Source organism: Drosophila navojoa, chromosome X, assembly GCF_054131105.1.
Source record: "Drosophila navojoa isolate 15081-1374.11 chromosome X, UAZ_NAV_1.0, whole genome shotgun sequence".
NCBI classification, from domain to species: domain Eukaryota; kingdom Metazoa; phylum Arthropoda; class Insecta; order Diptera; family Drosophilidae; genus Drosophila; species Drosophila navojoa.
Window position 1 is genome coordinate 6891243 of NC_142895.1, and position 144179 is coordinate 7035421.

At 41.8% G+C, this 144179-nt stretch overlaps 7 protein-coding genes and 1 long non-coding RNA gene across 9 annotated transcripts; 4 read left to right on the forward strand and 4 right to left on the reverse strand.

Moving 5' to 3' along the window:
* Positions 1 to 11009: 11009 nt before the first annotated feature.
* Positions 11010 to 11693, reverse strand: LOC149090564 (uncharacterized). Its single transcript, XR_016197497.1, has 2 exons — positions 11553 to 11693; positions 11010 to 11397 (listed from the first exon to the last, which is right to left on the reverse strand). It is a non-coding gene; the product is annotated as an uncharacterized LOC149090564 (long non-coding RNA).
* A 1210-nt stretch (positions 11694 to 12903) lies between these two features.
* On the forward strand, positions 12904 to 40839 carry phtm (cytochrome P450 enzyme phantom). 2 transcript variants are annotated; one of them, XM_089265069.1, is made up of 4 exons: positions 12904 to 13094; positions 38529 to 38999; positions 39059 to 39207; positions 39703 to 40839. In XM_089265069.1, exons 2-4 carry the CDS (start codon positions 38651 to 38653, stop codon positions 40717 to 40719), a joined length of 1515 nt encoding a protein of 504 aa, XP_089121195.1. In that variant the 5' UTR covers positions 12904 to 13094; positions 38529 to 38650; the 3' UTR covers positions 40720 to 40839. The 2 variants fall into 2 exon arrangements, with proteins under 2 accessions (XP_089121195.1, XP_089121194.1); XM_089265068.1 differs by having other exon boundaries at positions 12905 to 13236; positions 39703 to 40838.
* A 614-nt stretch (positions 40840 to 41453) lies between these two features.
* Positions 41454 to 46782, reverse strand: Cyp18a1 (Cytochrome P450 18a1). The gene is made up of 5 exons (XM_030390117.2): positions 45463 to 46782; positions 44000 to 44121; positions 43467 to 43896; positions 43109 to 43373; positions 41454 to 42466 (listed from the first exon to the last, which is right to left on the reverse strand). Exons 1-5 carry the CDS (start codon positions 45848 to 45850, stop codon positions 42058 to 42060), a joined length of 1614 nt encoding a protein of 537 aa, XP_030245977.1. The 5' UTR covers positions 45851 to 46782; the 3' UTR covers positions 41454 to 42057.
* An 18983-nt stretch (positions 46783 to 65765) lies between these two features.
* Positions 65766 to 94869, reverse strand: CCKLR-17D1 (Cholecystokinin-like receptor at 17D1). The gene is made up of 5 exons (XM_089263841.1): positions 93842 to 94869; positions 74024 to 74224; positions 73561 to 73965; positions 67398 to 67689; positions 65766 to 67327 (listed from the first exon to the last, which is right to left on the reverse strand). Exons 1-5 carry the CDS (start codon positions 94818 to 94820, stop codon positions 66916 to 66918), a joined length of 2289 nt encoding a protein of 762 aa, XP_089119967.1. The 5' UTR covers positions 94821 to 94869; the 3' UTR covers positions 65766 to 66915.
* LOC149090565 (uncharacterized) lies at positions 69946 to 70851 on the forward strand. The gene is made up of 4 exons (XM_089263842.1): positions 69946 to 70116; positions 70173 to 70262; positions 70320 to 70607; positions 70681 to 70851. Exons 1-4 carry the CDS (start codon positions 70059 to 70061, stop codon positions 70758 to 70760), a joined length of 516 nt encoding a protein of 171 aa, XP_089119968.1. The 5' UTR covers positions 69946 to 70058; the 3' UTR covers positions 70761 to 70851.
* Positions 94870 to 132656: 37787 nt separating the features above from the next.
* Positions 132657 to 133640, forward strand: LOC115565171 (cofilin/actin-depolymerizing factor homolog). Its single transcript, XM_030390179.2, has 2 exons — positions 132657 to 132800; positions 132871 to 133640. Exon 2 carries the CDS (start codon positions 132888 to 132890, stop codon positions 133332 to 133334), a length of 447 nt encoding a protein of 148 aa, XP_030246039.1. The 5' UTR covers positions 132657 to 132800; positions 132871 to 132887; the 3' UTR covers positions 133335 to 133640.
* A 2340-nt stretch (positions 133641 to 135980) lies between these two features.
* On the reverse strand, positions 135981 to 137873 carry LOC115565172 (uncharacterized). The gene has a single exon (XM_030390180.2). The coding sequence runs from the start codon at positions 137623 to 137625 to the stop codon at positions 136324 to 136326; it is 1302 nt and encodes a 433-aa protein (XP_030246040.1). The 5' UTR covers positions 137626 to 137873; the 3' UTR covers positions 135981 to 136323.
* Positions 137874 to 137994: 121 nt separating this feature from the next.
* LOC149090566 (uncharacterized) lies at positions 137995 to 142717 on the forward strand. Its single transcript, XM_089263733.1, has 2 exons — positions 137995 to 141435; positions 142322 to 142717. Exon 1 carries the CDS (start codon positions 138004 to 138006, stop codon positions 141298 to 141300), a length of 3297 nt encoding a protein of 1098 aa, XP_089119859.1. The 5' UTR covers positions 137995 to 138003; the 3' UTR covers positions 141301 to 141435; positions 142322 to 142717.
* The last annotated feature ends 1462 nt before the right edge of the window (positions 142718 to 144179 follow it).

Consider the following 144179-nt stretch of genomic DNA (forward strand, 5'->3'; position numbering starts at 1 on the left):
TTAAAGCATAGCCTCGGGCACTAATATTGAAATGTTGGTTCAGAGTAATTAATGTTTATTTGATTTCATATACCTCAGCCAGTTTTGTATCTTAAATTGGAGAAACTCTCTCACTCTATGGGAATAGTCAATTTCGTTTAGTTCCCTATATGCATAGATATCGTAATGATAGTGTGACGTACCCGAACACAGAAATTATGTACTACAGCACTCAAATGATCCTAAGCTGGTCTAGATCTGCTCCACTTCATCTAACCCTCCTTCACACTTCTAACTATGAGCCCTTCTCTGCACTTCCCACTGCTTCAATTAGCCTTCCATATGCTGCCTTCGCTGTGAGCACTTTTCCTCGTGGGTTACGGCTCATGCACATACTACTGCGGTGACTGACAATTTTCATTCTAAAATTCGAATGCTTTGTTCACTTGATCGGCGGATAATTGACTTTCGTGCTGGCATTGCGAGTGCTTGCCACACATTTCTGCATGGCATTTGGCGTGCGGCTGCACTTTCACTGGAGCAGCGTTGGCACCGCTAGAAAAATCAAATTGCACCGAAATCTAAGCCAAAACACTGCCAGATATTGAGAACATTTTGGTCATGGGAACTGGAATGGCACGAGCAGCGGATGCAGCCGTAGACCTGCTGCTGCAGCACCGCCAACAGCAGCACCAAATACATTTGACGTACTATCTGAGATGTACTTGATCTTTGTCGAAAACTTGACACACTTTTTTTCGGTCAACAGCTGGCGGCAACGACTTCCAGCTACAATAACAACAACAACAACAACAACAACAACAGGTAGCACTGGCAGCAGCAACCACAGCTCCAGCTCCAGCTTTTAGTCTTACCTCCAGTCAAGCGGCTCGGAAAATTCGAGGGAAATCGCTGCTGCTGCCGTTGCCGTTGCCATTGCCTTTGCTTGTTCCCCTCCCTTGCCGGCAACCGCGCTCAAATGCAATTTTCAATTGAGAAAGTTTCACAGCCAAAGATTGCAAATTTAAGACAAGCCGCCGTCTCAGTCTTGGCAAGAGAATGCCCAACCTGAGGCAAAAGATCTCTACCAAAAAGATCTGCATTGCATTGCCAAGAGGCGCTAAGAACAAAACCAGGTGCAAGTTGTTGGCATGAGGTCTTTGTGGGGGAAGTGCTTGGGGAATGTAGATATGTACATACATATATACTATTGATATATAAAATTATTATTATAAATTATGAACAAATCAATTAGAAATTTCCTGGAATGTTGAGGAAAAAGATTGACATCTGAAATTTATATATGAGCTCAAATTGTTTTCTGTCTATATTTATATCTATATCTATACTTTAATATATCTATATCTATATTTAATACTATACTTAATATTTTGATAGACTGCCACAGCAGGCCGACAATAAAATCTCCCGGTAAATCTTAGAATTTTAAGAACTGGAAAATATATTGGTATAATATCTAATATCAATATTTATATCATATCAGTATCCTATTCAGGTTGAAGTGGATAGAATAGATGTTCATGAATTATTGAAAAAATTTAAAGAAAACATTTTTATCTAAGAATATGAATATGTTAACAAGATATGAAACTAACACTTTTAAGTATTCATGACTAAAAGAAAATATTTGAAAAGTTCGCAATTATTTTATTATTATTATTTTGCCTAAGCCCTAGTGGACAGTCAGGAAGCAGCCTTCTTCCGAGCAAGCTGCGATGTCTCAATAATCTATCATAGTATCTGCTTCTATATATATTTGTTTCGAGGAGAAGGTGTGCAGATTCAGGTCCTATTTAGGTCCATAATAGTCCATCATTTGGGTCCATGTCTAGCCTCTGACATTTCATATATCTCAAATATGTACATATATTATTAATATCTATATCTGATATCGACATATATCTCAATCGAAAATGAAGAGTGAAAAGCCACAAAACATTTTCAGGCAAGACGTAAATCAATTCAGTTTGGACAATTCGCACCGTTTTTTTTTTTTTAAGCAGAGATGAGACCAGAAATAATGCAATGAACCAAAAGTTGTCGGCTTATTAACGTTTTTGTATGGTTAGATTTCTCCACTTCCTTTTAGCGGCGACAGCAGCGGCAACGGCAACGGCAACAACAACAACAACATTAATAATAGCAACAACAATGCGCATCGCTGGCTGACACAAAACTGTCATCAACATATCAGCGACTGCTGAAGCCTCACAGCGAATGTCAAGTGTAACAACAGCAGCAACTGCAGCAGCAGCAGCAGCAGCAGCAATAACAACAACAGCAACTGCAGCAGCAATGGCAAATTTAATCACTGCAACAGCAACAGCAACAGCAACAACAACAGCAATAAAATAAAAATAAAAAATAATATAATAATGTTGCTGTTGCCAGTTTTTGTCAACAACATGTTGCCGCTGCAGTTGTTGTTGCTGCATCTTTATAATTGACCAGAAATGTGTGCGACAGCAATTTAACATGAATTTCACCCGGGCGGAAAGTCAATTGTTGAAAGGCGCTACATTTCACTGTTACGACACCAAATGCAAAGCGCAGCAGCAGCAGCAGCAACACGAGCAACATTTGCTTAAATGAAATCAACAGCAAAGTCACAAATCCTAAAGCGAAAACCAGTTGAGGCAGTTTCCTTCCGGAATCAATTATTTTTCACTTTGCAGTTGATGTTTTTGTAGTTTCACGTTCATGGTCACAAATTGTTCGCAAAAATGAGCAAGTGCAACATAGCACATGCAACTGTTGCCACACCAGCAAAACAGCAGTCAGTGTGTCAGTAGTGGATGTTGCAGCAGCAGCAGCAGCAGCAGCAACGTCGTCGTCGTCGTCGTCGTCGTTGTCCATGACTGACTGACTCAACTATTCGCAATCATCTTGTTGTTATTGTTGTTGTTGTTTGTTTGTTGCTAGTTGTGCCACTAGCAACTGTTGTTGTTGCGCATGCTTGCCTATTTTTGTTGTTGTTGTTGTTTTGCTTTGTTTTTGTTTTTTCGTGCATTTTTCGGATACACAGTTGCAGTTGTTGTTGCATCTGCTGCTGCTGCTGCTGCTGCGAGTTGCTTCCCATTTTGTTGCTTTGGCGACATTTGGCCGTTCGCTGCTCGTCTCGGCAGGTAGACTTTTTCCAAGAAATTTCTATCGTCATTTGAGCATTATTTTAATTGGGGAAATTCATTTATTTAGTTTTTATTTTAGTTTTATTTTCGCAGCTGTTGCCTCTGCCGCTGATGCTGCTGCTGCTGCTGCTCTACGCATTTGGCGAAAGTATGCTGTGGACTGGCTGCCCCTTTGTGGCACAGCAACTGGCCGGGTGTGTGCCACGAAATGCGTTCAACGAAATTCGAGAAAATTCAACTACCCCAGTGGCATATATTTAGATGGATATAGACATACAGATATAGGTATATACACCTGAATACAGCATCCATTAAGTAAACTGTTCGAGCAAAGGCATCGTTGCTTGGCTAGAACTTTTTTCACTTTTGCATGAGTTTTTCAGAAATGTAAAACTTGAAAAAAAAAAAAACTTAAAGCCATGATAAAATAATAATATCAAATTAAAAATAATAAAATAATATTATATTTGTCACCAAAAAGTGGTAAAAAAAATTAATTAAATAAAAAAATTTTAAATTACAAAAATAAAATCTGTAAGTACAACAACAGCAGACGAATAATTAAAAATGCAATATAATATTAAAATAAATGGGAAATAAGATTTTTTCACAGATAAAAATTGTAAAATAAAAAAAAAAAAAAAACCTTAAAAAATTAAAAAAAAATATTTTAAAATATAAGAAAAAATTATTTAAAAAAAAAACAAATTCTAAATTAATTGTTTTCCGAAGGGAAAAATAGAACAAAAAAAATATTTAATTTCAATTTTAAAAGTAACAAAAATTCTTTTCTCAGAGAAAAATATTAAAATCTTTAAAAATGTGTAAAAATCATGCAGATATTTAATTAATATCCAATTAATAATTTTTTAAAGCAAAGCACAAAAATGTTTAAAAGTATAGAATAAAGAAAAATCAATCAAATGAAATTACATTGAATCAATGCTGAGTATAATTCTAATTGAATTCAAGCAAGACTTTTTTTTCTGAATAGTTTTCCATTTTCTCTCAGGCAATACAGCAAGTGTAGTAATTACGCTTAATATGATAGGAAAATTCTGATAAATTTCCGCAATTTTCACTGTCATGGGCAGCAAATACGAAAGACTTAGGCAACGAACTTGCTAGAAAACTTGCAACAATTTGCAAGCAGAGCGAAAGTTATCTTACACTTGATTGATTACCAACTTTCTACTCCTACGGATATTATAATATCTGCAATTTCGAATGATTCTGAGCGACAGCACACTCAAAGCGAACTAGCGCCAGAGCCGACGGTAGTGGGGCGAAGGCAGGGGAAGGGAGAGGGAGAGCAGAGAAGAGACGAGAGGCAAAGAGTGGCTGGGGTGGCTAGAGCTAGGCATGGACATGGCTATTAAAGCTGCTGATATATTGCAGAGCGAAAGCAGAACATTTGAATTTCTATGTTAAATGAAGGCAGCAATAGCAGTAGCAGCAATAGCAGCAGCAGCAATAGCAGCAGCAGCAGTAGCAGCTACAGCAACAACAACAACTTTATGCCCGCCCCTCTTGCCCGCTTACGAAATGTTAATGAACTTTGCATGCATAAATTACAACAACAACTTAACTGCAACATCCGCCTTGAGCAGTGGCTGCTGCTGCTGCTGCTGCTGTGGCTGCTGTTGCACTCTCCATTAGTTTTGCATATGGCAAAGTTTTCTTTTTTGTTTTTGTTTGGTTTTTTTTTTTTATTGCTGCTGTGCCAAATCTGCGAATGTAGGACACGAGGGGCGCTCGTTGACATTGAAGCGGATGTGGCTTTGCCTGCTGCTTCCTCTTGCCTCTTACTTAACCAGCATGCTGCTGCTGGCGCTGCTGTTGCCGCTGTTGCCGCTGTCCCACTTTTGTGCCCATCTTTGTGGCATTTTGGCGATTTGGCTAGCGTTGCGCATACGACGCGTGGGCCTCGCGACCTGCGATCAGCTGTTCGTGCCTTGGCAAGCGCGCACTCTTCGCCTGCTCTTTAACAGCCGCCCCAACCGTTTCCTCTCTCTCTCTCACTCTTTGGCCTCTCTCTCACCCACACGCTCTCTGCCTCTCTCTTTCTCGCTGTGCGGCTCTCTGGAGCTGCGCTGAGCACTTTTCGTCTGTTTTGTCTCAAACATGTTCGAGCTGGTTGCAGCTGCTGCTCTTATCACTTGCGATTAGCTGCCACATCAGACGTTGGCCATTCGCCAGCGCGTCGTCACGTCGTGGAGACGTGCGCGCCGCAATCGCAGCAGCTGCAGCTGCGGGCAGCTCACAAAATGTATGCCAAATGCCAAATCAAGGCAGCAACATTTGGCCAGGACACGAGCCTCTGTCTGTTGCTGTTGTCGCCGCAGCAGCAACAACAATTAACAAAATTCATTGAGCTGCTGCTGCTGCTGCTACTACTGCTGCTGCGCCGTCTAGTCGCTCGTCGTTGCTGCTGCTGCTGATGCTGTTGCGGTTGCGGTTGCGAGTTCAATGACATTTCACCTACTTGTATTCAAATTTGAATAAAAAATGTAATAAAACAACAAAATGCTGCCGCTGCGCTGTTGCTGCTGCTGCTGTTGCTGCTGTTGCTGCTACTGCTGCTGCTGTGTGGCACGTGTTGCCAGCATTTAGATTCTATTTAGTACTTTTACTTTCTGGACTTCTTTTTTTTGTGCTCCCCTGTCACAATAATCCTGCACTTACATGTCTTGAGTATACACAGATATATGTATATAATAATAATGAGAAAAAAAAAATTGAAAAACTTTCTAAAGTATGAAAAAAGATGTTAAAATTAAACAAAAACTCCGACTGCTGGTAAATTGTTGTTGCTGTTTGTGAGCAGAATCTGCAGCAGCAAAAAGAAATTTTACGGCCTATTTGAGCCGTTGCTGTTGCTGCTGTTGCTGTTGCTGTTACTGTTGCTGCTGCCTTTGAGGGCCCGTCTACGATTCTGGGCTGGCATTTAAAGTCAAATGATGATGATGATGACAATGGCGATGGCAATGGCGATACCCCTTGCCAGAGTGCCAGAGTGCCAGAGAGTGTTGCTTCTTAGGTTTTTGGAGTTGCTTTTGAGGGCAATTAAAAAGTTGTCGAGCCGCGTCGCGTCTCTCGCTGTTGCTCTGTCCGTTTGTCCATTTTTGTCTGTCTGCTGTCGGTTGTCGGTTGTCGGTTGTCGTTTGTCCGTTGTCTGTTTGCCTGTTGTATTACAGTTGTTTGGCCAAATTTACCGTTGGCTTCTTGGCCAGCGCCAACTTTTGACTCATTTGTAATTTGTAAAGGCCTATGGCGCGGGCTTTCTTCAACAACGATCTCTACATAACAATTGTTGCCGCTCTATGTACACTGCCCCTCAGCAACACAGCTGGGCGTGTCGTTTCGTCGGCAAACATTTGTATGGACGTATTTAGTTTTAATTTTTAGCATGTGCTCGAATAGAAATTGAATTTGGGGCCTGGCACACACTTTACACAAGATTTGAATTTCATTTGAATGTTGAGGAAATTTTGATTTTTTGTTTCTTTTGTTTTTGCCCAAAAGAGGAAGTTGTGCGTGTGGCTTAAAGCTTGACCTACCTTTAGCATTCGTGGAAGCATCAACTTTTGCACAATCCATAATAGTTTGAGATCAAGATGCGGCATACAAATGTTTCCCTTATCACATTCACCCATTCATGATCGGGTTCATGGAAAAAGTTTTTAGCTTCAATCTGAGCCTATCGCAGCGGAAAAATTTCTACAATTCGCAGGTGTTTCATGGCAAGATATTATCATTATCGGGCAACTCCAAAGCTTAAATCAAATTCTTTCCTTCAGATTGAAATTAGAGCCAGTTACTAAAGTCATGATGATGTGCTTTCATTATAAAGAGGAAGCTACAATGAGGAATGCATATCATTCATATATCGACTTCTCGCTTCTGGAATGAAATATTGGACTAAAGTTCATGCTGCTTACAAGGGATTGTATCAGCATATCATTTGGAGTAAAGTTTGCAGTAAATGAAAGGAGATATAGCGAGAGAGGGACAGAGAGAAAGAGAAGAAGAAAGAGTGATGGAGTGCGACAGAGAGAGAGAGAGAGAGAGAGAGAGAGAGAGAGAGAGAGAGCGAGAGAGAGAGAGTGAGCGTGAGTACTAGCACATACGAGAGAGATAGAGATAGACAGAGGAATGGAGAGAATTAATTGAAAAATAAAAGAGTGAGACAACAGAGAGATAGAATTAGATAGATAAATAGATAGATAGACAGATAGATAGACAGATAGATAGATAGATAGATAGATAGATAGATAGATAGATAGATAGATAGATAGATAGATAGATAGATAGATAGATAGATAGATAGATAGATAGATAGATAGATAGATAGATAGATAGATAGATAGATAGATAGATAGATAGATAGATAGATAGATAGATAGATAGATAGATAGATAGATAGATAGATAGATAGATAGATAGATAGATAGATAGATAGATAGATAGATAGATAGATAGATAGATAGATAGATAGATAGATAGATAGATAGATAGATAGATAGATAGATAGATAGATAGATAGATAGATAGATAGATAGATAGATAGATAGATAGATAGATAGATAGATAGATAGATAGATAGATAGATAGATAGATAGATAGATAGATAGATAGATAGATAGATAGATAGATAGATAGATAGATAGATAGATAGATAGATAGATAGATAGATAGATAGATAGATAGATAGATAGATAGATAGATAGATAGATAGATAGATAGATAGATAGATAGATAGATAGATAGATAGATAGATAGATAGATAGATAGATAGATAGATAGATAGATAGATAGATAGATAGATAGATAGATAGATAGATAGATAGATAGATAGATAGATAGATAGATAGATAGATAGATAGATAGATAGATAGATAGATAGATAGATAGATAGATAGATAGATAGATAGATAGATAGATAGATAGATAGATAGATAGATAGATAGATAGATAAATAGATAGATAGATAGATAGATAGATAGATAGATATAACTTTATCCATTATAGATTAAAATTGAACTGACTCACTTAAGAATTAAGCAGTAACAATTAGGGTCATTGGCTTATAGATAAATGTAGGTAAAGTTTATTCTTAGTGCATGCCTACTAAAACAACTTTATAGAAAAGAAATTACTTGATAATCTTTTCATGTTACAAGTCTTCCAACTTATTGAGATTATGATTTGATATTTGCATTTGCATTTGTTTTATTTCTCATATAGCGCATCAGAGTTCGGCTATGGCGCAGCATCAAGACAGCGAGCGCCGACTTCTGCTGCTGCTGCTGCTGCTCCCAAGCACATTCATATTTTACAACTTTCGGAGATGCTTTCACTTCCATATACCAGCAATTTGCTGTTGCTGCTGCTGCTGCTGCTGCTGCTTCTGTGGCTCACGAGCAACTTCCGTATGCAGCAGCAGCAGCAACAAGAATCAATTGCAATTGAACAAAGTAGAGTCGCCTAGCCGAAAGAGCTAATTTGTTGGCTAATTGTATCAATTAAAAGGCCCAAACAAAATGCTACAAATTGTACATGAATATCTATGACTCTTCGCAGCTGTGTGGCAATAAAAAACACACAAACACACACACACACACACATGCAGACACACAGAAATCAAAGACACAATATAATACAACAAACACAAGAAAACAGAGGCAAAGCCGAAGCAAAAGCAAAAGCAACAACGTGAATATTATCATTAGCATAAATAATGGTGAAAAATGAAACATACACACAGCGACAAAGCACTTGAGCGCGGCTCACATGTGTGTGTGTGTGCGAGTGTGTGCTGTGTGCTCACTCTGTATGCGTGTGTGTGTGTGTGTGTGTGTGTGTGTTTACAACACACATTTCAAAAGTCGGTGACTGTGGCACTGAGTTAGTAGTGCGTTAAGTCAACGAACGCTGCCGCGCAGACGCTGACTGCGGCCGCGATGGCAGCGGCAACAGCAACAACAGCAACAGCAACAACAGCAACAGCAGCAACAACAACAGCGTCTACATTAGCGCCGGCAGCATTGCCTGTCTCTCTCTGTTTGTTGGCCTCTGCCGGGGCTGGCGCTGCCGGCGCTGCTGCGGCCACGTTTGCATGGCATCGGCATCGGCATCGGCATCGATGGACGCTGATGATGACGGCGTCGATGTCATCGTAATGCAAACGTAAACGCACTTACAATTTGGCGTTTTTTGGTTGCTTTCACAAACGTTGCACGTTGCTGGTTGCTGGTTGCTGTTGCTGTTGCTGGTTGCTGCTGCTGTCGACGCGGCTGTTGCTGCCGGCATCGCCGCTAAAGTTTGCTTTTGGTTTTATTTACTTTTTTTTTCTGTTTGTGTGTGTTTTGTTGTTGTTGCTTCATTTTTTTTTTTTGGCAAACTTACAAGTTTATTGAACTTTTCACAGTTCTGGGGCCAGAGCGCTCAGCTGGTCGGCCGCTGGGTCCGTCATCAGCAGCCGTCGGGGCTGCGCCGATGCCGTCCATAGAGCGACGCAGTCGTCGCGACGCTGGGGGGGCACGCATCGCTCGCCGCGAGACTTTCTCCGCAATCGTCATCAATTTATCAATTTCGTTTGTCTTTGCCCACTTGCTGCCCATCATCATTATCAGTCTCACATGCTCATAGTTTTATTTCAATTTCAAATCAATTTTTTTTTTTGTTGCTGCTTTTTTTCTTTGGTTTTTGATTTTGATACGAAGTCAAATAAAAATTCAAATTTGGTTTTAGTATTTTTGGGGATTTTTGTCAATGCTGGCTTAGTTTATATTAAATTGGTAAATTAATTTTATTTGGATCTAGGGTTTTATTCATTTATTTATTTATTTATATCAAGATTTTTTTTTTTTAAATTTTTTATTATGCAACAGTTTTAAAACTAATTTTTTAAAACATTTTTGTATGATCTATTTCTTCTAGTCATTTAATTTAAGCTAACACATTTTTCATTGTGAAGAATAATTTTCAGATAATAATTAATATTATAAAATTACAATAAAATTAAAAAAAAAAAAAATCTTGCAAAGAAAAATGTGATTATTTAAATTTCCTTTTTTTTTTTTTAATATTTAATATGTATTTTTTTGTTATTTTTTTTACAATATTTTAAAAATCGATATTAAATGTGTTAGTGGAGCTTTTTGAATATTATGAATTAATTATTATACTATTTTAAATTTGGTTTGACTTTAAGTTAACATATTTCAATATGTATCCGTCATATATAGTTTCTTAATCATGTTATTAATGCGAGATACCGGAAATGCATTTTCCGATTTGCCACGCCCTCTACACGATGTGCTCAAAATCTCTTTAGCTTCAATAGAAGTTTGCATTATTACGGATACAAGGACGGATAACAAGATGAGCAAAGCCAATATACTCATTTAACTTTCGTGAATAAGTATGAAAAGTAGTTCCCTCCCTCTATATATCTATATCAAGTCAAATTGAATAGAATTTATGATATTTTCTGCCAAGGATTTAACTAACTATTGTAAACTTTTGACACCTCTCAAAAAGTAAGGGTATTCAGTCGACAACAGAGTCCACTGCATATCCTTAAGTGTTCGCACGAGACCAGCAAATGCAAAAAGAAAAAAAATCAGAGATATATGTATATGTTTATATATATATGAAAATTAGTGGAGTGAATGCGAATGGGAAGGCGAATACAAAACGAAAGTCGCCCGACCGATTTGCAACACGTTCGATAATGATCAAAATTGAAGCACGCAATAAATAAACAAATTTTTATAATTTCACTGACTGTTCTTCTGCTTCTTCCTCTTCGTCTTCTGCTTCTTCGTTTCCTTTTCGAATGTTTCCACATCATTGTTAATTTTGTATTTTATGTAGTTTTTATTTTTCAAGTTTTTTTTTTTTTTTTTTCATCTGTTTCGTTGTTGTTGCTGCTGTTGTTGTTGTTGGCGCCCGTTCTGCCTGGCGATGCTTATCAGCAGCATGAATGCGATTTCAAGTGCGAACAGCACGATATATATGGGCTCCACTGCGCGTACGATCACTCACGCTCACTCGTCTTTCAAAAGTTGGTCAAAAAGAGCTTGGCTTGTTTGCCCGGCCAACGACAAATATTGAAACTGCGCATCAAGCGCGCTCGTAATTTGAGTGATAAGTGGCCAACGGGCAGGCGTAGGGAAGGGGGACGTGGAAGTGGTGGGGAGCGACGGGGCCCTTTACAGGTCCAGTGGGTGTCCCACGTGATTGCTGGTGGGAAACCAGGGCCCTGTGGGATTTCACAGAATACGAGAACCTCCAAAAAAAAAAGAATAAATTGCAATTCACATTTGCACAAACAATAACAAACTCAAACACACACACACACGCACACACACATGCATGGAGAGAGTGTCTGTGTGCCTGTTTGTCTTCTCAGCTTACAGTAGCTGCACGTTGCCATGCACGTTACTCATAGAGGACCATTCGATTGAGCTGACAGGGCGATAAGCAGCAGCGCCAACAACAAGTGGAGGAACACTTGTTCACATCGTGTCCAGGGCATTCATTCACATTCACAGTCACATTCACTTGTCTTGTCTTGCACTTGTTTGTGTGAAACATTCAATTGGCCAGCAATCGGAAAAGGCCTCAACTTTAATTTAAAGCTAAATATTTAATCATCCCAGGTTAAGCAATTATAGCTACTAGACTATCCAAGACTGTGCTCAGTTCCAACTCAAAAGTATGCTACACAATTGCTGCCATAGAGTATCGGGATCTAGTAGAAAAATATAGTGAAATTGTGAAATTATAAGAGAAATAATATCTACTGAAATACATATATGAATATAACATATAGTCTTTTATAGTCAAAATATTATTATATATAGATTGGGTTCTTTTGTAAAACTTTACAGAAGTAGCCAAACGATTATATAAAAAGAAATAAAAGATATATAGGATCTCATAAGTTTTTTTTCTTTTTTAATCCCAAACACATTGAAAATTGGAAATCAGGGCATATTGGTTGTTAATTTCTGATTGCTTTGAGCTGTACTGGTAATAGCCAGTCTTATATAAATTATAAGAGCCCATGGATGGTGCTGATGAGCTGTGCCAATAGATTAAATGATAATTAGCGTGTTAATAGAGCAGAGCAATGAATATTTGATATGTGAATGTGGAATCAAATATATGAATTAGTGATCTCTATGACAATAACTATCAAATAGCTTAATTAAACTCTGGTCCGTAAACTCAATTGGAAATCGTGTCATATACAAGCTCTTCAATGTACTTAAACTCACTTCCATGCATCTCTATTGACTCTCTTTTATAGAAAATATAGTATTATATATACCAAATACTTGGTTAAGTAATATTATGGAACTAAGTTTTCTATTGCAGGCAGCATAAGGTAACTGGAAATTGATTCAAAAAACTGAGAGCTCAAAGTTATAGCTTTCATATTGCAGTAAATGCAAATGCAAAGAGAGTACATAGAGTACAGAGTTGCAATTGTATACAAAATATATGGAATAGAGAACAAAGTGCTCAAGACCTGATATTTGATCAAATCCCAAAGGGGAGACACTCGATGAGCTTTCATAACACATCACATGCTCGAGTTGTGTGAGTTATTCAACAGATAGCTGGCCAAAGTATGTACATACATATATACATACATATGTACATATATATACATATTGTGCTTGACGGATTCGGCTTAGTATTGAACAAGTGCAAAAGATTACATAAGACGCGCTCTCGGATTCGGCCTGGTAGTCGGGATCGGAATCGGAATCAGAGTTGCTGTCGGAGTCGGTGTCGGTATGGGTAGATGGCAGCTGGCCCTGTGGGCATACGATCCTATTTGCATAAAGTGAATTCTTCAGTTCGCATCGCGGAGTCTTGGTGCTCGGCTCGCTAAAAGGGGTCTACGGGTCTTGTGTCGGTCGCGGGTCTCTCATCAGCATGTTCAAGGTTCAGTGTTAAGTGTTAAGTGTTCCGCTGGTTACGCCAGGCCTCGATGACAATCGATCGCAATCAGCTGTTGGTCTCGTTGGCCCCACCAGCGATTATGTGACTAAGTGACTGACTGACAAAAGTATTGATGTCGTTACAGGTAAATAAAAAGCGCGCACACACTGCGAGCCGGACAGAAACAATCAGTAGAGGCGAGAGAAAAAAAAAAGCGGTGAAATTTTTTTTTCCTCAATTTTTTTTTTTTTTTTTTTTTTTTGTAAGTTAACGAGCGCTGCACGTTCAAGGGCCTTACGTAAAACCCATTTTTTGTTGTTGTAGTAGTTTTTTTTTTTTGACTGAAGAGAGTTTTAGCCCTTTTGTGTGTGTGGTAGGAAACAAAGTCATGCTCATGAATTCCATTTGATTGTCGCATATTGTTTAATACAACAATACATTGATATATATATGTATATATGTATGTGCATATAGATAGATGTATGTATATCCAAAGCCTAATGGACAGCCGCGCATACCCAATGGCCGGCGCACGCGAACGCCCCCAAAACGAGCCCAGCGCCCAAGCAGCCGGGCCAGATCAACGTCCGCACTGTATTTAAGCAAATCGAAATTAAGTTATAGTTGCCCCGATCGAGCGACTTAAAAATTCAGTATTTTCCATGTTTTGCATAATAAAAATGCCTATCAAGAAACAAAAAAAAAACCAAAACTGAAAAAAAAAATTAATGTAACTGGCGCTCGAATGCGACTGCGGCTGCGCCTTCTGTTTAATTTGTTTCTTCTTTTTGGTCATTGATTTTTTTTTTGGGTATTTTTTTTTTTTTTTGACGAGCAGATATTGTGACATGCTTTTAGGGTCGCCTACGGTGCCTTTTTTTGAGCAATATTTCTGCTTTGCATAAGTAGAAATTTGTTTTTTTTTTTTTTTATATATTAATTTTTATTTGCATTTCATTGGCATTGCGGCCATTAAATTTATTTATTTTCATTTTTCAATACGAAACTGGTTGGCGTCCAATGCGTTCAAGTGTTTGCTGTTGTTTGTTGGCTTGGTTTGGCGCTGCTCCCGCCTCCTGCTCCCGCTCCCGCTCCCGCTCCCCACTCCAAATTTATCATACGAAATGCGTTTGTAATCTGTGGCTAGATTAAGCATTTTGAGTTTGTTGTTTTTTTTTTTTTCTGTGTATCTTTCGAATTTTGAATTTTTTGGGTTTTTTTTTTTTTTTATTTATTTATTATTATTATTATTATTATTTTTTTTTTTTTGCTGTAGGTTTTTGGGCTCACATTTGTATTATTTGTATAATGCTTTTTGTTTTATTGTGTAGCTTTGCACTTTCTCCAATGAAAATTCAATTAAATAATCCCTTATATTTCACGTTTTCGAATATTTAATTAGTGGAGCTGAGCTCGAATGAACCTTGAACCACAAAGATCTCGAATAGTTGAGTTTCTAAGATTTATATATGTATGTGTGTGCTATCATAAAAATTCAAAATTCTAGGTTCATAAAAATGAAGATCAGATTATGCGTATAAATTTTGATGAGCCTAACTGACCCTTAGGGAGACCCGATCTACAGATCTTGATGACCTTTGATCTATGGTCAACTATATGGATCAAAAGTCGTTACGATCTGTACAACGGGTCAAGCAGCCTTTATGAATTCCCACTGAGCTTAAATATACATATATAGTATATATTTTTATATATGTAAAAATATGATCTGGTTTTGGTTTGTATACATTAGGGCTGTGTTATTCAGATCACTCTCCATTTTAATACTATAATAGTATTTCTTTTCCAATATGACAATTCCTAGTCGCATTCATTGCGTCAAATGAAATCCATAAAGATCCTGTCTATATAGGCATCCCGCTCTCACTCATCAGCACTCCTTATACTTGATCTACTGTAGATACCTATGTCTCTCACGCAAGCACAGCGATCCAGTCTTAATGGGCATCTCGCTCATACTCAGTTACACTTACAAAGTTCCTACTCTTCGCCTCTTCCACAAGCATAAGGATCCCATATTTTTTTTGCTCTTCTCCACCCTGGGAATGAATCCTCTGATGGCTGTGCAACAGCCGGATCTATGTTGAGCAGTAGCTATCTTTGTCTTTATCTCTTTTTACTCTCTCTTTCTCTCTTCCTCTCTCTTACTCCTCATTGAGTAAAAATTTAAGGATATTATATTTCCAGCAACTCTATGCAAGGCTTATTGGGATACTTAGAAGACTTGATAAATATAATATTCGTTTTCTTGCTCAGTCATTATATAGATGAGATCAGGATATATTTAAATTCTTTATTGTCTGGGCCTTAAAGCTAAATACAAGCATTGACAGTTCCTCACTAAAGTCACTCTACTATACGAAATTTTAAAATTTTGAGCAAAACGAACTCGAAATTCTCAAGTCGTGAGTGATTTTTGCGACAGCTATACCAGGTCGTATGTTAAAATAATAATAATACTTTATTTATGACTTGCGTAACTCATAAAGTGCGGCTTTTTATTGGACTGGAAAGTCTTTTGTGGGAATGCTTTATTTTGGGTTGTTTTTACGACTTATGGCTAACAGGATGCGCAATAGGCAATCAGATAAGAGATTAACCTAAAAAGACTTCGTTTTGGGGAAAAGAAAGCCAGATGTTAAGTGGCTTGGATGGTATTACTATGGGAGCATATGGGCTGCATTTCGCTCGCCAAATGGGTCAGGCGATATTTTGATTTATGATTTCCTGAGTTGGGGCAATAATCTTCGCATTTACTACCTGCGGCAGGCTTTCTCAAAGTCTGCCATTTGGCATTGCTAGGGACACGGCTTTAATTGTTAATGAAAGGGATTTAAATAATGCAAGCGACTGACTTTACCCTGCTGAAATCCCCTCCACTCTCTCCCCGCCTATAAATTCTGAGCTTGGTTCGACTTACAGTAGCATCGAAGCGCAGCGCGCGCTGCAAAGTTGAGTTGAATAAACTTTGCAAAGAGTGTAGATACAATTTAAGCGCTTGAATTATCGTTTTGAAGGCCATTTTTTTGAAATGAGCTGCGAACGAGGCTAGGCATTCGCAATAGTGTGGATGTTGTGTTGGGGGTGCTGCTGGACGGCAGCGGCGCACACGGGGGGGAGAGGAGGTGTTGCCCGAAGCTAGCCAAGCAGCGCCAACGTCATCGTCATCGTCAACGTCAACGCCAACGGCAGCAGCAGCAGCCGCAGCAGCGACAACGCCAACGCACGAGCGTGTGAAGCTCGGCGAGGTGAGCCGAGCTCAGCGCAGCTCGGCCGAGGCTCGAAGTATGCAGCACAAAAGTTCAATAAACTAAAGTGTCTTTTGAAAAAATGAAGAAAAAAAAAAACAGGTAAAAACAACTAAGAATGCTCTAGTCACGGCGGCTCGACCAAGACATACCCTGCACACGCCACAGACTCACGATCGAGTCTATATATGTCTAGGACCAGCCGACTTTAGAGTCTGTGGCGACATCAAACTCCTTTGGCCGGCCTGGCTACAGGGTATAGAGAGGTGACTGCCAACCGGTGGTCGGCCTGGGCCCGGCTCCGGCTCCGGCTCCGGACCCGCCGGCTCTGCTTTGCTCAACTCCATTGCAGCATGCGTTTTGTCGTATCTGTGCTGTTTCTCTCTCTGCTTCTCTCATATATGGCGTTGCGTGCATTTTGTTGTTGTTTATTTTATTTTTTTTTTATACATAGTATTATTATGCGCAGCGCTCGAGGTGTAAAGAAAAATGCAATTCTTGCCAAGCCAGTCGACCAGCCAGTTGGCCAGTTGGCCCGTTGGCCAGTTAGCCAGCGAATCAGCCAAGCGAACAGCCAGAATATCGAATCTGAATCCGGTGCGTATGAGTGATTGGCGATTGGCCATAGCAATCAGTGGAGGCAATGCACACACACTGCATCCACTCTAGCTGCTCTTGCTCTGTCAGCCAGGCACTTCCTGTCAGCAGGACATGCCAAAGCGGGCCCCAGCTGCTGCGCCCGCATCGCCCAGCCAGAGCTGGCCCCGTGTTGACTGTGACGGGGCAACGTCACTGACAGCGAACCCAACTGAAACTTTCACGTCGGGTGAAATGGTCTTTTGTTTGCCAAGCCAGACAGATGGCCCAGCCAGACGGACAGCCGGACAGCCGGCCAGCCAGTTGGCCATACGTCTCGCTTGATCTATCTGTGGGGCTAGAAAGAATCTTGGGGCTACAATAGCTGTCTGGCATTTCGTTGAGGGTTTATGTTTGAGTTTGAGCTTTCGTTTTTATTTTTTTAGCCAGCTGATGTTGATGTTGGCTGGTCAGAGATTTCACACAGAGGTTTTCTATGAATATTCAAGACTTAAATGGGATCTCATGCTATATATAACTCAGACTTTGGTTTGAATATGGCTGTTAATAAAAGAAGAAGAAGAACCTAACATGAATAGAACATGAAAAAATCATCTGAGACGAGCACTCAATATGTTTAAAGTTTAGATATGAGAGAGCGATTGGAATAGTTAAACAGAAATCGATTGACAATCAATAAGGGGGAGTAGCAGGAAGAAGAGCTAAGATGGTATTTTGGCAAACGGAAAGAACAATATAAGATATGAACTGCCAAAGTAAAGTAATAAAGTACCCAATACTACCCCTCTTACCTATCTACTACCACTATTGCTATTTTTTACTACTACTGGTACTATTTCTTACTATTTCTGCTACTACTGCTACTATTACTATTTCTTACTACCACTGCTACTACTACTATTTCTTACTATTTCTGCTACTACTACTATTTCTTACTACTACTGCTACTAATACTATTTCTTACTACCACTGCTACTACTACTATTTCTTACTACTACTACTACTACTCTTACTGATACTAATGCAACTACAACTACTGCTACTTTTTTCAGCTACTACTGCTACTACTATTACTACTATTTCTTACTACTACTACTACTACTATTACTACTATTTCTTACTACTACTACTACTACTCTTACTGATACTAATGCTACTACAACTACTGCTACTTTTTTCAGCTACTACTGCTACTACTATTACTACTATTTCTTACTACTACTACTACAACTACTGCTACTACTGCCACTACTACTTTTTTCAGCAACTACTGCTACTACAACTATTTCTTACTACTACAACTACTGCTAATACTGCCACTACTACTATTTCTTACTACTACTACTACTACTACTACTACTGCTACTACTGCTACTACTTCTACTACTACTACCACTACTATTTATTACTGATACTAATGCTACTACAACTACTACTACTATTTTCAGCTATTACTTCTACTACTACTACTACCAATTCGTTTCAATATTTACTATATATAATTATATACCATACAATAGACATAAAAACCAATATCACATAAATAAGGTTTAACACGAAATATATCCATGTTTATCCGTACAATATACTTAAATGTATAGTTATTATATACTACAATAATGTACTAGGTAAATACCTAATATTATCAAACAAATACTATATATACTAAGCTGTATATATATATAAAGTAATTACGAAATATATATACATATACCTATACCAAGTATAGAAATATATATTGAAATCTGAAAAACAAAAATTTTAAATAGTAGTAAATAGTACCAAATAGTATTATACAGAGATATGCGGAGTAGTTTGCATTCGATTCACATAAATTTCAGCTAATCCTTAACAGCGCAGAGAAGCGGAATAAGTGGAGCGCATTTCTGTTTATGATATGATAAATGTAGAAGAAGTTAAGCAACCAGGTTTTTCACATCAATTAGCCATTTCAATTAAAATATCGGGTTCGACTGGTTCTTCCTCTAATTCAAGTTGCCAAATCAATAATTGATCTATATTATTGTAAAATATTCAGATATTATCTCAGTTCGCACTCGCCTAGAGTACTCCAACTGTTTCTTGAGTGTCTTTGAGTGGATCCTGAATGCAATGTACATCAATCAAGGCTTAGATAGAATACATATTGGCAAGCGGCTCGTAACTCTTTAGCTCTTCTGCTCTTCAGCTCTTCTGCTGTGCTGTCGTCGCAGTCGTTGGCCCGGTTCAACGGCATTGCTTTCATATTGAATTCAAATGAACGAAAGACCTACTAAAAAGTGAAGAAGCGAGAGTTTGGCTATGACGTTTCATTTGGGCCAATACGCCCGGGTTCAGGGACAGCGGCCGTGTGGCGGCTCGGGGGAGCTGGCCAAGCTGGCATGAATTCTCAATTAAGGTTGTCCCACCAGCTGTGCGCTGGAGAGCAGCAGCTGATTCTGCGCGGCTTAGAAGGAGTCATAGAACACCGTCACAGACGGAGAGACGATGCTGACGCTGACGCCGACGTCGACGTCGATGTCGGCTTTAAGGCCGACACAGAGCCAGCGGCTGGCAAATGGTCAACGTTCTCGGCGCTGTCGCAGCTGGCGTCGACGTCTGCGCTGCTATAAATTGGCAAAAGTGTTGTTGCGACGGCGACAGCGACAGCAGCAGCAGCAGCAGCGACTGTGACAGCGGCAGCGGCCGCAGCAGCGACAGCAGCGACAGCGACAGCGTCTTGGCTTAAAGCCAGCGACGAGTTCGTTGACCGTTGAGGTTTTTTGAAGTTTATTGCTGCGCTTGGTGGCTTCGCCAGTTGGCCGCTTGGCCGCTTGGCCGCTTTCAATATGCCAAATATGCAACCAGGAACAGCAAAAAGCAGCAGCAACATTAGCAACACCAACAGCAGCAGCAACATTAGCAGCAGCAGCAGCAGCAACATCTCTCTCAATGTAGAAAACGCGAGTTTTTCGAGCAATCAGCTGATTCTGAGCTGAACTGGGCTGAATTGAGCTGAGCTGAGCTGAGTTGAGCTTCCGCTTTGCCTTTTTCATTTTTTATTTATTTTTTTTTTGGTCTGTGAGCATCTGTTGCGCGATCTCAGCCAAACAATTTACACATTCGCGGATTGACAAACGCAAAGCATTTAACAAATTCAGCAAACAGTTGGCCAATCATGTGTGAGCCCGTTTTTATTTTTAGAGATTTTGATATTTTTGGCACGCTTCCGGTGCGACGTCGATGACCTTTTCCGCCCACATTCGAGCTGACCAGGGCCAATGAAATGCCAATTTTTTTTATGTATTTTGTTTATTTATTTTTTATTTTTTAATTTGCATGCATTGTTGCTGCTGTTACTGTTGCTGCTGTTGCTGTTGCTGTTGCTGCTGCTGCTGCTGCTGTTGCTGCTGGGGTTGACAACCTCTCAGATCAGCTGTTTAACCTGACTTTGTTGCTGTTGCTGCCGGTTGTTGTTGTTGCTGCTGCTGCTGCTGCTGCTGCTGTTGCTGCTGCGGTTGTCTGTTTATTATGTAATACAGATGAGCAGCAATTCGCAATCAATATGATTTGTATTTGTTGTTGTTGTTGCTGTTTGTTTATTTTTTTAGCCAGTTAACTGTACTATTTGTTGTTGTTGTTGTTGTTGCTGTCGAGGAAAGTTTTTGACCCCCTCGGGCGACCCAGCGGCCGGCTAACAGTCCGCCCGCACGCCGAACGTGAAAGTTACTCGAAATATATATTAACAACAGCAGCAGCAACAACAGCAGCAGCAACAACAACAGATATATTAACCGCAGCAACATCTCCAGTCAAACAGCCAAATTCATTGAATACATATAAAGTTTATTGGCTTTTGATCCCAACGCATTATTGTTGGGGTGGGTAATGGTTGTTGAGTTGTTGTTGCTGTTGTTGTTGCTGTTGCTGTTGTTGTTGTTGCTGTTGTTGCTGGTTTGCGCAATACAATTCACCGCTGGTGCTTTGACTGCTCATGATGCATACGTAACGGTATCGACAGGAAGTTGTTGCTCTGCCGCTGCTGCTTTGTTGCTGCTGCAGCAGGAGCCGAGAGGAGTTCATTCAATGCCGGCCAGCTTCCAGTTTGGTGTTGTGGCATTTCGTTTGCCTGAGGTCATTGTTGCTGCTCATATGTGTGTGTTTTTTTTGTTATTTTTATGTTATTTGTTGATTGTTCCGAGCACGTGCTGCGACAGCATCAACTTGGCGCGGGAGAGATATACTAAATATACTTCATATTTCTGTAAATTCCGTGTAATTATTATGAGTTGCTGTAGGCGAGGTTCACTGTGTTAAGTAGCAACAATAGGCCGAAGGCTCCAGTTGTCAGTGCTTGAATCTTAAGTTAATCTTAAGCTAATATTACATCTAATCTCCAGTAAAGAAATAAATAAATAATAAATAAATAAATAAAGTAGCACGGTTTTCTGTCTGGGGACATTGACTTTGAGTCTATGGTTTGATAGTAGACTTTTTATTCCCTTCTCCAGCTATTGACATAAATGGTATTTTCCTTTGTATAACAAATAAATATGTACTATATATTTAATCAAATAAAAATATAATAAAGTTGAAAATAATAATAATTAAACTCAATGTATTAGAGATAAGCTAAACATTAATACAGATTCAATTAGATAGATAAATAAATTAATATTCAATGAACATATTTTTTTTATATGATTATTATTATTGTTTATTGTTTATTATTATTATAATTATTATTATTTTTATTAGGATTATTATTAGGATTATTATTATATTATTAGTATTATTATTTATTAGATTATTAGGATTAGGATATATAGGAGGATTAGGATAGGAGGTATTGAGGAGGAGGAGGATATTCGAGGATCTTGAGGAGGAGGAGGATTTAGGAGGATTAGGATTAGGAGGAGGAGGATTAGGAGTATTGAGGATGATTATTATTATTATTATTATTTAGGAGGATTATTAGGATCTTAGGATTATTATTATTAGGATTATTAGGATTATTATTATTAGGATTATTATTAGGATTAGGATTATTATTATTATATGATTATTATCTTATTATTATTATTATTATTATTATTATTATTATTATTATTATTATTATTATTATTATTATTATTATTGTTATTATTATTATTATTATTATCATTATTATTATTATCATTATTATTATTATCATAATTATCATTATTATTATTATTATTAATATTATTACTACTATTATTATTCTTTTTTGCAGCAAATTTCAGTTATTAATAATAACTTATTATCGTAGATAAAAGAAAGTCAGATTTGTCTTCAAGAAACTTGGAAAAAATGTAAGATTTTAAAATAAAATTTTGGAAAATATTTTTCACATACAGATTGTGATATACGTGCATAAATATATAAAAAAAAAAACTCCATTCGAATAGGCCATCACGAAGAGAATTGAGTAAATCCAAACTAAATTTAATTAGCCACAGCTAGTTAACTGCTGTCATTAAGTTAAGTTCGTATCACACAAGTCTTTCGTTTCTAGCGCTCTGGAACTGGAGCCGGGAGCGTTAGCTGGGAATTCCGTTGTGTGCTGCCGCTGCCGCTGCCGCTGCTGCTGCTGTTGCTGCTGCCGGCGTCGTTCGTTGCCAGTCACACTAAGAGCAACACCAACACCAACAGCAGTGCTCAGTGTGCGTATGTGTGCGTGTTGCTTTCTGGTTTGGCAGCTGCTTCTTGGCACACACACACACACACACGCACAGACATCAGCACACACGCACACAGAAGCGACGCGTCGCGCTTTTACATTTGTATATGTAGGTCTACGTCCGATTTTACTTTCACTTTTAAAGGTTTACGAACTTTTCTGTTTACAAGTCAACGCTGCTGCCGGCAGCCGACGCGTCGCAGCAGCAGCACCAGCAGCAGCGACGACGACGACGACGCGCATTTCAAATGCTTCTCACACACTCAGAGCTCAGGCACAGGCAGACAATCAGACCGTTGGACGGATGATACAAAAGAGGCGAACAGGCGGACGTATGGACATACTGATGGACGGACGGACGGACGGACGGATGGACAGACGGGCAAATACAAACAGAGAGCTTTGCGCTTACATCGCGGATTGAGAGTCGCCGTCGCACAGTGGCGCAGATTGCTGTCAATTCGGCACTCAACTGAATTTGGCCGCATTCGCGGCTGTTGCATACCACTGTGCCGGCTCCTCATTGGCATTGGGTTGACTCATGCCTTGGACGCATGCGTTATATTATTTATTGTTGTTGTTATTCGATTTGCAGTTGCGGTTGCTCGTGTGCATCGCATAAGGAAGTCGCGTGTGCTCAACTTCCTTGACATTGAAGCGGCAGCAACCGCAACGCCAGCAGCAGCAGCAGCAGCAGCAGCAACAACAACAACAACAAGGTTTAAGTGTAAATGAACGGCAAGGATTTTTGCTGCTGCCAAAAGCGATTGCTGTGTTGCCTCGGAAGTGACAGCGACAGCGGCAGCAACAGCAACTACGCGTCGGCAGAGCTGCCAGCAACATGTACTGGCAGGTATGCTGACATGTGTGTGTGTATGTGTGCTTTTTAGTCGGTCGGTCATTGACCGTTGCAGCTGAGACGCATTGACGCCGCTGCCATTGGCATGGCCGCAAAGGCGGCTGCTGTTGCTGTTGCTGCTGCTGCTGTTGCTGCGGTTGTTGCTGCTGCTGTTGTTGCAGTTGTTGCGTTTATCCTGCCTAAACTAAACTGTGCAAAAAGCTCAGCTCAGACAGACGGACATACGCATAGAGAGAGAGAGAGAGCGAGAGAGAGAGAGAGAGAGAGAGAGAAAGAGAGTGAGAGTGAGAGAGGGAGTGGGAGTGGGAGTGGGAGTGAGAGGGCAACACAATCAGAGACACTGAGCAACAGCGAGCGAGTGGGAGAGTGAGTGAGAGAGACAGAGAGAGAGACAGAGACGTTGAGCTTGGCGTCGTCATCGTTAGCTGCTGCTGCTACTGCTGCTGCTGCGTCGTCTACCCAACTCGTTGGACAAGTTGACGGCCTACGTGAGTGGCGCGTTATGTGCATTGAATTGGAGTTGGAGGCTTGTGCGTTTGCGCAAAAGTCAATGAACTCCGCTGGCTTGACGCTGACGCTTGATCCGCTTGCAGCGCAGCCGCTGCTGTTGCTGTTGCTGCTGCTGTTGCTGTTGCTGCTGCTGCTGCCGTGGGGGCGTCGCGTCTTGTGTGTGCAATTCACACCAACACAGCTGCATTTTGGGAATGTAGGTAAGCCACTTGCCAGGCCGGGTTGTTATTGTTGTTGCGGATGTTGTTGTTGTTGCTGTTGTTGTGTTATGTGTTGCTAATGTTGCTGCTGCTGCTGCTGCTGCTGTTGTTGTTTCTAACCTTTTTGCAATGCGCCGCTGCGTTAGGCAATAGCTTCACTGTCAACACTGGCCAGCGAGTCAGTGCATTGATCTCGCCATTGATGTGTGCTCAGCTCTCTCTGTGTGTGCGTGTGTGCATGTGTGTGCATGTGTGTGTGTGTGTGTTGCATGTGATACAATGTCGTTGACACAGTGACCGGAAAACAGATTGACTTAATGACTGACTTTTCAAAATCAATGCTGTCGCCATTAGAATGCCAAGAAGGGTTAGACAGAGAATGAGAGAGAGGGAGAGAGCTTCTATTGTGGGCAGCGCGATCTGTGTGGGCGTTGGAGGGCAGCGATTAGCTGCCCAAATTGCGGAACATTGTGCCACAGCCGACAGTTGTAGGCCAGCGGTCAACGACCGATCAGCGACAACAGACCAAAAAGCAGCAGCAACAGCAGCAGCAACAGCAACAGCAGCAGCAACAGCAGCAGCAGCAACAACAGCAACAACAGCTTAACTTCAAGCAACCAGTTGAACGACCCACTGAACCAACTTGTCATTTGACCATGTCGCTAAGCTGCAGCACTCAGAATGCTTCTCCTGCCTATGCGTATGAAGACACACACACACACATGCACACACATACATAGGTGTGTATGTATGGACATGCATATCCTGTGTGAGCGGCTAATGCGACTTGGGGTTGAGGTTGCAGCCAACTGCCACACGGCATTAACATTACCGTTATTTGGCAATTACTTACGCACTCCGGCACAGAAAGTGACCCGACTAATTGCATTTCACCAATTTATCACACAGAGAAAGGGAGACAGACAGCAAGAGAGAAGGAGAGAGAGAGAGAGAGCAGTGAGAACTTTATTTAAGCGTTCTGCATTTTAAATGCTCGACATGAATATGCATTCGCCGACAAATTGATGTCAATTATCTTGCGAAAGTAGCTAGAACAAAGCAACAACAACAGCAGCAACAGCAGCAGCAGCAACAGCAGCAGCAGCAACACTTCAAGTCATATACAAAAGTAATAATAATAAAATAATGAGAAAAAGCTCAGAATTTTGTGGGTAATTATTGCAGCTGCCCGCTGGCTGACTTTCTGTCCAATTCCGCTTGGTCGCACCAACAGCCCGCCTCGTGCCGCCCCCTGGCGACCGCCTGCCGCTCCCTCTCCCTCGCTCGGACAGCAGCTGCTGTTGCTGCTGCCAATTTCTACATTTCATGCCAAGCGTTGTCGCTCTTGCCATTAAATTTGGCCTCAAAAAAATTTCAGTTACTGCTTGCAGACGTGTGTGTGTGTGTGTTCCTCCATTTTGCCATAAGGTGAAAATCGTCAGCAGCTGAAAATGCTGGAGCCAGGGAGAGCCACTGCCTGCCTGCCTGCCTGGCACCTCGTTGCATTTACCTGTTGCATGCCACTGCAGCGCCGCAGGTCAGCGGCAATAAATGCCGCCGGGTCAGCCGCTGGCAAGAATATTCGATATTGATTCTGATTTTTGCATGCGCCGCAACATTGTTGCACATGAAAACATGAATCGAAGTGCAGACACTGCACCGTGCATAACGTGAAGCCGAGTTGTTGTTGTTGTTGTTGTTGCTGGCTCTGTTAATTGCTCTGGGCAAGCTGTTGAATATTTCAGAATATTTGTGTATACATTTAAATTTAAGCAGCAAATAAATTTGTGGCATATTTTGTTTGCAGATTCTTAAATATGAACTCTTAAATATATATTTATATTTAAATAAAATATATATATATATATTTATAAATGAGAATATTTGTGAAATGGTATGGATATGCATTGCTTACATTATTTATATATATTAGCAGAAACATTGAAACTTTTTTATAAATTTGACTCTTCCTTTATATGAATATTCTTTCTATAATTGTATAAAAATATATTTTTTTATATATTTATTTATTTTTATTTTTATTTTTATTTTATTATTTTTATTTTTATTTTTGTATTTGCAATTTGTCCTATACTAAACATTAAGCAAATCTTTTAACAATAACAATCATGGAATGTGTTTTTTTTTTTTTTTATATTTAGAGAGCTTTTACATGCTGAGTTCCTTACAGCAGATGTAAATATTATACGTAGACATGTAAACATAAAAAAAAGAAGTCAATGCACTCATACTGTGTCTAGCATTATTACTATCATAATTATTTTCAAATTTTGCAAAGAGAATATAAAGCAGGTGACTGTACAAGAACAGAGAATCTAAACTATTTTTGTTTTTATTTTTATAGTTTAAATTTAGTTTATTTTGAGTAATAAATATATAAAAAATATATAATAAATATATAAAAAGATATATAAATTTTTTAAAAATATATTTGGACATTTCTTCAGCAAAGTCTTTTTGTGTACTTTTGATGCAAAAAAAAAAAAAAAAAAAAAATTGTTTATTTTAACAAATTGTGGATCTTAAGTTCTTAATTGTTGCGTTTTTCGTGATAGTTGTTAAAAATTCAAGGGGCTAACACGTTACTAAAATAGACTCTCCTGGAGAAGGGCCCATATATGTATGTATATACTAATTTCCACAATATTATACATTATATATTTTTTTCATAATATATTTTTGTCCCCTAATATTTATACACTTTTTGGCTTTAGTTTTGATTGTTTTTCTTGATATTAAAAAATTAATTTTTATTATTAAATGAAATTTCAAAAGCGTAAAACAAAACGATAAGAATATTTAAATACACCTTACGAAGATTATTATTATATACATATACATATATTATTATAATATAGTTGTTTTAAGTATACTTTTATACTGCTAATAACTTCCTCTAAGGCCTAAGGCAGAATGGTCGCAGAGAGGATCTACTATGGAAACTTAGTAGAGAAGATTTGACATATATAGACTTTAGCAATATGAATAGGCAATCGTGTAATACACAGCATACATGTAATATATATTTAATTTATTTATATGTATAATGTATATACATTGTTTCTTCGCTTGAATTGCCAACGCAATAAAGAAAGTTTAGTTAGTGTGTGGGCCAGTGCTACTAAGTGCATTAGCCAAGCTCAGCTGATTAGAGCGCAAAGTGCTCGCACGTCACGTGCCTCGATTGATCACGTGTGTGGGCGTTCGTTATCGCGGCATATGTAAGCAACTATATACATGTATGTATATATATATATGCGAGTGCAATAGCAGAGACAGCGAAGACAGAGACAGCAGCATTGCAATTGCATTTACATGCAACTCACATTGGGTCGTTAAATCGCAATTGCATGTTGATTGGGATTAGCATGCGTCGCCAGAGCCAACCGATTTGTTTGAAGTTAGTTTGTCAGTTTATATAATGCGAGCTCAGTCGCTGTCGCTGTCGCTGCTGCTGTCGCTGCTGTCGGCGCCTGAGCTTAATGTGCTTCCCCGTAGATTGGCAATGCAATTGCACGTACTTTACATTGAGTATACGACCCGTTTAACGGGTTGCCAAAAAAAAAATATATCATTAAAATGCCTGAAGAACCAAATGTGACATGAGCGGTATATGAATTGAATTTGACTATAATTTATATAATTTGCATTATTTTGCAACTGTGAATCGCCGTCAATATACCCTTTGGTGGCATGGCCCAGGGTATCTGCTGGCGTGCAACTTGTTGCTTCGACTTGCTACATTTGTTATTCAAGTGTCACATTAGAATTGAAATTTATCGCTGTAATTGAATTGTCAATGGCTGACATTGTAATTGCTCAAGCGCAATTCATGTAAATAGAAATGACTGAGAGATGATAGCACACATCTATATATATACACTGCATCTATATAGAGAGATATATATATGTGTACATCTATTCAATGGTAGCTCCATGAAGCGTTACACAATCAAAATGAACATTTCATTGAGCTTGTCAGCTAATGCGTCCGATCCTGTTTGACATTATCCAATGCCTAGTCCAAGGCTTGCATCGCCTCAGCTCATATTGAGAATTTCAAATCGTATGATAATGCCATGATAGGCTTCACAGTTCGGTACAATTGCATGGGCATTTGTCTTAGCTTATATAGTTATTAGGAATTTCAGCTCGAGTCATGCCCTTGTTTGTCTTGTTTACTGTCCATGGCCCATAGCTATTTTTCCGGCTGGCCAACTGTCCGTCTGTCCGCCCGTCTGTCTGGCTGACCTTCGAACAAACTTCCACTGCCCTAGTCGGAAGCTAGGTCATAAATTCGAAGGGCCACATTGAACTATCGCCTTGGCTGCTGCCGCTGTTGGTTGTGTAACAGCCGCGGCTCAGCCAAGAATTTCGAATTCCACTTCAGCATTACAGCAAGAGATCAATGAACGCTTTCAATAGGAAATCGAAATCGAAATTGAAACTGAAACGCTTGGCGTTTTCTTTGTCTCAGTCAGAGTCAGAGTCTCTGTCTGCCTCTCAGTCTCTCAGCTCTAGTTCCATATGAATTTGTTTCATTGTTATTGTTATTGATATATGGCCGATGATTAGTGGGCACGTTATTAGCGATTAAGGCGCTTAGATTCGATTTGATGCGATGCGATTTGATTTCATTTGATTCAATTCAATTCGATTTGAATCGATTCGTTCCGATTCGATTCGATTCGATTCAAATTGGCATCGACATCGACAACAGCAGCGACACGATTCGTTGACCCAACCAATGCAGAACCTTGGAATTAGCATAAAACGTTGTTGCTCCACATTAGTCCGGCTGGGTGCTCCGGCTGCTAACTAAGCTGTCGTCCGACTTGGACTATACTACTACTACTATTTATCATATTCAATCATTTTTATTATGTTCGAATTTTTTTGTTTTTCTTTTTTACTTGTTAAGCTAATCCCACAGACGAGAACTAACCCTTGGGTTAGGTGAATGTTTCGACAGATTTTTATTGAGCATCGAATTTGAAATGAATTTATTTCTTATATGATTAGAAAGTTTATATCATTTAAATATTTTATTATATATTTATTCTCTACTTTCATTTTGATATTATTAGTTCTTCAATTCAAAGCTTTTCTTATGTGCATTTTATTATCTCATTATCTATCTGTTCTCGTTGTTGAACTGTCCTTTGCGATACGACGTTGCTGCGTTTCGAAGAAGTAGATCTAAAGTAACAAAAAATAAATCATATGTCTTAATATTCCATATTAAAAGTTAAGCTTTAAAAAAAAATCTAAAGTTGTTTACATTTATCATTAGTTTCAATTCAACTGTGAATATCTCGCTCAACTTTCCAACAAAAGCTATCAAATTTTTTCTATAAGCCACAAAACGAATTTTCTTTAAGAACAAATAAAGTATGGGAAGTTTTGTAGTTTAATTTTGTAGGGAAAAAAGAAAAGATAGAATCATAGATAAAAACTACATATCTCAATCTCTGGATATAAACGCAGTCAGACTTGGGTAAACTACTGTTTAGTTTCTTGGAAATTACTAATTATATTGAATAATCTTCATTAGCAGTAATAGGTAGAATTGATGGGCAATTCATACTGGGAGAAGCCGCAAAGTTTATGGTATGATGTGCTATACTATAGATGTCTATTAATATAGAGAGATAGGAAAAGTGAGAGATATACGAAAATACAGAGAGAATGAGAGAGAAAGTGAAAGAGAGAAGGATAATAAGATAGAGACTGAGAGAGAGACAGAGAGGGAGAGAGGGAGAGAGAGTGAGAGAGAAGGAAAGAGAGTGAGAGAAGGGTTCGTGAGGGAGAATAACAAAGAACTTTGTTGGAGCATCTGCTTTCTATTCGTCCACCTTCCAGTCGCATATGGAATACCATGAAATTTAACTGATCTCATTGACCTGACGATGATATTGCCACGGTTTGCTTCTACTTAGTAACTGCAACCGATACTTATCGGTCCTTCTCTTTAAATGCGAGCTTTAGCTCCGTTTCTGTCAGACTATCTCGTTCTACCAGATATTTATCCATATTAAAGGCCATAATACTGATGCTTGCAGGACTTTAGCTGTTACTACTAAAGATGTAGGTGTGAGGAGTGTGTGTATGTGTGCATCTGTGTGGGTAGGTGTCCATGTGTGTGTGTGTGTGTGTCTGAGTGAGTTTGTTTCTATCGCAGTTGTAAAAACCTTTTGAGCAGGTGTCGAAACAATGTGTGGAGCGCAATTTAAATTAGAATGTTGCCACATTCATTAGACGATTAACAACATTAGCAACAACAACATAAACAACAACATGAACAGCAACAACAACAGCAGCAATTACAACAAACTCATATAAAAATGTCAGAACAAGTTGAGTTGGCAATTTGTCAACCGGCAACAGCAACCGGCTAGACTCGCGGCCCGGTCTCCAGTTTACATTCGAAATGAATTTTTTGCATACTCGCATCTCAGAAATTCCAAAATTACTCCCCCCGCCCCATCGTCTCGGACCCCAGCCCAGCCCAGGCCAAGCCAACAGCAGCAGCAGCAACAATAACAACAACAACAAAAATAATAATAATAAAAGAAATCCAAATGAAAAACGAAGGCAAACAAATAAAATTTCCGTGAGCTCTTAATATTTGTATTTTGATTTCTGGCCCGGCTGCCACTTGGGCTGATAACTTGGCCAACAACTGGCTGCCCCCCCAGAGGGGGGGAGGTGGGGGTTGAGCTGGGGGTTGATCAGCCAGTGAGTGTGTGTCCATGTCCATGGATTTGTTCATGCGCAAGGTTTTTTGCCAATGCGCGCGCGAGATTCGATTGGTTCGCCTGGCCTAGACTGGCACCGGGCGGCCCGGCCGGTGGTCGGCCAGCCCCAGCTTCAGCTCCAGCTGCAGCTACCAACCCCTCCGCCCCCGCAGCACACACACTCGCCAGCAGCAGCAGCAGCAGCAGCAGCATCGCCAGCCGGAGCTGCTTAATTGTTAGAGCGGCTGCTCGGTTGCGGCTGCTGCAGCGGGGTGCATTGATCTTAAAATGGCGCAAAAGCCATTGAACTGTGCGCCATTGCAACGGCCTGCAGCAGCAACAACAACAACAACAACAACGTAGCGACTCGGTTCGGTTCGGTTTGATTCGGTTTTTGGCTACACGACTCCATCCACAGACTCACGCGCAGAGACAGTGTCAACAGCGGCGGCACAGACAGAACTTTTCAGCGCCAATTTGTGAATTGTACTCGAAGTGTATGTGTGTGTGTGCGTGTGTGTGTAGCATATGCTAATTTGTGCAGCTAAGTAACTAGCATTTACTTTGGCCCGGCTAGTTGGCACAGCTAAACGAAATCGAGAATGAAATAAATAAAAAAAAAAAAATCGCAATCTGAAATGCAAATTCTTTTCGACGACGACGCCGCGACTGCTGCAACTGTTGCTGCTGCTGCTGCTGCAACAGTTGCTTCTGCTGTTCTTAATGATCACTAAAAGCAGTTGGCGGCACGTTCTGAGCTCGGCTGCGGCTGCTGCTGCTGCTGCTGTTGGCACTCTGCCCGACGTCGACTGTTTGGATGAGTTAAACGAACGCGCGCTTCGCCTATGAAAGATGTCAAGGCTCAAATTTTATATCTGATTTCGCACGCTGAGCACACAGTCGAGGCGGCCAGCTAATAAAGATGCAGACAAGCAGCCGCAGCGTATGTCAACAAATCGAACGTCGCCAATCGATTGCAACGATCAATTAATCGGCATGATGACTTCTCCATTTCTCTTGACTTCAATCTGTTTCTCTATATATATTTTAATGATTGAAGAATATTATTGTATTCTTATCGATAAGTCGTCTCATTGTCTTATGTGCTTTGATTTATTTTCTCCTTCCCGTTACACTCTATCGCTCACTCTCACTCCTGTTGTCATTGTTCAGTCTTAAGGTATTGCCCTCTCTCTTTCTGCCTCTCACGCACACTACAGATATCGATGTATATCATTCTCTGTCTCTTTCTTCTCAATTTCTCTGTCTAACTTAACAGTTTTCTGATATAATTATTTTCTTCTCATTTCGGCATCTCTTTAACTTTTATGTTCTCTCTCTCTCCCTCTCTCTCTATCCCTATCTCTCTGTCCTACTCTCGCACTCTTTCTCTCTAATCCCTTTTTCCCTATCTAACTTTACATCTCTGTTAATATTTATATATTTCTCTTTTTTCTCTTTTTTCTTGATCGATTCCTTTCTTATCTCTATCAATTTCTTTCTATCCCTTTCTATGTATGTCTTTCTCTTATTCACGATCTATATCATTCACTCCCCCTTTCTTTCTTTTCTTGTTCTTGTAAATTGATCACTGTCTATCTCTTTCTTTTATTCTCTCCGTTGCGCAACTTCTTATTATATTATATTATTATTATATATTATATTAAAATATTATTTTTGCCATCTCCACAATCCTTTCTTAAATATGTTTTCATTACAAAATATTTTGCTTTCAATTGTCAACACAATTCAAATTTTTCCAGATTTTTTCGAAAAATATTTTTGTTTGTATTTACTTAAAATATTGAAATAAAATAAGGCAAAGCGAACATTTACAATTGGGCGGAATAAATCTCTTTTGCCTTGAAGCTGGCTTTTGATTGACAGCTCTATTGATATGAAATGATGTTTCTAATGCTAATAGACTGAACATATGAGTCACTTCTCGAACTATCTACACAGAATGTTCTTGAGCTTAGCAAATGTACATATTCACACATATATATAGAATATATAAAGATTTGCATTCAGCTTGGCTAATCTCAGTTTATACTAATCGAATTGCATTGATAACGTTTTCATGTAGATTAATTAATATCTGGAATGAAGTTTCATGAATTCAGAAAGGAGCTGATAATGAGAGAGAGAGAGAGATAGAAAGAGGGAGAGGTAGAGAGTTAGATTTAGAGATAGAAAGAAATATATGTATATAGAGTGATATAAAAGGGAAACATAAGAGAGAGAGAGAGAGAGAGAGAGAGAGAGAGAGAGAGAGAGAGAGAGAGAGAGAGAGAGAGGGATCACAAATAGAGAGAAAGAGAAGAGAGACAGAAAGAGAGAGAAGGAGCTACTGGTAGAACTATGCAGACACATAACAGAGAGGGTGAGAGAGGGAGATAGAAGATAGAAAGGAATGAATACGATATGAGAAAACGATAGGAATAGAGAGCCAGAGGCATCAGAATTATATGATATATAAGATGAAATAATTAAAAGAATGCAAGATTAAGAAACACTTGCAAATAGACAGAGACAGAGAGAGATGGTGGGAAAGAGAGGCAGGCGGATCAGAAAATATTTGCTATATTCTGTAATCTGACAGCTCAAACAATATGTTGCGCAGTGAGATAAGAGTGGGAGTAGAGCTGCATGAGAATTTGTCATTGATCTTTGTTGATTTGGTTTGCAAAGTGCAAGAGGGGAATAAATTCGATCAGAGTCGGGTAATTGCAAGTCGGGCAATTGGAAATGGATGTGACCATGAATTAGAAGTGAAGCATTCCAATTAGATTACAAATTGAAGCACTTTGAGACAGTCAATAATGAGACTTCAACTATTTGCTCAGCTCAAATGCCAATAGAAGTGCGCTCAGCATTTGGGGCAGAGCTCGACTTACCATCTATGCCCAGAACAAAAAAACAAAGGGTCATATAGCAACGCGTGCAAAATACAAATACCAATACGAGTCGGATTCTTCTGCAACCTTGGACTTTGGGCCAGTGCAAATGCGAGATGCGCTCCATTAATGCCAGAAAGTCTGACGAGGCAGTTTTTTGTTTTTATGGACAATCGCAAGCATAGAATATTGACAAGCCATCAAATATTTGTTTATGCGCATACATATATTACTACATATACACCATATATTTCATATACATATACATATAAATGCGCAGTGTGAAAATTGGGTTAAGAAATAAAGCATGCAAACTACCTTGACACATTTAATCGAGCTGCTGCTTTCGAAATTATTTATGTACAAAGCAAATACATTGAAGAATGCTTTGTGTGGGCTGCCGGCGGGGGGGCTGGAAGGGCCACAGACCAACGGCGCAGAGGGCGTGGCACGAGAACAGAAGCAATCACAGTGCTGTTGCTGTTGCTGTTGCTGTTGATGTTGCTGTTGCAATTGTAATAAATATGTATATAAGAAGAAGAAGAAGAACAAATTGCCTTTACGAAATGTACATCACATGCTACAATAAGTCAATACACACACTCTCTCTCTCTCTGTGTGTGTGTGTGTGCACACTCTTATAAAGAATGTGAAAATGATAAGAGCAACGCGCATACGCCACGTGAGCCGGACTAAACTGACGACCGAAGCTGTCCCCATTACTGAACCGAAAATTTTTATGCGCAATGCGCTGATTAGACATTAGAGCATAATATCAATTTGAAGTGCAACTGTATGTGTGTCGGTGTGTCTGTGAGTGAGTGCACGTAATGCGTTTGCGGCAGGTTTCAAAGTCTCAAAGTTTGTAAAGTTTATTGACCACCCAGCCGAGCTGTTGCCAGTTACCACGCGTTGGCAAGCGACAGACAGAGAGAGTTAGACAGAGACAGAGCGAGAGAGAGAGAGAGAGCGAGCGAGATTCCAGCTGAAAAGGGTTTAAAAATAATCCAGCAATCGAGCCGATCCAAGCAACTGTCTGGCTGGGGTTCATGTCCTTTCCATAGGATGTTGTTGGCCGGCCAATGATCTTGCTGTCGGTTTGAACCTGTTGCCACCTGAAGAACGTGGCTGCTGCACGCACTCTTACTTCCCCCCCACCTCCCACCACCTTCCGCCTAGACCCCCTCCTCAGTTCTCCTCCCATTGGTTGCACAGCGGTCATTGAGTCTGGCAAGACAACAATTTCATTTTCTGGAAGCTTCAGCCCTTGATCAGTGCCGTTGGCAACAATAAAAAGGTTCACCGACCGAGGGTTCTTTGCAATTTATGCCAGTTTATCGCCAGCTAGTCAAAGCTAACTAGCTAGAAAAACGCTAAACTAGCTAGAGCTTCGGCTTGAAGTGGATGTTAAGAAAATCAAAGTTTTTCAGCGAAATTTTTATGAATAAAAATTGATTTATTGATTTTTTAAAGCCCTAAAAAGAAAAGATATAAAAATATTGATCAATTAGCTGATATGAATATGACTAAAAATTTTGAAGGTGAGACTGAGGGAGAGACCGAGTGAGAGAGAGAGAGAGAAAAATAGAGAGATAGAGAGAAGGGTTAAGGAGACATGGAAATGGAGTGAAATTATGAGAACGATCGACAGAGATGAAGTAAAATCAAAGGAGAGAGAATGAGGCAAGATAATGAAGGACTTATAGATGAAGTGGGATAGATAGAAATGCAATGAGATCAAGTGAGATCTCAATAGAGAAAAAGGATAGATCGCTAGCTATATTTGGCTGAATTTAGCGGAAATATGTGATGAGCCGATCATCTCCGCTGTAGGTTGGCAGTCGGCAGTTGCGGTTCATTGGCAGACTGGGATTCATGGGTTAACGTCTGCCGTCAGGTCATTAAAATATAATGTCGGCGCAGCGACTCTCGTAAACGCCGAACGCAGCAGCAGCAGCAGCAACAGCAGCAACAGCAGCAACAGCAACAGCAGCAGCAGCAGCAGCAACAGCAGCAGTCGTACATCTTGTGCCTGGCCCTGTTTTCTGGTCCTTTGTGCGCCACACGCATTCGCTAAAGTCAATGGCACGGGTCTTGGATTCTATTTTAGCGCAGGCCAGCGGCCCTGAACTTGTTTTTTCTGCTCCATTGTTGGAAGTCTTCCGCGCCTGGCATGAATCAGCGTCAGCCCGAGATAGTTTCTCTCTGGCGCTGCAGCTTCCCCTCTATTCATTGGCTTGGAATTTTGCAGCATTTTTGACGATTTGCATCAACGGTAAATCGGAAATGAAACAAATTCTGACTGAGTCCCAAAAAACGCAAACACAAACTATTGCAAAAGCAAACTCAATCGCATTGCAGGCGTATGTGATCGCGATAGAGCGGCAAGAGATGATAGACCAAGTAGTAGAACTTCTCGATGGTGTCGTCCAGGAAGAGCAGATTGACCACGACCGGCTCCATCGGATTCAGGGTGCCGCTCAGGGTCAGCTGGTCGATGCTGCGGGCGCAGTGCAGCATCTCGCTCAGATAGTAGGCCTTCTTGCGGGGCATCTCGAGGCTCTCCTGCTGCAGGTAGATCGTCAGCTTGGTGTACTCGGCAATCGTGGTCTTCTGGACGTTCTTGTCGTTCGGATAGTGCAGCTCGATGTAGTTGTGGGCCGCATTCCACTTCAGCAGCGGCGCATGCGCATTGTAGTACTCTAGCCAATTGATGTGCGTCTCCAGATCCTCCAGACCCAGATGGAAGAGCACCCGTGCCGCTTCCTGGTACGTCGTGTCGCAGTCCTCCTGGAAGCTCTGCATCAGCGAGCGCAGCTTCTGGCGCAGAAACCTGATGGCATGATCCCGATGATTCACCAGCTTCATTGCTATAGATCTTCCCCTCGCCACGGTACCGTTGTATGTCTCTCTTGTGTGGATTTTTAACATATATGTAACGGATTATATCATGTTCATGCTGTGTGCTCAAATTAATGTTTTGTTGTACATCTATGAGTGTGTGTGTGTGTGCGAGTGTGTGGGATAGTGTGTGTGGGAATACAATTCCCAGGCCTAGTTGATGCGATAGTATGGAGAGTCATTCAAGCTCGAAGCAGTTGATAAATATGTATAATAAAAGTAGATAATATTATGAAGATGTACTACAATATACATATATGTGTAGTACTTAAATTTCACGCTTTATATATATACTCATATATATATTTATTTATGTATTTTTTAAGCTTTTATTTTGATTTTATTTCTGCTTCATATTGATCTTTAATGAAAATAGTTTTTTCTGTATCTGCTAACTTTGGACTTTTCCCCAAGCCACTCCATATGCCTTACATCTGCATATACAGAAGAGCTACATATATTTAAATAATTGGAATCTTTCAAACTCGAAAAAAAAAAACATGAAAAAAGCCCAAAAAATTGCCTAAAAATTGAGATGAAAATCAAAACGAAACGGAGCGAAGCCAACTTAGCTAAAACGAATTTTAAGACGCAAAAGAAATTGATGAACGCACTTTAAATACCCTGTAATATTTTTTAAATATTTTATTTGAATATTTATTTTTTTTTTGAATATTTTCTAATGGTTATAAATATAGATTACTTATGGAAGGGAAGAATTTTTTTTGTTAAATTATATGATTTTTTTTTTTTTGCTTAGCTAAGTTTCATGTGATGATGACAAATATTGTGTGATTTTTAGATTTTTGATACCACACCTCCTTAGTAAGGAGTCCACAAAAATTTGCAAAAAACTTATATAAAATACGAGAGACTTGTGCTTTGGCAAATGAATGATATTTGATATACATAGTCCAACAACTTCACAAGGATTTATTCAACAATGAAGTTCCCAATGTAAAGTCCAACTGCGCAGTCAGCAGAGTGTGTGTGTGCATGTGTTTGTGTATGTTGTGTATGCATAGAAGAAGCGTGGAATGATTGGATTCAGGAGATCTTGAAGTCGAACTTTCTGGACACTATTATTGACTAGTGCAAAGCTCGAAATGGCAAGTAGATCAGTTTTTTTTTCGATTTACACAGAGATACAAACTATCGAAAATTATCGAGAACGACCTTTGTTGAAGTGAATAGAATTCTTTTCGATTTAACGCTATTATTGATTTAGCGGTGTACAAATTATCGAGACTCGACTGTACTTAAATAGTTTATCTATAAGTTGACTCTAGTTTTGTCAATATATTGGAATATATATCAATTATAGTCCATCTATTACAGAGTTAGGTAACTCTTAGCTGCTCAATTCCTACAGATTGAGCATTGTCTCAGCCAGGATATGAACAAATTTATAAACTGTAAACAACTTAACATATGCAACAGATTGTGAGAGTGAAGGCATTACAAATGCGCAAAGATCTCTATCGCACCCTCTTTCTCCCTACCACTCTCTCCGTCACTCTCTCTCTCTCCTCTCTCTCTCTCTCTCTCGCTGTGCGCTTGTAAATATATGTACATAGCATTTGGCTATGTTTCCATTTCAATTTTAAAGCAGCGAACCTTCCAGTAGTATAGCTATAGATATATGTATACAGAATCACATGCATACATACACACATATATGCAGATATACATATATGTATGCATGGGTATGGCCTTCGGCTACGCCCGGTGTCTGCCTGCATTACATTTCGCTCGCAAATCCATAGAAATTCCAGTAATTGAAGAGCCGCACAGTCGAACGGACGTCAGCGTGCGGATATACAGGGTCTGAGGCCGAACAAGGAAGGGATAACGCGCGCAGTCTACCTGATCTCTACCTGCTGCCGCGATGAGTGCAGACGAACTGGGCCTGGCCGTCTTCGGGGTGCTGCTGTCGCTCGTCTGCATCATAGTTGCGCTGATCTGCCAGCGGCGCAATGCGCGTCTGCTGGGTCGCACGCCGCCCGGGCCGTGGGGCGTGCCGCTGCTGGGCTACTTGCCGTTCGTGGATCGCCTGGCGCCGCACAAGTCGCTGCAGGCGCTGGCCGGCCGCTACGGCGCCATCTATCAGCTGAGCATGGGCAGCGTGCGGACGGTGGTGCTGGCGGATGCGGCGCTGGTGCGTGACTTTCTGCGGCACGAGGAGCTGACCGCCCGGGCGCCGCTCTACCTGACGCACGGCATCATGGGCGGCTATGGTAAGCACTCTGGCCGCACTCTGCCACCGAAACGAATGACTTAAGACAGCAACTTGCAGGCATCATTGGCGCCGGCGGCGACATATGGAAATATCAGCGCAGGCAGCTGATCGAGTGGCTCAAGGCGCTGGGCATGACGCGCAAGCAGTGCGAGACGCGTGCGCAGCTGGAGCAGCGCATCAGCAGCGGCGTCAACGAGTGCGTCCAGGTGAGTCTCTCTCTTTCTCTCTCTCTCTCTGTCTGCCTCTCCCTGTCTGTCTCTTTCTCTGTCTGACTAATTGGCTAACTGGGCGCTGTGCGAGAAATTCCAAGAATCATGAAAGTGAAGGTCCTACGCGTCATCGTCATCGTCTCTGCTGCTGCCGCTGCTGATGTTGCTGATGTTGCTGTTGCTGCTGTTGCTTCTGTCGTCGTCTCTGGACATTCACTTTCCGTTGTGGTCATCACTCGACGTCGCTGCCGCTGCTGCTGCTGCTGCTGCTGTCGACGCCGACAACGACGACGCATAAATTTTAAAATTTGCTAATTTTTTGTTGTTGCTGTCGCATGTTTTTGCTGCTTTGCTTTGCAATTTTTTCTCTCTCTCTCTCTCTATCTGTCTCTCTCTCCCTTTGTTTTTTGCTCTTTTCCTTTTTGTTTTCCACCTTTCGCTTTTGGCACTTTTCACTGTCTGTTCTCGATCTGACGCGCTCTTTGTTCGCAGGCCTACGAGTCGGAGGCGAAGGCCCCACTGGACCCGCTGCCGGCGCTGCAGCACACGCTGGGCAACATCATCAACGATCTGGTCTTTGGCGAGACCTACGAGCGCCGCGACCCCAACTGGCTGTACCTGCAGCAGCTGCAGGAGCAGGGCGTCAAGCTGATCGGCGTCTCGGGCATGGTCAACTTTTTGCCCTGGCTGCGCCATCTGCCGGGCAACAAGCGCAGCATACGTTTCCTGCTGGACGGCAAGGCCAAGACGCATGCGCTCTACGATCGCATCATCGAACGCTGCGCGCAGCAGCTGCAGCAGCAGCAGTCGCCTAGGCGCAGCATCTTGGCACACTTCCTGCACGAGCGTCAGCCCTACTCGCAGCTCTATTGCGATGAGCAACTGCGTCACCTGCTGGCCGATCTCTTCGGCGCCGGCGTGGATACGTCGCTGGCAACGCTGCGCTGGTTCCTGCTCTACATGGCGCGCGAGCAGCGCTGCCAGCAGCGACTGCAGTCGGAGCTGCGCAACCTCAGCGAGTCGCCCACGCTGGCCGAGCTCGAGCCCATTGCCTATCTGCGCGCCTGCCTCTCGGAGACGCAGCGAGTTCGGTCCGTGGTGCCGCTGGGCATACCGCACGGCGTCGACCAGGACACCATGGTGGGTGACTACCACCTGAGGAAGGGCACCATGGTGCTGGTGCTGCAGTGGGCCATACATATGAATCCCGAGGCCTGGCCGGAGCCGGAGCAGTTCCGGCCGGAGCGTTTCCTCAACGCCGACGGCGACTATGTGGCGCCCGCTCAGTTCATACCCTTCCAGACGGGCAAGCGCATGTGTCCCGGCGATGAGCTGGCCCGCATGATGCTCACGCTCTATGCGGGCCGTATTCTGCGTCGCTTTCACGTGCAGCTGCCCGCCGGAGAGGCGCAACACGTGGACTTCGAGGGCGAATGCGGCATCACCTTGGCTCCGGCGCCCTACAAACTTCAATTTACCCCCATGGAAGAGCTACCCAAGAACGAATAAGTCTGTTCGGATTATTTTTTCAACACTTTTTAGAATGAAAAGGCTTTTATTATTTTTAAAGTATTTTTTAAATTCATTTTTTTTTTAATTTAATTTTTTTTTAATTTTGCAAATTAACAATTTGCCTAAGTGCATTTTTTTTCCTCTTTTTCTATGCTTAACATGCTTAGAACATTTATCTTATAGCAATATAAATAATAAATAACAATCAAAATATTTTTATACTTATTTTAAGCGGTGTTTGGCAAATAAAATTAATTCGCTATTCTTTTAAGACTTATGTAAACGGAAAAAAATAAAAAAATCTGTTCAATATTTTTTTTTTTATACAAATTTAACGATTGAAAATAAAAGATATGTTTATTTTTTTGGGAATTTTTAATTATATATTTTTGATTTATATAATTTTTTATTCGAACATAAAATGGTTTTCTATGTGCTCTATTTTTTTTAGCTGTCACAAAAAATAACAATTAAATAAATATATTTTAATTGATATTATTTTATTACATTTTTTTAAATACATTTTTTACTTTTTTTTTTTAATTTTCAGATCAAAACAATTAAATATTTTTACCAAATTTAGTTGTTCACTTCAGATTTTTATTAAAATTTTTTCAGCTAAAAAAGTTTTAATTATTAAAAAATAAATTAACTTTCTAATTTTTATTTATTTAATTTTAAAAGAAAAGAATTTGTTGTTTTTGTTTTCTAATTTTGTTTTATTATTAAAATTTTTATAATTTTTTTGTTTTGTATTATTAATTTATTTTTATTTTACCTATATTTGTGTGCTTAAAATAAACCACAGTTTGTTTTGTTGTTTGTTGTCGTAAATGTAACAAAAAAAAAACATCAACTAACTAAAGACAAAAAAATTATTTATATATATATGTATCTATATAAAGATGTTTGTAAACAAAATATTTCAACTTGGCTAATTAAAATGCTAATTAATTAATGTATTTTAATTACGAATTAATTATTAATTAACTGAACACAGCTTCTTGGGGTTGAAAGAATAGAATTTGATTGCTTCATAACATAGCTAAATGATTAACGATACAGATGCCTTGTCCATAGATAGGTAGACAAATGGATCTGTATCGCTTGATGACAGGCTCGTCGTATAGCCTTTGAAAACTTGTTACTTAACGCTAAGCCTAAGGCCTAATTTCTTAAGCAATATTATCGCTCTATCTATGCATATAAATCTCTAGTAATAATAATAATAATATTAATAATAATAATAATAATAATAATAATAATAATGATAATAAAAAAAAAAACTTGTGTAGGAACAAAACCGTGCTCTGTTGAGCCCCGCCCAGTTGGGGCTCAGTTGGCGCCCACATTGCGCACTTGATGCGGCTCGCTGGCCGTGGGCGCCAGGGGGCGACGCTTGAGGCAGACCTTGAAGGACTCGGGCGTTATGGTGGCGCCCACATTGCCCTTCAGGCTGGGCAGCGGCTGGCCCTCGGGCAGCGCAATGTCGAAGCAGTGCATGAACGAGGCGAAGAACAGGAAGAGCTCCATGCGCGCCAGCACATCGCCCAGGCACATGCGTCGGCCCACACCGAAGGGTATAAAGTATTCCGGCTTGCGCACCTTGCCCTCCGTATCGATGAAGCGCGATGGGCGGAACTCCTCCGGCTTCTCCCACAGATTGGGGTCCATGTGTACGCTGTTGATCAGCGGTATGACGTGCGAGCCGGCCGGTATGGTATAGCCATTCAGTTGTACATCTCTGTGAAGCGATAGCAAATAGAGAGCGAGAGAGAGAGGGGAAGATGATGGCAAGTTAGTCAAGTGTTTCAAACGAGCTGCAGTTCTTCTGCTTTTAGTATTATTGATTCGCTGTGCGGTTATCAGCTGACAAGCCTCTAATCAGAATTATCAAGTGCGTAGAACCGAAACTGGGCCAAACTGCGACGCAAAGGAAGCGCGTCCAATGATACCGCACGGCCGGACGCAGAGGGGCGGCGCTGGAGTGGCGGAGTGCGGAAAGAGCCCGGGCTTGAGTACTGAATGAAAGGCAGTTTCCCAGTTGCTTGGCTTTCCAGTGCCAGTGCCATTTGATTTGATTTGATTTGATGGGATGCGATGTGATGTGAGAGGCAAAGCCCCAAGCACCCACCGCAGCTGCCGCACCCCCTCCGCAGGCCGGCCCCTTGGCGGCGACAATGAATGTGCCAATCGCGTGCCATTGTCCATGCGTGGAGTGAATGAACGGACGAGTGCGGACCTCGTTGTCGTCATTTGCATTCAGCATTTGCGCACAATTCGCTGCATGCGTAAGCATGCGCCCGCACGGCCCACAAGCATGGGCGTGGCCAGCTGATAACCGACTGATAGCTGATGAGCCGATGGCCAACTATCGATAGCTTACCTTGTGGGCGAGTGTGTGGTGGCCAATGGCACGATGCTGGAGCGGCGCATCGACTCGAGTATCGTCGACTCAGTGACTGGCAGATACTGCAGATCCTCGATGGTGGGCAGACGATGGCGACCCACAACCTGATCGAGCTCGTCCTGGACGCGTCGCATCTCCTTGGGATTGCGCAGCATGAACACGTTTATCCACAGCAGCGTCGTCTTGATCGTCTCCATGCCCGCCGAGAACAGATCGATGATCACCTGAACCAGCTGCTCCTCTGCAATGAACAAGGCGTTGGGGAGAGCGAAAGAGAATTGGTTAGCATTCGGTATTCAGTCGAGCGGCAGGCCAAGCCGAGTCGATCACTTACCATGATCCTTGCCGTCAAAGAGTTCCGCATCGGTGCCTTCGGCCTTGGCCTTCTCGATCTCGCACAGATAGTAGTCGACCAGATCGCGCACATTGCTGGGATCGAAGCTGCGCTTGTGCTCATCGATGACGTCACGGTAGAATTTCTGCATCTCGGCACGATTCTGGGCGATCTTGTTCTTGGCCGTCGAGATGCTGGGGAAGCACTGCAGCGTCGGTATATAGTCGACGGTATGAATCTCGCCAAACAGCCGCATGCCCTCCTCGATCAGAAAGTTGAAGCGCCTGAACTTGGGATCGTCGATGCTGAAACGCGTCGACATCATCAGGCTGCAAATCACATTGCTCACAGCCACCGAGATGACCGGCGACATGTCAATCGGCTGTCCGTCGCTCGCATGCAAATGCCCAATGAACTCGTGCACCTCCGTCTGCGCGAGAGTGGGAAGAGAGAGGGAGAGAGAGAGTTTAGTGAATGTTCTCTCGGCTGCTCATCGTCATCATCAACGTCGTCGTCGTCGTCGTCGTACTCACCATGATGCGCTTCTGCATCTGCTGCTTGCCGTTGCCCATGTAGGTCATGCCGAACTGGCGCAACTTGTCGTGCAGAAAGCGACGCTGATCCTTCCACAGTTTGCCGGTGCTATTGATGATGCCTGCAAGCGATACAATGCCGTCCAATATATTAAGACAACTTGTTCATAATGTCACATATGCATGACTACAAACTACATATATCTCTATACAAATATGTCTATATAATTATATATATTGTATATATTTATATATGGCTATGGCGAACTGAGTTTTTATTTAATTTTTAATTGTATTTTGTTGCTGTTGCTGTTGCTGTCTTCTTCTTTCTCTTTCTTTAATTGAGGTAGGCTCTGCCCCACTTCTGGGCCAAAAATGAAATCACCAATGCAAGAAATGGAATTTTTTATATTTTATTTCTCTTATCATTGGAATACAAAATAAAATAAAAGCGGCTTATGGCCGGGCCAAAAGCAGCCGTAAAAGAAAAAAAAATAAAATAAACAGCAACAACAACAGCAACAATTATATATTAAGTTAAGCGGGCAACAAAGAAATGCATTGCTATTGTCATTTACTTCATCTTCTTCTTCCTCTTCTTTTTCGTTAATTTTTTACATTTTATTGAAAGTTGAAGTGCATTGCGATATACATACATATATACAGATTTATATATGTATATACATATATTTATATTTAAAGGTATGCATGTATCTGCTTGACTGCTTTTATTTATTTATTTATATTCACATTAATATTTATATATTTATTTGCATTTTGATTATTTATTAAACATTTTGTGCTGGCGCAGCAAAAGCTTGGAACGTGTCGATTGATTTGTAAATTTCCATAGTACGCAAAATAAAAATACTATGAGTAGTAAACTATATATAAAACAAATATAATAAAAACAAATATACGTATATATGAATAAAATGTAAAAAAAATCAGAGCATAAAATTAAATTGATTGTCATTTAAAAAGTCAATTTGGTAGATGAAGAGAAGAAATGTTTATCATGTTTAAATATATGTAGATTTGAATTAAATAAAATTATTTGCTCATAGATATGTATTATTTGATTTTCATATAATTTAAGGAAAAGCACAATTAAAATAATATTTAAAAATATATTTTGTATGCCATTTTTTACTATTTAAATAAAGTGCAAATAAATATTTAAGTAATGTTTTTTTTATAATTTTTCAAATTTTTCTTTTCAATTAAAAAAAAAAATACGTTTTTTATGTTTATGTTTTATATGTGATCTTTTTATTGTTAATTTAATTTTTCTAATATTTTCTTCCAATTTTTATTTAGATTTTTTTTTTTTAGATTTAGACTTATTTGATTTTGTTTTAAAATTGTTTGTATGTTTAATTTGTACTAAATTTTTAAAAAATTTTATTATTATTTTTTTGTTTTAATTTTTCGATCAATTTTGTTTAAATTTGTCGACTTACCGTAACCGTTGAGCGTTTGCATGAACGGCGTGTCCGGTCGTCCTGTGAACTCCTCGCGGCGAAAGCACTCGCGTATCATTTTGTAGTCACTCATGACGACCGTCAGCTGGCTGCCGAGGCGGGTGGAGAAGAGGCTGCCGTACCTGGTGGCCAGCTCCATGAAGCGCGTGTGCTTCTCGTTGCCCATGAACAGCAGATAGCCGATGACCGGCAGGCCCCAGGGGCCGGGCGGCAGCTTGCGCAGCTCCCGATACAGGCGCAGCAGCCACTGGAGCAGCTTGATCAGCGTGAGGAAGCTCAGCGAGAAGAGCAGCATATTCTGGGCATCCTGCTGCTCCATCAGCAGCTGGCGCTTCACAAACTTTATCACATACGATTCGCCCAGCATGTTGCCGAGTTTTCTGTTGCTGCTCTCTGGTGCGGGGTGGGTGGGGCGTCGTCCTTTAAGCAGACGATGCTGTTTCCTTCTATGTATATATATATATCAGATATATATATATATATTTTTTTGTTTTTGTTTTTTGCTTGATTTATTTGCTGCACTGCAGAGTCATTTGTTGTCACTTTTGCTTTTACTTGGCGTCCGAACGTTACGAAAAAAATTCAATTCTTATGCTGGAATTTTTCCTTATTTTTTTTCCTTTTTTTGCTTTTTATTGTAGTTTTGTCCGTGGCGCAGGAAACAGTAAAAAAAATTTCTCCTTTTTGTGTGAATTGAGTTAAAAAATTTGTATTTCTTGTTAACCGCCTAAAATTGTGCGTTTGTTGTGTTGGTGTTGGTAACAGTTTAAGCGTAGATCTAAAAAAAAAAAATAGTTGCGTGCTCGGTGTCGAAGAAGTAGGCGGAGAGAGACCCGGAGACGATTTCGCGTCGAGCGTTTATAGTTTTCGACTAATGGCTCGAGCGTATGTCCTTGCCACTTTTATAACAACTCGGCCGCCGCTTCGCAGAGCAGCGCCGAACGCGAACGAGTGATCGACGGCAATCGCGGCTCGGCCGCTTCAAGCGCGCGCACACTCCCAGAGCCAGAGCCGACGACGACGACGACGACGACGACGACGACGACCGACCGACCGACCGATACGACGCTGCCGTTTGCGACGCAGCGCGTCTGCAACGTAGTCGAGCTGCTCGATTGGGCAGAGCGCGGGCTGGCTGCGCAGCTCCGACTCTGACTCTGGCTCTGGCTCTGGCTCTGGCTCTGACTGTGGCCCGCTCTGGGACAGAATCTGATAGTCAAAAGCTGGGCAGCGGCTGCTGCAGCTGCTGCTGCCGTCGCTGTCGCTGTCGCTGTCGGCGTCACTCACAGCGCACTCGCTCATATCAGTGTTCGTCTACGTCTTTGTCGCCCTCTCCATCTCCATCGCCATCTCCATCACCATCTCCGACTCAGTCTCAGTCTCAGTCAGCGACTCTGTTTGATGCGCTCATATTAGTCTTGAAATGACGCCGCCGCTGCTGCTGCTGCTGCCGTTGCTGCTGCCGTTGCTGCTGCTGCTGCTGCTGCTGTCGTTTCGCCCCAGCTAGCAGCTGCCCCCGCTGCCCCCGCTGCCCCCGTCCGCTGACCAGCGGCAGCGGCAAATCAACAAGTTTCCAATAAGCAGCGCAGCCAGGGCGTTTCACTCAATCGCAGCCAACATGTTGCCAGCGAGCATGTTCGAACACGTTTGAGCTCAAAGCGGGCGCTCGGCTTTTGTTTTGAGTGCAGCGCGAGCGCCGCTTGCGCTCTCTGTTTATGTTTTTTTTTTTTTTTTTTTTCTTCTTTTCTTGTTGACTGTGCTCCAAGCCAAGCTCAAGAGCAACCAGACGCTGGCCAGTCGGCGCTCGGCAGTCGACAGCGGCTGACGCAGCTCTCGCTGGAGCGATGCGCGCTTGACTTTGCAGTCGCAGTCGCTGTCGCAGTCGTCGTCGTCGTTGCCGTCGTCGTCGCAGTCACTGTCGCAGATGCTCGGGCAGATGTACTTGCAGCGCTTATCAATTGATAAGACATACATACATATGCACATACATACATACATATGCATAAAATCTAAGCTACACTGCGCGAAAATTCATACAAGTTAAACACATATAGCGGAAGCAGTTGCACTTGCCTTTACCCCTCAAGAGCAGCCAATTTGCATTTGGGGTCAATTAGCCAAGCCTTCGCCCACAATGAACAAGAAGAAGCCGAGCGGCAGATAAACAAGATAAGAGATCTCTTTATATGACAACAACAACAAGAACGACTCGGACGATGAAAAGGTTTTTTAATGTTTCTTATTATTTTTTTGGTTCGATTTCAAATTCAAATTCAAATGCATTTGTAATCAATTCTGCAGAAGTTTCTGTGGCTTTCGATTTCGTTTCGTGGGTTCGCCTTTCGATTAATTCAACGATTTGTTTGCTTCTTGTTTACCAACAACCAAAGACCATGCCGGTTTTTGTTTTGTTGGGCTTAAGGACAAGATCTGACCCTCAGCCACACGCCAAACGCTGCCGACATCAGCGGCGCAGTCTGCAGTGGCAAAGAAAAAAAATTCAAAATAAATGAAGCAAAGTGACAGACGGAACCAGAAGCAGACGCTCACTTGCTGGCCCAGAAACTTCGATATATGCACATATATCAAATAAATTGTATATGAATATATGCATTCAAATAAATGAAATCATATTTACATTATAACTTAAATTATATGCCGTAAGTATTAGCAATATTAAAACTTCTCGCACTTAAAAAAGAAAAGAAATTTTTTAAAATAATATTTTAAGCTTGAACTTGAGTGAAAAATCTAAGGTTGTAGATGGATTATATCCTAATCTTGGTCATCATATTATATATTTAGTTATATATGTATATGCATACATAGGAACATATAGATAAACTAGATAAATCAACTCACTTGCTACTCACTTTATATAATAATATATATATATATATATATATATATATATATATATATATATATATATATATATATATATATATATATATATATATATATATATATATATATATATATATATATATATATAATCATATATTACCTAAAAGTAAATTCAGCACCTATGTATCACAACTCATTAATTCATATTCAGAAAAAAACAATATTAAAAGTAAAAGTAAGACAAAACAAACAATATTTTTATTGAGGATTAATTTACTTAGTCGAAAGAGTTAATTTGTTTTGGGTCCGTCTGACTGTACGTCTGTCTAACCATACGCCCGTACGTATGGGTATCCTCTTCTGATTATTAAGTACTAAGATTTTCTCAATACGCCCAATAGGGGTGTGGCCTATCAAGAAGTACAATATGTATTTTGTAACTCTGAAATGCTACTATGTAAAGTGTTAAGGAATTGAAATGTGGAACACGTACACGAGTTGGGATCAAGATAAAAAATTGTTTATAAATATGAAAAATACAAAATTAAATATATAGAATTCTTATTTATATAGATTTCATATTTAATCTATATAAAATAAAATATATATATATATGTGTTTTCTATGTGTAAGTTTGAATCTTCACTAGAAACTAGCAACAAACTAAATTTATCGACTAAACTGAGCTGTAGATATCCTTTATTTAGTTGATTAAGGTATATTTTGATACCATATAATGTACGTGGTAAATTCGGAAGAAGAAAAATTGCCAGCATTTGGGCTGTGACGTGATACTTGATTTATGTTATATTAGATTATTTAGATAATATATTGAACTTATAATATTTTTATATTTTACTATTATTATATTATAATGCCTTTATTTATAGGAACTACCCAATAAAAATATATGTAGAACACATATTTTTTTGCTAGACTTTAGCTAGTTATTTACAGTAATTTGGACTAATTAAACTGAATACCAACTGTAGCTACAGCACCGTCTGCTAGGGCCTTCAACCTTAGCCAATTTGCTGGCATTTCTGCCAGCCCCAGCTCCGATCTCTCACAGCAGCACACTCCATATACGTACGTACGTATATACGACAGCTCTGTGTATTGCTATAGCCAAATCCCACAAAAATTCTTGACCGCTAATGGACGCCTGTTTTGACAGTCTGTGAAATAATTAACCACATTCAGATATTTATGCGTATTGTGAACGGATTATGCACAATATTTGCGGTATTTTGAAAATGTTCAAAGCGACAGCGTGGCCTTATGCTGAGCGAGTGTGTGCATAGATACCCTGTACCTGAGCAAAGCACGGGCACTGAACGAAGGCTTCTTCGAGTGGGTATTACAGCTGCATTCAATATGGGTAGAGCTCGACAGAAAGCAGCGCAAACTCTTTACAGCATTCAAATTGTCAATTGAAATTGCAGGGCAGCAGCTAGTCGAGCATGTGCTATTTAGAACATGCTCTACTCGTTTTGTTAGCATTAGCGGGCAATGAACTAATTTGCATCTACTTAAATTCAATTCAATTTTGATAATTAGTAAGCATCAGCAAACAGCATCTGAATCTCCCTAGCAACTCTCTCTCTCTCTCTCTCTCTCTCTCTCTCGCTCGTTCTCTCTATCTCTTCATATTGAAATATATATATTTATGCATTGAATTTGTCTAACTTGTTCTCTGTCTCTCTCTCTCTCTCTTTCGCTCTGCTTCTCTGTATGTGCCTTCTGAGCTTTTGACTGCTTGATGAATGAAGCATAAGGCGAATAACAAGTCAGTGGCAATGTCAAGTGCAGCACAGTCGCAGTCGCAGTTCCCTTTCCCGTTCTCATTCCCAGAGCCAGAGCTGAAATATACTAGAAGACAAATGTTTCGGCGCAGCAGCAGCTTTAATAAACAACAAAAAAACACAAAAACCCAGAGCTTCAAATGCCAAATGTGAAGCTGGTAGCTTCAAGGCTGTGGCCAAAATCACGCGCCACAAATGTGTAAACAGGGCTGAAAGCGAGAGAGTAAAAGAGAGAGAAAGAGAGAGAGGGAGAGTGAGCAGAAGCAAAAGATAATCAAGCCAGGAGTTAAGATTGCGACATGGCAACAGCAACAACTACAGCAACAGCAACAACTATAGCAACTGCACTAGGCAGCAGCAACTGTTGTCGTACAGCCGCACAGAGGAGTAGCTAGTCGAGTCATTGAACTGGCAACAGCTGCCGAACTAGGATGCTGCATGTGGCAGGCAACTGCTGACGTGGCCTCTAGGAAATCAAAATCAAAAACGAAAAAAAAAAACCAAAGCACTTACGACAATGGCCGTTGGGTCAACGCACCCGCTGCAGCGCAGGACAACAAACTACCCATGCACACTCACTCACTCACTCACTCTCTCACTCTCCATCTCCCTCCCTCTCTGTGCACTTAAGGATCACACACACACACACACACACACACTGACAGACTGATCATGAAAATCGAGAACAGGAAAACTGTGCACTGCGCACGCGGCCTTGGAAGCGGTCATTGGCCCAGACACACAGATCTATAGCCAAAGCAGAGGCCGGTGTCAGCAGCGGCCGCATTGTTGAGCGGCCGGCGAAGTTTCCAGGAACTGCTGCCAAAAGGCTAATGACTGACTAGGCAAGCCCCAGAATGTGAACTGAAATAGTTACCGCTTGTACAGTCAGCCAAGGATACCGGACATGAGTCAGTGCAGAAATATGCCGCCAGAGATCTGACAGAGAGCCACAGCCAGAGGCAGAGCCACAGCCAGTGCCAGAGCCGGTGCCACGGCCACTCAGACAGGAGACAGTGTCGGATTGGATTTCAGTTTCGTTTCAGTTTCAGTTTCGTTTCAGTTTTAGAGGCAAAGGCGAATGAGACTCACTGCGCAGTCCCAGACGAACCCGGTGACAGGTAATAACTAACTGGTTTGCCACATCTCAATCTCAATCACAATCGCAATCCCAATCCCAATCTCAATCACAATCTCAATCTCAATCTGAATCTCTGATGCGAGGGGCAAAGGCAGCACAACCGTCATAACGTCAGCATATCCGCCCAACTGCGATTGCACTTATAGACAGCAAACGAATGGCCCATTAATTAATACGCGTTTCGAAACTGAAATATACAAAATTTAGTCATTAATATAAATACCGCAATTATCTACACACACACAGATAGCAGATATAAATAACGAATTTTTTTAATATATTCACATATCCATTTATCCATGCCTTATATGCATAATACTCTCTACGAGTGCCGAAGATTGTTTTCAGGAACTTTAGCAACAACACAAACTGAAGATGGGAACATTTCAAACTGTTTCTCTTCTGGTTCTGGTATACGATTTATGTCTATTCAGGTGTTATTTATTGACGAATGAACAATCCAAGTCCTGTCTTACTGCGCACTGTTATTCGATCACTGCTCTAAGTCGGGGATCATTTTTTTTTTTTTTTTTGTACAACTTCCATTTGACTATTTTACTATCCATTAGTTATCCATATCGCCTGCCCATGATAAGTAATGCTAGTGCTAATACTGACGCATATGCCGATGCCAATGCTAATGCTAATGCTAATGCTAATGCTAATGCCAATGCTAATGCTAATGCTAATACTAATGCTAATGCTATTGCTAATGCTAATGCTAATGCTAATGCTAATGCTAATGCTAATGCTAATTCTAATTCTAATGCTAATGCTAATGCTGATGCTAATGCTGATTACAATGCTGATTACAATGCTAATGCTAATACTAATGTTAATGCTAATGCTAATGCTAATCCTAATGCTAATGCTAGTGCTGATTACAATACTGATTACAATGCTAATGCTAATACTTATACTAATGTTAATGCTAATGCTAATGCTAATGCTAATGCTAATGCTAATGCTAATGCTAATGAGAATGCTAATGCTAATGCTAATGACAATAACGCCAACGTTAATGTTATCCTAATGCTAATGCTAATCATTGTGATATAGTGAGTTCTAATGCCCTTTTTAAGCGAATGCTAATGCTAATACTAATACTTATCATAATGTCAATCGAAATCCTAATACTGGTGCCAATGCTATTGCTAATGCCACTCATATTGATATTAATATGGCATTACGAAAATCTCATCTGTTTTTCAATTCAGCCTGAGCTGCATCTGTATCGGCATCGGCAGCAATAGAGTGTTCGGGGTTCGCTCTGAGAATTTTGCGGCACGTGTTGCTTAACGTTTTCTCTCTGTGTGTATTCGCATTCGTGATGCAATATTTAGAATTGTTTTTGCACACTTTTTATGGCGCGACCTTGAGCGGCCAAACAAAGCACCATTTGTAAAATACTCTAACATACACAGGCACGGGCAGGTATGCATTCAGGTGTGTGCATGTCTCTGCATGCATAGCAAAGCATGTTCACGCTTAGAATATACCTACATACATACATTCATACATACATACGTATGTCTATCTGTGTTTTTGTGTGCAGGTTCGCACACATTTGCAATAAATAACAAATTAGCCGACAAGCGAAACACAACAACAACAACAACAACAACAACAAAACTCAAATAAACCGAACAAATAACAAAACAAAAGAGTTTAATTCAGTCGGGAGGGAAGTTGCACCGAGAAAACCAGCTCGACTGAATGGATTTCGCTTACTTTCTATTCTTTTTCTATATGCGATATAACAATAAATATTCCACAATTAATTATTCTCGGATATTTGTTTCCTTTTCGCAGAATAATAAAAAGTGTATAGAATTATTCGTTGCTTAATTTATTCATGTCATTCTAAGTCATTAATTATTTATAGATCCAATAATTATTGGAAAAAGTGCATGCGCACATTGTTAAGCAATTAACGAAAGAAAACAAAAAACAAAAAACCCACTTTAAATAAAGCAATTTGCATTGTTTATTATTTTTATTTAACATCTATTTTGGCTTGTTTACTACGAGGCAAAAGATTCGCAAGTTAGAATATATGTTTACTCGCTATATGTTATGGAAAAAGTTTTTATTGTACAGTTTTACAGGTACATATATAGAGGGGCTGATAATAATGATGGCAAAGATAACGATTTTCCACGAAATTGGAATGGGAAATTGTCATAATGACAATGATAAGGATAATGATGATGCGATAGTGATAATTGTAACGGAAATTGAAACTAAACGGGTCATAATGACCGCTAATGACAATTATAATGATGAAGATAATAAATGCTAATTATGATGAACAATGATAATGACAATGCTAATGAGAATTGCTAATGACAATGCTAATAATAATGATAAGTGTAATGAAAATGGTAACGTAAACGACAATAATGAGAATGCTAATAACAATGCTGAGAATGCTAATGACAATGCTAATCATAATGATAACGTTAATGATTTGATAATGATAATGCTTATGAAAATGGAAGCGTAAATGCGAATGGCTAATGACATTGCTAATGGCAATGCTAATGACATTGCTAATGACAATGCTAATGATAATGAAAAGACTTTCCCGCATCGCCAGCTCTGATGCATCTACCAACTTTTGCGCAGATTACATCAGAGGGTCTTGCGTTTGCTGTGCTAGGCGTAAACAAGAATCTTAATTTCAATTGATTTCTAGTTTGTTTCAATATTTTATGCATATCTGTGGGCTCGCAAGGTGTAAACAATATTATTTCTTTGTTTATCTATTCCCCAATAATCTACGCAAAAGAATGCGTAAAATAGTCCTAAGCCTGAGAAGTATCGTAAATAGTTTCGGTGACAGGCCCATCTTTCATGTCGTGTGCGTGTGTGAGTGTGTGTGTGTGTGTGTGTGCGTGCTCTTGAACTTGAAAACAGAATTGTGAATTCCTGCTACAAAATCGAAAACAACAAAGGCAAAAACAAAAAACCGAAGACAAAAACAGACAAAAACAAAATAAGATACATTCAGTAAATGTCGAGGCGAAAATAAAGAAGAAAAACAAAAAAACAACGTCGAGCCACATGACAACGCAGAATCTAGCGAAGAATTGGCGGCAAGAGCAGATCTAAGCGCGTAGTGCTAGCCTGGTGCCGGCCAGCGATTTGAGACTTTGGCCACGATCCGAACTGGGCCGGGAAAGGGAGCGGGTGTGGGCACGGGAACGGGAATGGAAATGCGAATGTTTATGGAAAAGAATAGAATATTATGAAATTTACGACGAAAACAAAAATAAATCTTTCCGACTGTCCGTCCGTTCGTCCCTCCGTCCGTCTGTCTCTGTCCATTCCGATACACGGAATTCTAGCTACTTATTATTCGGCAACTATCAGATATATATGTATGTATGTAGCTGTCTTGCTCACGCCGTATACCATCTCGCTCGCACTCTATTGTCGCTCATCCTTTTGGCCTTGAAAACTCATTAATTCGAACTCGAGCTGACAAATCGATGTCGTGACGACGCAAAAGAAGCCGCCGCCACTCGAGACGTCTTAAGAATTTCACAGCTATCGAGCATACGAATCCGACGACTCGCGAGAGCTGCGTCTCGGCCTTAACGTACCGCCGATGCGCTACACGACCGTCCCTCTGCCCAAAGCTTATGCAGTTGGTCGTCAATTTCTATATAGATAGACACATATATACATACATATATATATATAGTATTTCCGCATCCATTTATGTATGTATGGCCACAGTATGCAATGGGAAGTCTTTAACACGTACGGGGTCAATGAACGCTCAGGTATTTGATTAGCAATTGCAGTACGTACGTACACATATGAGTCGAATGTGATCTAATCGCACGGTTAGTGCTTCCTATACACACAGAGAGCGATAGTTGGGCGAGATTATAAATGTGAATTCGGTGTTGTTGCGGACACGGCAATGCAGGTGTCTATATGGACTATAATACTACTACGTAGTAAGTATCTGGCCAGAGCCGACGAAATCCGATGCCCTCAACAGATCTTGAACAACATAACATATTTCTTGTTTACGTAAGCCAAGTCGATTCATAGCCGTTTCCAGAGATGCCAACCTCAGCGAATATAGCCTATATGCATGTCTGCAAAAATGTAATTCTTTGTTATTCCTTTGGTTCTCATGTGACTTTTCGTAGCCAGCGCACAGCCAGATACCCTGTAAAAGTTGAAAAGAATTCTGGAGAGACTTTTGAAGTATTGCAGTTGCGGAATTTAATAGAGATGATATATTTGCTTGGGTTTTTCCTATTTTTATTTATTTGTTTTTTAGTTTTCTTGACTTTTAAATACCTTGTAATATGCATATATAGTAACTTTTGCCTAAATTAAATTTGTATAATTTTTAGAGCAAGTTTCTTAAATCATAATTATTAAAAAAAAAGTATTACATTCAAATAATTATATATATATTTCAGGAAATCTACAAATTTTCTAAACTTATTTTCCATTTTATTTATTTATTTTTTATTTTGATAGACTCTTAGTTACAACATAATTTTTATATATAAATAAAATTCGGTTAACCTCAAAAGTTCTTAAATTCCAAAAATATATATCCATATATCAACCTCGTTAAACTCCCCCTTTCATTCCTCTTCAAGTGCAGGGTATCAAAAACAGCAATAATAAAATTATAAATTAAAGAAAATGCAAAAGCATTCAAGCCTTTGGCTAACGTGTGAAAATGTTGGCAATTCATTGAACTCCACCGGGAAAATATACATATATGCATATATTCTGCTTGGGCATTATGTAACTGGAGCTGGCGCTGGATGTGCGCCAACTGCGCAGCGAGCGTAGGGGATAGCAACAGTCGGCTCGATGCGCTGACATTCAGATTCACGCGCCAAAATATGCGAAGAATGTGCGTATTGCTGTCCGAGGCGGGTTCATTAAACTGACGGAATCGACAGCGAAGCGGAGAGGCAGAGGGGAACAGTCACAGAGACAGAGAGAGAGAGAGAGAAGGAGAGAGAGAGAGAGAGAGACTGAGGCCGGGAAGGGTGACTGAGACTCAGCCCGTTAGTTCTAAGGGCCCAACTGAAACTGAAAACAAAAAAAAAAAACAAAACAAAAAAAAAACTGCGACATTTCGTTTTCTGTTTACGTTTCTTCAGCTTCTGCTTCTGTTTCTGTTTTGTTGTTGTTGTTGTTTCTGTTATTGTTTATGAGCTTCTGCATAACAACAAATGATTAACAATATTGGCAGTTAAAGGGCCTCGCGCCAGCCCCTCCGCCCCCTGCTCCACCAGCTAGTAATACAACCTGTTGCCACACCGGCCGGGCCGCCAGTTGACTCATGCTGACTCGTCGATGGCTCCCCCCTAAGCATCATCAGCCAGCTAATCAGCTAATCAGTTAATCAGAATCCCCTGAGCCATGAGCCCTACACACAAATGATGAGTATCAATCCGACCCCCCCTCTCTCTCTCTCTCTCTCTCTGTCTTTCGGTCACCCACTCTATACCCATCTCGCTCGACTTTAAGCATATGCGTATTTATGAGATGCGGATACAACGTGTTTTCATTTTTAGTTTTCGCGCCAAGCTCTAGGTAGCAATGAACTTTGTAGGCGGCGGCGGCGACGGCATGCGATGTACACATGTCCGAGTCGGAGTACGACGAGTCCAAGACCGACTCTGAGTCTGACTCTGACTGTGATTCTGAATCTGATTCTGATTCTGAGATTGAGACTTTGACTGAGATTGAGATTGAGTCGGTGTCCGAGTCGGAGTCCGAGTCCCCCCCCATTGTCCGAGAGGCGTTCATTAAAATGGCCAAATGAGCTCAACCTGCGACGGCGATTATATAATGTCAGTCGATGCGCCATAGCCAGAGCGTCGTCTCGTCACCATAGCCATAACCTTGAGCGCGTACGCTGACATCTCCAGTCCCCAGCGACAGCTCGGCCAACCTCTCGTACCAATGCTCCGACACCGACACCAGCACCAGCACCGCCCCCGCCACCCCTTCGTCCAGCTAAACGCCAGCAGAACCAGCATCTGGCCCCAACCACCCCCCGCGCGACGTCCACAAGTCTCGCGGCTCGCGTCTCTCGTCACTCGAGCGGTTTCGTTTAGCATTCTTGCTGCTACTGCGCCATAGCCATAGCCAGAGACAGAGCCCGAGTCAGAGCCAGGCTGGAATCAAGCAGCTGCTGCAGGCCTGGCTCAAGCACTGTCTGTGTGTGCGTGCGTGTGTGTGTGTGTGTGTGTGTGCGTAGAGCGTGTTCTCTCTGTGGCCATGTGTGAGTGCGCGTGTGTGTGTTTGTGCCAAGGGGGGTTCAACCACCTCGCTTAGCGGCTAGCACCGCTGGGGTGGCGCACATTGAGCGTATTTCGCTTTTAGCCCCAACTAGTAGTGCGCCACTTCCTCGAGCATAAATTTAAATATTCCAGAGCTCCTCTGTAAGCCGCGCGCTTCTGTTTCGAAGATTCTTTCGGCTTGCGTCAATTGGCAAATGTTATGAAAATACGAAAATAAATATCTGCATTTATAATGGCGCACAAAACAATGCAAATTCTATCAAAACAAATGAAATTCTATTTGATATTCATATTCCTGTTCTAGAACACAAAGAGCACACCAAATGCCAATCAAATTAAAGCCAAATGAAATCATTATTAAGAAAAAATCAAATTAAAATAAAATAAAAAAATAAAAAAAAACGAGACTAGCTGCTGTTGGGCCACCTGTGAATGAGACAAGCGCGTAGATTTCCGGATTACGAGCCCCATCTCAGGCCTGAGCTCGAGCCGAGCCGAGTCAGTCCCGCTCCCGCTGGCCATGAACTCGTGCGCCAGCTGCGCTTTATTGGACATGACTGAAACGTCTTTGGGTTTTTTGCCATGTTCTTTGAATGAACCGTAGCTGGGCCTACGCAGAGACCCGTGCCTCTCTCCCGCTCCCCCCTCTTCCACCACCTCCAGCTCCTCCTCAGCCGCCCACTTGATACGATTGCCGTCATAGCAACCGATTCATTGAAATTTTTGTAAAAAAAAAAAACACACACACACACAAAGAACAAATATATTAATAAATTTCGTAAGAGCATCACAGAGAGACCGCGTGCTGGTCACATCGATTATGGATTCCCTGCCGCCGCCTCCCTCCATTGTAGTTTAGTTTGTGGCAAGATTCTAGCGTGTTTTTCTGACGCGTCGTCTCCCAAGTGTTTATGTTTTCATTCTGTTAGCTCCGGAATTGGTATTCAAGGTTACTCTTGTTTTCATGTCCATTGACCTATTTGGTATCACAAATAACACCATGCAAATGAGTCGCGTCGCAGCGTTCTATTGATCTATCCAGATAATTGCTATAGATCTCTCCCCCCCGAGCATTCCTTTCGCCGATTTGCGTTAGCATCATTTCACTCCCATGAGTGCTTTATAGTTCTGTGGAAATAGCCATATGAATATATTATGTTACTCAATCAGATATTCAAAATATTTCAGAGTCTCAAGTCCAAGAGAAGTTTCTATGCAAATGGGACAGTTCATTACAGCAGCGAACTCAATTTTTCCAGTAATCCAAGGTGCTTAAGGAAAACTTTGTTGTTTCAAAATGTCTTTTATCCAGGAAAGGAAATGAGGGTATTGGTATAATACACTTTTTATCCATTTTCCTATCTATACCTAGGGGAACTCCAAACTCCTTTAGGAAAAAATTATTCAACAAATAGGTATTTGACAGTCGGTAGTGCCCGACTGAAATAATCTAAATAAATTGTTTGTTTTCGTGCTTTTCTTTTTTTTTACATTACATTATAGCATTGTAAGTCATGTTAAGGTGGTTTTGTATGATTTTGGGTAATATAGATGGACAGTAATTTAATTTAGTTCAACCTAACGGGAATATGTAGAGGGTTGAATCGTTCCCCCTTTTCCTTTGTTAAGGTCTCTGTGTATTATGCCTGCACTTACTAATCTACTTAGTAGTCCCCATAACGATCTATAGAATATCCTCTTTTTAGTTGGAATCACTGGGAATCGTTAGCTCATATAGTTAGCCGTACCGAACTTGATTCTGAGAAAAACCGAGTGCTCCACAAATATTATTCAACAATTGTTTATCAGATTGGTTTTTTTTTTTCTGTTCTTGTTGTTGCTTCTATTGGCCCAGCAACAGCATTGAATGGAACGTAATTGAAGCAAAGTCGAAAGCGATTGCAGCCAAATGCCGAGCGCAGCAGAAAAACATTTCCGTTTTCATGTGTTTTGGGAACCAAAAGCAATAATAATAATAATAAGTTGGGTGTTGAGTGCACTCGGTACTCGGATGGGCCATTCTGGCGTGGGTCATTGTCACGAACAATGGCGAATATCATGATTTCACGGTGTGCTATGCCTCCGACTCGATACCGTGAATGACTATACGGTAATTCAGCGAAAACTATGCATCAACTCTTTGGACTGGCCAGCTCACACGATCATATATCATATCATATCATAGCAAGCTGAGAACGTGCTTTACGTACAGAACTGTTTTTAATATTAGGCAACAGTGAATAAAACAAAACCAAACAAATAAACAATGAATTGTTCGCTTCATTCTCATTTTTTTGTTTTTGTCATGTTATCATTTATAAACTCGGCAATCCAATACCATTCAAATAACCTTTTTAGATTTGTTTCAATTATATTTACTCGTATATTATTTGATTCATTGTGATTATAATATTTGTCTCATCTGAACCCATTGGAAAATGGAAAATCCACCAGTCCGTGCCCCTAAAAGTCCCTCTGTTTATATGTGATCTAAGGTAGCTAGATCTACAAATGTACAAATCGATTGAAATCGATAACAAATGTTGGCATATTTCGTAGATTCACGAAATTCGGTACATAGATTCGCTCAGGGAAACCACTTTAGGACTATCTCCACTAAGTTTGAAACATAAGAGATGGGCTTTAGCTTATAAATGCCCTGATCGATCGATTCTATAGACATTGTCGAATAAGAGGAAGGGTATACTCTAAACAAATTGCCAATGGGCGAGGTAGGGTATTTGGTAGTCGTGTTATGTATTTCATTTTACATTCAAATGCAATTCTCATATGAGTGCCAATTACGACCTAATCTTTTTCATACGAATTTGTAACGAATTTGTACTGGGGCATAGAACGGCCTGACAGGTGAGCGCTGCTCATTATATTCATATTGATAAGGAGGGCGATTCGCTGTTGATATTGACTATAATATAAATCGCTAGACCAATGACTTTTATAGCGTATATAGACGATTAATTGCAATTCAGCCAGTGCAAGGAAAATCATTTCTTCACTAAGTGTACTATATATGCTATATGCAAACTGTTTATACTATAAATACTATTATATAAACTACGTATACCATATATACTACTACTACTTATAGTAACAACAATCAAATGCTTATCATTTTACTACTAGTAGTGAATTATATAACTAAATAGAAAATCATTTAATTGCGTGCTTCTTGAGATCTGATGAAAATGTGTATGTAAACTTATTAGAGAATAGAGACTATAGCTAATTCGAACCTTATCAAAAATCAGGTGCGCACGTGTATGTGTTTGCATATATGAATTATGAGAATATCAGCTCTTCTTCAAGGGCTCAGTAGCTAGTCGAGCAGTCTTATTTGGACCCTAAACGTGATTTAATTTCTATTAGTTATTATACATATATCTTAAAGGCAACATTAAGCAAGAGCTGAGCATAAAGCAAAATTCAACAGTTTTCTCGACTCGTGTGTATATTTCATATTTCTCATAATAACACGATCATTTCGCTTGGAAAATATTCAAGAATGTGCCCAGCGGCTGGTTCTGTTCTTGGCTAAACATCAGGCGAGCTGCCGCCAGAGGGCGCTCTGCGCTCGCTGCTCGCGTGAGACCCATACGAACTACAACAAATTGTAATTATTGTTAAGATTTCGCTTACGCGCAGTTATTCAATCATTGCAGCTGTGTTACTGTTTCTGAAATCGTTTTAAGCCTTTTCTTTGCGGTAGGCTCAACGATAACAGCAAAATAAATTAAAATAAAATAAAGAAACTTTCACCACGCTTAAATTACAATTGCAGGCATTTAAAATTCAAGCTGCAAGTATGGGAAAAAAAATAAAAATAAAATAAAATGAAATAAAATTTATATGTATTAAGAAAATGATAAATAAAACGAAGCCAAATGAAGTCGCCAACTAATTTCGCTGCGCACGAAGGTCAACTGCATGAAATGAGCCGCAAAACTTCTCCAAATAGCCGAGCCACGTTTCAAAAATTGCGACAGATAAACAGCATAATTAATATACAATACGAATAACCCGTTCAACTGAAGTCGAGTCGCCGGATGGCGGCGGATAGCGAACAGCGAAATTCAAGTAACGGCGTCGCAATTGTATAATTGGGCAAAAAGGGCGCGTCCGTTGCGCAAATCCGCCTTCAAGTCTCAAGTCTCGAGTCTCGAGTCTCAAGTCTGAAGTCTCAAGCGGCCGCCGTTTGCCATCGAAGACGATTAACAAAATCACAGCAGCAACAACAACATCAACCGAAAACAGAAAATACAAAAAAAAAAAGCTGGTCAAGGTCGCCATGCCGTTGCCTTACGGGCCCTCCGTGCGTATACTTGATGGGCAACAGGCGCATGCACAGTTAGGCATTCGCTTAACGCCTTCAATAACTCAAGTAATTGTTCGCTTATAAGAGTTTGCTGTTGAGCTTAAAATAGCTACAAAATGAAGAAAAAAAAACGGTATATATGTATGCACATACATATATATGAATTCAATTCGTAAATTTCGTAATCGACTGCCCAGCGACAGTAACAGCAACAGCCGCAGCAACAGCCGCAGCCACAGCCTCAGCTTTAGCTTCAGCTCCGCCCCATTCCTTTGCCCTGCTCCCTTTACAGTCTGCCAATTACATAAGAGCGCGCGTACACTGACCTCTTGTTGTTATGCCCATAATACACTTTGCTAATGATATTACGCTTTTCTTATGAAGCGCACAGATGAGCGAGCCCATAGTAGTCCAGTTCTATGGTGCAAAGGTAGTCAAGCGTAGACTGACTAGGAGATACCCTGACCTTGGAGCAAACGGGTATGCCCATCATGTTGGCCATCATCATGAGAGATAACTTCGAATTTCTAGAATAGTAGAGAATTCTCAAATGTGTGCTTATAATTTATAAAGAAATTGCCACGCTGCTTGTCAATTTTCTGAATATCTTCTGTATTACTAAACCGATTTCAATGAAATTTTCAGCAGGTGATCTTCACGACAAGTGAAATCATTGTCAATTTTGGTAAATCTGATATGTCCATAACTTATTGATTATATTTGCAAGTGAACTTCAATTTATAGAATTTTGGAAAATAAAAATAAAAATAGAAATACAATTATATGAAGACCACATGACACTGAATGCAACAATATATAATAGCAATAATAGATGTAAAAGTTTTCTGTATTTCAAACAAACTTGTTCTCAAACTAAGCAACACTCTTGTGTATTAGGGTATTTAAATTTCGGCATGCCAAACTTTTGTGTTTTGTTTTCATTTCTTGCTTTCAGCACGTTTATTGTACATGGTATATGAGAAAAAAATTATATATATATATATATATATATATATATATATATATACATGTATGTATATACCTTAACAAATGTATATAATTTATTAATAATTGCCTTTTAGTTTCGGGCAACGGAAATGTGTGTTTGGGCCAGCCCTTTAATTAGTATTCATTCCTAGGCCCAGTCCTGGTGCAGCACTTCCAGGCTCTCCAGCCTCGAGCAGAGCACACTTCCGTTAGAGCATCTGGGCGCACCTGAGTGCTGGGTGCTGGGGGCGAGTGCGTGCCACACAGATTGTGGCAGGCTGTGACTGTGTCTATGGGCATGCCGCTAGCAATAAATGCTTAATAAATAAATAAGTTAATGCAGTTGCTGGGAACGAATGGGCCATTTTAATGTCAACCGGAACGGCTTGCTGTGCGGCAGATGGTGCGGGGCAGAGGCGAGGGGACGGGTGCCATTTATACAAGTGGAGCATTATGCATGTTTATTTGAATTTGAATTGCTTGGGAATTCGCACAGCTGCCTCAGGTAAGAAAAACAAAAATACGAAAACTGGGTCGCTCTTGAGCCAAGGACTGCGATCTTCCTGAACGTCTCTCTTTCCCCATCTCCCTCTCTCTCGCCCTGTCTGTCTGACGTGGCATCTATACTGCAGGTGCTTCAAGTGCTTGCTGGCCGTGATCTGATTACAATTCCAAGAAGGTTTCATCAGCGTGCAGCTGGGCGTCGTATCGCAGCGAAAACAAATACTAGATAATTCCCATTGCTGACGTCGCGTCGTGCGCCTTTGTCTTCGGCCCCCACGCCCCCCGCGCACGCCCCTCGCTTAGTGCCACGCACAGCCTCTGTTTGTTTGCATGCTGTGGCTGTACTCATTACGTGTAATAACTGTGGTAATTGTCACGTAGCCCCGGCCAACGACAACAACAACACCAACAACCACAACAACGGCATGGCAGAACGGCTAAGGACACTTGGCCAGCTGACGTCAGCTGGAGCGCGCGCGCGCTCCACTCTGATTGCGGGGGAGGGGGGGGGGGGGGCCTCGCAGCAAATGGGCCCATTGCAATTGTGACAAATCGAGGGACGAATGTGCTAATGGAATACACCACGATTCGACAGCGGCAGCTGCCATTCATGGCCCCAAGCATGGCCCCAAGCAGGCCCTGGCCTATTAATAAACAGCAAAACACAAACAGAAACGCACACAAGGGTACGCTTCTAGCTGTTTCCATCAGCAAACAATCAGCTTTTATCGAGTGCCCCAAATATGATCGCCCACAAAGGATATTGCACGACGCGGCCCCATCTATTTATTGCATATGCCTATGTATCAAGTGGAGCGGAAGCTGCTCGAAATGTCTCCATCTGGCTATATCTAGAGCAATCGAGCGAGCGGAGAACATAAATTCATGAGAATTGCATAGAAGAGACGTGCATAGCCAATGAGTAGGCCCATAGTTCTATGCGATTCTCATAAAAATATGATTTTAATTTATCTATGGGCATAGAAACTAAACAAGTTGAGGGTGTGTGTGTGTGTGTGTTTTATAATATAGATCCCATGTCTCTCATGACATCCTCATACAACTATCGATAATCTATATAATCTATACATATTATGATACACAATACATATACATATGTTGTTTATATAGATCCCTTGAAAAACTATCATATATATGTCATGTCCCAGGAAGAACTTATATAAGCTATCTGTCTTATATAGTATATATCAACAAAAATCTGAAAGCCATATATTTTACATATTATTACTAATGAGCATAATCAAAATCCTTTGATATACAACTTTGCAGAATACTTGGGGGCGTGGCAGATATGGATTAAATATAAGTTTTATGCTATATATATATACATGTGCATATACTAGCTCAGATGACATTATATATTACCAGGAATCCTCATTTGCAAAATTATCTATCATGTCTTATCGATAAATCATTTCATTTGCACACATACAAATCGATATAAATCCATATTTCATCATAATGAATAAACGAAATTTGTAATGCCATTTCGAATCGAGCTATTCATTATCATTCATTGTGTTTCATAAAAATCCACAGTCGCACATTCCAGTTCCCATTGACACATCCATATACACATCGCTGACTCTTCCTCTCCCTCTCTCTCTCTCTCTCTCTTGCCCTCTATGCGATTCTCATTAGCTTAAGTAAGCCAAGCCATGTCTTTTGCCACGTAATTGCATTGGCCATACCAAAAATATTTGCAGTTACTTTCAGTCTAATAAACAGTAATTGGAAGAACATATTCCCATTGTTGGGCAATGGAAAACAAATCCATTTCCATTAAAATGATTCGTCACGTCGCCTTATCTCTCTCGATTTCTAATCGTCCATCAACGTAATCAATGAGCTAGCATTTGGCAGCTATCCCTTTCAACGCCACTCGCAAAGCAACTGCACTGTGTGAAAGAGAGAGGGATAGAGAGAGAGAGAGCGAGAGCTCAGACCCATGCGGTCAGACGGTAATTGATTTCGGCTCGCACCCACTCGAGCACCCAGAGCTGCTGGCATAAGCATGTGCTTTGAGAGAGCATCTAGCCACACATCCTGTCGACTGGGCATTATTTATGGCACTGACGCTGCCTTTGTCTATCAGCGTTTGCAGCCAAACATGGCCAACGTGGCTAACGTGGCCAACATGGCCAGGACAGGCGGCTAACCAGCCAACACGCACAGCAACTTGAGCTGAGCTACGACGCGTCGCTGCTCATTAACTTCAAATGGGCAATCAATGGCAGGCAGGCAGTCATGGCTCATGAGTGCTCGAATTAATTCTCTGCGAATGCTGCCCGCCCCACCGACCTTACAGAGCCGAGCCTAAAAGTATGCCCCGGAATAAATCGCGCTTTTGGTATTTTCATAAAACACATTTATTGCTATTTTACATTTGAATTGCTGAATTTGCACTTCGTAAGTTCGTTGAGGTGTACTGAAGTGAAAATATTGAAACTCGCTAACACGCAGACGTAATTCATACACATATATATATGCGGTAATATCTTCTGATGCTCGTATGTATGTATAGGTACTACAATTATTTAGTTGATTTGGAAATTCATTGTTTGCGACACTCGAACTTCGCATCTTAAGCGCGAGTCACACAGAAACGTGAACCAGCTCTACTTAAATGTAAATTAATTCGCCTGGAAGTTACGACAAAAATCTCGAAACACTAAGCTAACTTGACAAATAGTTTTGACGGACGGTTTGAAACGCGCCAAGGTTTGGTTTTTGGGTTCGCCCCCAAGAAGGAATATATTCTGTTTAAGATCTAAGAGATTTTTCTTTGTTTCCGTTTTCTTTTTTTTTCACTCTGTTTAAATACATTGATTCATACATATATTTAGTTTACTTTCGTAATACTTTGTGGGCTTTTGCGGTTGTTGAAGTTTCAAGTAAACAGTTTTATGCACTTGTCAAATGCAATTTCTAGTTCGACTTGATCTTGCTTACGGCTATAATAAATTGGTTTTCAAATAGATTTGAATCTTTAAAATTGTCGATTATTCTTACTCTTGATTGCGTATATAGTATATATATATAGTAATTATATTTTATACATACATATATATATATAAAAAAAAAGACATTTGTATAAACACTGAAACGCTGCCAGGATAAGTCCAACAATTTACATATAACAATTAGATATTACAATAAAAGACAGATTAATAATACAAATAGAGTTTAGTTGGTTTCACGCATTGAAACCCAATATATATATATGCACATATTCATATACATATGTATATCTCGTTCATCCATGCCAAAGCACAACTTACTTGGAGTAGAATCGTTGACAACCACAGTTTCAGTTTCTTGCACATCACATACATAGTTCTAGGGGTCTAGTCTACTCTACAGCGACTCCGTCTCCATTAGCCCCTCGTTCGTGCCATTGCCCACACGCACATCCCTGTCCCTATCCCTATCCCTATCTCTATCTCTATCTCTCAGCGAACGCAGCTTCATTGACGTCTGCTGACGTCGACTGCCTCAGAGTCGCGGACTCTCCAGTATGGTGTGGCTAGACATCACCGAATTGGCCAGCGCAATCGAATTACCGGCCACGGACAAGTTCGTCTTGTTGTTGGAGCGCCGACGACAGAACCCGAAACGTCCCCCATTGCACAGCCGCATGCCCTTGAAGGTGTCCACAAAGGCGCGCCGGAAGCTGGCGTTCATGAAGCAATAGGTAATCGGATTGCAGCAGCTGGAGGAATAGGCCAGCAGCTGCAGGAAGCTAATGGCCGTATAGTCCACATACTCATACACCACGGGTCCAATCAGCATCGTCATTGTGTTGATCACATACAGCGGCGTCCAGCAGATGAAGAACTCCAGCACCAGCACGAACAGCATCTTCACCACGCGCTTCTTGCTCTCCAGGCTCTTGCTCTCATTCGATCTGCGGGCAAACGCATCGAAACCTTAGACAGCTGCTGAAGCGCTCTCAAGTGGCTCTCAGTGGCACTCACCTGCGCAGCGTCGCCTCCGTGACGCGCAAGCTGGGCGTGGACAACGACTTACGCCTCTCCCCATCCTTGGCTGAGCTCAGGTACAGCTGCTGCTGCTGCTGCTGCTGCCTCATGGTGGTCATTCGCTGCAGTCGGCCGCAGCATTCGCCGGACACGCTGAGCTGCTGCTGCTGCTGCTGCTGCTGTTGTCGCACCGACTTGACCGAAGCACTGCGCATGCAATAGAGATGCCGTCGGCCGTCGCACGAGCCGAACAGGCGACGCTTGCTCCCGCCGTGATTGTATCCATCAGCTGAAAGTGAACAAAGGTAGATATACATATATATATATTAGCCTTATGTATTCCGTAAAGTAATATAGAGCAGGTCTATAGAGATCAATATGACTCCCGGCTCGAACCATGCTCAAGTAAGTACTAGGATGTGACTAGGGTTTGACTATGATTTGACTAGGGTATATCCATTGCCATTCCCAACATTCTACTCTTCTAAAGAGCGACAGATGGACGGATAGAGTGATGTATGGAGGAATAGAAGGTGGGATAGAAGCCGGAATGAATGGCCGCACGGACGAATGCACGGTAAAGCAATGGACGGCCGTGGCTTGACCGATTCAGCTTGCCATTCAAATACAGCTTACATATACTTGATGTCATCCGGTACGTCTGCTTCTGAACATAACCCAAATTCCCATTGTCGTTGAGTCCTAGAGGTTCCGTAATGCCATGCAAATCATATACTAAATATATGGAACTCCTCCTTTGTGCTTCTGCTGATATTTGCATGCAATTTAAAAACGCTGTACATGCAACAGTGGGGAGAAGTGGGTAGGGAAGGCCAAAAAGAAAGCGAAACAGCAAAGAATAACAAATATGGGCAAGTCAACATGAGGCACAACATTTCGCTGTAGCAAGTCAAAGGCAAAGGCAAAGGCAAAGGCAAAGGCGCTTTTAAATGCGACTCAATGTGGAGTGCTATAAATCATCATTTCTGACATAGCACTCACATAACTGTACATGTGTATGGCATAAAGTCTTCTGTGTGTGTGTGCTCTGAATCCAATGGCTTTGAGCTGAGCGTGTCCGGGGGGAGCGGCTGTGGTGGGGCCGTGTCTAAGTGATTAGATGATTCTCGGAGTTGAGTTTAATGCTAGCAGGGATTGATTCAACTGTTTATAATCACAAGCCAAGAGCTCGCATGTTTGCTAATGGAAACACAGATTTGCATGCGCCAGAACTTAAGTTGAGCATTGACGGGGGGCCTGCACGACCAGCAGATGCCCTGCAATCGCTGCAAGATTTCCTCTTGTCGGCCACCAAGTCTGACACCTGTCAGCCACATGCAAAAGCCTTTGGCGAGAGCCGAGACAGGGTATCCGCAGAGAGATAAGGTTCTGCTGCATGGATGGCAGCTTGGCTGGCCTTGAAGTTGCCTAATGGAAAGTCCAATAAGCGAGCGCTCGCTCCACCTTTGGCTGACAGCCGGCGTGTGTGGCTTATCAACTGCAGCTGGACGGACCCGCATGCACCTGGTCGTCAACTGGGTGGGTGTATGGAATGCGTATGGTTAGCCTGCCGAATAATGCTCGCTGGTTGGTTGTAATTAGCCGATTAGCAGGGTGTTCGTTGGAGCCGTTGAGCCATCGGAGCAGATGCAGCAAACCGTGTTCCCTGTTCCGCATCACCTTTTTGGCATTGTGCGTCCGACTCGTTTATGGCACGTGGCGAATGCTGCCGGCTGCGATGCTGCAGCTCTTTGCACAGCCCGTTATCCGTTAGCCGTTACCCGTTACCCGTTTACGGTTACTGCGCGCCGTGGCACAAAGGCCGTGCCGCAAGCCATGCGCTGGCCAAGCGCTTATGTCCTCTGTGGGACGAACACTGCCTCAAGCTAGGCAAATGGGTGGCAGCTGGGCGGCTCAGCGCGCTTCAGCTGGCTATTGGAGCATCGCGGTGCGCATACATATTGCATCGACGGTGAAAGCTCTTTAAATTTAAGGGGCGAATGGAAAATTGCGTTAAACCCACGGGAAATCTTTCCTGATGCAGTTGCAAAAGTCCCAGAGAATTGTTAGACATTAAATGAGAGAACCAATTGGGAAATCGCTGCAGATGGAGTTGGAAAAATTTCCAAAAAATTCCTGAAGATGAAAGATTCAATTAGAAAATCCTTATCGATGCAGCTGTTTTGCAGCTTCCAAATAATTCCTAGCCAACTAGGATGGAGATGGAAAAGTCCTCAAAAATTCCTTAACTATAAATGTGGGATTCAAATAGAAAATCCTTGCAGATGGAGTTGGAAAATTCCCGAAAAATTCCTGAATTGAAAGATTCAATCAGAAAACCCTTATCTATGCAGCTGCAAAAGTCCTAAATTGGTCTTACCCTTATTCTAGGCAGACCCAAAAGTTTGGTTTCAACTCTTGAGCGACCTCTGAGCAGCTGACTGTCATCATTCTGAGCCCCCCATGTAGACATAATTCAGTTAGCTCACATGGGTTCATCAGTAGTGTAAGCAGATTCGAGTCAAGTCCTCAATATGAGAAACACCCTTTGAGCCTAAGCACTCACAGCTTCATTTCAAAATAATATTCGACAAAGTCGAAAGTCAAATCAAAATTTAATTCTGCTCAAAATATATATATATTTTTTTTTAGGCGAAAATGTGTAACTGGCGCTTCTGTCTGCAGATCTCCCTATTTCTAGTGATTTTGGCATGGGGTAAGTGGAGCGCAACCCATTTGGCGTAGAGCCCCTCACAGATTTCCTGCTTACAGCGTCCATTTGCATTAAGATGTCGTGTGATCAGCTGATGAAGCCGTCTGAAAACGACCGTGAAGCAAAGAGCGCTACAGAGAATAACATGGGTAAGTTTTGGTTCACACGGTTGCACTACACTAAATGGTTCCCGGTGTACGCCGCAGAACCGGACCTGTATCCGTACGACCTGCTGGCCGGCAATCAGGAGGAGGATCGCGTCTTCGACAATGGCTACAGCCTTCGGCTGCTGCACCTGATCTACCGCACCGTCATGCACAGCACCAACGACCGCCGCCGCCAGGGGGAGTTCGAGAGGCGTGTGGCTAACGCACACAAGTTTGCGGCACTGGCTGCGGCAGCTGCTAAAGATCGGATGGCGGCGGGCCTACGTCGGATCAGTGCCGGCGATGACGAGATGCCCATCAATATGCGGCGCACTATAGATGCCCCAGGTGAGAGCCGGTAGTAGCCAAAAACACCCGCAGCTCACAAATCTCTCTCTCTCTCTCTCTCTTTGTTCAACAGAGTTGGCAGCAGCCGACGACTACAACTTGGTGCACATTACGGAGCCCTGTAAGGCGTCCAAGTCAAATGGAGACTCTTGATTTGCATTTCTCCATAGTTATGTTTATATATTTTGTTTTAGCTTCAATAAAGGCAGCCAAGGCTGAGCGTTAAGATTGAAATGCCGGCAAAGTATTTTTAGAATTTACAAACGGAAATTGCCAAAGGCTGTAAAAAGTTCGCCAGTGTAATTCCTAATGGAACATGTGCAGCTCAGTCCACTTGACTGCTTAATGCTCGCTCATTGGGATAGGAAGTCAATGAGTGAGGAGCCCAGCATGTCTCTACAGTGATATAAACAGAGAAAAGACTTCTGGCTGAATACGTTCTATATGATCTTTTTATAGAATGTCCGTCTGATCGTCTGTCCATCCATCTATCTAATGTCTGTAAGTCTGTTCGTCCGTCTGTCTATCTATCTGCCTGTCCGTCCGTCAATCCGTGAGTCTGTCTACCTATCTAATTTACCTATCTAGCTGTCTGCCTATCCGTCTTTCGGTGAGTCTGTTTATTTAGCCACCCGTCAGTCCATCCCTCCGTCTGTCAATCTGTTTGTCCTTCTTTCGCTCCATCTGTTAACTTGTATATCCATCTATATAGCTATCCGTCCGTCAATTCATCTATCAATATGTCCTTCTGATCGTATCTCCGTCAATCCATACGTCCATACGTCTATCAATCCATCTGTCTATCTATTCATTCAGCTGTCCGTCCGTACACCTATCTATCCGTCTATCTATTTAACTGTCCTTCCATCTCTCTCTCCGTCCGTCCATCATTCTGTCTATGCGTCTATACTACAGTCTACCGAACAATTTCGTCGCTACTGACGACAGACTTCCTTCCAAGAACTAGCCCAAAATCGTTTGTCCACGCTCACTGAAGGCGTGTCACATCAGGTAAAGCTGTTTAGGAGCTGGAGTTAAGATACGGGACAGTTAAAGTGCTGTCTCCTTCCTCACTCCCTTTTTCACGCAGCGTGAATGAGTATTATTCAGTTGGCAACGCCCGGCTGACTTGTTCATTAAGCGCAAGAGCTTACAAAGTTGAGAAACAGATTAAGAATTCATCTTTTCCCATTGCCAATGAATAATATATATCTAACTTGCGCAGCTAAGTCTTCGTGGGTAATTAAAACACGCCAAAAATTTTGAGCTCTCCATTGCATATGACGAACGTGAGATACTCCTCAGTAAGAGAGCAACTGCATGTGTGAGAAATGAGCTAGAGCTCAGCCGGAGCTCAGCTGGAAATGCGACTAAATTGTGGCTACCCGTTGCAGGGCTTTAATGAGCGGCGCAGCAACGGCAAATATTACGAGTTTAGGGCTCTAATTATATTAGACTTGGTTATGCAAATTACGTACGAGCGCACCAAAGCCCTGCGTTGAGTGTAATAAAACATTTGCGCCACCTCCTCCGGCCGGGACTCGACCTGGGTAGGACTCCAGTGGCTTGGCTGTCAGTTCTGCCTTCCAAATTTATGACACAAAAATGTTAAGTGCTGGCCGTAAATTGGATAGGTTTAAAAAGTAAAAAACAAAATAAACTTTAATAAAAATATATCATCAACTGGCGAGGCATTTGTCGCTCTCTTTCTCTCTCTCTCTCTCTCTCTCTCTCTGTTCAAGGTGCTCTTTGCGGTCATGTGTGCGTCATGTGAGAATGTGTCACCATGTGCCGGGTATAGCCAGCAATCTGGTCGCACTAATTTGCACTGGGACTTTTGGGTCGATAAAGGAGATAACGGGGCATTTAACGAGCGTTTAAATGCTCGACCCCAGCATAAATTACGATATTTGCTTTGGCCCTTTCGTCCGTTTCGAAGCCCGTTTAAAATGCGGAAACGGAAATGGAACTGCGACTTCAAACTTGACAGCGGCATCCTTTTACGGCCACAGCCCGTCCCTGATAATTCATTAACTTGGGCCTCAGCTCCACTCCCGCAGCGTAGCGCAGCGCAACTTTATGCTAATATGCGATTTCTGTTTACCTCACTTAAAGAGCAGCCGAGAGCAGAGCTGTATTTGGGGCGGGGCATACTTTCGGGCGCCCGCTGAAAAAGAACTAAGCGCATTACATTTTATTGGCACACACACACACGCATATAACTAAGCAAACCTCTAATTAACGCGAATAATGTTGACTGAGACGTACCGAGGGACTGAGTCGAGTCGAGAGCCTGACGAACTATGAAATGTTTTAGGTTTATGAGCCCACTCAAAGTAGGCTTTAAATCTTAATTGATTGACAGCTAACAAGAGACTCAGACTGAGAGAGAGAGAGAGAGAGAGAGAGAGAGAGAGAGAGAGAGAGAGAGAGAGAGAGAGAGAGAGAGAGAGAGGGAGAGAGTGAGTGAGAGTGTCGAAAATTCAAATGGCAAACATTTAGGCAATACTGGTTAAGCTGCAGCTCAGTGTGCGGCACGTTTTATAGTTAAAGCATTTAAAGCTCTGCAATGTCGTTGCGAATGAAAGGCCATTTGAGTGGCTCACTTGAATTTATCAAATGCTCGAAATCAAATTGAATTCAACGGCAGCCGATTCATCGCCACACACGCTCAGAGAGCGGCCGATGCGGCGTATGAGTGACGCGGTTAGTTAGCCATGCGGCAGAGCTAAAGTAGGATGTTGAATCACATTTTACGCCTGGCTGATTTTTCCATGCAAATTGTCAGTGTGTGCGTGTGGGCGTGTGGGCGCGGCAGAAAATACTTTAGCAGCGTCGGCGAGCAGAAAACTGCGGCAATTGAAGCTGTCGACCGCTGACTTTCAACAGCCAAGCGAGAGAGAGCGAGAGGGAGAGGAAGGAAGACACAGCGTGCTGGCTCTCTTTGACTCACCATAATAATATTGGCTTGCTCCACATTGTTGCTGCTGCTGCTGGTGTTGCTGCTGCTGCTGCTGTAGCAGCATGTCCAGCTGGGCAGCACTGTCGGCGGCCAGCGCCTCCTGGCGCATCTGCATGCGCATTAGATAGTTGGAGCTGCCGAAGGTGCGACGGCTGCCGCTGCAGCTGTTGTTGTTGCTGCTGCTGCTGGTGGTCAGGCCGACGTCGGGGCCGCTGCTGCCAAAGTTCATGGCGCGCTCGTTGCGCATGCTCACATAGAGCGTGCGCGTGATGAACATGTAGGCAAAGCTCAGGGCGAGCAGCGGCAGCACCAGCAGCGCCAGGTCCAGGAAGATATTGTAGGCACGCTCATAGCCCAAGGAGCCGACGGGCCACTGCTCGCGGCACTTGCGCAATCCTGTCAAATAGAGCAAGGGCTAAGAGACGAGGCCAGAGCGAACGCACGGCTTACTCACCCTGGCGACTGGTGGGCATCAGTTGGCTAAATACCGCAATGGGCGTCATGCACACCAGGCTGCCCAGCCAGATGAATGCGATGATCTTGTTGGCATGGTTGATCGTCTGCCAGGTGCGCGATCGGAGCGGATGGCAAATGGCGTAGTAGCGCTCGCAGGATATCGCCACCAGAGTCCACGAGGAGACGGCCACAGAGGCGGCTGCAACGAGCAGAAGCAGAGCAACTGTATTTTAATGATTTATTTGGTATTAAAGGAAAAAATATCAGCTTTAGTTTCTTAAATGCAAAAGCGCGACGCCTTATTTGCGATATTTGTCTCACGAAAATCATCGTTCATTTGAGCTGCAGATATCGATAGCTAATTTGTCGCTCATCGATAAGTCATCGCAGTTCATTTGACTATTTGAATTCCTTACAGCTTCAGCTCTTATAGTTCATTTGACTGAATAAAAATGTTCAACCAGTTCAAAATTTTCAATTTTCACGTTCACGAAACACGAGTTGCGTATTTTTGTTTATTTTTTTTGCTCAGCTCACATTAAAATGCTAATTTATGCCGACTCTAACTAGGCTTGCGTTCTGCGGGTTGCCGGCTGCTGGGCATAACAAATGTGATCCATTTGAGCACGGCCAACGATAATGATAATGGCCAAATGTTGGCACGCGCTAACGTTATTTGCATGCCGCCTGCCGGCTGCCCCCAGCATAATGAAGTCAAGCCACCTTCAGCTCTTGGCCAACAGCGTGCAGCATTCATCATTGCCAATGCCTAGTTGGTATAGGACTGCTCAATTTGAACTACCTGCTGATGGTGTTGCTGCTCCTCGCCCTCCCCCGTCTCCCACTCCTGCTCCGGCCGCTGATGAGCCAGTCAAAGAGCAGAGGGCAGCGAGGAGTCGAGTTTCTGTCTGTTGACTTACGTGCAAAATCAAAAAAACACAAAGTAAGAAAATACATACATATATATACAATGTATGTATATGTAAGTGTGTGTGTGAGTGTAGGTATACAAAATTAGGCTTTTACGTTACGTCAGAAGCCGCTTTGCATTCGTTGGCATGCAGATAGAAAGCAAACAGTGACACAGACACACGACTGTGTGTATGTGTGTGCGTGCATGCGTGTGTGTGTGTGTGTGGGAGAGTAACTAGTTGGGCTGGAGAATCGGCACAAGGGATTAAGGCCGTGTGCCGAGAGCGACTTTGGTGTTTGCAGCCGTCGCAACTGTTTTTTCGCAGTCCAAAAGGAAATGTATGTGAGTGTGTGTGTATGTGTGTGTGGTTGTTGTTGCTGCTTCAGCGGCAACCCATTAGCTGAGCGTGGCCAAAATTGCTAAACAAGCCAAGCTCATTAACAAAGCAACAAAATTAAATTTAGCTACGTCGCCGCATCGCCGCTTCTGACCATGGTTCAATGAGTCCGCCCACAAATAAACATGCAAATTTTATGGAAATGATAAATATAGGAAAAGTGACGATAGGCAGAGGGAGAGCGGGGAAGAGAGAGAGAGAGAGAGAGAGAGAGAGAGAGAGAGAGAGAGAGCTAGAGCGATAGCGAGCCCATTCCCAATCAGAATCTATGTAGCATCGCCTATTGAGCAATTCCCCTGGCATTCCGTTGGCTGAGCGTGTTGCAAAATAAACTCGGCCCAAAAGATTTCACAATAAATGTAAATAAAATTTAAGTAATTGTTTTTTATTTTGCGCACGTCGCACAATTGAAAGATATTATTACTCCCAGCTCCCACACACACACACACACACACGTACACGCCCAGCGTCCAGAGGCGCCTTAAGTGAACATTAAAGCAAATTTCCATTGAGGTGCTCAAATTTAAGGAATTTTAATGCAAGAAGTTTATTGCGAAATCGTTATTTAGTATGTTTTCATTTTAGGTGTAGGTGCTGAGAGTAGCTCGGAATATATTGATGGCTCGCCCTAAGTAAGCCCGACTCAGACTTGAGGCTTGAGCCTTGAGCCTTGACCTCTTGAGCGGTATTATCGCATTTTTCCATAATGTTATTTCTATTTTTGCATCGATCTGAGCTGAAAGCTTCTTAGGGCCATCCAAATAATATAAAGTGTACTTAAGCCTAAATTCGATTAAATTTTATTTGCTTTTTTATGCCCGGAACCCGTTGAAATTGCGCACTGAGGGTATATAGGTTTTCTGGAAGTGCATGTAGATGCCATAAAGTGGTACATAGATATTTGACTGATAAGGGCCATGAGTTGACTTGGCCTAGGTCTGTTCCTTTGTGAGGGTACCCGTCTGTCCGGCCGTCTGTCGGCCTATATGAACGCAGCTATGTGTTGAATACATATATAAATAAATTCTTATAATTTCTTCGATAATTCCATGAATTGCATGACTATCGATATTTATCGATAGACATATTTCAAGTACTAAAGTCATGTTCTTTCACAAATACACACATCTGGATGTCATTATCATGATTTAATGCCTTTATCTAATTATACTATGCAGCATGAGCTTTAAAGATAATAATCGATGGACGTATTTCAAATTTTACAGACTTGTGCCATAGCACATGCACACATCGTAAATATTATGGTTAGTTCTCTGAAAATTTGATATAGAAAGTTGATCTATATGAAAAGTTTGTCAATAATTTCCCATTTGCGAAGGTCATACGCAGCACGCAGAGCGCTTGTTTGTACATATGTGTGTATGTGTCTGTGTGTGAGTCAGTGTTGTTTACTATGGGTGTATAGAAGCAGTGAAGATTGGTTAGAGGTACAGCTCTGTCCAAAGTTCCGGGTATTCGCGAGTCGGTCACTCCCAGCTGGAAAGCTTTCTTCCTTATTTTTCGTTTACAGAATTGTCAAAATACGGCGCAAATTGTTCGTGCCTCGAATTACAAAAATTATTGATTCGCTGTCAGCTTTAGTTCGCCTTACACTTTGATTGAGCCTACAGCCTTAATTCGCTGTATAATTGACTCTGGTTAGATTTATAGCATAGATAAACGAGCTTGTTGTATTTAAACTCACAAGACGCCTAGCTCACAGAGTGCACGGAATAGGTATATCAAGTGAAGCCCCAATTAAACCATGAATGCAAATTATGTCCACATTAACATGATATATAGTATTATTGGCTTCGACACCCAATGTTTTATTTTGTATTTTGCTTGCCCCCGAAATACACACATACATACGTTGTTATCTGTGTTCGTGTCGCATGTCGAGCTTTGTTATTGGCCCGTAAGTTCGTTTGACCTATTGGGATTTGAGTTAAACATTGAAAATATGCTCCAATTGGCTTTTTATGTATAAAAATTGGTTTATTGCTTGTTAAATTTGGCTTACTTGTGGACCGGCGGGACAGTGCAGAGTGCAGAGCAGAGAGCCCCTTCGACTACGGCGGGAACGCAGTGCCCACTGGCGACTGGCAACTGCCGACTGGCAACTGGGATTGATATTTCTGGCTCGAATGCAGGCTCATTGAATTGTAAATTGCTGAAATGGAGTTGCGTGTGGGCAGCGGCAATAGCAACAGCGGTCGAAACGGTCCCGGTACGGGCACTGGCTGTGGCAGGTAATGCTTATGCAGCTTAGTCGTTTCTCATTTCTCAATTCCCATTACTCCCGCTGCTGTTGTTCGTGCTGCTGTTTTTAGTTTGGCATGTGTTGCATGCTGCACGGTCCCCAACGCCCCCAGAGCCCCACCCATACGCCCACGTGCTCGCTCGCCCACGCATGTTGTTTCTGAACATTCCATTTCGATCCATTTCATTTCGTGTGGATGGCGGCTGATTACGCCTTGCTCCGCCATTAGCCATAATTTTTCACGTTGTCGCTGTCATTTGGCCACAGACATTGCGGCCGCTAATTTCACTTGCCTCGACTCGACTCTGGTATGGTCGAATGTCCGTTTCATGCACAGACGATCAACCAGACAAGATTGGCTAAACGCAAAGGTCGGCGCCTCATTTGGATTTTAGCTCTCGCATATTGATTTTGTTGAAATCATGGCATTTTGTTTGACTACCTACTGGGTTCGGCTTTGAATAGCCCAGAAAATACTATTACATAGGCGAAGCCATTTGTTTTCAAGGAGACTTGAGAGACGTTTTGCATAAAACAATTACACAAGCCAAAAGATGTGGGAGACTATATTAATTGAGAGACTATATCAGAGACTTTTTCCTGCTTTCAGCTTTTTCGAATCAAGTCAAAATTTCTATTAAAAAATGTTATATGTAATGTGCCCAAAATATATGTGTTGCTGGAAGTTTCTGATAAATTTTGGTGTTATGTTGGCGTGTTCACTGTTATGTTAACAAGTCTTCTGCTCGCTGTTAGTCGTCTGTTTATCTTTTTCCTGTTAACCTAAGTATGTTCTGTTAAGTACTTTTATGCTAGCCTCTGATCTGCGGATATCTGCTCTGTTACCATGTACTCTGTTAGCTACTTTTCAACAACATTGTGTTCTGCTAGCATGCTGTCTGTTAGCCTGTGTTCTATTATAGTGTGTTATGTTAGCCTGTGTTCTGTGGAGCTCTATTATGTTAGCCTGTGATCTGTCTATGCTTTCTTAACTACTCTTCTGTTAACCTACGTTCTCTTATTCTACGTTCTGTTAGCTACTCTTCTGTTAGTCTACGTTTCTGTTAGCCTACGTTTCTACACTGACCAATCTGATCAGTGGTTTCTATTAGCCTACGTTCCGTTAGCCTACGTTCTGTTAGCTTACGTTTCTGTTAGCCTACGTTTTTATTAGCCTACGTTCTGTTAGTCTACGTACAGTTACCCGAAGTTCTGTTATGTCATTTCTGATCTGTTCTCTTATTCTACGTTCTGTTAGCTACTCTTCTGTTAGTCTACGTTCTCTTAACATACGTTCTGTTAGCCTACGTTTTGTTACCCAGCATTCGGTTAGCCTGCCTTCAGTAGCCCAGTGTTATGTCTACGTTTTGTTATGTTGGTCTACGTTATGTTGGACTGTATTATATCCGTTCTGTTCTCTTGGCCCCTGCTTGGCCAGTGTCATCAATCAATTGAATATTTTATGCTTTGGCTCTTGCCAGACGCCTTTCGCTCAATCAATTACCGCAATCAATACATTTCGAACAGACTTTATTATGTGGATAACTCGTTCTCTGTGATGGCTTGATATTGTTTGCCTTCGGTGCCCTTTGATGCAACTTGCTGTTGATTTTGTACAGCGAAAGTTGCTCATAAAAAGTTGTTTGTTTTTCCCGTGAAGTTCAGGGAAAGTTGAGAGTGGTCAGGCTTCTAGGAGCGCAGTAGGCAATGGCTACCGGATACGCTCTAATTTGCATTTGTTGCCCTTTGCGATTGCCGCGCTCTGGCCGTGGGCCCTTGGCCAATTGCCGGCTAATTAATTTAAATGAAGCCACAATTTGCTAGTTTCCACGTTTATATGGCCTGGCGCTGTCAAGGCGCAAGTTTTCCAGCTCCAGCTCTGTCCATGATCCGGCAGTCAACAACAACCTACGCAGTTTCCATGCGGTTGCCAGGACTCAAAGGTGTTGCTAATGAACGGGGCAAGGCACAGAGGGGACGGGGGCCATGAAGACCTGAAAGTGCAGTCGAAAAAGCCGAAAACAACATTTGAACCGCAGCCGCAGCCGCAGCAGCAGCCGAGCAGAGCCCTAAGTGCATCCGACGCTTAAGCAAATAAAGCAGAAGTTTGCAAAAGTCAAATAAACTTTGCTCAGTCAATGAGACAGGCCAAGAGCAAGTTGGGCCATAAACTATGGCTAAGCCAGTTTTGGCCTTTTCAATTTGCTGTTCCAGCTCAAAACGCCAGAAATTTGCATTGCGATTTAGTCAGGCGTAGGCCAACATCGCCCCTGTTCCGACACCGACTCCTGCTGGAGGCCCGAAGGGCCGTCGAATTTGATACTTTGATTAACCAATGGCACTTTACCTTGAAAATGATCTCAAATACAAATCAAAAAATTATGAATACATATTTGAGCAGGCCTAAAGAGAAATATTTGCTAGCCTGATGAGACTCGAGTCGGCTGGAGGCAGGCGACTGGAATAAAGAAGTGAACAGAGCAGAAGAGGAGGGAAGCGCAGTGGAGAGTAGAGAAGGAGAAGAAAGCATCTAAGCAGACTGAATGACAAGAGTGAAAGTGAACTGACAGGGAGACAGAAGATGAGATAAAGGGAACAGGAGGGAAGGCAGACAAAATGCCAAGAATCGTAAAGAAAGGCGATGAACGGTAAGTAGCATACAGATAGATGAGAATGGGATAAATGGCTGCCATACAAATGAGACAATGCCAACAAGTGCATTCAAATACCCGACTTGAGACGGGTCAATCGCAGGGTACTCGGGATTTGAAGCGAGAAACCTATTGAAACTGAGAACTCAAGGTATACTGATTTTGTAAGACTCTGCGCAAACAGACAGAGATAGGCGTACCAGCAACCAGGCTTCTAGCTAAGTCGATTCAGCCATGTACGAGCCCGTCTGCTCGTAAGCTACACAATCCGAAGACTTGGACTCAGAAAATGTTTATTTCTATAGAAGACACAGTCTGAGCATGATTTTTGATACATAATCCCACTTTATTTTAGCCGATAATAATCGATACAAGTAAACCTGTAAGCCCTAGAGTGATTGAAATAGCAACTCTCCTGCCAAGTCCTGCTGCCAGCTCAGAGTATTTCATAGTCGGGCATAGCCCACTGGCGCATTCTCACTTGTTAATTCTTTAAGGGGCTTAAAATGTCAATGCTCATTTACAGTTATTCTAATTAGCAATTTATTTCCGTGGAAACTCTTTCCCTCTCTCTCTGAATCTCGTAGTCTCTCGAGGGACGCAGTCACTCTCGCTCTCTCTCTAATTGTCACTTTGCAAGTTTTTTGTCTGGCATTCGAAAGAATTCGCAGTCTAATTAGAATTAATGCAATAAGCTTTCTCTGAAATAGGTTTTACAAATGAATAAATCTTATAACGACCAAATTTCGAATTGTTCAATTTATATTACAATTTAATTACTGTTTTGTTTTCCCTGTAACAAATAGCTGAACTTTCAAACATATCCTTGCCAATCCTAAAGGAAATGTTGCATATGTTTATAGGCAAATCAGGATTTGTAGACTTAGAGCAGCTCAGAATATTGTAAAGCCATTGGCATACAAATATCTCTCGAGTAGTTTGCCTCTGAAATTCCCTTTGTAGTCGGAGCAAAACTGTCAGGGCTCATATCTTGATGTCACTGCGAGGCTCTAAATCAGAAAGTGACACAGAGTGTGTTAGAGAGAGAGAGAGAGAGAGAGGGAGAGAGAGAGAGTGAAAGCTGTTGGAGTTGGTGTAAATATGGAAATTTTATGCGATATTAAAGCAGTGCTCGAGCGAAGGTATCGTAAGTCACTTGAGATGGGAACGATGGGTAGCACTCTGCCCACTCTCTCTCTATCTCTCTTTCTCTTTCCTTCTCCATATGGAGCCCATCAAGCACATACTCCAGCTGTTATTTATAGGCATTATCGATGGACCCGATGGATGCGGCACGGCTGTTAGCCCGCTTTTGATTTAGTGCCTGATGGCCATAACTAGTCGGAAGGCGTCATAACTGCGATTTCATGGACTCGATGGTACCTCGGGCTGTTCGTTGTGAAATGTAAACAAAATTCGAGTTGCTCATCCTGTTGCCGGTGCGCTTGTGTGCGTTTTATCAATAAAAATCATTTCAATTTGAGTTAACAATAAAAAATGGCAAAGGCAAAACTTTCGGACGTCGCCTCGTAAAATATATGAGAAATCAGCAAAAATTGCTCCGACCAGGAATTGCCCTCGAGTCGGATGGGCTCTACCCACACTGCCTCGTGTACTCCCCTAGAGAGAGAGAGAGAGTGGGGTGTTGACTAAGCGCGAACATAAATATCAATAGACGCACTCGCATTCAGCTATATATATATATATAGGCAATTGCGTACAGGGTATATCAATGTCAGTGCCATTTCCTGAAAGCAATTTGTATGGGGTGGACAAGTGGGCTTTTTGTTGTTTCTTTTAGCATTGACTTCTTTTTTTCCATTTCGGACCTGATCAACTTTTGTGACCCCTACCTTCCCGCCCCCAAGCCCGGACAAAAAAATTGCGAAATTGTAAAATTATATAAGAAATTGGTTTTCATTGTTTTTGTTTTGTTTTCTTATTGTTGGTTGCTGTCGTTGTTGTTGTTGTTCTTCTTCTTCTTTCTTATCGGCAGGGTGTGTCGGCAGCAAGTGTCTCACCATTTGCCGGAGGCAGCATTTTATTGGCTATATGTCTGTTGTTATTCAAGCGGAATGATGCCATAAAGCATACGGCGGAACACAACAAATTAAAATCTGATGCCGAAACATGAAAAGGCGCGACAAACAAATTGGCCAGCAACAGGGCTGAGACAGTGACAGAGATAGAGAGAAGTCACAGACACAGACAGACGGAGGCTGGGCATATGAACGTCCGTTAATTGAGATGTTTTTAGCCAGGCTGCGTATCTAATGGCAATTAGGTAAAAAATATTTGCGACACTGAAGCTCAACTAATTGAAGACTCGACAACTGCTGAGAAACATTTGATCTATGTCGAATCAATCAAATTGAAATGGAGAGAAAACGTATAGAAATGCTGCAGACGGATGCTACCGACTGCATAATACACATTCGCGGCTTAGTTACAGGTGAATCAACAGATGGTAAAGGTGTCATAAATCGTTGTGCGGACTTACTTAACTTTGTAAAAACCAATATTACCAAAAACCAATATACTCCTTTGGCTCTCGTGAATGGGTATAATGATAGAAAAGCTGAACTTATTGAACACCCAATGAAAACTCTGGAAAAACATTTGATCCATGGCAAATCAATAAAATTGCTAACGAGAACTGAAATGTTGCATAAAATATAGAGCGAGACATACAGTGAGAGGGCGAGAGGGGGTGCACGCGTTTCGTATTCCACTCAATCACCAAAGTCTGACATTATGCGAGTGCAGCTGCAGTTCATTTGTCAGCAAATTTAAATCGATTGCAAATAAACATGTTTCGTTTGGCAGTTCGTTCCAAAAGAGAATAAGAGACAAGCTCTAGTCAAAGTTTATATTCATGAAATTTTAATTTACTGCTTGTCCCTTTTAGGGGCTTTCATATGAACATATATAATCGGAGACTTTTTTGATTCAATTCAATGTTAGTATAGAACATTAAAATAACATTAATTTAGGAAAGTCGCATTGACTGAGTCTCGATTGCTCTGGGTATTCCCAGAGAGCAATCACATTTCGGCTTACAAAGAAAGAGGAACCTGTACTGTGTTTGGGGTGCTCCCTCTTCTAATTCAGTATTGGGCTTAAGCTATTCTGATCCGACAATTTTGTCGCTCGTTGAGTCGCCTCGCTGCTGTGGTAGTATTTCAGACCCCCCCAGCTTACAGTGACGTATGGCAGTCAAGCCATATAGCAAAGTCAACGCCCAGAACGGTTCAACAGGAAGAGGTAACGCTTCCTTTAAGCAAGCGCAGACCTGAGCATAAAATAAATAATCAAATAAACGAAAATCTAAAATTATTTCCAGTTAAGCCTAACCTTCAAAGGACAAGTGTAAAAGTTTGCAAGCTGTCGGACTACAAGTTTCTGGGATAGTTCAGATAGAGTGAACCTTTGTTGGTTTTAAGGAAAATGTATTAAATGGAATTTCGTGTGTGGATAAATAAAAAACAAAAAAAATCGGTTGAAGCCAAGGCTTGGCTTGTGTAAACATTATTCGGATTTTATACCAGGAAAATCAATCGTTGAGCCGTGACTTGCGAAGCTTAAGCGAGGCGAAACAACGACGAGCACGCAATGGAAATATATGTAAAGCAATCATTGATAAGCCTAGTGTGAAATCGATTGCTATTATTAATATTTATGGTTGGGGTATTTTACCCATTTTGGGCATTTGAAAAATATACTATGTTCATATGCGTGTAATATGAGGGAAGACCACATAAAAGAGTCCCAACTAAGGCCATCGAACTTTTCCTTCCGGGTCGTTATCAATGCCTAAAGTTAGAGGCTTGAGATTTTACATATATTGAAAGCTTTTTATCGATAACTCGCTCTCGGCATTACAAAATTTAACAGCTTGACCTACTTAGGCACTAATCTAGACTCTTTTACAGACTCCCGGGTATCTGGTAGTCGAGCACTGCTCAGACAAACTATTATGAAAGGAAATCAATTTGTAAATGAATTGCCAATTGATATCTGTTGGGGGTCAACTGCAATTATCTTTCAGCTAATCGGCCAAATGTGCGCTGAAATCAGATTGAGCCAACTACATATAGACATTGATGTAGATGTTGCGGTGCATGCGGTAGGGCAAACACTTGGTCGAAATACTCTATTTGTGCTGGGCAAACAGAGAAGCAAACACTGAACCATTTATCAATGGATTGACCAGTATTTGGGCCTGTTGGCTGGCTGTTCGATTGGTTCCGGTCCGGGGGTCGTCACGTGGTGCGGAAGGGCCGTATAATACATTGGGTTTGTTGTGAGTGGGGCAAGCTGAAGTAAACACAAGTTTGGTATTCAAAGATAACTTCAATGTTTCCGGGCGTCGAATTTAATTCATTTCATGGCAACTTTTCACTTTTCCCAATATTTTGCCTGCTTTGGACTCATTGCCAAAGCAAACAATCGGGCGATGGAACGGAAGTCGTCGGGCGTCGGAGCATCAGGGCATCAGTACATCAGGGCAGTAGGGCGTCAGGGCGTAACCAGCCAATATATTTAAAGCAGCGGCATAATTGTTGTTGCCATGACACTGAATGGCCCGCCCGGTAGCCCCAAAACTTTGACAATGATTCGCACAAAACTTGGCTGCCCCGGCCTGACAGCAAATGGGAAAACAAATTGAGTGCCAAAGTGGACGAGTTGTTGGTCAGGTCCTCCTTGGCTCCTTGGTACTTCAGCCGCTGCTCACATCATCAGATTGGCTTAAAAGCGACGCAGCTGCCGTTATTATGCTGCATGGCTTATATAGTTACCGGGCTGAAACGGTTGCCTTGCCAGGCCGCTGCTTATCAGACAGACGCCGAGCAGAAACCAAATCAGAGTCTTGCAAAAGTTTAAATTGCCTTAAGGCAACGTATACATTACTTCTTTGCTTGTCGCTTTAAAAATTGCTGCTCATTTGTATGCTTTTGTGACATATGGCAACGCACACACACATATGCACATATACACATACAGACACAGACACCGACACCGACACACATGACCACACATCTGGCACAAATGGTTTTTGGTAGCTGACTTTGTGTGTTTCACCTGCCCATTGTGGTAAATGAATTCGTCTTGAGGTATATACTCCCTGGTTGCGTATTCCCTCAACATATTTGTCACACCTTAATATCAACTGGCCTGTCTCTGTCTGTCTCTGTGTCTGTGTCTCTGGTTGTATCTGTGCTCTTGTCGGCTAAACAAAAACAAAACTAGCTGAAGCCTTGAATAGCTTATTATCTGAAGCCGTCTGCCCAAGGAGCAAGGCCAAAGCCAAAGCGAATTCCCACATTAGTTGACTGAGCAGAACAAATATTAATTTCATTTAGCTTTTGTTGCATGTGTGTTTTGTTGGGGAATACCTCATTCATGTCATCTATTCAATTATTTATTAGCCTTAATAATTGAATTTATGCATTTGACATTTGTTCGGTCTTTTGCCATTTATAGATGAATGGAAATGAATTTCAATTCAGGCCAAAACCTACTTATTTCGTCTATCATGGAAGTGAAAGCCTCATTAGATTCTTGTTTCAATGTGTCTATTTTATTTCTAGGAACAATTTAAATTGCACGCTTTGAATATTTGCAAATATTCATTAAAAAGAAATAAGAGTCGATGTCGATGATAATGACAATGGCAATGACAATGGCAATGGCAATGACAATGGCAATGACAATGGCAATGGCAATGGCAATGACAATGACAATGACAATGGCAATGACAATGACAATGACAATGACAATGACAATGGCAATGACAATGACAATGACAATGACAATGGCAATGACAATGACAATGACAATGACAATGACAATGACAATGACAATGACAATGACAATGACAATGACAATGACAATGACAATGACAATGACAATGACAATGACAATGACAATGACAATGACAATGACAATGACAATGACAATGACAATGACAATGACAATGACAATGACAATGACAATGACAATGACAATGACAATGACAATGACAATGACAATGACAATGACAATGACAATGACAATGACAATGACAATGACAATGACAATGACAATGACAATGACAATGACAATGACAATGACAATGACAATGACAATGACAATGACAATGACAATGACAACGACAATGGCAATGACAATGACAATGATAATGATAATGGCAATGATAATGACAATGGCAATGATAATGATAATGACACTGACAATGACAATTATAATGGCAATGACAATGACAATGACAATGATAATGACAATGAAATGACAACATCATAGTCAATTTTAAATATGTTTCAATTTAATATTCAACAAAATAGTTTTTGATGAATAAATCCTATTACGAAACTCAATGATTTTTGTAGCTTTGCATATTTCATTACGCCTGCTAACAGAGGTATGCATGTACGTACATATATATATATATGAATTCATATTTGTTTGTATGTTAATGTAGTAGTAGAATTTCATACACCCATTTTCTGTAGAAAAATATACATTTTTACTGCCGCAATTTGCATAAAATAATACGAATTTTTCCTCTTTCATTGTTGGGCAAGCATCTGCAGATATTTGATGGTAAATGGTTTTATTGCTGCTCTCTAGTTCGAGTGTGAAATTTAATAGAGAATTATGAAAATTTTCTATTTATTTATTGAAAATAACATTTTGCCTACCAAATTTATGCAATCTTTAAGCTATTTAGGCGAACTTCAAATCGATTCACAGCCCTTAATGCGGACTTGTTTTCCTTTTTTTGGCTTAAGCCAGTCAGTCCGCTTTGCATATGAGGGTTAAAGTATTTCCGTTTGATGTTGCCACAGTTCGAGTGTGAAATTTTGCGAATTTTCTGTTTATTTATTGAACATGCCATTTTTAGCATAACAAATTTTGCAATCTTTATTCTAGGCGAACTTTAAATCGATTCACAGTGCGGACTTGTTTTTTTTTTTTTTCTCTTGGATTAAAGCAGCTATTGAGTGCACATACGGCTAAAATGATTTCCATTTGATGCAGCTGCAACTGGGAAGTATTTGTGCAACCGAGAGGCTGTGCACTGCAGCGGAAGAGTGCGGCTGCTGCATTTCCTGCATTTCATGTTTTCGGTTGGTTAACTAAGAGCAAACGTTAAGAAATGCGCTGAAAAACATGTTGGCCAAACACAAATGAGGGCAGGCCTCATTACAGCTCGTGTTGCAATGATGGGAACAACAAATGTGTAGTGCTCTTCGACTGCCTTCAATGATTTCCAGTCTAGTTATTGGCGAGTGTCTATTCATATTCACATTCATATGAGTACTCGCATTTTTATAGTCATATTCATACCCATTTGATGTGGATATGAGACACAAAGAATATGCTGGGACAAAGTCTCTCAGCTTGGGTAAACAGTTGCTAATGAAACAAGTAGGAACGTTGCAGTCGGGCGTTATCGACTGAAGAATTTACATTCACTCTCCGAAGGCTACATTCCATTCCATTTTTCGATTGATATAGTATTTTCATAAAAATCAATAGAAAATCGTTAAAATCTGGACTACGGACAGTTGGACGAACAAACAAAACCAATATACTTTTCTCACATTCGACAATGAGTATACAATTTTTTCTATATATGATATTTTTATTCTTTATTTTCAACTTTAAATTGAGATTTATGTTCACATGAGAGTGGGATATAAAGATATATATATATATAAAGCTTTATGAATATTTTTAGCTAGGCATAATTCTTCAGCTTAATTGCAAATTCTCAGACTGTGCATTGCCAGCTTTGCAGTCGTAATTAAAGCGATTTTTTAATGGCCGACAGCAGCAAGAGAATATTCTACATAGAGCCTAAGATATATGTATGTATAAAAATTCAATTAATTATTAATTTGCTCAGTGTCGGGGCCGTAGATCTAGCTAAGGCGTTGTCTTGACAAGCGCAGCGGGTAGCGTCTGGCAATTTTTGTGCCTTGTGGGCCGAGGGCCTTTGGGGGCATGTGGAGGGTAAAAATGTGTTGCATACATTTCGGGGCAGACGTCTAGGAAGGCGGCGGCACACGGCATTTGGGGGTGGACTGGGCGGCGATTGACAGGTGTCGAAATTCGTAATATTGAAGATTTCATTTCGAGCTGAGTCCCAGAGCATTGCTCGAGAGAATTATTGAAAATTGACTAACAAATTGAATTTCGCCTGTCAATGGTGGCAATAACCGGATACCCTAGGCTCCGCATATAAATCAGCTGGCAGACACAAGTTAGTTGGGTTGGGGCAGGGGGCGGCTAGTGGGGCTAGCCTTAGCCGGGTTCTGTGACTTGGTGTGGCGAGTGCAACGAATGCACCTTGACATAATGATGGTCATAAATTGGTGTGACGGGCCGCACGGCAAACAACGTTGACATTTATAAATTTACGAGCCAGTGCAGGAGCGAGATGCCGTGCAACAGATGTGGTCCAAGGCGCAGCGCGCAACCGCATCACAGCAGGCGAAAGGCAAAAGGCAAAACTCGAAAGGCGTAAGGCAAAAGACGACAGACAGGGAGGGGCGAGCACAAAGCGTGTTTGGCTAACAAATTGCCACATGACGGCATTTCAATGTGTGGCTCTGAGCGCTGGCGTACAGATTGGGGATTGCGGGAGCAGCGCTGGAGTGATGTCTGCCTTGGGATGTGGGATGTCGGATGACGGACGGGCGGGCGGGCGTACGGGCGGGCTGATATGGTTAGTGTTCCTGGTACTCGGCATTGTTATTATGCCCTTAATAAGTTACTCATGTGGGTGTCGTGTTGAAAAATGAATGCCTGAAACAAACATGCACGTACCAACAGCAATATCAACAGCCAGTCATCCGAATACAAACTTGAACCAGCTAAGTAAACAACATTATAAACATACTCATCATCGTCATCAGCAGCATCAGTAGTAGCAGCCAAAGCAGCAGCTGCACGGGCAAGCAGCAATGGCGGTAGCGGATCCGGAAACGGAAACAAGTCATAAAACTGCAGATGCTAACAACAGCAGAGCCCCCAAAACCTACAGCGCTGCCCACGTCTGACAGCGCGCAAAGTCGAATTTCATTTTTATTGAAATATAAAACAAACAACTTGACGATAAAATATCTAGAGCTAAGTATGCCTTAGATGGCAATGACAATGACAATGACAATGACAATGACAATGACAATGACAATGACAATGACAATGACAATGACAATGACAATGACAATGACAATGACAATGACAATGACAATGACAATGACAATGACAATGACAATGACAATGACAATGACAATGACAATGACAATGACAATGACAATGACAATGACAATGACAATGACAATGACAATGACAATGACAATGACAATGACAATGACAATGACAATGACAATGACAATGACAATGACAATGACAATGACAATGACAATGACAATGACAATGACAATGACAATGACAATGACAATGACAATGACAATGACAATGACAATGACAATGACAATGACAATGACAATGACAATGACAATGACAATGACAATGACAATGACAATGACAATGACAATGACAATGACAATGACAATGACAATGACAATGACAATGACAATGACAATGACAATGACAATGACAATGACAATGACAATGACAATGACAATGACAATGACAATGACAATGACAATGACAATGACAATGACAATGACAATGACAATGACAATGACAATGACAATGACAATGACAATGACAATGACAATGACAATGACAATGACAATGACAATGACAATGACAATGACAATGACAATGACAATGACAATGACAATTTCTTCTATTCGGTCAATTGGTAAGCATAATAGAGTAGAATGCAAATTGTGAGAATAAATGTGAAATAAAGTCAGTAAGTTGTGTGAGTATTATTTTTGTCGTAATCCCACTTTACGTCAGTGAATATCTTTAGTGCCAATCTTCTTTTCTATTGTTTCTAGTTGGCTCCAATGACATGCCTATCCCTCTACCTCGACGACTTTAATAATACAATTTACATACATATGCATATAGTTATGTGGGTACACACTGGGAGCTTAGCCCATCGTGCAACAATTGGGGCAGACACGCATACCGACGAATTGCTGGGGGAATGCTAAAGTATTTTTAAAGAACACTCGTACAGACACATACACACACACACACACACACACACATACATACAGTCTCACACTTTTCAGTTATAAGCAGAGACATTCGCACATTCGCTCGGTGAAACATTTTCACATCTGAGAATCTGGCAGCACTCACGTTAGCCTAAGACTTGCCTAATTCGCATTGAAAATAAGGATTTGCGCCGTATTATCTAAGAGTCATTGTTACGGGCTTAGCATTTGCCAGGGCCCGGCCCGAGGCTTTAGCTGATATAGCTGTAGATGTAGCTGTAGCTGTAGCCGTATCTGTATTTGAGTTTGTGTGCGTCGCTGTACTTGAGGGCACTTCAATTTATGTGCCCCAAATATGTATTTTGCGTATTTGTGTATTCGCCATGTAGCCACAGATGGCGCTAGCAGGCCAAGGAAACAAAGGAGTCTGAAGAAAACCCGTTAATACTTAATTTGATTTGGACTTGGCTCATAAGCCAACTGCGTGCGGGCCTATGCAGTTGGCTGAAATAACATTGAGCACTGAACTTTTCGTGGCTGTTTAGTCAACCCTTCATCCAGGCGGAATCAGCTTAATCAATTGATAAGCATTTGTGACAGGTGCCAGAACAAATTCTCTAAGCTGCTGTTAACATGCAACAAATTGGCAACGGCTCTTAGCCAACTTTGGGGTTCAAGTTCGGTTTGGGGGTAGCCAAAGCCGATGATCGACTTTTGCTGGGTCACAGCCACTTAATTTACGAAGGGACGCAGTCAACTAACAAGAAGCCTCCACACTCCCCCACCTCTCAACCCTTTTGGCCAACCCAGTTGCGTGCTTGCCTTCTGGTAGAACTTGGAACTACTCGGGAAAGTGCTTTGCCATAACTGGTAATTTCCGCTCAAAATATGCTCTCGTCTGTCTGTTTACCTGTCCCCATCTCAGTCAGTGGGGGTCTAAATACATACATATACATATATATATATATGTATATGTGTGTGTGTGTGTTGGCGCATATTTAAAATTTAGAGCTTTTGTTGCGGCCACCGGGATAGCTTAGCCATGATGACTCGCCCGTGCGAATTTTGCCGGCTCGATGACTCGCTAGCTGCCAAGAGCTTACGCGCTGAATAACAAACAAGTTGTCATTGATGTGCTCAGTGCGCAGCATGTAAACAGGATCCAGAGATGATAATTTATCAGTTCGCAAAGTTCTTCCCTCTCTCACACACACTCACTGACTCTCTCTCTCACTCTCTCTTGTATCTGCTTGCGGCTGCCATAAATTGAATTTAACAGCAGATGGCTAATCTTAGGGAAATTTGTTGCTACCAATGGGCAAAGCCCTGATCAAAGGTTGCCATGGCCCAAAGTCTCTGCATTGAAAGGGTATTTGGCATCGGAATCGGAATCGGCAATAACTGTGGCACACTTTATGGCGCACCAAACGGCACTTATTTCAAATTATGAAGACGCTGCCCAACCGCACACTCACATCAATGTATTCATTGTACATAAATAATGCTTTGGCCATGTCTATAAAAGCCTGGCCATAAAAAGCGAAATCAATTCGAATAAAATGCGCTACGTAGATGCTTAAATAGACTTTAACTCGCACATAAATTTAAATGAAAATGTCTTTACAGGCTCATTGAGGCGCGTTGAGCTGTAAAATCATCGATAGTAGCTACCCTCGATGATTGCTTTCATTGAAGGCTGCAACTATCGGTATTACGGAAAGAAATGTCCTTTTGTTTATTTTCAATCTTTTCACATAAGAAATAAAAAAAAAAAACAAAAAATAATAAAAAAAAAAGAAAAATAGACTAAGAAAATTTTTCGGAAAATAATTTACAAAATATGTTGAAATTGAACAGTAAATACTTAAATAAATAAACTATTATAATTAAAAAAAAATAAAAATAAATAAATAAATAAATAATTAAAATATAAATAGATAAATCAAAATAAAAAATCCAAATTAAAATAACCAAATTATTTTGAATTAAATTTAATTTATTTAAAAATACTTTAATGGTTTTCATTTGAACAAAATTTACGATTCTTAAAATTTTTATATTTTTATTTATTTTTACAAATATATAAGATATATTGAGATTAAAAATATTTCCAAATAAGTTGAAATAGAAAATTAAATTATTAAAAAAAAAAATTAACTTTTTATCACTACTACAGATATTAAATAATTTATTAAGATTTAAATGCTTGCAATTTTCAAAAATAATTAATGCTGAGTGTTTATTTGATTTATTTAAATTTCTTTTAAACTGTCAAAAGCTTTAACAATGTGTCATATACCAGAAGAGACTATCTAAAATTTCGTGACAGTGCACTAGGCAGATTAATTCACCCACAATTGCTGCTTCCGCTATCGATTAAGTGGGCCGATATATCGACATTGCACAAACTACAACGATATATCACAATAATTAATGCCCATCGATACCAATTGCAGTGCCATCGCTGCTTTTAACAGCTCTAAATATATGAAATGCGTTTTACTTTTAGAATACATATTTTACGTTTGACTATTTAAATTAAAAGCAGAATTTAAAGCAGCTTTCATTGTGCGTCACATGAATATATTCTGCAGATTTATGACAGCAATTTATTCATAAAACTTGAACCAGAAACTCACAGCAATAATGAAATTGCATTAAATTTGTATTGAACTAAATTATAATGAAAAGTGGCAAAGGCCAATTTTGAGGACAAGACAAAACCCACATCAAAGTGACTGAGAGCACAGATTTATATACTCAGACAAAGCTCTGTGAGCGTGTGCTTGAATACAATTGTTAAGTTGGACAGGTGATTTTATTGGAACATGTCACCTTTGCGCATTTAGATAAGCTCTTAGACATTAACCCATTTCATTTCGTGTAGGAGGACGCGCCAGCAAATATTTGAACCTAGCTCATCGGATGAGGCCGGCGGCGGCGGCGGCGGCGTCAGGGCGAGAGGCAAACACCTGCTGCAACCATAATATTGAGGCCACAAGCATTGGGAATAGTCAGACGTTAAATGCTCGAGCCACACACACAGAGAGAGAGAGTGAGAGAGAGACACAGAGGGATGCACACACAGAGAGAGAGAGAAAGAGAGAGGTTTACTTGCTGTATTTACGTAGCTGCTCGATGTGGGTCATCTCATAAATTAGAGGCTGCAGTCCGCTGAGTACACTGAGTTTTTATGAAGCTTGCAGCGAAAGCACACACACACACACAGATACACAAAGATTAGCCAGCAGACACAATGAGTGCAATTCCACGTTCCATGTTACATTGCTCACATTTACAATTCAAGTAGCTGCCATCACTTAAGGTTAGCCACTCGATTGGCATAATAAAACGATATAAATATATATGTATACATATATATACATAGAAGAGCAGACAAGGACAAGGGCAAGGACTAGGGTAAGGCAGTTAGGGCCCTCTTACCTTGCGAGAACTGAATGAGCTTGCAGAGGAACTCGCCAAAGATGAAGTTGCGCAGCAGCGTGCCGACGAGTGTGACGGGCATACAGAGCACGCCCAGCAGGATGTCCGAGATGGCCAGGTTGAGCAGAAAGACGTTGGTGATGGTGCGCATGCGGCGATTCTGCACCAGGGTGAGCACCACCAGCAGATTGCCAACGACGGCGCACAGCAGAATGATGCTGTAGCAGGGTATCACCCAGATTGGCACATCGGCGATGACGCGCGATACGCTGCGATTGGTCGGCGGCGCCGTTAGCACCGTGGGCAGCACCGCCGACAGCGATGCATTGCTGTGCCCAATCGCGGCTGGTGTGGCGATCGTCGAGTCCGGCTCCACCAGCTCATTGCTGTAGATGTAGAGATCGCTGCCGTTGAAGCCGTCGCCGCTGCCGCTGCCACTGCCACTGCCGCTGCCGCTGGCGCCGTAGATCTCGTCGGCGGCATAGCTGGCATTGAGCTGCAGTGCAGCACTCGTGGCCAGCGGCGCGAGCGCAGACAACAGCTGCCGATAGTTGTAGTTGGGGCCAATCGTGAGGCTGTCTCTCACGGCACTTGCCACCGTTACACTCGGAACTCTCACTGGCGATAGCACGAGAAAAAAAAGAAACGTTGCCGAACTGAGGCAGCAGCAGTCACTTGCCACACTATGTGATGGACACAGGCCAACTGGTGAATCAGCGGTTGCCGCGCCGTGTGCCGCCGTCTCGAAGACTCCGTCGTGCACTGAATGCTGAGCACTGCCAGCAGTTCTTGGACTCCCAATTGGACCAACAGTGGCGGCAGCCAGCGCCAAACTCACCACAGGCCGGCAACATGGGCCAGCAACATGACCACTGCTTGGCAACATGTTGCCAGAGGACTTGTTGCCACTCACGCTCCCAGCGTCGCTGCGTTTGCCCACGCTTCGCCTCATTTCCTGTGCCATTCGATTCAATTTCATGCGAAACTATGGAATGCTGGCTGATAAAGAGGCTTACCGCACTCAAGTAATAATTAACTTACATAGATCTTAAGTAAAATATTCCCTTGATACTCAACTGTCTTAGAGCTTGTAAAGCTCTTTCTTACCCCAAATATGCATTCATTATCATTTCTTCATTCATTATTAAAGACGACTAAACGGAATTATTGAGCTCTTGTAGGTTAATGTGGGATAATTTCTGGTTCCAAGGTGGATTCTACTGTAGAGGACGATTTTTTAGTCGGTGCATAGCACATTTTTACCTACCTCAATCCATCATTTTCTGTTTAAATTAAGCTTAATTTAAACAGAAAATGATACTAAATCTAATCATTTTTCTAATAGAAATTATCACTCTAAGGATGTGTTTAATTGACCTAATTGACTTGACGCCAGGCCTTTTCAAATTAAGGTTCGAATTTACGCCAAAAATCTCGGGCTTTTTCCAATATTAGACCGTAATGAAGGAAGCATGGCTTATAAAGTTTTGATCTGAATTGTATATCGATGTGTTTATTGAATTAAGTCCACATAATAAGTGTTTATCGATTGCCATTATATCAAGTCTCTATCAATAGTGAATTCAGGACTTAAGTATCCATAGCCACTGAGCATGGTTAGTGCTATGGCTTAAGTATGAAGACTTCACATTTCTTAAGTCACTATCGATACTATCGATTACACAGACTATCGATAACTATCACCACAATTAACGACATCTCAGATAACTATCGTCAGTAAATAACTATGCAAAAAGCCAGACGTTTTGTCCATGACACTTCATCAATTGTGATGCCAACATACAGAATTTGAATGTCATGAATACTTATTCCTCTGAACTCTTTGTTGCCCAACACTCGAAGCCATTGAAACGGCAAATTGCCTTAAGAGCTGCAAGATAACCTCAAATAAAGCACGTATACTCATTTATACAAGCAGAAATGTCGCTGATGATCGACTACAAGATACCCGGAATTGCCACAAGGCTCACGCACACGCTGCCGTAATTTATGCGCAGAGGGGGATGGGGAGAAAATCTGTTCGCATCGCATGAATATTGTAATGTTCTTGTTTTTCTTTTCTTTTTTTTTTTTGCCGTGAAAAAGTTGTCGTACATCAGCGAGAGAGATATATGTATGTAAGTACATATATGTATATATATTTGTACAGCTTGCGGAATTAATTAAATGATTAATTGCTGCAATATTTGGCAATCAGCTGGCATTTACATAACTAAGTGAGTTGACAAAATTTGGATGCGCTCCCGGATTGGAGCGAAGTGCTGGCACGCCGAGCGACGCAATGACATTATTATAATCACTGACTCGAGCTGAAAGGGACTCTGCACATTTGTCAAGTTAATTAGCGTACCGGCGACGGCTTCCACTTGTTTACACCTTTTGCTCATTATTTAAGCGACGCGTCGCTTTGCTGACGTCCTGCCAGACTCTTTGTCATGTTTCCAGCCACTTCCTGGGGGCTGGAGGCGGGGCTGGGGCTGGCACTGGGCGCTGGGTGGTGGGTGGTGGGGCAGTGGTCAGGGTGGTGAGTGGCGCCTTTCATAAATCAAGCAACAACTTTAAACCACAAAAAGTGAGGCTCAACATTTCGCACATCATCTTGGGCCAGGCGGAAAATGTGCCTCTGCTTCTACTGGGATGACTCGACCCAGTTACCTCTCGGACTTCAAAAAAAGTTGATGTTTATTGGTTTGTTGTTTCTGCTTCTGTTTCAGTCTCATTTCTCTTTTCATACTCATTCAAGTGATGTGAAGTGAGCATATTGGTTTTGCACAATACTCGAAGGATCGTCTGCCCCTTCGATGCTATTGAAGCTGGAAACTTGTATTCTACTCGAACTAGAGAGTGCCAAGATTTTCCTGTTTCGCCCACTAGGGTGCCACACCCCTATCCAAAAATTCATTTTCCATTATCTTAGATCTCATAATTGTCAAAGCGCTAGTGATTTGGTAGCCCGAAATCAATATGGTGGATTTATCTATGCTCGTAAGGGCCGTGTTTCCACAGTTTTAGAATAAGAAGCTCAAAATTTAAGGATGTGTTGATATCATCTAAGTAATTTCATAAAAATAATCTATATATATGCTATATATGCCAATTGGTAGCTTAGTAAATCAGAAAATGCATCTCGAAGCATTTAGGTCGGTAATGAGTATTCCGCGGTCGGTAATGCCCGACTGCAACGCTCGCACATGTTTTTTGTTTGTTGTTTTCATCGCGGCGGGTAAGTGACTAATTCAATTAAATTTTGGCTGGGTCTTAAAAGGCAAAGCGTGTCCGGGCGCATAAATAATGCCGTTGCATTAATTAAACTTGGCCAAATCCGTCCGAAATTCCGGCTACACCAACTTGACCCATTTGATTGCCGTGCCAAAACGCGCACTCAATTTATTTATTCACTTTCGGCTTTCGTTTTAATTATTGTATTTGCATTTGTTGCTCTTTGACTGCTCTCTTCCTCTTTACAATTAGGCCACATCTCTGGCATCTTAACCAGGCCCACAGATCACTCACTGATGGGTCAACAATATATATTTATATGCAAATATTTCACAGCAATTGATGTATGCCCACAGATATTTCCTCGGGCAACTCTTTGATTAAGCACCGCCTCGCCTCTACCACAACCATTAGGGTATTTCGCAGTCGATCAACGCCTATGGGCTAGGAATTCCTATATTTTTTAATGCCAAATGCAAATAAAGTCGTGCTCAAGTCCATTTCACTTCGCTTAATGGCTCCCATCCAGCAGCCAATGGAGATCAGCCGATAGGCAAGCATTTTGCACATTTCAAATTAAGTTGCCGAAATTCTGTTTAATGTCCTCCATATTTCAAGCGAGCATCCGCACTCAAATGCGGCTTTCAAGGCCCAAGTTGAGTTCAGGACTTTCGAAACAATCCGCTTAGGAAATGGGAACTCTTCTTGTTGTTTTCTACAAATTTTTCTAATATTTACCTGACTAGATTTTGACTTTGACTTGATGGAGATAGAGATAGATAGAGAGATATTTATGTAACTCTTTTCTGTATGGTATATATAACATATTTCATACAAGAGGTGCAGGAAAAACACTCGAAACAGAATACTTAATATTCGTTCAGGATCCTCGAAAAATCAAGTCACTTTCAGTAAGTCTCAAGAGGGACCCCGCAGAGCTCTCCAACTTTGGAGCTATAAGGCCTTAGAAATATTTATGCTTTATCTAAGCTTGTCAGAGCAAGTACACATACTTCATTTCAAGTCGGTCATTCCTTAAAAAAGAGCGTTACCGTTATACGAGGTATTGTATTATCCGCTTTGTCATGTCTTTTTGTGAATATTTTGGAAAAGTCTTAAGCCGAGGGCCTTAGCGAGCTTTAGGCTTCAATAGGAGCGAAATGATTAACAAAGAATGGACAGTCGCATGAACGGGCGGATAGATAGCTAGAGAAACAGATAGATGGAGGGAGGAATAGATAGATGGACGAATGAACGGATAAAAGGGTGGTAGCAAAAATGGATGGAGGGATAGACTGACGGATAATGATCAAAATGAAGGACGGTGGAACGGATAGATGAACTGTAGGATAAAGTACGGATGGACGGGGGAATAGATGGATGGACGAGCGAATGTCGCATGAATGTCGATCAGATGGATGAATGGACAGAGATACCAACAAATGAATGAAAGAACGGACGAAGGAACTCAGAGATTAACAGAAGTACGACTGGATGAACAAACGAACGAACATCTGTATCATATAATTCGCACAAGCAATGGTCCAACTCTTTTCACTTCGTGCACAGAAAAATCCAAGTACCCGAGCTTTGTCAGACTATGAGCGACCTCTGCTTAAATTCAAGTACAATGCAAGCTTTGTATTGAGAGAACCATTCAGTATTTTTTTCTAGAAATACTATTCCCAATGGCCTTCAATGTGCAGCTGTAGCTGTAGGTGCTCTAACAATCCAGAATCAATGATAAAACTATTAACGAAGCTTTAATTCAACTCCGCATCCAGCTAGATTTATGTGAGCGAAAGTGCAGAATAAACAGTTTGCTTTGTGGTCAACAGTTGTGCGAGTCCAGTTGGCACACACACACACACACACACACAGACAGATAGAGACAGAGAGAGAGAGAGAGTGGGGAGCACACCCTTTTGAACATGCAATCGGATTATAATCGCAAATGCTTTAGTCGCCAGCAAGGTCAGGAGGGCGCAGCAGACTGGAGCTTCCGCAAATGGATATTAAATTATCCCGTGCTGCGCGTCCAGCTGAGGATAATGGAATAATTTTAAAGCGTGTGTAAGCGTTGCGTGGATGGTAGGTAGAGCCGGTACAGTCGGTAAAGTCGGTAGAGTCCGTAGAGCATTTCAAGCTGTTAATGTTTGATGTGCCGGGAAAGAATTCGAGCGGCTCAAGAACTATGCAGCGTGCGCATTGCCATCATAATGGGCGTAAAGTCATTAGGCATTCCATTTATAGAGCGTACAACAGGTGAGCGGCTTAGACTGGGTAAGCCCTGGTTAGTTATCAGCACAGGTGCACAGCATTCGACGGTTAAACGGTTTAGCTCAACGGGATCCAGAGTCTCGAACCCACCTGCCCCAACTGGAGCATCGAGCACGAATTTATAGCCGCAGTCTCGACGCAGCTCGTTTGCGTCCTGAATCACCTTTTGCAGTTACTGTCTGGCTTCGTTGTTCTGGGCTTTTGGTTGTGGGGCCTTAGTTTATTGACTTGAAAGAATATTCCTTCTTCTTCTTCTTCTTCTTCTTTTTTTTTTTGTTTTTTTTTGCCCTTTTATTGGGTTACAGTGGAAATTTCTTAGTGTGCTCTTCCGAGAAACTTTTATGTGAGTTTGCACTGTGATTTTGTTTGTGGCACTTTTTGCTTTTTTGTTTTTTGTATTGTTGTCTTTGTTTGAACCTGCTGGCATCAGTTTATGACCTTTTATTATTATTGCCCTTGCCTGGCTGTAAGCTCAAATTATGTTACAAAGTGCAGTGGTAAATTTGGACCCTCCATTATTTGGCGCCCAGCGGCAAATGCGCTAAATACATAAATCGAGACAACTCAACAGCAATAAAGGAATTGTGAATCCAAACTCGAATGTCTAAGCCAAAGCCAAAAAGCGTCGCCCAGCCCGAGCCCACTCTCGCCAGCCTGACCGCTCACTTGGCCAAGTTCATTAAGCCTCGACTCGACTGTTGACTTGGGTTCGTTTACGCATAAAGGTTTGCTGCCCAACTTTGCGAGAAGCAGCCTCGATATTAACTGAATTGAGAATGCTCAGCATTCTATTAAGTAGATGCCGCAGACTCATTACACGCTTCGTTGGCCATGCAGTTTGCAAATTTCACAATTATAATTCGGACCAGGTCTAATAAACACATGAATGGCCAATTTCGAGGAAAAGTCAGTAAGCAAAGGAGTTACATCTCGAGTGGGTCGAGTGTTTTTTAATTACGAGTAAATGCATATCTAATTGAGTGTGAAATGTATGCTCTTTCTCCTCCTGACAAAGCAGCTCTAGCGAGGTGTTTGGGTAATCGCTAGTCAGGCAATTCCCAAAGCATCATTTGGTTAGGTGTTGCAAGAATTATAGGGTATCTGTATAGAGGAAATATTTCCATATAGACAAGTAGTTGATAGTGAGGCAATCCCCAGAAACATTTAGTTAGAGTTAATAGATTGTTTACTTATTGTCAGATTTATAGGGTATCCATACAGAGGATATGTGGATGTCCTCTTGCCATATAGATATGTTTGACAAAACAGCTCCATTTGCTAGTCAGGCATTCCCCAAAACATCCTTTGGTTAGATCATAGAATATTTCGATTTAGCCAGATTTATAGGGTATCCTTATAAACGTGTCTGACAAACCAGCTCTACCGAGGGGTATTTCCTAGTCAGGCATTCCCCAAAACATCATTTGGTTAGAGCATATTATAGAATATTTAAGTGTTGCCAGATTTATAGGGTATCTATATAGAGGACATACTTCTTTCCATGTAGCCAAGTCTGACAAAGCAGCTCTACCGAGGTGTTCGGGTAGTTGCTAGTCGGGCAATGCCCAACATCATTTGGTTACAGTTAATAGAGTGTTTAGTTGTTGCCAGATTCATAGGGTATAGAGGGTATGTTTAAGTCTTCTTACCATATAGATATGTCTGACAAAATAGCTCTACCTCTTTCTGTATGCCTCAAAAAGTTAATCTACCCAGGTGTTTGGGTATTTGGTAGCCAGGCAACTTTCTGTTTCTCTCTCTCTCTCTCTCTCTCTCTCTGTCTCTGTCTCTCTCTCTCTCTCTCTCTCTCTCTCTCTCTCTCTCTCTCTCTCTCTCTCTCTCTCTCTCTCTCTCTCTCTCTCTCTCTCTCTCTCTCTCTCTCTCTCTCTCTCTCTCTCTCTCTCTCATACACACTCATCGTCAATTTCATGTATAATTAGTCAACTTCGCCTTCATTCGCCTTTCGGCCGTCTAGATGGCAAAGGCGAGATGCCAATTAAAACAAAAAATGATCAGCATTGTGCTGAAATAATGAATTTCGCTTCGGTTCATTCAGCCATAAATTTAATGAGCTTTGGCCCCGGCTCCACACTTGTTGACAACCAAATATACTTGGCTTGTCAAAAAAATGTCCACTTATCGAGTTTATACCGTATGCTCTGCCGCTGCTGTTGCTCATCATTGAATTTAGCATAAAAAAAAATAAATCGAAAAAAAAAACGATTTTTGATTGAAGAAAACATTTCGCATTTCACGTTTTCCAAATGGTCCCGGCTCTTGATTAATTTTGGGCCTTCCATAAATGTTGATGTGGCATTCGCCGTGTTTGTTGTTGCCCTCCGAGTGTTCTTTTTGTGCAGACATATTTAATATTTGTGCACGGTCTCAATCGAAGCCCATTGGAGCTGCTCGCACGCCCACGCCTACGCTCATGTCGAAGCCGAAGGCCACGCCCACACTCGCTCTCTCTCTCACTCCCTCTCTTCCTCTCTCTCCGCTTACCGTCACGCCTGTGGCCACGTTAGGCCGTGTCCGGGGCACGGCCCGATGCTGACTCCAATGCGCATTTGACAGGCATCGCACGTTTTTTGGTCAGAGCAAATACGAGCCCAGCTACACACTCGCATGAGCTCCACACACACACACACACGCTGATGTGTGTCTCCCTCTATGTAGATACCCTATAAATCTGACAACAACTAAACATTCTATTAAATGCTCTAATCAAATGACAGATTGCATTTCGCACTCAATTAAATATTCATTTAATTACTAAAACTCAGCTAACCAAGGGGAAAACTCTATCGATTCTACCATTGGCATGTGAATAGTCAGGCTACAGGCTATCTCATAGTTGAACACTGACACACACACACACACAGTCTATCTCGCTCTCTCTCTCTCTCTCTCTCTCTCTCTCTCTCGCTCACACTTGTTTGATATGGCTTTGCTGTCGGCTCTTTAAATTGACGTTATGCATACGCCCTGTGTGGTAAAATGTTTATGCCCCGACGCGACGTTGACCATTTGCATTTTTTGTCCATAATTTCGAGAAAAAATTACTACGTGTGTGACATCTTGTCCAAATAAATCAAGCCGCCGCTCAAGCCAATACCGCAGCGGCAAATGCCTCAGATTTGTTGCCATTAGCTCAGGTCGGGCTCAGCTCGCACGCGCCTCGCATTGTCTCAGCGAGCGAATGCCATAAATTCACTCGACTTGAAATTGAAAAAGTATGCAATCTATGTGGCAAGGGAGTAAATGCCAAAAGTGGCTAGAGTGGTACATTTAATCACCTGCCGGAACGCTGGCCAGAGGCCCCTCTGAGTGCCATCTGATGAATGGCAGTCCATCGAAATGCGGGAGGGAAACGTGGAGAAGGTGCGCTCGGCCAGCGAATCAATCAAAGCCCCAGCGAATCATAATCTGCAATGACTGACGCTCGCTCTGCGAGATAAACAATACTTAAATAATACATATACACATATATAACTGTATGCTGTATGTATATTCATGCCTAAGACTCAATCAGAGTGATGAGAACGCAGCACTCAATCAAGCACTCACTCAACGCTTGCTCCACGTGTCACGAAGTATTTAACAGGTACTCAACCTGCGAGGCAATTACGAATTTTTAAAAAGTTCGCAGCGACTGTTTGAGTTATAATTGGATTTGTTGAGAGCAGAGGCAACAGGCATGATACGCCAGTCAAAAACGGAACTGCAAAGCAATCAACTATCGGCCATAGAGATGGCACCAACGATTGATTTAATGGCTCATCTGCGTACGAACAAATTTAATTTTTAAACATTTATTTTATACAATAAATAAAAAGAAAAAAAGTCTGTTAATATATTAAAATAAAAAAAAAATAAATTCGCCTTAAATTGATATTTATTAATATTTTAGCTATTTTTGCGCAATATAACAAGCCATAAAACTGATGATTATTAAACTGTAGGAAATTTTGATCAATATGACGTATGTATGCCTTAAAGGTGTAACTAAAAATACATGTTAGTACATTTAGATGATCAGTTAGCTTTAAAAGTGAGTGAAACGATATATCGTATACAATCGATGCATAGCAAGGGGATCCATTTTTTCGAATTACACAGAAATTGAAACTATCTATAACTATCGAGATATAAGGGGATATAATTTTTATTCGATTTATCGCGAATTTTTATTCATCGAGGTACAAATTATCGAGACTTCATCGATTTATCGCTTAAAATAATGACTAACAATGGCTTGTATAGCTCCAGGACGAGCTCTAAGCTCTACTCTTACTAACTAGTATATCATTATTGGCAAACAAAGATATGCAATGATCATAGCCAACATTAGTTACATCTGCTGCAAAGATTATTAATCGTCAGATTTTGCAATCGCATGTAGCAGCAACATTGCCTCTGGTTGATTGATATTTATTTGTGACCCCAAATGCCCGGAATAATAATAATAATGCGTATACCCAGTTGGCTGGGGCAGCGTCAAATCAGCATTTGGGCCCATGATTTGACGAGTGGCGTTGAGTTTGTGGCTTGATTTTAATTTTGATTGATTGCCGTGACATCATTTACGGCTCAGCGGCCAATCAGGTGAGCGAAAGTGACAGCAGCGGCTAGACCCGATGCCCCATGGAATCCAAATGCGAAACGACATTGGCACCACGTGCCCAAATGTTGCGGGCGAGCCTATACCATATCCTTTACCCACCTAGCGCTAGCCCAGTCCGCATTTGTTGATCCAAATAAATACACACACACACACACATACACATACTCATACACCTACACACATAGGGATTTAATTAGAGCGGCAGACAATGAATGACTGTCGGTCGTAGCGACATTCATATTCCGCTGGGAATGCCATTAGGATAGCTAGTGACTGCTCCGATGAGCGCGACTTTATGCCCACACACTTCAAATTGGCCGTGTCACACAGCTGTAACCGCATTTCAAGCCAAATTACACAAGCCGGCTAGCCGCCCACGCTCTGTCACAGATCGAATGGCAAAGGCTCCAGGCACTGCCAATTAAATACCCTGGCGGCAATCATAACGAACTATAACTATCTATAGATATTTAGTGATATCTTTGTGTCAAATGTCTAGTCTACTCTGTGGCGATCTGGCAACACCTTCATTTTCTTTAACGATAGGCAATGAGCTCACATAGTCTCATTAATGAATAGCTCATCTTTTGGCAACCCCATCCAAGGCTAATTTACAGGGTATACACTGCTAAATATGTGTGTGTGTGTGTGTGTAAATCCCGGCTAAATGTCTTTGCCCAGAATTACTTACATTCAGCTCTGCTCTAATGCCTTTGGCAATCGTCTTAAAGATTTGACGAACTATTGAGGCAATGAGGCCAACTATTGTATCAAATGAGCTACATATGCAATGCCGTCAGGACGTGATCTCGATCCGTATTGAGTGGAGCAAGAATGTAACAGGTAAGTTCTGAGTGCTGCACGAGGAAATTGGATTGCCAGCGAGGCGAGGGCTGATCGGCATGATGAGATGTAAAATGTTTAAGCTGCGTGTGCTAAGCGGATTAGTGCGGCGTGCTGCCAGCTGCCAGATGCCAGCTGAACTCTAAACTGTTTACCTCTAGCTGCTCTGTGTTGCCAAAGTGCATTTCAATATCCGCGTCTGGGAGCTTTTCCCATAGTTGTTTGTATTTCGCCAACTAATGCTGGTGAGTGCGCGTGCTGTGGGTGAGTGGGTATGCTCGAGCCCAGACAACGCGGCTTGCACACACGCGCCATCACATTTTTGCTGCGCCACATAATTTCCAAGTCACTTCCGGCTAACGGAACGTCACCTGCATGGATTTTGTTTGTTGAGCGAGCGCTCCACACAATACACGCGGCAACTGAGCTAAAAATAAACTTGTCTGCTGCACAGTGAAAACAAACAACAAAGCTGAATACACTCCTAAGCAGGTGCCTCGCTCAAATCGCTTCGTCTCAGCAAATAGCTGGAGACGTCAAGCAAAATGAAAAAGCCAGCAAAAACAAAAACAGAGCAAAAAAGAAAAGGAAATAAGTAATAAGAGTAAATACGAGCTAGAACAATTATCTACGGGCCAGCAAAAATTAAATACCCTGTCTCACATGTCCTAAACATGATTCCTCACAGCGAACTTCATTTTGAAGTGAAAACAGTTGCTGGAATTCTGATTGGCTGAGCGCCTTAAGAATCTCTGGCAGAGAATTTGAATTTTAAGCCTCTCGATTCTAGCTTTCATTTGGCATTTGTAACTTCAAGAGTGAGAGAGAGACAAATATAGTGCGCTCTGCTAGGCTAAAAGTGTTCTGTTAAGTTGAAAGCGAGCCTCACGGTGATCTGTGCATGTGAGAGCCGAAGGAGCTGTTAATTAACATTATGAGAACAAAAGCAACTGCTCTTTGCGTAACCTACTGAGTCGCTTAACAGTGACAATTGCAGAAGCTGATGCACAAGACGATTTACTCCAAGAGTGTGAGCGAGACAAATACAGCTGTGGCTGAAAATAGCCGCGACTGTTGTTGAGTGAAAGCGAGATGCCTAGGTTATGTTTTGGTTGGGTGCATAAGCGCATCAGACAGGCGTGGCGACGGCAATGGCAACGGAAAAGTGAAAGAGCAGAATTGAGCTATATTTATTGAGTTGTTAAATAGAAATGACAGGCGATCCAAATGACAAATATGCTGCAAATTGTATATAAGCGGATTGCTGCTACAATCACCCACCCAAATAAGTAGGCAACAGAGTGTTGTGATCGCTTAATTCTCGTGGGACTTCACAATGAATGTAAATTCAAATGAAAATACACAAGCAACAAACAGCTTAACTTGCTCGTCTTTGTTGGGCTGTTGATGATTATGTGAGAGATCAGAAACATAATCTTTTCGGTAGGGAACTCAATGTTAGTTGGGCCTGGGACGCAACGGTTGGGGCTCGTTTGCTAAATTAATGTCTGAACTTACGCACATAAAATGTGAAATAAAACAGTGACCAGCCCCAGACCCAGCCCCAGCCGCACACCCGGCGGGCCACTTGAGAGCGTCCCGTTTCCTGCAGCCATTTTGCAGATGCCGCTGCCTTATCAATGTTTAAACAGCGCAGCGAGAAACAACAACAGCGGCAACAACAATAAAAAGCAACAACAACAACAACAGCAACTACAATACAAGTGTATATGCAACAGCGAGAAGCAACAAAAGTAAACTTAAATATTTTAAGGCGCCATTTTATGATAAACAACATTCACAGACGGAGTTGGAGCCGGAGCTGGAGTTGTGTTTGGGCTTTTTGGTTTTGCGAATGGCGTGCGGTGGACTCCGGCCTCGAGGCTCGGGGCTGTCGGCTTTGGGTTTTCGGGTTTTGGTTTTGGGGATTTGTGTGTGGCCAGTGCCGGCTCAGGGCAGCCGTGTTGCCACATGTCGCCAGCGCTGCTGACGTTGCTGCTGCTGCTCATTTGGCTGCCTGGCTTGGCGCCTTTCGCTAATGCCCGTCCTTTTTTGGTTTTTATTTGCAGTTTTTGTATTTTATGGTTTTCCAGTCCATTGTAAAGTTTTTTGTGGTTTCTTGAGGCGCTTAAAGTGTGTCAGCCCATGTCATTTTTTAAGGGGTATAAACATATATACACACATATATATATAGAAAGAGAGAGAGAGGAAAGCTTATACATAGTATATATCAAAGGCTCTGGGCCAGAGGTATAAGAGTGAAGGCTTTAAGCGGCTTTAAATGCGCAAATAAAGGAAACGATATTTTGTAATTTCCGGTTTAATGTCTTGACGAGTCGAAGGTCGTTCCGGGTTCGCCAGGGCAAAGGTTCAATTAAGTGAAGGAAATTCAATTTATTTTTTAACGGGTCAATATTGGAGCCAACTACAAAGGAGAGAGAGAGAGAGCGAGAGAGAGAGATAGAGGGAGAAGGAGGGGGCGAACTGCAGCTCTGCTGTCCCTTGATGGATGACTTAAATAATCAAGACATTTGCTGTTTGATCGCACAACATGCATCCTTTGATTTCTCGTTAATCATATTGTCGCAGAATTCCGTTAATGGCCCCGAGCCATGGCTGGCTGGATATGATGGCTTGGGTCACGCCAAATCCATTTTTAATTAATGACCACTTGACTTGTGTGCATCAGTCTGGGCGGCAAATTAATTACATCGGCACCAGCGGCACCTTCGCACCTGCCCCCAGGCCCGGACCCGGACCCGAACCGAACTAAACCAATAAGCCGCAGAGCCGCTGACCCTGCGATGCGACCCGCTCTAGCCGCAGCGGCATTTACCCATTTCAATTACTCAACTGGATTCGGTCTCAAACAGGTCCCAGTCGTGTTCCAGCTCCAGCTGCCCCCTCCCCCGCTCGCACTGCCCCACTCTCGCACTCTCTGGTTTTCTCCTACGCTTTGTCCGTCTCTCGCCTATCGCTTCTTCGCCGTAACAGAGCCATTACGTGAAATTGATGTTGTTGCTGTTGCTGCCAGCCCCTCGGGGCTTTGGCGACCAGCCCACTGTTGCACTTGGCACTCGCCACTCGCCACGCCACAGTAAAAGCCAAAGCATTTTAATTTTAACGCTAATCACATTAATAGCAACTGACCTCATGCACAAAGCAGTCTCACACTGCTGCCGTCTCCTTCGCCTCCTCCTGCTGGGACAGCCTTCGGCCTTGTCCGAGCTAAATTACTGGGATAATGCACAGAGATCGCATAAAACGGAAGAGTTAGAGCAGTAATTACTCCAATTTTGATTACTTTTTCAGCTAAGAGAAACGTTAGATGTTTGCTGATGTCTTAAATAGAGTTGAGGTGAACTTTCGATTACACTATCGGTACTATCGATAGTCAATCAATTTATATAGATTTAAATTGTTTGAATCCCACTGATATCAGCAGCAAATCAGAGATTGATTTACTTATGCAAGGTGACGGACATTGGGACTGTCTGACAAACAGATTATCCGCTTAAGGCCCAGCGCAGACAGAGCTCGCATTGGTGTTGCATAAGAATCCCAGCAGACGATTGCAGCATGTTGATGTTGTTGCAGCGGATGAGTCGAGGCATCTCTGGGCGTCTCGGCGTCTGTGGCCAAGTCGTGGCCAATCGAGCGTCTGCCACAGGCGGCATAATTGAACGCATGTAATTAAATCTGTAATCAGCTTATGGGGCTTCTGACGGCCCCCGACCAGAGCCAAAGTCGAGGCATATGAGTAGCAGCAGCAGCAGCAGCAATGGCTGTGGTTGAGGCAGTGACTGTGGCTGTGGCTGTGGCAAGGCACGCGTCAGTTTGTGGCGCTCTTGTTGGGTGGCACACTTGCCAGCTCTCCAGAGACGGCAGCTAGGGCAAGCTCAAAGGAGGCGTCTGGACGGGCGCATGTGACACTTGAGCCACGAGCCACGAACCATGAGCCAAGAATCAAAACTCGTCACAAGGCGCTCAAATTATTTACTGAAGCCATCTGCATATGACGCGACTACATGAAATGCTAAATTAATTAACAATCTTTGTCCGTGGCGAGGGAGCGAAATTCTGAATATTTCTTTTCATCAACTGCAAAGAATAATGTGGTTGGGAGAGAGGAAACAACGGGCCTAAAGATGCTAGGCATGAGTTGAATATACATATATACATATATTATATATATACATATATAGATTCTATTGAAGATACGCATATATGAAGTAGATTGAGGCGTGGCAGACTTGAAGGTCTCGGAATAGATGTGATTAGTCGCAATTTTCACCGGAATCAGGGTATATATAAGACGCTAAAGTAGGCGTGGCAGTGTCTATCAAGACAGGAACTAGAAAGTGCGCATAATTTAATAATCTATTCGAAAGTACCTAGTATAAAGAAAGTATATATATAGCCATTAGATCCAGTCATACGCGTCCATCGAGCTTTCCCTCCGGCTGTTCGTGCTTTAAAGAAACATCTGGTTTCTGACCAGAGCATCCCAACGAAAGTGAATCCAAAACCAAAGACTTGCAAGTTATTTTGGGTAGCTCTAGCAGGAAACAAGAGCAGGCTCTCCCTAAAATTAAAGAGAAGCCCCTATGGATGTAGGCCACAGCTCTAGGCGGCGCATATTCTTCTCCCACATAGTTTTATATTACTCAACAACCACATGGGTAAGCTCAAAGAGCTTTGAGCTACTCACCCCCTCGTTGAGTTACCTGACTCTGCTAATCAGACGAGGCAGTGGGTGCATCTGCTCCTCCATATACTGAGTTTTAGTTTTCCACTGCAAATGAGTCAAACTAAATGTACATTTACGCACATTATGCAAGCGAGAGCCAGCAGCTTTTTCTTCTTCTTGCTTATATTTTTTTTACCTAATATTCGTGTTGGTCGGTAAAGGTCTTTCATAAAGGAAATCCTTCATGACTGCCATGACTAGCACATATGACCCCAAAACTGTGGGTAAGAAATCGCATTTGTTTGTTAGCTTTTAATTGGAGTACCAGCAAATCCTTTTGCACTCTTTCTAAAGTATACATTAGGGAGGCGGAGGAGGGATGGGGACGTTGCGCAACGTTTAGCGAAGCAATGTAATATATGTGCGCACATATGTTTTCCTTTTAATGGAATACCAAATGAAAATGTTGATTATTAAAGGTATACTGGCTGCGATGCCTAGATGGAAGAAAATACAAAACTTTTAATTTAAGAGAGGAAGTTTACAGAGTGTACATGCATATAGATGTATGTACCTAAATAAATAAATAAATAAAATAAAATAAAAATTGAATACAATAAAACCTGGCAAAGTCTTGGTTGTTTTATTTATCTAAACAAAATAATAATAATAATAAGAATAATAAAATAAAAATAAATAAATGAACAAATAATAATTTAAAAAAAAAAATAATAATAATAAATAAAATAAAAAGTGTGGGTATTCCCTAGTCGTGCATTGCTATTTGTAGACTTTTATTTGCATCAATATGAAGAATAAGATTTTTTGGAGTATATATTAATATCTTTAGACATATGTTGATAAATTTGAATCTTAATCTTATCTTTTATATTATATATCCAAACAGGTATTTGCTAGTCGTTCATTGCCATTCCAAGAGTGTATATGTATATATGTATGTATATATGTGTCTATTGAAGAATCTCTATGATAAATCCTAATAGAATATCTGGATTTGTATATCACCATAGAGGAGAGCCAGCTCTCAGGTGCAGGTATTTCTTAGTCGTTCAATGCCATGCTAAGTACTTTTACTTGTTTATATATTTCACATACAGGTGAGGGTGTGCGTGTGTGTGTGTGTGCGTGTGCTTGGGTGTATGCGTGGGCATGGGAGTGTATGCGTATTGTGCACTAGCTGGAGACTCTAGCTACCTGAGAGCTGCGTGTGTGTGTGTTTTGTGTGTGTGGGATGCATGTGTGTGTGTGTGGGCGCCTGTGTGTGTGGGTGTATTTGTGTTCTGGAAAGTGTATGAATTTATTTTAGAGCACTATAGTGCACTTCAGGCATGGCATGGTATACGGTAAACGTTGCTGCAACATCGGCGCACGCTGAATACTGTCCCACCTGTAAATTTGAGCTCTGAGTGCAGTGCGGGTGGTCAGAAGAAGAAGATCACGGTCTATTTGCCAATACATATGGTGCTGCTAGTGGAGCTCCATGGCTCCACTCGAATCCCTAGGCAGCCAGGGAAGCGCCCACGCCTCGGACACAGTACTGTGGCTGTACGTTGACCTGGATGTGCTCGACGATTAAGGGAATCTGTGTCAACAAGCCTCGGCTCTTGAAATCATTTACAGTTGCTCCAGCTGCAAACATATTTGCACAGCGATGCGAAGTTGTAGTGGTGCTCATAGAGCAAATATGTTTACACCGAAATACATGGGCAAACATGGCGTAAAGTTAATAAACGCATTTTTCATTTACTGAATGAAAAACGAGCCCCAGGCAATTGTTGACTTTGATTTAAAGTGTCTTACGTGGCCTGCCCCCCCGGGCCAAAGAGATACCCATTAAAGCCGTTGCTGGACACATTTGTTCTCAGGCGCTGTGATGGAACAATTACAAAATTTCAATTAGGCATTCGCAAAAGTTTCATAGACATTTGCACTGTGGTTGCGTTTGGGTCCAGCCGGCGGTTTTGTTGAACCTGCCCACATGTCTGACTTGTGTCTGGCACTAAGTTCGCCGACTCGCAATGGGAGACCTACAAAATGCCCAACAAGATGGAGAAGAATAAAAAAAGAAGCAACAACAAAAATACAGTTCAAGGACTCGTCATATTTGAATTTATATCCCTATAGCTCTAACCATGTGCAAAGAATTGTAAGGAAAGAGAGAGAGAGAGAGAGAGAGAGAGGGAGAGAGGGAGCAGAATATGCATATTAAATATTTAAGTATCGAATAGAAAATAAAACTGCCAATTCGAAATGTATCAGGCAGAGCAGGACAGTTGCAAATATGGAAATTATGTAGCCTAAATACCCTAACAGAGAGTACTTGGGCACTGTGAGACCAGGAGAAACCATTCTGCTGGTTCTACTGATACGAAGAACATCATTTATCGGATTATCGAATAAATGGATAAAGAGATATCGATCAATCTATCTAAATTTAAGAATAACTCATCTCTAATCTTAACTAATACAAGAACAGCAGAAGATATTCGAGTTCCAAATCTCTCTCCAAGTCTACCAAATCTCTCATCTCTTTAATGGATATGTATCTATCTATCCTAGTCTGGTCTAGTAACTCTCTCATTTCTTTAATAGGTGCGCATCTATCTCTCCAACTTTACTAACTCTCTCATCTCCTTAATAGATATGCATCCATCTATCCAAGTCCAGTCTAGTAACTCTCTCATCTCTTTAAGGGATATGCTCTCCATTAAAGTGTATTGCCGACTTATTGCTTGCACTTTTTGCTCTGGCATCTGCCACATTCCACAGACGCCGCCTCAGCTTATGATGATGAGGGTTTCCGTTGATTTGTGGCTTTGTCTGCTGCCTACTGTAGAATGTGTTTCTCGGTTTTTGCAATTCAAATTGATACTGTTGCTTAGCAGCCACAGTCGGCTGGCGTGCAGCACAGGCGTATCAGTGTATCAAAAATTGCAGCTTGGCTCGCCCAAAACAACACGAATAAAAGAAAACCAAAAAAAACACAAAAAGAAACACAAAAACCAGTATGCAGCACCGTCCGTGTCTGACATTGCTTATTGCCTGCGTACGGATGAGCACGCATAGCAATGATATTGTTTTGCATTATTCAGCGCCAGGTAATGTGCGCAACCAAGCAACTGCCAGACGCCCACAGACGTCAGAGACTCACAAAGATAGAAAGGAGCATTGTGGCTGGCATGGCTGATCAAACCAGTAGAAGTGATGTGCTGCGGAGTGCCGGACTACCAGATGCCCTGAACCCTGGGCAGAGGTGCTATGCGAAGCATACCATGGACTTGATTGCTGAACTAGATCGAGTTTGAGTTCATATGGATGGGGAGAGATTTGAAGGATGGAAGAACAAATAGACGGGCAGACAGAGGGACAAACGGACGGATAGATGGGATGAGATTAATGATTGAAGAACGATGGGTGAATAGAAGAACGTACTGATTAGCAACGGATGGAGAAAGTACACGGATATACAGACAGACGCATAGAAAGACGGATCAACGGACAGACGGAGGAAAAGACGGACGGAATGACTGAAAGAAAAGTCGTACGAGAAAACAGATGAACGGATGAAAATACAGATGGACATATAGATTGAGGAATAGACGAACGGATATGCAAACAGAGGGATTCACGAACGGATATACAAACAGACGGATACAAATATCGGGCAAAAAGACAGATAAGAGAACAGACGGAGGGAAAGATCGATAAAGAATGACGACTGGAAGGACATACGCAAATTGATTGGATAGATGGTTAGATTCACTCAGTTGCTCAGACTTATATACATATATATCCTATATGTCGCTTGTTCTGTCTCCTCTTCAGACTGTCTCATACACAGCCACAAAACCAGCATACCCAAAATTGCCATTTTTCATGAGTTCAGGGTATGAAAATACCGAAGTCTGCCAAGTGTCCGACACTCACAAGGCGCACACACACACTGAAACACTGGAACACTCGAACACCCACTCAGTCGCTCAGGTATCTAGATAATAGAGATGGAAATAGCAACAGAAGCAATGCAGCTCAAGTGTCTGAGCTAAACATAGTTACAATGGGGAGCACTTGTGCCAATGAGTGATATAATTTCGTTATGCAGATACCCTGCACTGGCAGGAGCAAGTGCACTCTAGTCCAACTAATTGCCGAATCTGGGATGAATATGAAGTGCTTGTGGGTAGTACATAGATAGACCTAGTAGCTCTTGCAAGCTCCATATGGCTAAAGGACACAATTCGACTGCCGGCTGTGCCTGTGCCTGTGGCACGTGGCAAGCGCGTTGAATAGGTAGTTAACAGGCACTTGCCGCATTCGCACTCAATTCGTGGAAGCACTTGCCGTCTAGTGCAGGAGTCTTGTTAGTCTGGCACGCCCACCCACTTTAGCCGACGCACTTTTGCGTGGGCGACGCCGGGTGATAATTTGTCAGCTGTCAGCGCTATATGCTGATTGGCTGCCCGCTGCCCGCCTGCAGCCCTCGGCAGACATATTAATATCCAGCTGTTGCGTCAATGCAGCACACGGCCTCCACGCTCACGATACACGCGCCGCTTCAGCTCCATGCCAAGCCACTAACTTCAGCGCAATTTCGCCCGCATGTCAACAAAATAATAGCAGCGCAGTGCAGGGAGTCACCGGGTCGGGCCAAATGGCGCATCAACTGGAAAAAAAAACGAGAGAGAATATAAAAAACAAAAATTTTATAATATATATACACACATATATATGTATATAGTAAATGTGTGTAAAGCTCAAGCCGTTCTTTTTTTTTATTGCCAGCACTTTGGATCTAGTCGACGGCGAGCAGGAAGCGGAAACAGCCCGAGAGGCGGAGGCACTAACCACACTTTATACAACATTTATGTTGGCTACAAATTGTCAACTGTTTGAATGCCGCCATTTGGCATTTTATGTGGTCATGGTACACGGCCCATCAAAATGGTTAAAAACAGAGTCGTAAACTACTGCAACTCGACACTAAAAAGCAGGAGTATCGAAAAAAAACACACACACATGTAGTAAATCTTTAGTTGATCGTTTCACTATAGAGAAGTTAATATACCCGCTGTAACTACTTAAGCGGATATACAGGTGTCAAGGTGCTTAACTTGGGACTCTCTCAATATGAAGAGGAACATGTATTATCCATGAATCGAATCAAGTGATGTAGAAACAATCATTTCTTATCAACCAGTTAGGGGCCACTTAAGAGCAATAGCAAAATAATTTGCCATCAAATCAAATTCATTTAACAATTTACATTGTTTTTGGGTTATTTTGAAGTTCAATTCATGCCTTTATATATGTGTATTTATAAATAACACTTTAGTTGAATTCGACTAGCTCAGCTCAGCTCAGCTCGATGGGAGTGCTATTATTCCGGTTATTGCGTTTCGAATGTTGTCGTCTCATACAATTTTCCGGGGCTTCTTCATTGCTGCCTGGCTACGCCGCAATGACTCTAACGATGAGAGAGAACGAGAGATGGGGAGGGAGAGGGAGATGTGGAGCAGGAGTACTCCAACTTTTCAACTGTGAAACGCCATGTTGACAACTGAGTTTGGGCTGAAATTTATGCTGCGCATTAACAAGTGAGTCGCAATTCTGCAATTTCAGTTGGGGGCGATGACAAATTAAAGAGCTGCGGATAGATAGAAATAGCGGAAATGTAACCTACGTTTCTTCATAAATTATCATAATATTTTATATTTAAATTCCCTATATATATGTCTTACATACAATAAGTAAAATGAATTGATATAATAACTTGATTAAATTATATAAATGATTATACGATGAAAACAAATTATTAAAATTAAAGAGAGGCAGAGAGAGAGAGAGAGAGAGAGAGAGAGAGGGAGAGAGATAGGCTATGAAAGTTCAGTGACCTTGAGAGTTCAGTGACCTTGAGAGTTCAGTGACCTTGAGAGTTCAGTGACCTTGAGAGTTAAGTGACCTTGAGAGCTCAGTGACCTTGAAAGTTCAGTGACCTTGAGAGTTCAGTGACCTTGAGGGCCCAGTGACCTTGAAAGTTCAGTGACCTTGAGGCTTCAGTGACCTTGAAGATTCAGTTACCTTGAGGGTTCGGTGGGCATTTCGAATGGTTTCAGGGAATAATAAAAGCATGTAAGTTCATATTAATAATTTACATTTTTTTTATAATTATTTATATTTTAATATGTGATATTTAATATTGTATACATTAATATTAGGGAATTAATTTTAATCAATATATACATTACTATTATATATATTTTTCCTCATCAAATTTGATAAATTAAATGATTTTATTAATTGAAACACATAAATATTAATAAACGTATATTATTTAAATTAATCAAATGGTATACATAAGAAATGAATATTTAATGTATTCAAAGCAATAACAATCTTTATGAAACCTAAAGCACAAATAGAGCTGAATTTTACAGATTTTAATTTGTTGTTCTGCAGCATTTTAAGTCATGTTTTTACTGTAGCTTCGAACTAGCTAGAGAGAGAGAGTGAAAAAGAGAGAGGGGGAGAGGAAGCGGGAGGTCCGACAATGTCCCACTTCTCGACGAAGCTAAGCAACACTTTCACACTTTGCTCTATTAAAACCGGAACGAACTTATTTCTGCTCTGCTTGAATGATGTTGCCGACTGTGCTGCCGTCGCTTCATCAATCGCTCAACCCACTCAGCTGGCATTGCAGTGCTCTCATTAGCACCTCCAGCTGCATCATTTTAACTAGTTATGCTGCAGTGCACAAAGTCATTCCTCACTCGGAGCTCACGGGCGAGTGCTGATTGTGTTGTGCTCGCAGCCAAACACGATGCAAACACACATTTCCGTTTGAGTTCCATGTCTCGTAAACAATGCCCGGAATCATCATTTGGCATTTGGAGTGTCTGGCTAGTTGCCAGGGGACAGCTCGAGTGCCAGACATATTCCGTTTACTCCGTCAACTCTGCATATTCCGTAGATACGTATGTTGAGCAATGCTCCGATTGTGTTCCACATGTGTGTGCTCCGACTGGCTAATCGCATCTATCCGGCAGGTGCGCCGCGCTGTCACTGCTGGCGATTATGAATGCCGTTTTCGGTGGAAAAACTTTCAGGGAAATGAATAAAATTTCATTAGCGACGCACAACAGGCATAATTAAATAGCATTAATGGCTGTCAAAGTGTATGCTAGGGGGTGTGGCAGGTGGCAGGTGGCATCTGGCATGTGGCATGGGACACGTGTTCAACTTGCAATAAACATTTTGTGTATTTATTTATATTTTTTTTGCTTTGCTTCTGGTAAACACGTTCGCCTGCTCTAATGTGGCCAAGCGACGAGTGCGAATGGCAGCCAAAAGGAATTTCGCTTATCAGGCAAAAGTTTGAGAAATACATATATGTATGTATATGAACATATACACTTAGAAATATATATTGTACTCTGCAGCAGCAGCTTTAAAGGCCATATACGTAGTGGCTGCAATCAATGTCTTATGAAACACTTGGCAAGCCAATGGCGAGAACAATGCCTCAGCCGGGAGCCTTATATAATCTAATAGCACAGCACATAAAGGATTGTTGTCCTTTGGGCTCCGCCAGCTGCTGTTGTTGTTGCCGTTGTCGTTGTCATCGCATTGGAATTTGAAGTTTGAAGTTGGCGCCGTATACAAATCCCTTTGTGGCAGGCACTGAGATGAGGCATTCAAAAGTCGTAAATTTGCTGCTCTGTCGCCTCCTTCGGCAGTCAATACATTCTTTGCTCTCCGCCCCTTTGCTCTGCCATCTCTGTCGCACACATAAATTGGCGTAATTTTATTTTCCACTAGATTTGTGTGTGTGTGTGTGTGTGTGTGTGGCCCATCCCTTGACTGTGCGTGTTGTGTTTCCGGGCTTTCAACAAAAAAGTATGCCAAACTCAACATCTTTGGCAGGAATTCTTTTATCCTGCATTGTTGTTGGGGCCATTGACCAATTTTGCGAGACACTCGAATGAAATCAGCAACAGTTTTTCGCTCCCCCGTTCCCAATTGCTGTCAACCAATGCGGCGTATGATGGATTTTTGCCAAGGCAGCTCAACCCTTCCAGCTGCCGATAAGCTGAGGAAGTGGCTGGGCGTGAACAAAGCGAACTAATGCTATAAAATCATTTTCCAATCAACTTAATTAAGTTCTTCAGCTGACATCCTTGCCTGGCATGGGAAAACCTCGGCTATAGCCCTGACCTGAGACCTGAGAGCTGAGATGATGCAGCACTGCCGCCTTACAGGATGTCTTCTAGTCGCGCACGCTCGCCTCGCTTTCAATTTTGAAGCTACGTGCTCATTCGTGATTTGATTAATTCTGCAGCTCAGCCAAAGAAGTTGTAGCCGGGAGAGCAGAGTGAGAAGGCAACGGCATGATTTATGATGGGAGCTCAAACGACGTCAGCCTGAATTGCCAAAGGCATAAATTCAACTCGCCGTCAATGCGAAAAAGGCAAGAAATTAAGTTTCATTTTCTTTTTTTAATAACATGTGAAGTTTCGCCAACTGTTGAGCTCTCGGCCAGCATCGATGGCACTCGCTAGGGTCTGGCACACGGCAGAGCTTGGTTTAATTGGCGAAAAGCGGAATTCGCCTGGCTTGAAGGGCGCGCGCGGCGGGTTGATTAATTGTCTGGTTAATTGCATGACAATGGGTCGGTGACATGCACACCTCAAATTTCCGACTGCCCGCCGAGTGACGGCTGACGGCTGACGGCTAACGGCTAACGGCTGGCTGGGTGATGGGTGAAGGATGACGGGGAGGCCCTGTGGTATGTGTCGTGCGGCATGCGGCATGTAACTGGAGTAACGGCCGAGCTTAATGGATGAAGATGTGATGATGTGGAGCCGTGGCCATGGCTGCTCCCGCTGCACGTCACAACTAATTACAGTTACAGTTTGAACGCTGATTCGGAGCCATAAATTAAACACGCACTGCAATTTCCTCAGTAGCAATTCGCACGGAACACGGAACAGCGCCGGTACGAACCCTTTGTGGAGTCCGAAATGATGTGCAAATATGCAAAATGCGTGCGCGATGTCGAAAGTTGGGAGACACGCTGTAGCAAGAGCTGGAGGAGCTGGAGGAGCTGGCGAAATGCTCTGTAGCAGTCGCGAAGGACATTAGCATTCCGCCTGAGATGAGCCGGATGTACGTGCATGTGCCAATCGCCACATGCCACATGCCGAATGCCGAATGCCGCACTCCTCAGCCCCGGCCCGACCCGATCCGCTCCGACCTCATATAGTCGACAGTTATTGGCTTTACGGTCCACCAGATTAAAAAATAATATGCACATTGCTTTCGATTTCAGCGCAGCTCTTTGGCTACGAGACGGTGCTGCCAACGAGATTTTAATTAGTTGAAAATGGTTTCATGTGCCAAGCGCTCAGCCACTCATGTTTAACTTTAAGCCACGTGAAGTCTCCCGGCTGCCAAAGCTGGCCAAATTGATTGAAAGTGGCAAAGCCAATCGCAATAAACACAGTCTAGACTAGGCGAATGCGTGGCGCGTGGCTCAAGGCCTCCAGGTGTCAGCCAACACAGTCAGTCGCATAGTCAGAAAGTCGAGGCTCTCATTAAGGACTCTCGAGCAAGCTGGGGTAAACATTGATGAAAGCCTTACTTTAAAATCTCTACAGAAATTTCGCAGATCATTGGCCAAGTGAACAAACTGCAGTTAGTTTTCACTCACTTGAGTCTTGGAATATTACGAATATTTCGAATATTCCGAATATTTGTTCAGCAATTGAATTCCCGTGCGGCTTTAAAGGTTCTCTGTGTGGTCTAACCGCCTGAAGGTAATACTCATAATAATCACACAAATAACTGACAGGCACTTTTACTATATATACATATACATACACACTCACTCACACTCACATTCACATTCAGTAAGTGTGCGTGTGGCATGAATACAAATGGCAGACGCTGCGGCACGCTCCGGGCCTCGCTCTCTCTCAATGCAGCGACTTTAATTGCACAAAAGCCGTAAAATTTTGATTAGCTGTTACAAAGGACTCGGGCCAACGAGTAACACCAAAGTCTGTCTATACCCTGTACTTAGACAATGGCCCAAAGAGGGTTAGCATCATTGAAGAGCCTGAAATTATGCTACATATGATATGATTGCTAGTGGAAATTCTTTTGGAATGTATGTATAGGGCAGAAGAAGGCGTGGCCAAGGCCCATTAATCATATATGTATCATGACCAAAAACTGAGTTGTCTTGTGCCTATCCTTCCGTCTCTTCCGCCGTGCGGCTGTTCCCCGGCTCATCACTACTGCTGTTTGCTCTTCCATTCGTTCTTTAACTTTCCCGTCCGGAACTAATCGACTTACAATTTCTTCTCCAGGTCCTGCTTGCCCGCAGATCATGTTTCCTTTATATGAATACATTTTAGATTGATTCTTAGACACATCGCTAACTCAACAAAAGAAAGAATTTGTAATCATTCGATTGTGAATCGATAGTATAGGATATCTATTCATCAATCATTCGCTGACTTTATCATTTTTTTTTTCTACTTAGCTTTCGCTCCGCTTATTGCGCAATTTATATGTTAATGATGGGGAAGTAGTCTATAGTTAACGAATAATATGCTAAGCTCATACATACATATATACAGATATACATATATATATATTTATACATACTTACTATGAAACACACACACATGCATACACATGCTGACTTTTACGATAGTCTATGTGCTGAGTGTTTGTAAGTAGCTAATGTTGTATTAATTTGCTCCATATAGGTGTGAGTGTATGTATGTATGTATAAGTGTATGTATGCATGTATGTATGTATGTATGTATGTGTATATGTGTGTATGTGTGTATTTAACACTTTCATTTTGCCCTTTATGCGTCATGATAAGCCTTAGCTGAAGCAAATGAGTAGTCAGGGCTGTGAAGCATTTTTCTTGTGAAAATCTAAAAATCTATCGCGCCAAGACCAGAAATTAAATGAAGCGAGAATTGGCAAACAATTTAGGAGATAGAATATAAAATATATATACACTCGCTGTGATATGAGTAGAGCTGTAGTCGATAACAACCAAACAGAATCCTTCATTAGCTTAAGCTCAGCTTTTCTTTGGCTCTTGTCTAACCCTGCTCTGATGACAGCCAAACAGAATCCTTCATTAGCTGAACTATATATAGCAAAGAGTTCTCTTTGGGTGCTATCCAAGCAGCTGTAGACAAACAGTATGCTTTCCCATAGGCAGGTAAGCTGGCAAAGAGAGTCCTTCGGAATCCTTTCCTACTCTCTATGGTATGCCATATGAGTTGCGTTACATTTATATTTGATTATTAATTGAACTACAGTTTCACTATATATTTCCATTGCGCAATCAGCTAATGGGAGCTGTCATGGCTAACAGTTCGCGGTTTGCCCGGGCGAGTGGAGCCCCAAAGGCAAACAGAGGAATCGGGTGATTCACAATATTTGCTGCAAACAAGTTTGGGCTGTGTTGGCACAGAGTGCAAATAGATGACCAGATATGCAATAACTGCAGCTGCAATTCGGACAATGAGAGAGGGAGTGAGAGAGGAAGACAGAGAGAGAGAGAGTTCTGCTGGCCGCATAATTATTAACTGAGGCCATACCAAGAGGTCAACTAAATTGTTGGTTGGCAATGCTAATGCCATTGCCTGGCTAAAGGCAAAGTGCCCGGCATCAAAAAGCCATCACGGCAGCTTTAAGTCGCCCTCTGTCGCTCTCGAGAATCACTCATACGCACTGTCTGCGGCCGGAGCTGAGGCTGGAGCCGAGTGCGTGCGCCATTCATTAGGCCCCGTCGCGCCGGGCTGATGTCACGGAATGTGCAGTGATCATCGCGTCGACATTGTGCCGGCATTGTTTCGATTACACTTGCGTTTATGTGGCACGGAAACGGAAGCCGCTTTGACACACACAAAAGAAAAATTGACAAAGGGTCGCGGCTCAGACGGCAGACGGCAGACGGCAAATGGCAAATGGAAGGCGGTAGATGGCAGATGGCGGATGGCAAATGGCGGATGCCACCTGGCTGGGCTGATGAAATTGCGTGTGCGTATGCGTATGCGTGTGTGTGTGTGTTTGTGTCACGCAAGTGAAAATCGAAATTTATCACGCATTTTTCGCATCGCGCCTAGGGCGTTTATAAGCTCTACCCACACGCTCTCCCTCACATTGCCCCCTCCCCCCCATCCATTTCCTTTGGCATGCGCTGCCTTTGGATAAATCATGAGCAGCGCTCATAATTTATTCACTTTGATCTGCAATATCAAATTTGCCCAGGTGAATGCAATTAAAAGGCATTCATTTATCAATGTTTGAGTGCGTGGGCTTAAGGCACAGCTTAACAATAATTAATTACAGCATTTTAAATGATGTCAACGGCAAAGGCCCCTCAGCTTCCCACATGCGAACAATCACGATTCGTTTTCATAATTCGAGCGCCCTTATCGAATGTGCAGCAGGAATTGGGGCAGAGCAACAGATGTGAGTTGACTCCTGCTTACGCGGGTGCGAGGTGTGCTCGTACAGTTAGACTGCTCCTATAAATGGAGCAAAGAACATATAAACAAATTAAGAGGGAACTACTCATGTTAGTGCAGCTTCTTCTTCCTCACTTAAGTCTGTAGAGCTTGACCTGAAGATTAGGGAGATGAAAAGGGCAGCGAGGAAGGAGCCGCACCAGATTTTAAGTGCATCGAGCATTCTATCTCTTTTCCTCTCTTTTTGGTTGACTCTATTTTCCCTCTCTCTCTCTTTCTCCTCTTTCTCTTCTTCTCTCCTCTCTCTCTCTGTCTTTCTCTTTCTATCTCGCTCTCTCACCTTTTCAATTTCTATATTTGCGCTGTTTCTCTGTTCCGTTATTTATGTATTTCTCCATCTCCCTTTCTATTGCATTCTTTCTTCCTCTCTCTCTGCATTCTCTTTTTCTCTCTTTTTGCACTCTTCTCCCCTTTTCTTCCTTTCTTTCAATGTGTCTCCATCTCTGTCTCTCCGCCTAAACATCTCCCAGTTTCGCTCCTCTCTTCCTCTCTCTCTCATTTCACCTGCATCACCATCTTCTCTCTCTCTCTCGCTCTCTCTCTCTCTGTCCCTCTCCTTCTCTCTTGTTACTCTACCTATCTATTGCAACATCTAGCTTTCTTACTTTTCCTCTCTCTTTTCCACTTTCACTTTCTGTGCATCTATTTCTCTCTATTTCGTTATCTATCTTTTTCTCAAACATTCTCTCTCTTTTTCTTCGTTTTCTCTTGTCTCTCCATCCCTCTTTCGCTCTCCATTACTTTCTCACTCTCTCTCACTGTCCTTATCTTTGCCTCGCCCAATCTCTCACTCTGTCTTTATCCTTTCTTCTCTCTCTCCCTCTATCTCTTAGTTATCCCTTTCACCTCTCTCACCAAGATCAATCCTTTCATTTGAATGTCCCAGTCGAGTCGAACTGTTTGCTCTTATTTACTTTTAATATATTTGCACAGCTTCATTATAGACCTTTGCCCCCATGCACTTTAATTGCTGTTGTTGTTGTTGTTGGTGTAAATTTGCTCATGGCAAGCCGAACACCGCTGGCATTAATTACCATCTTGCCACAGAGGCCGGCGGTGACAATGTCTGGCAAAGACCGAGATAGAGACAGGCATAAAGACGGAGACAGAGACGGCAGCACTGACAACAAATAACCGTAGAAAAGTGTTGTAAAGTGGCAACAAGTAAGTAAATTTACCTGCACTACGGCACCATTGCACCCATTACATGCACGACTACCCAGCCATACCTGTGTGTGTGTGTGTATCTGTGTGTGTTAGTGAGTGTGTGCATTGTGTATTCCAGACCATTGCCAACTCTACCCTTTGAGGCATTTTTAATGCTCGAAATGCATTGAAAGTGGCTTAATGGGGCATATGAATTTCAGGCAAGCATATGCAACAGACGGTCGAGCACATTAGCTCGACTGAATGAGTGCATTCGAATTAATTCGAAATCATTTGACTTGTGCATGCGGTGAACAGCAGAGGAGGGCGAATGGGAATTGATGTGGCTTCATCGAGCAAGCAGGGTAGCTCGCAGTCAGGCACGCCCCACTTGAGCGCAATATTTTTGCAGCTTTTCATTGCAATCCCTGCTCAAGCACCTGCCCAGGTGTCATTCGCCATGAGCTCAACTTTACGGCAAACTTTTGCTCTTTTATTCTGGTGTCGCACAAAGTTTTCAACGACTAAGTCGTTCTCGCCGTCGTCGTCTCTGAGACTTTTCCAGGCAGCAAAAGAAAAACTATCGTTAGACTCGCATTCTACGATTTTCCTTTGTCTACCCTGCCTTGTCCTGCCCTGCCCTGTCCTGCCCTGCCTTGTTCTGCTTTGCCCTTTTCCGGAACCAGAGCACGGACAACGTGCCGCTGGCGCTGCTAGTTGACCGATTCAGCTCGACATACAACGGCCTGCAGCTGCACATCGACAATGACGGGCCCGATGACATTTATAAAATGTTGCACTCGGCACGGCCCAAAGTGTCAAACGGCAAATGCAAAAGCGCTTGACAAGTGGCTGCAGACCCGGTGGGGAAAAAGTCGACAGGATGTGAATGAATGAAATGAATGAATGATGAAGAGAAATTATATGATAGATGTATGTATATAGTATGTATATAGATAGATCGGTCTGTGTTTGACTTTCATTGGAAGCCATAAAGGTGCACTCAGTAAATTGGCAATTGGGCACTATGCATATAACGAATTGAATGGAGTGAATCAATGAGGAAGGGCAATGATATATGGGCAGATATATGTCTATAGGCAGATCTAAGGGAGTTTCAGTTTGAGTTTGACATCCCAATTGGCAATCGAGCACTATAAATACCATATAAGGCATTGCATGGAATAAATGAATGAGGAAGAGCAATGATATATGGGTATATGGATGGAAATAAATAGATAGATCTGAATTTATATATTTTAGTTTGAGTTTGATTTACCAATTGGCAATCGGGCACTATAAATACCATATAAGGCATTGCATGGAATGAATGAATGAGGAAGGGCAATCATATATGGTTATATGGATGGACATAAATAGATAGATCTAAAAGTTTTATATGTTTCAGTCTGTGTTTGATTTTCCAATTAGCAATCGCGCACTATAAAAATCTGAATGGAATGAATGAGTGACAAAGAGCAATGATATATAGATATATGAATATATATAGATGGGTAGATCTAATAGACTTATACATATGACTCTGTACTTGACTTTCATTAGAAGCCATACTTGGCAATGGGGCACTATAAATATTTACTATACTTCGAATGGAATGAATGGCGACGTCGAGAAATACGCATAACAATAGATATAGGCAGGAGCTCTACATTTGAGTTCATTGCGCAAATACAGCTCGACGTTGATTAGCAGCCCTAAAGGTGCACGCAGCAAATTGGCAATTGGGCACTATACGTACTACAATCATTACGGGCATTCACAGGCGAGTGCACAATTTGCAATTATTTGAATTTAATTACAAAAACTAATTTCAAGTCGTGTTTGCCCATTCAAGTGTATGTTAGCCACCACACACACACACACGCACAGAGAGAGAGAGAGAGAGAGAGAAAGAGGCAAAGCAAATTGAATTGATGGCCAAAAGCAAATAGCATTTATATTGTTTTGTTATTATGTTTGTTGTTTGCATTTGCTTAAAACAAATGTCTCAAATCAATTAAACTGCCGCCTGAACTTTGACCTTAAAGGCAGCCGGCTGGCCATGCCGGCTAGCCGGGTTCATTAGCATCCAGGCGCATGAATAATAATGCCAGTATAATTAATTGAAAATTCTGCAAACAGAAAACAAGGCGCGAACACGCCCAGTTGCCGCTCTCTGTCTGTCTGTTGGTCTGTCTGTTGGTCTGTCTGAATGCCTGCCACTGGTGCTTATGCTTGTTTCGATTACTTGTTAATCACAAGCATTTAGGATTCGAGCCCGACCGCAGTCCACACACAGGTCTATCGAGCAGCGCTCTGGGGCCGATGCGACGCAAAAGCGATTTAAATCGCGCACAGCTCTGCACTGCAGGCGGCGCGCTGGGGCCCACAATCCAGCCTCATTACCGACTTTGAATGCCGACCCCACCCACAGCCGGCCCCATTCGCGACGCGTACATGAAATTCCACAGCAACAACAAATGTCTTTCATTTGCGCGTAATAAAAACGAAATCTCCCCTGAACATTGGCCGCCGGGCGGCTTAGGAGCTCGCGGTCTTTAATGCCCATAACTTGTTCGGCTTGTCTCATCCGGAATGACAAGCAAGGCGATGACCTGTAAACAGGCAGAGGAGGCGATTAAATGGATATCTGATAAGCTGAGCTAACTCACCAAGCAGATCTTAACTGGATATTATTCAAAGACAAAACTAAATAATAATGATAATAATTCATCACTCTCTCTATTTTTTTTTCTTGTTTTTACAGGGCATCGTTTAGCCATGCCTTCAGCTATTCCATCACGTTATCTACATTCTCTGTCATTGTTCATATTGTTTGCCCTGCAGCCATAAAAATGTTTTGCTATCATTAAAATCTATGACAAAAGCAGAGCTCAAGTCCTATTTCCGCCTAAATGTTTCGCATAGATCAAAGAAAATTTTGTGTATTTTTATCAAATTTGCTAGATAAAAAAAAATATTATTTTTGTGCTAGAAATTAAAAAATGTGAAATTTGATACACAAATATTTTAATTCATTAACAATTTTCAATGGAAATAATCTTCTAAGCTGAGCTTCGTTAAGTATTCAACTTGATAATTATAATTGTATACAAATTTTCTTTTGCATATTCCGGAAATAGAAAATATACCTCTTACTGAAAATAAATATGTGTGCAATTTTATATACATAGACTTGATTTTTTTATTTATTCTTATTTTTAATTTCGAGTGAGCTCTGTAAAAATAAAAATGTATAAAATTAAATATTATAAAAGAAAATAAATATGCTTGTAATAAATTATAAATTGAATAAAGAGAATATATACTAAAAATACTTTCATAAGTCTGAAAACTGCAACAAAAAACTTGATTTAAAAATACTTAATTTTTTTTATGTTATTAATTTCTGAAAAAAAAAAAATGTTAACAATTTTTTTGTAAGCAATTATAAATTAAAAAAAGAGAATATATACTAAAAATACTTTCATAAGTCTTAAAACTGCAGCAAATAAAACTTGATTTAAAAATATATATATTTTTTTTTTGTGATTAATTTCTGAAAAAAAAAAAAAATGTTAACAATTTTTTTGTAATCTTAGAAATTAACAATATATTTATTTGAGAATATTTCTATAAAATATATTGTATTTAATATGCTTAACAAAAATATATAGAACTTTTTTTTTATTCCAGAAAGTGAACATATTTTATATTTAATACACTTTAAATGTGCTTACAAAATATTTACATATTAAAATAAAAAATAAAAAGAATAATAATAAAAAAAAAATTTGAATTCATAAGCAAAACTGTTATGAGCTTAAAAATACTCAGGAAATCGTCTAAGCCAAACTAAAAGGTAAAAGTAAAGAAAATTTTAGACAATTCAAAATAAATTCATTTTATATTTTATTATTATGAGAGCATTAAATATCTCATCATCTTTTACAGCGCATCAGTGAGTCGATCAAATCAGTGCCATAAAATCAGTGCCATTTGGCTTCTCATTCAGCTGTTGATGGCATCTCTATCTCTGTCTCTGTCTCTGTCTCTGTCTCTGTCTGTGTCTGTTTCTTTCTCTGGCCGTGTAGCGCGTTCGCTCTGTTGCCTCAAGTGTATTTTACTTAACTTTGTATTTAATTTACGGCCCACATGGCTGTTCCGCTACGCCCACGGAGCGGGTCGAATTTCGCATTGGCACTGCCAGCAAATTGGTGTGGCTGTTAATGGCATACGGAGCGTGGAGCACGCATGGGCCACGCATGTTGATTACAGCCGCGCAGCAACAACAACGACAGCAGCAACGAAAGGAAGGCATAGAAGTTGCTTAAATATGCATGAGAAAGACAAACATATTGAATTTCAACAGGATAACAAGCAAATGCAGCGGAAATATTTAATTCCTGCTTACCGTAATTGACATTTTAAATCAAAAACAAAAACAAAAAACAGAAAAGGAAAGCAGCGAAATAAACAAGGCAAAATCAAACAAAAAACCAGGCAACAGCAAGCAATTAAGGCTTAATACAATATCTGATTACCTCACGTTGTTTTCGTGCTGAAAATGCAAATTTTTATTTACAACTTGTCCACTGTGTTCAGCGTGCGTATACGTAATACGTATTGCCCTGCCTTCAGTGGATATTCGAATGGACTTTCAGTGGTTTGGTCGAGTCTGAGGCTTGCTTGACTATTAAACTCAAATTCGTTTGCCAGTGATGGAAATTAGAGGAGAAATGAAATGCAAAATGCATAAAATATGCACTAAGGGAATCATTTCTGAGTTGGTTAACCCCCCCACTGAAATATTCACCACAACTGAAACTTTTCCTGCATTCCTTGCATTGCCTGCCCAAAACTCGAGTTCGAGTTCGAGTTTTACGGCAAACTTTTGCTCGTTTCTTTTGCGTGCACTTGCATTTGTACACGTAATATCCATATGTACAGTAGTTACCTGATGGGCTGAGCATGTTGTGACATGTTCTCGTCTCTCAGAGATCTATGCACAAATACATTTGCATTGTTTTTGGCAAGCGTTTGAGGGTTTGATGGACTAAAATAAATGCGGTTTTAGATAAATGAGAATGTTGCAGTCGGGTGTTATCGACTGAAGAATACGCATTCACGTTCGAAATGCGTGCAACTAATGAAAAATATGTTTTCCTTGCGCTTCGATGTGACAAAACTGATATAAAAAATCATGATATTTTTTATAAGCCAATAGAGTAGGTCAACTGTAAAAACGTCATTCAATTTGGCATAATACGGATTAAAGACACGAGATACACCAATATACCTGTTTTACTTTGTGAATAAGAATAAACAGCTGCATATGTATATATAAACGCATATACGATTATTTATTATAGAAGAATGGGGATAAGCCGTAACCAATATACCCGTTTTACTTTGTGAATAAGTATAAATATCTACATACAGCTGCGAAAAATAAAATAGCACCACTTGCATATTCAGAGTTTGAGGAGTTCTCCTGGACACATTTATCAATGTACTGATGTAATTTTTTCACTCAGATAAGCAGAAATGAATTAGTTATTACGGCAAAAAAGAATTATCACAAAAATATTCATAGTTTTTATATAAATCAAAAAATTCTCAAAAAAGCCGAAAAAATGCCAAAAAAAATAATAGCACCACTTTTTCATTTTGCGCTAAAAATTATTTAAAACATTAAAATGAGTAAAAACTTTTAATTTATAGTTAATGACAAATGAAAATTAATATACTCCCTTAAGTTTAGCATTTGTTTGTTTTGCCTTTGTTAGCAATTAGGGCTGCTCAACGCCCAGACATGGATTCAACCAAGTCCTGACATCGTTTAAAGGGAATTTAAGCTCAGGACTCCTAAGCGACTTCCCAAAACTTCTTTGCATTGCTTGTATAACATTCAGAAACTATTTTAAGTCAACTGCCCACAAATTTTCGATTAGATTTAGGTCCGCCGGCTGTGCAGGTTAGTCGATTGAGTTCTCCTGGAACCATTCCTTCGCTTTCCTTTCGGTGTTTTTGGGGTCATTGTCTTGCTGGAAGACCCATTTTAGTGGTATATTGTATCCAGCATCACTTATTCCAATATATCAACATAAAAATGTCGGTCAGTTATGGTTTTGATCCAATGAATTGTGCCTACACCATAGTACAAAAAGCAACCCCATACCCTTAAATTTGATCCTCCACCTTTAATGGTTTTTGTTGTACGTTTAGGGTTAAATTGCAAGTTCTGTGGACTTCTAAGGTTGGACCGCGCTCCCTTTCCACCAAACATTAACATCTTACTTTCATCAAGCCAAAGAATGTTGCTCTATTCCTGCGCAGACCAATATTTGTGACCCTTTGCCAATGCCATCCGTTTAGAAATATGTTTTCTATTCAAATGTGGTACTTTTCTTGAACGGAAAACATTTAAATCGTAATGTTTTAAGTATATCCGTACTGTTTGGTCTATTGCTGATATGTTTAGGTCCTTTTTCAGTTGAGTAGCCGACTTAAAAGGATCTTTTTTACTCACGCGAATGAGTCAAGTCATCTGTTGCTAGGTCAGAACTCACCGCTGTCCTCATTTTTCATAATTTTTTTTATGGATTAATGCATGGTGGATCTTTTTATGTGAATAACCCATCAAACGACCAACTTTCCTGTGAAAATTTCGAGCCGAAATCAACTTTTTGATTAGATTGCGTTGTTCGGGGGTGCAATACTTCCCACGACCCATTTTTTGCAAATTTTTACAAATTTTGTAAATTTTTTAATTGAAATAGATATATAAACAACAAATCTCATCAATAAATGCTTTTGAAGATATGTAACTCTGCTAAAAATACATGTTTTCACTCGAAAAGGAGTAGTGGTGCTATTATTTTTTTCGGCATTTTTTCGGCTTTTTTGAGAAATTTTTGATTTTTGATTTATATAAAAACTATGAATATTTTTGTGATAATTCTTTTTTGCCGTAATAACTAATTCATTTCTGCTTATCTGAGTGAAAAAATTACATCAATACATTGATAAATGTGTCCAGGAGAACTCCTCAAACTCTGAATATGCAAGTGGTGCTATTTTATTTTTCGCAGCTGTATGTATAAATAAACGCATATACAATTATTTATTATAGAAGAAGGAAGATAAGCCATAACCAATATACCCGTTTCATTTGGTGAATGAGCATAAACATACATACATGTAACTATCTAATATAGATGAAATACACTGGACAAACCAATATACCTATTTCAGTATGTGAATGAGCATAAACATGTACAGAAACACCCACGTGATTATCTATATAGATAGAAGAGAAGACATAAGCCAATATACCCATTTCACGTTGTGAATGAGCATACGTATATACCCATTTATATATACACAAACACCCATCTGATGTAAATAGAGCTAAATGAGATAAATCAATATACCCGTTGCACTGTGTGAATGAGCATAAACATATACGCAAACACACAGGCGATTATCTAATATAGATGGAAGACACGAGGTAAACCAAACATATACATATGAACATCCATACCAACACACATGCGATTGCATAATAGAGGCGGCAGACAAGAGTTTTAATTGAATATTACATTACATATCAGCTGGAGCGGACCATGAGGCTGGCTTGGAATAGATATTGTCTTGCAGAAGCCAATCAATGCAGCTGCTCCCGATGTTTATATTGCCGTTAGCCGGATACTGCTTGCTCTTGGCCAGCCAGTTGACCCTGCCCAGACATGCGGCCAGGCAGCAGGACAAGTTTGCAGACATTTGGCAGCTATCATATTTGCCAATGTCTGCCTTCACTTGCCATCGGATATCTCGCCCAAAACTTGCATATAAACTGTGTCCGTGCTGAAAACTCTGATTGAGATGGCAAATCGCCAAGCTGTGCGTTTCCATGCCCCTCCACCTACCGCCCCTAGTATTTGTTAAGTTGTCACTTGCAGACGACAGCAGGCAAAGCCACCCACATCAGCTCGCATGCATGTAAGTGCATGCACGCATGCATGCGTGCCCCCCTCTTCCTCTCTCTCTCTCTCTCTACCCGCATGTGAATGACAAAACAATTGCGTGCGTCAACGCGAGCAAGTGCAGCCGCAGCTGCTGCAGCTGTGGCTGTTGTCTCTGAATCCGCGACCAGCTGTTAGCCAAATGGAGCATTTTATGGCCGACAACAGTTTTGGGTGGCTCCAACCGGCATTTGTTCAGCTCAACATGATTGTTGCAGCCATGGGCATATAGTTTCAGCACTTCTCTGCTCACCCATTGCAATGCACTTGGCAATTTACCCGATTCGATTTAGACAATAGTGGGATTCGATGGACTAATGTTTATGGTGCGGCCAACTGTGCTAAATAAACTTTCCTGAGAGCTTCCGTTGGGTGTGACTGACTAGAAAATACTGTGAAGCATTGAGCCTGCAGTCGACTCCCCCCTTCCACACTTGTGCCCATTGCTGCTGCAACAATTTCAGCATTGTGAAATCTTCGAATGAATATGCTCAACTATAAAATATTTTCACTGTTATCACGTTTCAACTGGAAGAAGTAAGAAAACTCTATTTACAACCAGGGCTGTTCTGAATATCGAATGATTCAAGCTTTAAAATACAATGTAGTCATTGAAGCAGAAATTTAAAAAAATAATTGCTTAGTTTATAGTTCATATTCTCATGTCTCAAGTACGGGTTTTTCATCTAGCTCACAAGATTCTCAATAACTTCTGAATTAGTAAGGCGATTATAATGCAATTGTGCGCATATAGTCTTTACATACTCATGATTATATGGCCATTTATAAAGTATGCAAATGGTATTTCATATCGGCAATTTTTAAAGCTGACTTTCCATTTGAAGAATGTTCACAAAGTATAATAACAATAAATATTTAAAAAATACATAGTTTTATAAAGAATAAAACTTGGATTCTTGCTTTAAAGATGTACGAAATATAATTTTATAGATAATCTTAAACTAGCTTTTTAATCGATAGTACTACAACGGGAATATTTATCGGCTTTAAATAGGGTTGCTCTTTCAATATTAAATCTGTAGCTCAAACAGAGACAGAGATCGACAAGTTTATACATAAGAACAGAGGAACTGAAAGGCAAACGAACAGGACTAGATTGATACCAGAATTAAAGGGATATATGTATATATAACCATACCCATAATGCCCATTTTCAATGTGGACCCCGGCTTCTCAAGCACTCAGGTGTTATGCCTATCATATCCAACTAGTAAGTACAGGGTATACAGTATTATTAGTCAGCACTTCCCTGGAAACTGTTATCTAAACAAAGTCGTGTCTGTTTATGCTGCCAGCCTTAAGCCACATTTGTAACTGAAATTCGTAGACAGCTTTGCTCACGCAGTAGGCTTCTCGAATGGCACACAGCTGGCGCTGACTGGACTGCCGTCACTGTCATTCCCGGTGGAAGTGGAATCGAAGCTAGTCGTCTAAATTTCATGGAATATTAAGCAAGCAAACAAATTCAAGCAAAGCAATACATATTTTTTCAGTACATTCGAAACGGGTGAGTAGAGCGCAGCGTTTCGCAAGCGAACTTGGCTATATTATTGAAGCGGTCGCAGTACTCCGTGCAGCGATTGAGGGCATCAGCATGGCATCGGGCATCGAGGTTTCCACGGAGTGCAAGGGCATTTTCGAAGAGATACGCAAGCTGAAGCAGCATCGCTATGTGATCTATGCCATCAAGCAGGAGCGCGAGATCATCGTGGATGTGGTTGGGCGTCGCACTGCCAGCTACGATGATTTCCTCAACGATTTGCGCCGGGGCGGACCGGATGAGTGCCGTTATGCGGTCTACGATTATGCCTATCATCATCAGTGCCAGGGCGCGTCGTCGACCTGCCTGAAGGAGAAGCTCTTCCTGATGCTCTGGTGTCCCATGCAGGCCAAGATCAAGGACAAGATGCTCTACTCCAGCTCGTTTGCTGCACTCAAGAAGGAGTTCAACGGTGTACAGAAGTATATTCAGGCCACCGAATTGGATGAGGCCTGTCGCGAGTGTGTTGAGGAGCAGCTTCGCCTGCTGGACCGCAACTAATTTAAGTAACATATACAACAACAGCAACAACAACAACAACAACACTATCACTACTATTACTTAAACTAATACCAACACGAATGCCAACACATTAATAATCGCAAGCACTAGCAAAAAAACGAAAAAAAAAGAAGAAACGGAAGCAAGAACCAAAAACAAAAACACATCGTAAACCCCATTAACTGGCAGCCAAATTGGCTATCAAACTGTTGAGTTGCTTAATTAACTTTAATCTTCTCGCTTATTAAAGCATTATTCCCGTTATACATACACACACAGAGAGACAGAGAGAGAGGAAGAGAGGGAGAGAGAGGAAGAGAGAGACAAAGACAGTTCAAGCAAGACAACGCCATCTTTAGCATCTGGATATCGAAATCTGTTGAGCTACATAGGCTCCACATGGCGCCACATTTGCAACTGGCTCCGCTTGGTGGCAATTTGATTTGATTTTGCCGCTTCTAATGAGCCCATTTAACATTTGGCTGGGCGCGGCCACGCCACGCGGCATCATTTTGCAGCGTCAACTGTAATTTATGGCGGCCCCACCCTCAACTGATGGCACTCCGCCCCCCACTCACTCGATGCGACGCCTCCCCCCGTCGGTCTGGGCTAAAAATAATACGAAGACGACAAAACTTTTGCCATTGAGACTTTTTATCTCATTCATAAATCATGACCGAGTTGAGATTCGCAACCAGCCGCCTTCAGCCATCGGCCTCTATCCAGCCTCCAGTCTTCAATCAGCAGCCTTTCCATTTCATTTGGCAGCGCATTTGGAATTAATCAAGCCGAGAATGAGCACGTCGCCTGCTTAAATTAAGACTCCAGCGAGATACAAGAGAATTTCTTACATTCTGAGTGCAATAAGCCCAATAGTTCGAGGCTCGGCGACCGGCTAATGGCGAGGCAAGCCAGCGTCAAATGCAAATAAACACAGACGATATATATATATATAATGGCATTTGGTTTCGATCGACTTGCGGTGTACTCGAACAATGGCAGCTCGTTTGGCCGGCGATGCCCCAGAAGGGAATTGGAATTGGAGCTCATGAATATTCATCATACGCCCCGTTGCGGCGGCTGTCGCCCAGCAAAGCTACTTGGAGCCACAAGAAGGAAGTTGATAACAAAGCAGATTCAAGTGGAGCTTGCAGCATAATGCATAAGGAAACAATAACAAGAGACACCACCACAACACAAAGAGAGAGAGAGAGACAGTGAGAGAGGGAGAAAGGAGGGCGAGGGAGAGAGGAAGAGACACAGAGCGAAAGTGAACAACACAGAGACAGAGGGAAAGAGAGAGAGAGACAACGAGCACTACACCACCTACACACACACCACCCACACCACCCACACCACCCACCCCACCCACACACGCACACAAAATCAAAGCAAAACTGAAAAGGGCACAGAGCAAACAAAACACGAGCCAAAAATCCACGCAAATCTAGTGGAAAATTAAAATTTTGCCAATTTATGCGTGCAACAAGGACAGCAAATGCCAGCCAGCGCCAGAGCGTAACGCCAGGATATTGGAGCAAAGGTAGCGCCAGCGAGAGGGTGGAGAGCAATCCAAAATTCGTTTGTATAGCAAAACACATCCAACACCAACAAGAAGAAGACCAAAACAACAGCGAAATAGAGGAAAAGAAGTGCGGCCGCCCACATTCTGGCGTCCGTTTGAACAGAGAGCACATTCCGGCCAATGGCCTCCAATTTGATTGGAGATGCCGTGACATTGACTGCTCAATCGGTTCGCACCTTGCCAGTTAATCAAGGTTCAACTATCAAGCAATTTATTAAAATTAAATGCTATTCGAAACACAAATTATATGTATTGACTATTGAAATACCCTGTGCTTTATTGGTTTTGAGGGAATCAATGGGAGTCCGAATCGTATGCGGCGGGATCGTCAGCTCAGCGATTGGCAATGTCTAGAAAATAGAGATGAAGGAACATATTGGTTTCGGTCTGCCTGTCTAACCTTCCGTCTCTTTGCAGTTCATCCGTCCGTATGTCTTGCCGTACGTTCGTCTATCTGAACTACTGTCGGTCAATACGTCCGTATATCTGCTTGGTCGTGTTTAGATCCGTCTGGCTTGCAGTCCATCCATCTGTATAGCTTGCAGTCAGTCCGTGTCCGTTCGTCCGTCTTGTATGTCCGACCGTATATCAGGCTGTCTGTCCATCATACTGCCCACTGGTTCGTCCGTCTTCCCATCAGTCCGTCCGTACATCTTGATGTCTGTTTTGCTGTTTATCCTTGCATCCGTCAAGCTGTCCGCTTGATTGTCCCACTTTCCGTCCGCTCGTCTAGCTATAAAAAGCCATTGAAACTAGAGACTTTCCCAAATATTATATTTATTATTTTGGGAGGGCATGAGAAATTGGTTAAAGCCATATCCTCCAAAGTTTTCAAAATTTGTTATTTTAATTACTGGAAAGCTTTTACTGACGTCTTCATAAACTCTCTTCAGTTTGATAAATCATGGCTGGAACAGCGATTCGTAGCACAGAAAACAGAAAGTTTGCCCAATCTCTAAACAGACCGTGCTCAGAGCGCCCTTGATCTGCGTGACAAACAAGTCTCCCCCCGGAGATTTGAGTCGACCTATATATAGGTGAAACAAAAACAGATGACCAGGTCCTTTGACTCCTTTGTTTATTTATAGTGAATTTCTCATCGAAAGTTAATTTAATTTGATCCAGGTTTTTTGCATTCAACCTCTATGTAAACATGTATACGAAAATTGGTCCGCGCTTAGAGATTCCTATGTATTCAGTTGAGTTGCTTCGCCGAACGGATATGTTGTGGTGTTAAAATCGAACTGTTGTATGTGGGAACGTGTTGGGAATATCAGCTAATGTTACTGGAACGATTGGTACTGGTAATCATAGTTACAAAATTTAAAATCAATGGTGAGCATGGTGTGGCTGCAATGGACCACAGTGTGTCCCCATAGTGGGCAGCACTGATTGATTGCATGTCTATAGCAGGTGTTCGTGCACGCTCTCCATGTTGCTGCTGGAGGTGGTGCAGCTGCCGAGCAGTAGGGGCGGCACCGGCTGCGGCAGTTGGTCGCGATTGAGTGATGATTTGCCGCCGGAGCGACGGGAGCGCTGCTGCTGGCGCAGCGACCAATGCAGCCGGTAGAAGTCCTCCTCGTCGGACAGCTGCTCGGCGGAGCTAGCCACTGGCCTCGGCGTGCGCTGGTGTTTGCTGACTTTGGTCTTCGACACCGAGTCGCCGGGCAGGGCGCGCAGGGGCACCGAGGTCTGGGGTAGGCTCATTTGGGAGTCCGGCTTATTGGTGTTGCTCCTGTCGTCGTCCCAGGCGCGCATCATGCCGATCTGGAGCTGTTGACGCATCCGCTTCTTCACCACGCTGGGTATATTGATCAGGGAGCTGCGATAGTCGGTGAAGCTGTCCAGGCTGTCCGCGGGCGACTCTTTGCCCATCTCGGCCATGCCCAAGCGATGCATACGCTTCTTGAGCATATTGTCAATGTCCGAATGTGGAGGTGGGCTCAATGCAGCCGGCTTGGCCGTCGCGCCGACCAGCTGATCGCCAACCACCTGCTTGCGCAGCTCACTCAAGCGTATGTCCTGGCTGACCCGTCTACGGTTCTTCGCGAGTAAGGACTGATGCGGCCCTGGGTGCCTCACAATACTGGCAATGCTGAAGTCCGAATAGTCGTCGAGGGTGCTCTCCGGCTGCTCCTTGACACCGCCACTGGATCGATCGCTCTGGCTGAGCCGCTGCAGCACGGTCGGCAGCTGCACCGGCTGCTCCTGCTCCTGCTGCATGCGCTGCTTGAATATGTTGGCAATGCTGGACTTTTGGCTCTTCAGCTTCTTCTTGTCCTGCCCCAGGTCGACCTCTGACTGCGCGTTCTCGTTCAGCGGCTGCGAGCCGCTCGGCTCGTCGAGGAAGGCAAATCTATCGATATAGTAGAGCTTCTCCGGCTTCTTGCCGCTGGCCGGACTCATCTTGTACTCGATCATCTGCAGCTTGTAGAGGTTCAGCCGATAGCGCATGCTGCTGATCCGGCTGCGCACGAGCGAGGGCGAGAGGTGGGCGCCCAGCTGGTTGCTGATTTCCTGCCAGGCCTGACGCTTCAGGGCCGCATTCTCGTAGTCACTGATCGTTGTTTTCCACAGGCACGGATACTTGCTGTATAGATCGATGAGCCGCAAGTGGAACTCCTCGTCCTGTGTCGACGGCAGCTTCTCGGCGGCGGTGCTCTTCGCCGAGTCCCGGCGCTGGCGCTCGAGGCGACGTGCTTCCATCGCTCAACCGATCCAAGTGCAAATCAGGAAGGAAAAAGAAAAAAAAAAAAAAAAAACACTTCTACAAAAATAAATATACACTGTACAACTATAACCACATGCCTGAAACACGGATAACTGAACTGTCAATAGGTTTTTGGGAGAGTTACGTTAGTCAATATAGTTCAACAGGAATCGAAACAAATGCTTCTAATCGCATGGAAATGTATTTTTTAGACGAAATTTATTTTTGTGTGTTTTTTTTTCGTGAGTCTTCTGTTCTGTCAACCAAACAAATTCTGTTCCATGTCAAAACGAGCGAAAAGTCATCGCAAAGGGCATTGCTATAAAGTAGCCCATGACTTGAACGTCACACTGAATGCTACCTAGTGAACGAGAATGTTTAATTCAATTCATTTTAGGTTGTTACTGACACGAGTCGGACGAATTTTACTTTTCCAAAATTTTTCGACCCAAAAAATAAAACTAAAACATCTAAGAAACTTTCCTTTCTCTACATCTTTCGGCTATAACCAAAAATACCTACAGCACTATCCTTTTTTTTTCTTCTTGAAAATGAATCCAGGAGATGAACGTGTTAAGCCATCAAAGGCGGATAGCCGACGAAAGACTCAAACTCAAATGAATGAACGAAAGGAAGTTGAGGAAATTTTGGGAATGATCTATAGCGAATCACCGGGGGCTGGATGTAGCGGTAACTTAATATCGTCTGAATCACGAATACTGGACCGGATTGAGACTGTTACCTTTCCCGGCCGTTATGTAACCAGAGTTCTCACTGTTCGTCCATTTGAAGTTACAAAACGTTTCGTACGTCCGCAAATAACATTTACTAAAGGGTCTGAGCCAAACGCCGATGGCGTTCTGAACAAACTGTTTGGCATTACGAATTTCGAAAACCTATTGCTTCTGATAACGCCAACAGAAGAACCATCCGAAAAGCACATCGTGCATGGCTATGCGATTGATGGAGAGCGCCATATAGGCGTCACGAGTCTGACCGGCGACGAAAAGGATCTACTTGTCTATACCCAGAGACCAGATAACTACACTATTGTCTTCTGCTCGAGCTACATTGCGCTGGCGGACGCCTTCAAAAAGACGGACATTAGGAATCGCATCTTTGAGGTAACCATAAGTCGGCCAACAAAGCCAATCATTGTGAACTATGACGGCGATGAGATGTCGCTTTCCTTACGGGTGTTTAAGCCCCGCAGGGAGCATCCACCAGTCCCCAAAAAGAGGAGGATCAACAAAGCAGCACAGCGTCCACCCCAGCCACCAGTTGATTTGACCTCAGCAAAGGAATTCCGGCAGAGACCGCGTTGCAGCTCAATGATGCACCATAATGTCACGGCCAAGAGTTTGGCAGCAAACCGCATGCCTCTGGTTGACACGCCGGACATTGGCCCTTTGGAGCAAACATGGCTGCCGAATGGCCATCGAAGATCGAACACGATCATAAAGGCCTATACCGAAATGCAGCTTGGGAAGGACCGTGCGCTGTCCCATTCAAGGACACATATTGAAATGAGCCCCCCACATATCAATCAAGCTGATAGGCCTCATACAATGCTGCAAAGGAGGGCACGTACTCAGCTCCAGATGTCCACCGAGAGCCGCAATGAGCCTCGCAATGCTCACTCGGAAACAAATGCCAGAACGGACTCTGGCAGGGGTCGTCCCAATGTCGGGTTCACCTCGGGAGCTAGCGTGGACAAATCGCCAGCCCGGAGCCGTGCATTTTCCCCGCATGTCGGCTACAATGCTGATGATCAACCATTGAATAATAAAAACTATTTGGCGATGAGAAATGATCGCGGCGATAGGCCGTCTGTGGAAAAGTGTAGCAGCTTGACCAGTGTCACCAACACTCGTACGGAGTCGGTCGAACGTAGTCAATCCAACTCGGCGATGACGCAACGAAACAGCGAAGAAATTGTCAACTCGAAAGGGAATGATTCCAGCGCAAACCGTTCCCAATCGCTGGGTCCCATCGGCGGCGGCGGCAACGGCAATCTTAAGAAGCTATTTAAAAACCGCACCTTTTCGGCTCTTGCATCGGCCCGTTCTGAAGATTCACCAGACAGCTTCAAGGATTTCGATGGAAAATATCGCGAATACGAGGATAAGAAACTAAGAGTTTTAATGGAACCTCGATCGAAGACGCCTCTATCCCAGAAGAGCAGCATTTCGTCATGTAAATGCCTTGAAAAGCATGAATCCGACATTGTATTGTCAGCGCCTCGCAGCTCGGTGATGCTAAGCGATAGTGCAAGCTCAATCAATAACGCTGCAGTACCGACCCAGGCGCACTCGCATAAGTCCATCAGCCGTAGCGATATAGAGGTTAATACTCCAACAGCACACTTATCGAAAGAGACTGTTCGCGAAAGCCATTATCCGTTGCCAACGGTGGACGCTCCATCTTCGAGACCGACTGGTGAACTCAATGACAAAGAACGCTCGAGCCACAGCTCGTCGCGCAAGTCGTCCAGTCGAATCGACAGGACCGACGTGCGAATCGAAGACGACTACGAGGATAGCCTGATGTCGCTGACGAACATGCAGAGGAACGAGGATAGACACGGCAATACATTCCATAGGGAGGAGCTGCGCAGCGTCGACGGTCTACCACCGCCAGGCCCGAGGAGAATGAACGACGACTACAATGACAATTTCCCTAGCGTAAGCGCACCCAGGCGCAGGGTATTTATGGCTGAGAACGACAAGGCGAAGTTGTTGCAGCGTGAGCGCCTATGGAACTGCGCTAAACCACAACGCCGAGTAGAGTTCACTATCGGGACCAAGCGGCCGAGAATCGCCCGGCATGTGTTGCAGAAGAAGCCAGAAGAACCTGTGAACGATAACATTAAGGTCCTGTGTAGTCCTCGTACACTGAAGGACTCCGATGGCGATATTTCTACTGGCAACGCATCTGTATCCACTCTGAACTTTGAAACATCCCAGTCAATCGTGACTGCCAAGTCGTCGGAATTCGAGCGGGTCCTGCAACCGGTAGAGGTACCGCAAAACTATTCACCACGCGCCCAAGAGCTCCTGAGGACCAAGCTGAAGCCCATGAGTGCCAAACAGGCGTTCGAGAATTTGGACAAGCTGGTGAACAAGATCAATTCCCGATCCATACCACAAAACCGACAGCTGTTGCGTTTCTTTCGCCTCGCCGCACTGCTGGATCTCAAGATGTTTGTCCGATTGGAGAGCTACTGGGGAATGCCGCCAACCCTCGAGCCGCGCTGTCGCCTCGAATGCTACATGTTCGACGATCGCAATGAGTTCGTTCTGTCGGTGGGACTGCTCTGCAAGCAGCTCAACATATTTTGCGAACTATTTCCGGCCGTCAAAAGAAACCTACGCTACGTCGATCATGCTCTGCAGCTGACCTCGGCGCCGAAGGGCTTAACCGAATTCTTTCAAGCACTAATGACCACATTGGGTGCCGAGAGGATCTTCAAGCTGGTGGCCGAGCTCATATACGCGTTTTTCCAGCCGCCGGCCGCGCTTCTCGCCTTGGCACATGAAAAGCAAAACAAAATTAAGGTATCTGGCCAAACCGATCAAGAACCACTAGAGCCCGAGCAGAACTCTCTATCGGAAATGAATGAAGCTCTGGAAATGCTAAACTACGAAATAGCCATAACCGATTTGGACTGACCCTCTTGCCAAATAACAGATCATTTACAAATTTAAATATCTTGGCCAAAATCTATCCAAATTACATCCAGTTTAGTTTCGGAATTTTTTCTCCAACCCTACATGCTTGGCGCGACCTAGTTAACATTTATTCCGGTATGTACTTTACAATATTTGAGCGCACAATCGATTTGAAAATTGAAAGTTACGCTACTTCAAATAGATGGGGAAGGGAGAAATGTGAAGTGGGCAGGGAGGGATGTAGCGGCTTAGACTTGTGACAATGCAATGCATCATCAGCAAGTTGAATGCCCCAGACTCAGTCTGAGTCTCAGTCTCAGTCCGTGTCTGTGCCCGTACCGGATCCGTGTTCGTGTCCGTGCCATCATTTACACGCTTCAGGGCACTCGCATTATTTGCACTGTCAGTAGACTAGGGAAGGGAGAAAAAAGTACGCAAGTCTCATAGTTTTCTCATTGTCTGCGCCAGCAAGAAAAAACAACAAAAAATAGAATAAAAGAAAGAGGACCTTAAATATTTACATAGCATCTACATGGCTGGAGTGTGGCAGCGCCGGAAGGAAAATCATTTCACTTAAACAAAAAGTAGTCCGAGCGACAAACTCTATAAAACTAGGTAGCTGCAAAGTAATATCACGCCAGACGGAAGAAAGAGAGAGGGATAGTGAGAGAGAGAGAGGGAGAAAGAGAGAGGCAGCCAAAGTCATAACCAGCTTTATGCGAAAGCAAATGCATGAGAAAAGGTGCAAAGAGCCGAGCCAAGTCGATTGAGTAGTTTTTGCTGTCCGTTTACCCTGGGCGGACTTAAATTGAAATTAGAGCATAGACGTGAGCAATCAGAGCCCCCAGCCACCCCCAGCCACCCCCTGCCAAGTTGCCTTGGGGCTCAATGAAGTGTATATTACATAGACCATTTAATCTCTCCGCCTCTTGCCTCCGCACACAACTTATGAAATCTGACTATTTTTTGCCATCAGAAACATTCTAACATAATTTCATATTTGATTTCTCCTCTCCTCCAGGCGGCAGCCCAATTGGCTGTCCCTTTAAAGTCGATACCATTCATGAGATGCACATAAGGAATGGATTACGTAATTACGTAAATAACTATGAAGGAACTGCAGGATATGCTACCTGTGAATTGGAATCACCGAATCGGTTCATATTCTCAATAACATATATACATCGTCTATATATGCCCATACTATGACCCTCAACTTCCCATTCATATACAAACGAGGCTGTCGCCGATACAAAGTGGATCAGCATCTATCTGTTTAGCAAATGCAAGAGAGATATGCCCCCATCAAGACCGCTTGAATCAAATGTTAAGCAGCTGGGATCACAACATTTAATTATTTTTTAACTTGTTATTTATAAATCATATTTTTATTAAAAAATTCGTACTTTGGGACAAACACCGGCATTTTTTTGTGTCAACTAAAAGCCATAAATGACTATCAAGAATCATATTAAGTCTTTAAGTAGTAATAAATCTACCTCAGTAATTCAATGAGCTTGGAGGGTACTGGAGAGTGTAGTAAAAGTAAATGTCGAGTCTCAGCAGTTTTTTGGGTAGTTCAAGTGCTCGCAAAAATGTGCCCAGTGGGCGGTAAATCTGACAAAGTATTTATATTGTGTATTAGGGTAACTAATCGAAGTGGCTAGCTGCCAATAATTTGCCAATCGATAGCCAATGCTGTTGACAGTTTGCGCATACGAAAGTAATTAATGTCTTTTATGGTTTTTGGACCCAAAGACCTGGCCAACCTAACTAGTTATAGCCCCCAATCAATGCGAAGTGAAATTGCTTTGGCAGCGATTGCGCTCAGTTTGCATTAGCGACAAATTATAGTTGTGGAAAATGCCATTTATGGCTCTTAGATTAAGTTAAACTCGACTAAACTAAAAGTAAAGTCAACGTTCTACGGTCTCGTTCACGAAAATGATGAGGGTATATTGGGTATAAGCCCTTCTGCTACTTAAACTAGAGACTTGAAATTTTGTGCATATCCTCGAGCTATAAAATGACAAGATCTCGATCTGGTTCCGGTAAAGGAACTTAAAATTTCACAACTACATTACTCCATGAATATGAATGTGTGTTCTGCAGTCGGTAACGCCCGACTACAGCAATTTCGCTTACAGTTTACTGATTTATATTTCATAAAACAAAAGAAATAAAACTCATGTAACACTAATTTTCACATATTTACGAAATGATTTTGAAGCTGCTGCGATAAAAAAGATTTATTACGCAGTTTTTCCGACCATTTGCCCAACTTTGTCCTTTTTTTTCTTTTTTGGGTGGCCCGATTAAAGGAAACAGCTGTAATAAATTCAACTTTCAGCACAATCGATTGTCGCCGCTGTCCTTAACGCTGGCGACTCCATGAAAGGCCATATTAAATATTTCATATGTATGTACAATATATACATATATTATGTCTTTATGTATGTGCGTGGCACATTTCGGAATATATTGAGCATGATTCAATAATTCGATAACAGCTGCCGAGCTAATTCAGCCAAGCTGAATGACAACGTGGATTAGCATTTCAGTCAGTCGTAATTCCTCTTTGGATTGACCAGCAATAATTAATGATAATAATAATAATAATAATTGATAAATTTCAATTTGAAATGCATTCGGCCGTCCATGGAATCAATTGGCCGACCGGCTGCTGTTCATTGAGTCCGTTTCATATTTAAATCATATTTAATTCAGTTAAGACCGTTGATTAGCTCATACTAAAATGTAACTTTGAATTAAGTTCAGCCCAATTAGTGATAATTAAAATTACTGAAAATTTGTTAGCGATTCATTGAACTGATCTAATTGGTTGCCCGTGTGCGCAGCGATTGCAACATCGTATGCTA

Bases quoted from the DNA above. Each gene is read 5' to 3' on its own strand.
- phtm (XM_089265069.1), top strand. From the start codon at position 38,651: ATGAGTGCAGACGAACTGGGCCTGGCCGTCTTCGGGGTGCTGCTGTCG. The intron at 39,000-39,058 runs GTAAGCACTCTG...AGCAACTTGCAG, and splicing joins CGGCATCATGGGCGGCTATG to GCATCATTGGCGCCGGCGGC. The intron at 39,208-39,702 runs GTGAGTCTCTCT...CTTTGTTCGCAG, and splicing joins GCGTCAACGAGTGCGTCCAG to GCCTACGAGTCGGAGGCGAA.
- Cyp18a1 (XM_030390117.2), bottom strand. From the start codon at position 45,850: ATGCTGGGCGAATCGTATGTGATAAAGTTTGTGAAGCGCCAGCTGCTG. The intron at 43,897-43,999 runs GTGAGTACGACG...ACTCTCGCGCAG, and splicing joins AGATGCAGAAGCGCATCATG to ACGGAGGTGCACGAGTTCAT. The intron at 43,374-43,466 runs GTAAGTGATCGA...TGTTCATTGCAG, and splicing joins CTTTGACGGCAAGGATCATG to AGGAGCAGCTGGTTCAGGTG.
- LOC149090565 (XM_089263842.1), top strand. From the start codon at position 70,059: ATGTGTAACTGGCGCTTCTGTCTGCAGATCTCCCTATTTCTAGTGATT. The intron at 70,117-70,172 runs GTAAGTGGAGCG...TCCTGCTTACAG, and splicing joins TCTAGTGATTTTGGCATGGG to CGTCCATTTGCATTAAGATG. The intron at 70,608-70,680 runs GTGAGAGCCGGT...TTTGTTCAACAG, and splicing joins GCGCACTATAGATGCCCCAG to AGTTGGCAGCAGCCGACGAC.
- CCKLR-17D1 (XM_089263841.1), bottom strand. From the start codon at position 94,820: ATGAAATTGAATCGAATGGCACAGGAAATGAGGCGAAGCGTGGGCAAA. The intron at 74,225-93,841 runs GTAAGAGGGCCC...TGCTCGTTGCAG, and splicing joins GCTCATTCAGTTCTCGCAAG to CCGCCTCTGTGGCCGTCTCC. The intron at 67,328-67,397 runs GTGAGTGCCACT...GTTTGCCCGCAG, and splicing joins ACGGAGGCGACGCTGCGCAG to ATCGAATGAGAGCAAGAGCC.
- LOC115565171 (XM_030390179.2), top strand. From the start codon at position 132,888: ATGGCATCGGGCATCGAGGTTTCCACGGAGTGCAAGGGCATTTTCGAA.
- LOC115565172 (XM_030390180.2), bottom strand. From the start codon at position 137,625: ATGGAAGCACGTCGCCTCGAGCGCCAGCGCCGGGACTCGGCGAAGAGC.
- LOC149090566 (XM_089263733.1), top strand. From the start codon at position 138,004: ATGTTTAATTCAATTCATTTTAGGTTGTTACTGACACGAGTCGGACGA.